Here is a 144,179-nt window from a genome sequence, read left to right on the forward strand (position 1 = left end):
TCGATTCTTTCACATATCTTAACCCCTACTTCTTCGTTCCTTACAAGTACCTGAGTATTCTCTTTGTAACAACATAATGAAACCTTCTCAACTTGCAGGTTGAACAATATCGAGCCTTGTATTAGTGAGATAAATCAGAGATCCCACTAAGCTTCGATAAAGCATCTCATCATTCATCTCTTCGCCATCTTTTTCTTGCAACTTTTCATTAAGTGCCATTGGTGTAGGCACCGATTTACAAGTCAACATCTGAAACTTCTTCAATAGGTCTTCCACATATGTTTCTTGAGAAATAAAAATCTCAGCACTTGATTGCTTAACTTGAAAATTAAGAAAATACTTCATAAGGCCGAGATTACACATCTTGAACTCTTTCATCATGGCCCTTCTAAATTTTCAACCATCTTTATATTGGTTCTTGCATAGATCACTTCATCAACGTAAAGACAAACTATTAGAAAGTTCATGTTTACTCCAACCTTCATATAAATGATGTGTTGAGAAATGTGTTCGTATTATAGTAAACATGTAACTATTTTCTATTTATTTGAACGATAAATAAATAAAGTTAATTTCATATTTCACTATTATGCCTTTTGCATTTTTTGTCTTTCATATTTTGCATACATAGCAAAATTGTGACAAGCAAATATTAGCTCATTGATTGCCTAAGTTCAAATTGAAGATAAGTGGCATTATAAGAAGTTCAAATTGAAGATAAGTGGCATTATAAGAACGTTTACATTACGAGAAATGCAACTTACTTCAGTAGATAATTTAAATAAGTTTGAAATCCCGTAAAAGAATCAAAGTGGGCATTTGATTCAAATACTGAGAAGGGTTATTATGTCATCTACAATTCCAATTGGCGAGATGGCTAGTCATGGCTATCAGAGTAGTTGATTACACAGGTAGAGACATAGATGTATTCATTGATAGAATGATACATTGAACTGGACCCAAGATGAATTAATTCTAAATCCATTTGTGAATTAATTCACTTGTGACATTCATGGTGTGATTTACCTAAATCCCGAGTAAGTCACTGACCATGCGTATGCAACTCATATGTTTTGATATAAGTGGAGGCTTATGCTCTAAAGATCATTGAGCCCATACTCGGTATGTTAGGTTACATGACTTGTATATGGCATGGCTTTACTAGCAACAGTGGAATTCATAACTCAATGAAAGAGTTAGTGATATCCTCTCATTGGCATCGTGTGGATTGATAAATATGGAACGTAGCCACAGGTTGCTTGTTCTTGAACGAGCAATTTATTATAGTCATTTGTTGACAGTGACCATATTAATCATTAAGAAAACACAATGGAGACAATGAGATAAGATAGGATTGTATTTAGTGAACGAATTTAACTCAAAGAAATCAAGGATATCATATGAGGGTAACACACATAAGATGAGGTTATTGGACAAAGCAGTTGAATGAATTGCTTTCGTAAATAGTACAAAAATAAAGAGTTTTCAATCATGGTACTTATTGTGGATTGAATTCATGATTAAGTAATTGTGAATTATCATAACGATGCTCTTGAACATAAATTGCAATTACTAGAGCCTAATTGTATATGTCCGATTGGTCTCTCTACTAGCTCAAAAAAAGCTCAATCGGACTGCATTTAAATCAAAAGAAAATTTACGACTTTCAAAATAATTTAATTAAGTCGATTTATTCGATGTGGAATTAAATTAGGTGGCCGTGAGAATTATTCAACTAGAGAATTTGATTAAGGAATTTTCTTGAAGAATTAATTTAGAAAATCTAAGTGATTTTTAGAAAAATTAATTTTGATCAAGTAAAATTAAATTAATCAAATTAATAAAAATTAATATGATATTTTTAGAAATTAATTTTCAAGTCAAACAATTGTCCCAATGGGTAATTAAACTTAAAAATTGGACATGAGATCGTAAATTAAGCCTGGGAGCCCAAAAATCAAGACCAAGACCTAAAAACTAGTCGAACTGGGCCAACAGTCTAACCAATGGCTAGACCGGACCGATTGGGTCTTCACTGACCCAGACCGAACTAGCAATAGCCGAACTGGCTCGGGGTGCCGTAAGGGTGTCGCACCTGCATCACCAGACACGGCGGTGTCGACGGTTGCGATAGTGGAGTCTTGGTGGTTGGTGGTTGCAACGACGATGTCCCGATGGCCAGCAACGGTTGGTTTTTAGTGGTTGAGCAGTGAAAGAATTACACTCCTACTGAGATTGTACCAAAGAATTTGATTTTAGATTTACTATTCCAAAAATAATATTATTTTAATAGTTTAATATTAAATTTAATTTAATGTTTATCTACAAGATAAACATTCTATTATTTTAATAAGATTTAATATTAAATCTAATATTTAATATTAATAAATATTATATTAATTTAATATTAAAGTGATTAAGTTTAATCATAGTTGAACCCTCTAAACTCTCCTTCTATAAAGAGAGTCTTGGGTCATTATTTTACACATACTTGAATACAAGAGAAAGTTGTAGAGAGAAAATTCTCTGAAGAGATTATTTTAGAAAATTTCTAAAGATACTTTTTTATTTACAACTTGACTCAAAAGTTTAGAAAAATTACAAAATTACCCCACTGGTAATTTTTGTGAAAAAATTTTCTGATTCGAAGCGAGCCCATACTCAGTAGACATAAGCTTAAGGATAGTGGAGAAGACTACTTGGTCAAAGTGCTCATCCTAGAAGAATCAAAAAGGTACAATTTTGATTAAGTGTTTACTACTTTAGATATCAAAACCAAGATCTTGTTTTGGAAAAATTTTTAAAACTCTGGCTTTTCCTTAAATTTATTTTCCACTGTGTTTCCCAAACCCGTTTTTCCAACAATATCACTCGCTCGGGCTCCGTAAAAGACCAAAGTGTTAAAAGTATAAGTCAATTTTGTTGCTCCATGCTCAAGGGGCATGTTTTAACCCGTTAAGACCATTTTGAAGCCGATACACTTTTTCTTCCTTCCCATTTACGACATATCCTTTGAGCTTTCAATAAGGTTAACTTCATGTTGAGTTGGTACACCTTTATCTCTAACTGATATGCCAAAGTGAAAACAGTTCTTATCATATTCATTCGAGTAACTAGAGCGAAGGTCTCATTGAAGTCGACCCCTAGCTACTGCGAATAACCTTTTGCGACCACTATAGCCTTGTATTTCTGAATGCTTCCATCCTTGTTATACTTTGTCTTGAATATCTATTTCAATTCAATTACATCCTTTCCTTCAAGCAAATCGACCAAATCCTACATTTGATTTTTCTGGATGCTTCTAATTTCTTGATTCATGGCTTTTCTCTATACTTTTTGCTCTGTATCTTCCTCAAAATTTTGTGGTTCTCTAGAAAATAAAGTAAAATTGCTTACAACATATATGTCGGATAATGAGCAATAAATCTGAGGAAAATCTGTGTCACACTTGATTTCCTTCAAACCCGAAAATTTAGAACAATTTGGGGGTTAAATTAAAAGAAATTGTAGGTTGGAAACCTCTACTGAAAAATCAAGGAAACTTAGTGACTAAATTAGACATGGTTGAAATCCAATTATGACTCTGTTAGACTGGAACTAATTGGTTCCTTAGTGGGAGACACAATGATTACCAACGAATGATTTCTATAAGGTTGGTAACCAAGCGATAAGAACTATATACATAGTTGGGAAATGACTTTTTTATGAGAATTCTCCTCACTTCTATTTCATTTTCTTCTCTCCTTCACCTTCTTCCTTGGTTGCTTCGGAGAAGAGATGGTTATGGGAAGCTCTGCATGGAGCGGAGATCATGAGGTTTGAGTCAGAAAAATAAAGAATCTAGTAAGCTGGTAAGGTTCCCAGTCCTTTTGTTTATGTAAGGTTAAGAAAATGAATATAAGGAATTTTAGAGACCATTTTAGGGGCTCTACATGTTTCTGGAATTTTGAGTTCTAAGTTGAAAATACTAAGTTTAACTCATAATTCTGGTTGTCATGCCTAACTACCAAGAGAGTGGAAGTTCTAGCAGTTGCAAAAGCAAAGTTGAAAATGCGAAACAGCATCAGATGAGTTTCTGCACTTGCCTTCTAGATGATAAAAGTTGGAATGTAAGCTTGCAAGTTGTAAGGGGGTGTAGATTTCAGGTTTAACCGAACAAATTCGATTAATCAATCAGTTAACCGAATTAATTCAATCGAGGGTCGATTAATAATGTTTTGAAAGTTTGGTTAACGGTTAATTCGGTACAAAATCGATTAATTAACTGAATTCACCGAAAATTTATATTCTTATATACATTTTACATATTAAATTCGGTTAATTTGGTTAATTCGGTTAATTTTTTTATATGTTTTATACTTGTTTTAACCAAAAAGCAAAAAAAAACCATATAAATTTCGGTTATTTTGTTCAATTAATTTGGTTAATTCAGTTAATTTTTTATGTGTTATACTTGTTTTAGCCAAAAAATAAAAAATAAAAACATATAAATTTCAGTTGTTTCAATTAATCGACCGAATTAACCGAAAAAGTTCAGTTCGATTAACATTTTTTGAAAAAAATTCGATTCAGTTAACGGTTAAAGATTTAAAAGGGTCGGTTAATTCAGTTAATGGTAATTCGAGTCAGTTAACCGATTGAACAGCCTTAGCAAGTTGTGTGCTAATTATTAAATTGTAGACAACAAATGTTTAGTTAACTAGTATGATGTACGTAAAATGATAATTTGTATGAATAATGTATATGTATGGCAGAAGGAAATTATCGAAGGGATAGATGAAGTTAAGTCTTAGGAATGGAAATTTCTGTTAGATACTAAGTATACGGTACTACTGTGTGTAAATCGTGATGTGTGAAGCTCCGAGCCTTGTAGAGGGGATACTACGGTGTTCGAGTGTCAAGGTTAAGAATGGAGAAATGGAGGAATAAGGGAAAATGAAATTCCTGTTAAATAATTCCATACGATGTTACTGAGTGCAAACCGTGATGTATGAAACTTTGGGCCTTACAAGGGGAACACATCAGTGTTCGAGAATCAAGTGGATATGAGATAGGTTGATATCGACGGTTATAAGGCTCCATAAAGCAACATCGTGGTGGTGGTCAAAAGGCTTTTTGGGACGACACTGTGAAGGTGATAAGGTCCCACAGGGCACACTTAAAAAAGAGGTCTAATATGTAAAACCATAGCTCGGGTATGGCAATCAGTATAGTCTGCTGAGACAGTAAACATGGGGTAGTCCACTAGGACATTAAACATGGGAATTTTAGGTATAAGGCAATAGCTTGGTTATGGAATCATATGGAGTCCACCGGGACATTAAAGACAAGTGGTCTTCTAGGAGGATTACAAAGGGGAATCTCGTGAACAAAGAAAAAGAGATTTGAAGAAAAATGCAAGTGTTAGCAAGCAATAGTTAGCAAGCGGATTATGAGAAATCAGTCAATCAAGGTAACTTTAATAGATAGGGAAATAGTACGCCAAAATAGTAATTAAGAAAGTCAGTGAGGCACATAGGTGGTAAGCCAGTAAGAATTAGGCATGGAAATGATGCATCCGCAATACCTGGTGTGAAGATGATTCGAATAAGGTTCACTAGAGGATTAAGAATAAAGGTCCATAATTAAGAGCCACCAAAAAGTCTTTAAAGAAGCTTTGTATGTTGAAAGAGAACCTCAGAAGGTTAGTAGGAGTTCTACCTCAATATGAGGCTCGTTGATGCCAATGTTAGGAAGGGAAGATTAATCATCGGTACTCTAGACCTATTAATCGATAAAGAAAGAGTTAGACAGAACCCACTGACAAAAAAAAAAGTTCCAGGAAAGATAAATTAAGTGATAGATACGTCTATCAAGACTATTCCTCTTTAAGAGGATTATATTGCAAGGTACTTGCCAAGAGCTAGTTCTATAAGGAACAATCAGATAAGAGGGATTGTAAACTCAAAAGGTCATTCAGGTGACAGTCTACTAGACAGTAGGTCCAAATGGTTCCTAGAAGATGGACATGTTACACTTATAAGCATGGTATCGCAAACAATATGGATTACAAAGAAGTAATCCAATCACTACTCATTCCAAGTGGGATGAATCCGCTAGAGTGGCAGGTAACCTCAATAGTTATCCCAATAGATGAGATGTCAGTAAGTCCTTCAGGACTATGATAAGAAAAGGAGTTTGTCATGGACTAACAGATTTGGAATGACCACCAAGGGGGACATACCCAATGGCCATTAAGAGGGTAGGCCGAAGGACTACCTTATAAGAACATGGTGGAAAGAAGAATCCATACTAGGGATAAATGGAAGAATGAAGAGGAGTAAAGGAAGGACAAAGTCTGCAGAGATGGCCTGAGGAACCATCAAGACTGATCAAAGGTTGATAGGATTGCTAGAAGAAAATCGCTTAATGATTTATTCGTCGATAGATGGGATTGGGAATAAATCAAAGCCACTATGTCGGGTTAAGAGAAATTCTCTCACATAAGCTGGGGGTCAATTGCATTTAGTTTCTTTTCTTTTACCATTCTTGCAAGACGGGGTCTAAGTATAACTAATCCAATTAGAAGACTCACTAAGTTATTTTAGGACTTATTGAGGTTTGACTTGTGGTTACAAGATTCGTGGAATAAGGAAACTCGATGAAGGACCAAGCTAGAATGCGTTGGATCAATGATCATTGTCAGTAAAGTGTCAAGCACATAGGAAGAGGGAACCTATAAAGACTCTGCCATGGGGTCAAATATATTGTAACTATGTAGTTCCCTCAGAGTCCAGAGTTGAAGTAAACTTTAATTTTAAAATTTTTGTCTCTGTTGTAAAGGTTTTTAAATAAATATGTAATAAAGTCTAATTTTAAAATAATGAGTTCTATACTTGTATACGAACCCAGTTCAGTGGTGACACTCCATACCCGAATTCAGCAATCAAGTCAGATAGGGTCGTTACAAATTTAGTGGTATCAAAGCATAATTTAGTCGATCCTTTAGACCTAGAAATTGAGAGGAATATCCCTTATGTGCATGACTTTTGATCTGGCTAAGCCCTCGAGTCTTATTTTATTCAATTATTGTATGTTGAATGTATATATATATGTTCGCTAAAATTGGCGAGCAGATACGAGATTAAAAGCAGACGAATAGAGGAAAAAGACATAAAAGAAAGATAAGTAAATACATTGATTGGAAGTACAAGTGCTAGAGAAAACAAAATTTTATTAAAGGAAAGATATAACGAAAGTAAAGCATCATTATCCACCAAGTGAGTTGTCACTTCAAAGGTGTCTTTGCCTCCTTCCGACTAAGTCTTCTAAAAGGAGTGGAAACAATCATGCTTGATTTTTGAGAATAAGGATTAGGTGAAAGAGTTGCTGAGGAAGGTACGCTTGGATGTCAGATTTGGTAACAGATGCAAACTCTTTATGGGCTTAAGGGTTCTCCATTTTTCTAGTGTGCCTTTTTTAATAGGGTGCAGCTCCCACCAACCCTTTTTCTTTTGCACACCTACAGAGGTTTGAATTTAGGCTTCCAAGCAAGGAGAGCATAGGTAAACCCCCAATTCTAGTGGACAGGTTCCTATGAATCAATTTTTTTTAAACAATCATTAATTATCAATCATTCATTCAAAACATGTTATTCATACTAAATTCGAATTAAATCGCGCTTATGAAAGCTTTAAAAACAATTCAAAACTAATCGGGGACTAATTTGAAATATTTTAGAAAAATATGGTAAAAATGCAAAATAAGGGTCACACGGTTGTGTTGCCAGGCTATGTAACTAACTGTGGCTGTATGGACCTAATTGTATAACATTACAAATATTCACACAGTAATATGGCTAGGTCGTATGTGAGACTAAGTACATAGTATTATATATATACAAGCCTAAATACATGCCATTTATATCAACTATAAAATAAACTTTTTACCAACATTGTTTAAGCTGATCTTCGATTCTTCGGATGCTACTGGAACGACCTACTGAATCTAACTACTTGTGCACAGAAGACTTGACAATTATATGTTGTGTAATTTTTTTGCTCAGTGATGCTAATATCATATAAATCATTACATAAGTATTGAAAATAAATTAATTGATAAAATAAATTAAAACATGATTATAAATATCATTAATAACATCACAATAAAAGGAAATTATAATATTAATAAACTTTAATATTACAATATTGACAAACTGAATAAAAAAAAGCTTTTTTAATCAAATTCAAATTCGCATGATTAATTTAATTCGCACAATGTGGAAATTCAAATAAATTCATCTTTTGTTTTTACTTTTCTTTCAATTTAGACATCGCATTAAGATTTAGACATCGCATTAAGGTTTAGACTCATAACAAGATACACGCATCTGCCACCCCAAGTTGTTCAGCAATGATAACTATCAGAGTAATCCACGACCCTCTGAGAATTGGGACTGCCCACAACCCTTTAGGAATTGGGCCTAATAATAATAATAACTGGCTAATTTGGCATGTCCTCCCTCGACCCTCTGGGAATTGAAGAGTTCTAAATCCTCTAATATAAAGACTCTATGGCATGCCAACTATATCCAATTTAGTCTAACTTAGTGAAACGAGGTAAAAACCAAATTTCATAATCCATTTCAATTCCATATTAATATAATTCTCATTCCAATTTCATTTCATGTTCAAATTACATATCGCCTAATGTAAAATTAGGCTTCCAATTCAAAACATATTAAACATTTTCTTGCTCAATCATCTAAAACATAATACTCAAATCTAAATCATAACCATGAATTTGCCAATTTAATCATTTGAAAAACATAGTCTTCCATCTCGAAACATAATTTTATAAATATTAACTAAATCATTCAAACTCATCCAAAACTCATAAAAATAAAATAAATATAACTAGTCTTAGTAAACTAAATATTATAAGACATTATGTAATGAAAATAAGATATTAGCACAAATCGAAGTTTCAATCACTTTACTTATTTTCTTCACCTTTCTCCTTCAAGATGCTTGCTTCGTTTTTAGTTACAGTAGGAGCAATTCAATACAACCATATCATTTATCTATTATAATACTAAAACTAATAATAATAAACTTAAATATGCATGGTTAATCAAGTTGACAACTTAAGTTTCCTAGTCTAAAATTCGCATATCTTTCGACTCGATTATCCGCTTTCAATTTTATTTTCACCAAAATATTTATTGTTTCACGAGCTATCATTTAGCACTAATATTACACAAAGTGGCCAAGGTTCTACTTCTCCTTCACCATGGCCAAATGTACCAAGTAGACTTTCTATCCATTTTTATTTCCTTTTCACACTTCTAACAAGCTAGAATTCATCTTCTAATCATTTCCTTTCAAAAAATGTACCTACTTCACTTAAGATTTTTAAGCTTCCATTAATGTCCTTTAATGACAACTTTAATATACTTGATAAAATAAAAACTATTGGTACATATATGTAAAATAAGCTTCAAAGATTTAAAATCTATGAAAAGTTTGAAAAATATCATACCTTATGCTTGAATTTAAAGGAAAATAATGAAAGAATTTTTTCTCCCCTTTAATTTTCTTAAAAGAAAAAAAATGAGAAATATGTTCATCTTTCTCCATTTTTATGTATTATAATATTAATTAATAAAATTATTACTTATTAAAATATTATTATCTAATAAAAATATCATTTAAAAGCCATCATTAAACCATTAATTTTTCTTAAGTAATGGTAAAATTGTCATCAAGTCTTTTTCATCAAAATAAAAATGGAATAGTTGCACTTTAGTTCCTATACTTTTCTAACTTATTCAATTTAGTCCCTTACTCGATGCCGAATTTTTAGTCTAACCGCATGCTCCGACTAATAATTCTCTATGTTTTCATATTTGACAGTTTCCTCTAAAAACGATTATAATTTCTTGTACTACTATTTATTTATAGATTACTTATTCAAGGAATTCTACCACAAATATTCTTCTTCTTCTTCTTTTTAAAGTAGGGGTGTTACATTAGTAATTTTATTTAAAATGGGAATTTCATATTTTCGGACTTGAACTTGATAATTGTTCCCATACTGGGGTCAAAACTTTTTTTTGGTCCAAGTTAGACCCTAAGCTTGGTAAATGTTCCCACATTAGGACTTGAAATTTTTTTATCCAAATTAGTCCTTGAAAACCTTAAAGTTTAGCCCAATGTGAGAGCAATTACCAAGTTCAGATCTCAATACTGAAACAATTGTCAAGTTCAGGGTCTAACTTGGACAAAAAAAATTCAAGCCCCAGTGTGAAAAAAGGTTGCGCAATTCAAGCCCCAATGTAGGAACAATTGCCAAATTTAAAACTTAACTTGAACAAAGAAAAAGTTTAGATCCAATATGAGAAAAGTTACCAAGTTTAGGCCCCAAATATAATTTAACCCTAAAAAAATTGGCGGGTAAAGCAAGCTAATTGCATTTGGCGTCCGGTCAAATTATTAAAACGCAGCGTACGTAGAACCGAAGCCAAAACCCTACAAAAGTATCAGGAAAACCCTTGTCCTATTTTCTTTTTTCCGAATTTGTAGAAGCAACAAAACCAAGCTCCCTCACTCCTCTCCGGTAATCAACGGTTTCAAAAAAATATGGTTGATAAATCTGTGAAGTTAACAAAGAAAAACAAGAGGAAGTTTAACAGTTCCCAAGAAAAATCGAGTCTTAGAAAACGCCGCCTTAACGATTTTTTGATCAAGGAAGCAAAAGAAGGTGAAAGCTCGGCGCGGACTGAACCGGAGCTGAATCCCAGTGAAGAACGCCCATGGAGAAATCTACAGTTAATTCTTTCCTTGCAAAACAAACAAACCGACCTTCAAAAGTTAGTATTTTAGTTTTTTTCCCTTTAGCATAAAAAAGTGAATTTGTTTGCTTCATTTATTCGGTTTATTTGTTATATTATCTCTTTCGCCTTTTCTTTTCATTTGAATCGAAATGGATATGCAAGATTTAATTTTGAGTAATGGAGTGTGTATTGTTGCAGAAAGGTAGAGCTGGCTTTTGATTTTGTTGATTCAGAAGAGAAAGAAGTAAGAAACGATGTGGATGGAGATGATGAAACGGTGAATATATCTCGAATGATTGTTTTTCTAAGTGATTGGATTCAGTCATTGTTAATTTCTCCTCAAAAGACTGATAAAGTTGATGGAGTCGTTGACGCTTGTTTGGATTTTAGATGTTGGCGGATTTTTGAATTCTGTTTGAAAGAGTCTTTGAAATTGCATGTATCTTTGAATTTCTCTCGGAATTTATTAAGAGCAATTGGTTACATTGCAAGAAATGTTTTGTCTTTTATTAGCGATCCATCTATGTCTTCAAATGAATCAGTTTTTGCTGGTGAAGGGTTTGAATTGTATGGTGTATTTCTTGATTGTGTTTCCTTGTTATTCTCATTCCAACATGGCTTGTCAAATGAAAATTTAGAGTTATGGGTTTCCAATATTGACCTAGTGCTTCAGCTTGTTCACAAAATTCATGCTCAGAACCTTGGTGGTGGCAATATAGGTGCATTTGCCATGCGGTTTTCTTGTGTGGTTCTTGAGCCATTTGCCAAGTTTTTGAGGATTCAGCCCACTCGGAAAAATGGGTTTCGTGATTTTGTAGACAAGCTTCTTGAGCCCTTGTTGCTTCTGCTAGATGTCTTGTATGGCTGTGTTAATGAGAACAATTCTTGCTTGACAAGGAACTTGTTGATGTTGGTTGAAGAAGTATTATCTCATGGGTTATTTCATCCAATTCATATTGATGGATTTTTAGGCTTGCGCAGTGTGGAAAATTATGCTCTGAAAATTGATGCAAAAGACTCAAATGTGGTCATTAAAAGTTATCACAGACATTTATTTGACAAACTACAGAGCATGGTAAAGAAGAACATAGTATTGAGTGGTATTGGACGATTATTTCACTTGTTTGCTGCTCGAATTAAAAAGCAAAAAGGAGCTTCAGCTGCAGGGACTGCTGGAAAATTTGGAGGTACTAGGTGCATGGAAGATGAGTTATCTGGTCATTTGTCTACAGATCCATCTCCAAGTAGTAGGGCAATTCCAGATAATAACTATAGATCTAGTACTTACAGTGCAGAAGCACGGAAGTCACTAATTGATTTTTTTGTTCAGCTTTTGGAGCCTCTCCTGCTTGAGATGGATGCCTACATGCAATCTAACTTGGCAGCTAGGGTCTCATTGGTAGATGTTCATTGCACACTGAAGTCCATTAATAGTTTAGTTGCCAGTTTTGTACATGAAAAAGTATATGTAAGAACAGAAGATATCTCAGAAGGAGCTTGTCTTAATTTCTTGAAGAAAGTTTATAATACAGTAATCTCATTTGCTGCGAAATTATTTGGCCTGTCAGAAATGGATATAGATGGCAAGACACGGAAGGAAATGTTTCCTTTATTAGCCAAGGAGTTATTTCTTGCTGTAGGGCACTTCTTGGATATTGAAAACGATGTTATTGGGAGTGATTTAATTAGCTTATGGCTCATGATACTTTCTTACTTGACCAGTCTTTCTGATTTAGATTTACCAGATCAATCCTTATTGATTTCCCCAATACTTGATCTTGGGTGCCAGCTGGTTAATCTTTATAGCGCACTTCGCCAGGTTAGTTTATATTTTTCATATATGCACTTTCTAACTGTTGCAGTCTTGAATGGCACTGTTAACAACTTGTAAACCATGTTGGACAGTGCTTATTTTCTTTCATGGGATTTAAGGGTATTATGTCATTTGATCAATTACTTCCCCTTTCTGTCTTTTTCACATTTCTTGTCCTTGAATAAATGGCTTAATCTTTCCTTTCATTAAATGGATCAAATCCAATTCATAGACTTTGTAATTGATGTAGGTGAATAATTCTATTTTTACACTCTGCAAAGCAGTGAGACTTTTGATAACACACCACCATGAAAGTGAAACGAGCTGCACCAGATTTTTTGCATACTCAGCATGCTTATCTAATGAAGCAACTGCAGCATCAGTGGCAGTTCTTTTAGGCTCACAAGAATTTAAATTGGCTATTCACCATGCTATTAAATCCATACCAGAAGGGCAAGCGAGTGAACTTATTCAGCAATTAACTGCAGATGTATCAGAATCGATGGAATGGTTGAAAATTGGTTGCTCAGTAACTGATGGAAAAGAAATTGAAAGATTGCACGTAAGAGATCGTGGCATGCTAAGCATTCACAAACAACCAGAACTCTTGGGAAGGGTGCTATCTGAAATTTATATGGTATTGCTAGACTCACTTTCAGTTACCGCAGGAAACTGCATTCTGCTTGGGCCTTCTATAAAGGAGCTAGTAAGTACTATTTATCCTTTCATTTGTAGTCTGGGAGAAAAATGCCTTGATGGTGTCAATGTGTTCCTGTTTTCTGTCATGGGAACGACTTCTGAGAATATGGTGGCTGAGAACAAAAAAGAAAAATATGGAATATCAATACAATGGATATTTGTTTTCCTATTTCGACTATACATGTCTTGCCGAAGCTTGTACAGGCAAGTCATTAGCCTTACACCTCCCATTACATCACGGAAATTGTCGTTGGCAATGGGGGATGCATTCACAGCGTATACTGGTAGGGATTGGATGGAGAAATCAGTTTGGACTGATGACGGCTACTTTTCTTGGATTATTAATCCTTCACTGTCTCTTCTTGATCTTATACACCACATAACAGACACATACATTAAAGACAACATTGAAGATTGCTGTCCACTGATTTATGTACTGCATATTATGGCTCTCCAAAGGCTAGTGGATTTAAGCAGGCATAGATGCTCTCTTGAGTATTTATTAGAGCAGAATAAGAAGCTGATGCAGGTTCAAAAGTTTGATGATGCTGATTTGTCACGTTATAGCAAAAAAGACAGAAAGTTGAAAAGACGCATCTTAGTTTTGGAGCAAGAGGCAGTGCAGCTTGCTGATTTTGTGCTGGGATACCTTTCATTAGTTGCTAATAATCACTCATCAATCCTCTCCTCTGATGACACATCTTGTGAGAAAAAGGCGCATGAAAGTAATAAATGGGATTTTGGTATTTGTTCTGTGAGCAAGAAGTCTTTGCCGATTGCAATTTGGTGGATTATTTGCCAGAATATTGATATTTTATGCATTTATGCCGATGCTAAAAAGTTAAAAAAGAAGTTTAAAACATTCCTCACTCTTTTGATCCAGACTTCCCTTCCTTGTTTATCAAAAAGCTTTCAGCAGGTTGAAAAGCATAAAATTGAAAAAGATGGTCAGCTAAAGAAAATAAGTCTGTATCAGATTTCACAAGGTCTTCTAAAAGATTCCACTCTCTATGATCATAAAGTAAGATAATAAATTCATAAATCTTCTCTCTTTCTTGCAGTTCCATTTCTTTTGTCGCATTTATTCTCTTCGCACTTTTACACATTCCATCTGTAATTTTCTTATGCTTGCGTGGTAGTGATCTGAAATTTTCATGGAGATTATTTTGTGACATGATGTTTACTCCTGGTTTATTAGTTTGTTCGCAGGAATTTGTCATCAAGGTTTTGTCATGCATTGGAGAACTTGGCTCTGTTACTGTTTGGCAATTCATCAGTTAGTGACAGGAATTTTAATTCATTTCCTGTTTGGTCAGAGGTTTTAAGCACACTTGATAACTCACCTGCGGTTGTTTCTGGTAGAAGATATGTTAAGCATGATTCAGCTACAAGATCAATTTCAAATTCATGCAATGAGCAATCTTCTATGAATCCGACATCCCTTCCTTTCAAAACTGTGAAAGATTGTAAGAGTTTGCTTAATCTTCTGTGTTGGATGCCAAAAGGATTTTTGAGTTCAAAATCATTCTCCAAGCTAGCCACATGTGTCCTCCACCTTGACCAGTGAGCCCTCTATCTCTTGTTTGGAATCTATGTTAGACAGCTGGCCTTCCTCTCCCTCCTTTTCTGATTTGAAATAATGTGTATTAATAATCTAATGCATAGTTTACAATCATACACTACTGATGCTTTTACACTTAGTATGAAGTCTCCATTGACAAGAGTCTCTTAATATTTTCAGGCTTGTAGTTGCAGAGCTTTTACTCTGTCAAAGAGCACTGTCTTCATATGGTTGTGAGCTTTTCCAATTGTTTGTCACTTGTCGGAGGACATTGAAAAATATTATTATGGCATTGTGTGAGGAGAATATAGAAGCTAGTCTGTCTTCACTTCTCTCAGTTGCTGAGGGTTCATATTTTATCACATGGCTTTTCAAGTCAGTATCTGCTGTGACTGAACTCCTAGACACAATGTCGGAGGACTGTATTTCTGATTACAAAACTAAGAAATTCTCATTGATGGATCACACATCTTATGTCTTCTTTGCAATAAGCAAATATCAATTTAGTCAGGCTGTTGATTTCATTGGAAATTCTGAGCAACCCTGTAAACATTTTTCTGGTTTTGTCAGTGATCAAAGTATTTTAAATGAACCTCCTTTGTGCTTCAATTATTTGAAAGATAGTGAAGCCTTGAAAAGTTTGTCTACTATTGCTGAGAGTCTAAAGGAACAGGCAGAGAGCTTCCTTTCTTCTTTGAAAGAAGCCCTTGGTATTGCACAAGTAGGAATTGAGGAAGAAGCTGAAAATATTAATAAAATGTCTTTCTTGGTTTCTTGCTTTGGTGGGTTTTTATGGGGCTTAGCATCTGCCTTGAATCAGTTGGGCGAAAAATGTGGGGAGCTAAAGACAAAATTGTTACGATGGAAAAGTGAGCCTCTCTCGAAAATAAAACTCTGCACAAATGTGTTTGTTGATCTTATTAGTAATGTCTTACACATGTTCCTTGAGAAGGGCCAACAGCGAAGAAGTGATCCTGATTCTCAAAGTTCTGACAAGTTTGATTACAGAAGGGATTCTCTGGTTTTTAATGATTTAGTGGTGCTTCCTTGTCTAAATAAGCATTTGTTGCTAGGGTTGCTAAAGGGTGATCATCCTGATAGAGCAGTTTTACTTAGGCAGCTATTAATTACTTATTCTGCTATTTTAAGGCTAAATTTGCGTGTTGGTGGTCCTCTCTTGTCATCAGGCATGGCATCTCTCATAATTGACATGTCACAATTCTTGTTGTTGGAGTTGGCAAACTCAGTTGAAAGCCCGCCACCATTCACTTTTGTTTGGTTAGATGGTGCAGTTAAGTATTTGGAAGAAGTCGGGAGTCACTTTCCGTTCACTGATTCTGCCTTGAACGAAAATGTTTATGGCAAGCTAATAGAATTGCATTTAAGGGGCATAGGAAAATGCATATCTTTACAAGGAAAAAGTGCTACTTTGGAATCTCATGAGCGAGAATCAAGCTCTAAGATACTCCATGATGATACTGGTTTATCCGAGTCATTTCTTTCTCATGGCTCACATTGCCTAGATGAATTCAAAGCTAGGTTGAGGATGTCATTCAGTGTGTTCATTAAGAATCCGTCAGAGTTGCAACTAATGTCAGCAATAGAGGCTATCGAGAAAGCATTGGTGGGAGTACAAGGAGCTCATGGAAGGATATATGAAATAACCGCTGGAAGTGCCAACGGTGGCATGGTCTCCTCAACTGTTGCGGGTGGCATTGACTGCTTGGATCTACTTCTTGAGCATGGTTCAGGTATTATGTCTGACTATCTATTATGGTCATTGTAGTAAACATAAGACATAAATTATGTCACTTGTAGCCTTCACTGCATCTGCTGAAAAGTTAAATTTTCTTTTTATGTTGGATTTGGATAACTTTTGGTTTTGTTAGAGAATACCACTTCTGCTTCATCTTTCATCAACCATGTATAGTTATGAATCTCAAAATCTAGACAGAAGTTTTCACTTAACAATGTCTGTATTCCTTTAACAGCATGTTCTCTTTTACTTGGTTGGACTTATTTGATGGTGCCATGACTTCTTTGTAGGACGCAAATGTTTGAGTGTGATTAAAAGACACATTAGAGGCTTTGTTGCTGCTCTATTCAATATAATCCTGCACTTGCAGAGTCCATTAATATTCTACAGAAAATCTGTGAGTAATGAAGGTGACAGAAACCTTGATCCGGGATCTGTTGTTCTTATGTGTATTGAGGTATTGACCAGAGTTTCTGGAAAACATGCTCTGTTTCAACTGGATCTGTGTCACATAGGGCAGTCTTTGCGTATCCCTGGAGCACTTTTTCAAGAATTCCATCAACTAAGGATTTCTGAAGGACCAGTATCAAGTAACACATTTTTGGATGAACAAAATCACAATTCTACTGTAAGCATGGAATATCATGTTTTGGGCCTGGACCAACAGTTCTCTATAAACCTCTTTGCTGCTTGTTGCCGATTATTGTACTCCATTCTGAAACATCACAAGAGGTATGTGTCAATTTGTGTTTCTTTGTTTACTCCGTAAAAGGTCCCCCTGCCCTTCTGCTTTCTTTGGTTGTTGCAGTTCGAAATCATAAATAGAATCCAAAGGCAAATGTAGGAGAAAAGAATAGAAAAAGGAAAAGGGATGAACTTTTTAGGTTCACCTTTTTAGATGGATACGGGAATACATTTAATGCTTTTCTTGTTTGGGAATATTTTCTCCCAAGTTTCCTTGGTTTGTTAATGTGCATGTTAGACTGCTCTTACATGTATTTTGTGTTTCTCGATTTTCTTACCTTTTCTTATTTTTCCCTAATTCCTTATTGCATGAAGATTCATATGCTAATATTTTTTTTCCTGCTAATTTCAAGTGAATGTGAACGGTGCATTGCTGTGCTTGAAGAATCTGTTTCCCTTCTTCTTCATTGTTTGGAGACAGTGGATGCTGATCTAGTGGTCCAAAAAGGTTATTTTTCATGGGAAATACAAGAGGGAGTGAAATGTGCTGGTTTTCTCCGAAGAATCTATGAAGAGGTATGACAGTATATATCACATCCGCAACTGTTTCATGTAACTTGTGCATATATTTCTGACGATGGTCTAGTTTGACATGTGCATTACATGAATAAGAACCCCTGCTATTCTGACCTTTGACACTTATTGTTAACTTTTACAGATAAGGCAGCAGAAAGATGTCTTTGCAGGGCACTGTTACAAGTTCTTGTCAACCTACATATGGGTTTTTTCAGGATATGGTCCCCATAAAACTGGCATTAGAAGGTGGTAGTCAGTGCTGCTTACTATTATATATGATCATATTTATACATCTACATCTAATCTTATGCTAAATATAAAGAAAACCAATTTCCCCTATATTTTCAATCAATTTGCAGGGAGATAGATGAAGCTCTAAAACCAGGTGTATATGCATTAATAGATGCTTGCTCAGCTAATGATCTTCAATATCTTCATACAGTATTTGGAGGTAAGCCATCTTGATTTACCCCTATCTTAAAAGCACGACTGTCTTAAAACTTTTTCATTCATCTATGCATAATTTTGCAGAGGGTCCTTGTAGAAACACTTTGGCCAGTTTGCAACGTGATTACAAACTGAATTTCCAGTACGAGGGGAAAGTCTGATCTCAGCCATTTACTGTGGTAGGTTATATTGGCAAGTCATCAATTTTTCCACTTTTAACTCATCTTAGTTACAAGGAAACGAACTTTTTAGAGAGCATCATGTTATTGTACAGTTTTCGCGAAAATTGATAAGCTTGATGATCCCGTTTGGGTTCTTAATATAAGGGATAAAGTCCAGACATTTGGTCCGAGAAAGGCTAACTTATCCATATAAGATTAGTCGGATTGGGTAGAACCAAGAGGAATAATTCATGTCTTTTGTTATATTGGATTTCAAATGCTTTGGAGCTTACCAGATGATTGTAGAAATTGGTGTATTGTGGGTTTCTCTAGTTTATCATTTTATTTTTAGGAGGGAAATTAAGGAGCATGGATGATGGATCGTCTCTGACGTTCCCGAGGCTGCTAGCTTGGGGAAGGTCGGTTGTTTCATTCATGAGCTTGTTGTATAAATACTAAAATTTCATTTTTTATATTTATTTTTCACCGTCGTCATGGGCATGTTAGGAACTCATCCCTTAGGTGGGTCTGCCGACACGTGGCCCATATTTGGGAAAAAACACCTTTATGGTCCCCTTAATTTCAATATTGAATAAATTGGTCCCTCAAAAAAATCAAAATAATTTAATCCTTATTAATTTCAAAAGTAAATAAGGACAATCACAACATTAATACTTGGTCTTGATTTAACGAACGTAGCTTACAGTATTTATATAAAATATATAAACATTGAGAGATAAGTTATTATAGCAGTCAAAAGTAGTTATAATTGACAAAGGAAGGTGATTAGTAGTACATAATTGTTTAATTTCAAAATGGATAGGGATTATGTCAGAAGAGGTGGTTTTACCCCATATTTCTAACATGACTATAGTTAAGAGTAATTGAAAAATGCAAGTGTTGGATTCTGATTATTCATGAATAAGATTGAGATTGATGCCCTAGTTCCAACTTGAAAAACATTGTCCATTAGCTCCATCTAAAAGCTTTTAGTGATACACTATATTATTCTGAGATTCCTTCACGCCTATCTATTTGCTCATATGGATATCATAATAAGATGTTTATAATCACCAACGAAAGCTAATTGCTAATTTTTAGAGGAGGATCAACCATAAAACACATTCCGAGGTGCTTGTGTTGTGTAGTGTAGCATTGAGCATTCCCCCGGCCAGTCCCCTTCTCTTCGTTCAATGTTAGTACTATCTATCTTATTATATTATACATCATTCTTGTAATGCAAACCATCCCCAGACCAGACAAGCCAGCTCCATATTCCAAGAATTAACATTTTTCTTCCGTATGCTTACAACTGCAGACAGACTGATTATTTCACTAGGAACCAAATCAACAAATGTGCGGTCTATCTTTTTACTATAAATAGAGTCTTTAATTCACATGCTAGAAAATACCCTAAACCTATACCTCTTTTATGGCCCATCATATTAGAAGTAGAGGTGACTACATATTGGATTTATTCTCTTTAACTCCTCTGCCTTATCCTGTTCTGCTAATCCTTTCTCTCACATCTGTATTTCTCGGAATATCAAGTTACCTTAACTACGAATCCGCTGTGGAATCTGCCGACCAGCAAATGAGTTGGGTACTTTTCGCCACACCAGTCGTGTTAATACTCTTGGCACGATGGCTCTCCTCTATGGAAGTCTCTGGTATGCTGTTTGGTTCATCACCCTGGGAACGTATCCGACGGACTCATCATCACCCTTCTGAAGGTACCTCACCCTGGGTGGTGGCTGCTTTCATTGTGTTGCTGTTAGTCCTGTTGCAGTACCAGTCCATTTTTCGTGAGAGCTGGCTGGTATGATCTTTATATGTGTGTGTAGTACTATAGTTTGAAAAAACTGTGTTGGAATTTCTCATCTTTAACAGGGTTTTGCCTTGTTAGATCCAACACAGTATCTGTGCTAGCAACGGTTCTAAATAACACTGCAAAATTTAGGAAAACAAGTTTCTGTAAGACTTGGAATGGATCTTGCTTCATATAGATGTAGTTTTTCATGGTTAAAACTTAAAAAGTAGTTAACAAAATATTAATACAGTAGAATTCTTCTCATCATTTATATGTTTGTCTGCACAGAGATGGTTTCTGCCGAAAATTCGGTGACAGCTCCATCTATGATGGGGACTAGTTCAAATACTATTAAACTAATGATTTAGTCTATTTACTAGTAACAAGAAAGAAATAAGACCATTTTTTAGAAAAATAGAAAGTTATTTATCATTTAACAGAATTAATAATATTTTTAAATTTTGCAAATGAAATGTTTTGTTGAATATAGTTGAACTGCAAACTAAAATTTAATGTAAGGATTGGCCCTCACAAAAGTAACCTCGAAGCTTATGTTGTTTGGGTTCATAGGAAAAAGAAAAATCCTGAAATGAGTTGAGTGTTAGTTTTATTGTAATTGATCAAGGTTTAGGTACTATTGCGTGTACTATCTTCTCCCAAGCAAACCAAATCCTGCATCCTGGGCTTGAATGAAAGGCAAGGAAACCTTTTTACTAATGAAGTTGTGGAATTGAAATCACTTACGACTTGTTAATGTGTCTAAAGACAAGTTACCTGTTAACTTATGAATCAAGCAGTGGTAATCATTAGTCAAGTTGATCAAACTAACAATGATGATAAAAACATAAGACCAGACAAAAGCACTGTCAAGTTTTGTTTTCTTCCAAGTTCAAGGACAAAAACACACTTTATCACCTGTCTGTCTGGTCCCAAAGCCTTAAGCCATTTTGAGTTCAGTTTTGTTTTTGACAAGTTGGAGTCAAACTCATTTGACAGAGGTATTTGTTTACTTAACTTCCAAATCAAGGCCAATTCAAAAGTGGCACCCTCCAAATTCAACGTTTATTTCCTATCCTTTATCTGGGAAAAGAATCCCAGTGTTAAGTTTGCATCTGTGGCCCAAATGAAACGTCGTTTTCATATTTTGAAGCCTTTGTATAGGGTTTTAGAGTCATGTCATGAGACACGAGCTGTTTGTCTTTAAGCCTTTGATGTCAGCAACATCCAATCAATCTAACCTACCGGTGGCCAAGTGGTCCAGTGTTTTATTAACCCATCAATATTCATCCCAACTGCTCCTATCCTTACCTCTCAAAACAAATTTCTTCCTGTTTTAAGCCTTTGTGATCATAACATGACTAAATTTGGGATATATCCTCCAAAAATTCTCCCGAGTATCAGATACATACACGCATCCAACACCAACACAGGTTACAACATAACAATAAATGGTCATTGAGGTTTCGGTAGTCATAATCGAGTCACAAATTCCCTGTAATTTCCCAGTATTTCCATCTTTCTCGAGACTAGATTTCGATATCATATGTTGCAGAAAAAAGGGCAACTTTCCCTGGGTTCAATCCAGAATTCCAAACCACCAAATGAGTAAACGAAGTTTAGATTAGCAAATGAGAATCAAACAGTAAGCGGGCACTCTTATCATTATCAGTGAATTAGCTATATATATTTCCCACAGCAGTTTAAAGAAATTGAACTATAGCACATGAGAACCAACATACTTTTTCCTGTTATTTTGGGGAAAAGGAACTCAATAAGCAATCAAAACCCCACTGGATAACACTGGAACTCATACATCACCATGAAGCTTCAACCTGAAACAGCTTCTCTTCGTCCTTTTATTCATTTACCAGAATCCACCTTACATATATTTAAGCAACAACCTTTTTGGTTGTTACAGAGTTGACAATTGTAGCAAACTCAGGCCCCTGCACCATCAAGATTAGAATGAAATCATCAGCACTGCCCCAGTTGATTGATATTCGGTATCCTGACCACTCTTCTAACTAGACAGTTGCATTTGATCAATACCATTATGAAACAGAGTGATTAGTGGGAATATACCTTCAAAGAAGCACCACCAACAAGAAATCCATCAATATCTTCTTCTTTTGCAAGCTCACCACAGTTGCTTCCATTCACGGACCCTGCAAAAGAGATGTAGAGTCATTATTTTGCGCTTTTACATGCCACTTGTATGGGAATGGCATGATAATTTAAACAAAACATAGAAGAATGACATAGCATCCAAGCTACCTCCATATATGATACGCGTTTTAGATGCCACTTCCTCAGAAACATTCTTTTTAAGCCAATCACGGACAGCTACATGTACCTCCTGAGCTTGCTGGGGTGTAGCAACCTTACCAGTCCCAATGGCCCATACTGGCTCATAAGCAATAACTATATTGTCCCAACCGGGTACAACATCTGCAAATGATGGAATCATTGGGATTAGGTCACAGCGCTTCCATCTTCAGTCTTTGCAAGATAGCCTAGAATGATATTTCATGAGGAAAGAAAGTCACAGAAACCAAAAAGTGTAACCCAAGCAAAATACCAGCAAAAGCCTTCAGTTGCTGGAAGCATACATCAAAAGTTTTCCCTGCTTCTCTTTCTTCTAATAGTTCACCGATACAAGCTATCACTCCAAGACCCTCATTTAGAGCATAAGCAGCTTTCTTTCCTATAAACTGGAGAAAATAAATCTTCAGTCAGTACTAAATACTTTAATATTTTGCATTTATAACCACAAACAACTATGCCCTCCAACCTTTGAAGAACAAAAGCGCCAAAACTTTTACCTGATCATCTTCACCAATAACATGTCTGCGTTCAGAATGCCCAAGAATGACCCATTTGCAGCCAATATCTTTCAGTTGCTCCACACTGCAGGAAGAATCAGATGAATCATATAAAAGACAGAATACAATAACTCAACCAAGCCAGCTGACATGTGTAGGACCAAATACCCACAACTGCTAAAAATTGAAGGTCAGCAAACAGCTTCCACTATGTTTTCGAAACTGATCAAATAGAAAAACAGATGCTAAGTTGTCTGAATCTTAGGATCTTATCAACACTACCACACCTTGCGCCAAGCAATGGATTGAGAAAGAGATACAAGACAGGAACAGACACTTCTGTGTTAGTTTTCCCATGAATCAATAGAAGTAGCTGCACTAAGGGAGATAAAATGCATGCTTAACAATGATCTGAAGTCTGAACTAAATAATTTGAAATTTATCCACCAGCAAAAACAAATATTCCACTAGTATCAAGGCAACAAATTAAACTCATTGGGACATCATAGGAAGTAATTGAAGTCCTGAATATTTTTAAACATGTTTCTAATGGTAGGCTAAATGAAAAAATGATGCAGTTTTATATTCCCAAGAAGGGTAAAAAGCCAATATTACTATGTTAAAGGCTCCAAAATTATGAAGAATTAACATGTTTTGTGCACAAAGCCAAGGTTAGCTAACCTGATTTCTCCCGTGAAAGCCCCACCTTTTCCAACCCAAGAGTTCTGAGCAGATACCTCAATCCGATCAGTTAATGAAGAAGTCACCTGATCAAGATAGACAAAGGGAGGTGCCACAACAACATCTGTTCAACAAACGGGGATATCAGAAATCTTCATAATATTTAACATGATATCAGTGAACCTAATGAATATAAAACTACATGGCATCTAAAATGCAATAAGCAAGTCTAGTTAAAAGAATCAAGAAACATCATACAAATTGCTTCCAAGAAAGCACAAGTAGCATTTGTCTAGGAGTAGTAAGGCATATGAACAATGATAAAAAGTTTGCAAATCTTTTAGCCATGAGCCAATATAAACCCCAAGCCTAGTTCCACAATAGATTTAACATCGCACATGGATTGAAAAATAAAGGCTGTAAATTACCAACATCACTCTCCAACTTTGCGCTGTTCAGGTCAGAAACAAGCTTCGTGGTGGAGTCTTTTGTTCCATTCTACAAGAACAAAATGCACGTCATCAGTAAGGGAAAATAAACAAGAGAATGAATGTCATAGATAGGCAACTGTTGCTGCATACGAATAGAGCCCAACAATTACAGTGTGAAATCATACTGACAGGAAAAAAACACAAAAAATATAATAACGAAATGAGTTAAGTGCATGACGATCTCAAAGAACCTCAATATACAAAGAGACAGGTTTAATCCATTGGAAGATGTACAAAATTAACAATAAAAACAGAGCATTTTGATATACAGTAATAGAATGGCAAAAATTAAAATGAGGAGAGGGAGCGAAAAGAAAAGAAATCTGAACCGACATGAAAACACAACACTTGATTCAAAATTGCAAAAGTCTACACAGCTAGGGACACAACAAACTTAAGAGACAAGTATTAGCTTGGAAGAAGATTCCACATCAATAAACTTTAAAGGAAGACCAAAAACCAAACCGAAAAAACACTTCAAAAGTGTTGGTCCGGTAACACGTAGGTACTAACAAACATAAAACAGAGCCACGCATGATATTTGACACAAACCACTGAGATTGGAAGCACACCAAGAATGGACATAGAGATTAGAGAACATAGACAACATAATATCTGAGATAAAGGGTTCTTACACATTTCCAGTTACCCCCAACAAAGAACTGCAAGTAAAAGGAAAAAGATTCATTAATAAACACCGAGAAAGAGGAAAAAAGGACTATTATTAAATCTACTACCGCAGAAGTCAAACTGCATTTAGAAGCACCTAAGGAGAAAGAAACTAAATAGTTTATCCCACCCTTTCTAGTTTCAATAGCAATCCATCTATATTACATTTAACTCCTCAAATTGCTGTCAAGAGTCAATCAAACACCAATTCAGTTGAAAAATGACTGAAAAAATCATTGTTTACCGTTTCAACTAAAACATCATAGGAGTCTTCTTATACGTTATACATTTAATTTCCTGAAAACGGAAGAAAGATTTACATAAAAAAAATAGTGGAGGATACCTTCCCAGAGCCGGACATGGCAATAACAGCTCTGCAAGGTTTGGGAGAAGAAGGGAGACGGGCTTGAGAGCTGAAGTGTTGAAGGAAAGATTGACATGGTGCATTGTGTAAGTTGGGAGATGATCGGCGAAGCCCACTGAAGTGAGGGCAATATGTAGATACCATTGACATATCTAATCGGAGCTGTTTCTTGAGTTCTTCGGTGGTGCTGGGTGTAGGTGAGGCGAGGAACTTTTGCTGGGTTTAATTTTATGTGTTAAAGTCGCAGGGTTGTCAAGAATGGAGATAATATGCACTCACGCGCCTTCCATAGTGTCAAAGGCACGCTCCAGCAGGAGGTTGTTGGTATGGGGCTAGTTTTTAAAAGTGTTAATTTATTCAAATATGTTAGAAAAAAAATTGAGAAAGTAGGTTGATTTTGTAAAATTTTAATGATCTATGTTATTTTTTTCTTTGAAAACACGTATTATAAGGAGCTTTTTCAGTGTCGCATTAGTGAAAATGTGTCATGTAAGATGTGTTTGAGAAAAGAAAAAAATGCCTCTTAAATTATTTTTTCTTTTTTTTTTTTTGTGGTTGAAATTTAAAAGTTTGCAAATTTATTTTTGTCCGTGTTTAAGATAGACTTGGTTATAGTTTTAAAGAATATTTGAATTTACAGTAGTGTCGAAGAGCTGAGTGACCTACAAATTTCATTTGCCATGTGAGTATGGAGCCATCACTTGGGAAGTCAGATCACTTTACAACTCAAAGTCCCAGTTGACAGTGATTATACGGTCTGAGGTTGAAGCGTAACTAAGGCTTCAAGTTTACAAAGGTTATGCTGTATTGGGGTGACCCCATTATTATAACCTGTGACAACATTGGGGTGTAACAAGTTATACTAACAAAGTCACTACCTTTGGTGGTGGAGGACAACACGAATTACTTAATTATACTATAGGGCCCCATGTGTTTTCTTTCCTCGCACTTATGTTTTGAGTTTTATAAAGAAGCATACTCTTTTGATGAGAAGACTCGTTGTTGTGCCCGCATTAGCACAATTAACTACGACCCCTTTATGCTCCACCCCTTGACAGCATAACCTTTGTAAGCTTGAAGCCTTAGTTACACTTCAACCCGAGACGGTATAATCACCACAAACTTGGACCTCGAGTTGCAAAGTGTTCTTAGACGATGGCGTCATACTCACACAACAGGTAAATTTGTAGGGTACCAAGCTCCACAGCACCACTATGAACCCAAACACAACTTAAAACTATAACTACTTCTCCCTCAAAGCGAGAGAGAAAATAAATCTTTAAACTTGAGTATTTCAACACGCAACAAGAAGAAGAAACAATTTAGAGGAGATTGAGATGTGGTGAGTAGAGGATGAAGAATGATTGTTTATATAAGGGATGGGCGGGGTGTGAAAGGAAAAAAATTTATCTCAGGAATCCTAAGTTATAGGGCTCAAAAACAATAAACGTTTCTCTCTGGCCATTTCAACCACAAAACTTAATTGCTTCTGAGCCCCTACAACCTGGGATTCCCGGGATAAACTTGATCAAGTAAAATATAGAAATCACATATGTAGAATTCACACGCCAAAGTTAATATTAATTATTGAAGTGTAGAAGAGCTAATTAAAACACTAACTCATTGGAACAATGGAAATGTACAAGTGTATACAATCGCAATAAGTCATAAAGTAACAAGTAAATGTCGAGTTATCGTACCCACAGGGATTGTGAAAAGAATTATTTATGAATGCAATTTAAAACACTCTGGTGAAGAAAAATATTTTGATTTGAAAAGGTGATTAAAAACTAAAATTTTAACAAAGTAAAACAAATAACGTAAAATAAAGTTCATATGCACGATTTCAAAAAGATTATTTTAATCAATATGACATAATTGTGCTAGATTAATTACATTTCTTAACTTAGGATTATAAAACTCTTGTTTATGTTATTACGAATAAATTCACGGCAAGTCGATAATTTGCTAACTTATGAACATACTTACCTACCAAAATTCATTTATCTCTTGACTATATCTCTATGTCAATTCAACCGATTAAACAGATTTTAATAAACAAATATGTTAATGCACATACAAACTAATGAAATTAAAATAATCTCTTGTACATATCTCTATACCAATTCAAACAATTAATTCAATCTCATAAGCATATAAAAGATTACGTAAGATAACAATGTATTTCTACCTTGAAACAGTTTAATCATAATAATCTTGCAAGTTATGCAAGGCAAATGTATCGCTAGATACCATTGCTAATTTAACCCTCAGCTACCTTAGATGGTTAAACATGCACTGATTAAGTATGGTGTCAATTAATTACAATTCAATCCGTTTAAATAATTAATTCATTAGTTACCTTACAATTGTAATGCAAGTACCTTACAATTGTAATGCAAGAATAACTTAGTCATGGTTTTACTTAATCAAACATCTTACCGAGGCCCATAACAACACAAACACAATTTTAATAAATTAAGTAGATGAAATGCAATCAACCTAACACGAAATAAATTTAAGCCATATTAATTAAATTAAACATTTCAACATCATAAATATTCATAGACATGTTCATCATAATAACAACAAAAATTAAAAGGATAGGGAACAAGAATCAAATCAGGTGTTTTTTCGTGGCTTGATTGGTTTGCTCCACTCTTCATTTTCCACTTGTTCTTGTCGAACCGAGGCTGCTACGAACACTTTAATGCTCTCCAAATGGTGGATGAATGACTCTTTTTCAAGAGGTGAAATCGGCAAGAGAATAAAGAAAATGGATGGGAAATGAAGAGAGAAAATTGAGAGAGAAGAGAAGAGATGAGAAAAGTTGAGGTGTGTTTGAAATAAAAAGCCAATGGGGTTTTTATAGGTTGAGAGGGCTGCTAAAAATAGCCAAAATCAGCAGCTAAAGATCCCTCCCATGGCCGACCACACATGTGGTGTAACTTCCTTAACCCGTATCCGTCGCCGGAATAGGGCTACAAGGCATTACCGATCAATTACATCATAAAACATATATTTCTCATACATGAATCCATTATCACATAAACATTAATCAAACGTAATCACATTGTCCCTTATAAGGCTCTACGATACCTTAAAACATGTTTGGAAGAGGTTCGGGACTAAACCAATAACATTTGAAAACTTTGGAAAACTTAGAAAATTTTCATGTATACAGGGTTCACACACCCGTGTGAGCAGGCCGTGTGCCTCACACGATCACCAAATATTCCCGTGTCACAGGCCGTGTGGAAACAGGGCATACATATTGACTTGCATCACACAGCCGGAGACACGCTCGTGTGCTCATCCGTATGGCACGAAAATAGGCTTAATTTAAGCCATTATTCCACCTATCATTCATGTACTTATAAGCATTCATTTGACATCATTTTCTCATACAATAAGCAACCAAAAAATGATCATTTCATGCACATTTTATGCTACTTAAATTCCATCCATTTCATTACTCAAATCCATAATAAAAAAACATGCTAAAACAATAAGTCATAACCTTAACTTCTATATGTATTTTCTCACCATCCTATTAACTATTTCATGACTCAAAACATATCAATTCATCATCTTAAAACCAATTCACAACATGTCATTTCTCAACCATGACTCATTATTGATAATTAGCCAAAATCAATTAACCATCTATCAAACACATGAATCCATACTAATCTTGCCAAAACATAAGACATTATATGCATTATATATCACTTACCAAACTCATAAATCTTGCCAACTCAAATGGCCAAATACACACCAACCTTTACATCATATACAAGCCAAGTCTCATGGTTATATCATAACTCAAAACTTATCATCATATCACTCGTCTATACATGCCATATACCACATTTACAAAGCATCCAAAAGTACCAACAAGTAGTCGATAGTATGATGACGATTCCTGATGATCCCCGATGCCCGAGCTAGCTTTTATAATCTATAAAAGTAAGGAAAGAATACACAAAGTAAGCTTTAAAAAACTCAGTAAGCGATATATAAATAAAACTACCACCTAAATCAACATCATTACCATCAATAGACAAACTATGAGTAAGCACATATAAATTCACAAACCTTTCTCATTGAACACATATTCAATATCATGATTGAATTCATCAAATACTTTCATTTTCACTACTTGTATGAATCTCGTACGTACATGAGTCACTTAACTCATTCACACATTCTTTCTCGACTTGATTTGCCCGTTGAACCCTTCGGAATTGTTAAGGACACTCGGAAATCACACATAGCTCGTACAATGCCATATCTCAGATATGGTCTTACTTGTTATCACATATCGATGCCAATGTCTCAGACATGGTCTTACACGTAATCTCAATACAATGCCAATGTCCCAGACATGGTCTCACATGTAAATACATCTCGGTAATCCTAATGTCATGACATTCGTATCCTATACTATTCCTAAGGTTTGTAGGGACTTTCGGATATTGTAACTTCGTTGATTCTTGCTCGTATTTGCTCATTCAACATTCATGGCTATGCAATGACAATTGAACACATATAATTCAATTTAAAGACATTTATTTGCATATGAACTTACCTCGTATATACGATGAACGGATCGGATCAACTACTCAATCACTTTCGATTTCCCCTAATCTAAATCTGATTTCTTTCTTTCTTGATCTATATAAATTCAAATTTAGCTCATTTAATCGCCTATTCATTCAATTTCATCCAAAAATACCTATTTGGGCTTTTTACACTTTAGCCCCTAAAGTTTCAAATTTTTACAATTTAGTCCTTACTTAACAAATACACAAAATTCACTCAATTCAATTTAACCCATGCTTGGCTGAATTACCATAGTGCCCCTACCAGCCCATATTTCACATTTATTTCACATTTCAACCCCTCAATTTATAATTTTCACAATTTAATCCTATTTAGGCTCTTTCATCAAAAATCACTTTACAAAACATAAAATTCTATCAACAAATATTCATTTTTCACCATCAAACATTCAAAAGCTCAAGCATTCATCAATGGCATTTCACGAAATCATCAACACTTTCAAAAACTAAAGCTTGGGCTAGCTAGAACAGGAAGCAACGATCACAAAAACATAGAAATCATCAAAAATCGAGCTTGAAACATACCTCAATCAAGAACAACAAGGTCGAACCCTAAAATGCTTCCAAAGCTTTATTTTCTCTTCAATAATCGGTTATAGATGAAGAAATAAAGATGATTTTGGCTTTTGTTTTATTTAAACTAACTTAATTAATTAAATTGCATATTTAACCTTAATGAAACCATTATTAAATCACCTAATATATGCCCATTTAAGTCCATTCCCACTATCAATGGTCTAATATCATCATAAGGACCTCTCATTTTATCAACCATAACAATTAAACACATTTAACATATAGAATGTTACTTTTGCATTTTACGTGATTTAGTCATTTTTCTCAGATTGAGCTATTAAACGATAAAATTAGCTCACGAAATTTTCACACATATATATTCACATGCTTTAAACACAAAATAATATTTAAAAAATTTTCGATATCAGATTTGTGGTTCCGAAACCACTGTTTCGATTTAAGCTAAAACTGGGCTGTTACATGTGGCAAGTTTGAAGTTTTCAAACTTGCTATATTAAGGTAGGGGTAAATCTAGAAAGGCACAAATAGTGGAGGGGTTTGTTTGCAACTTGAAAAAGTCTTCAAGGGCCATTTTGCAAGCTAATTAATCAGCCAAGCAAGCTGATTGGGTCAGCATGTAGGACGATTTTGGGTTGCCTAGTACTCGGTCGGTTCGATTTTCTCGTTTAGCTCAACTGGACCACTTTTCATAATTAATTAATAATAATTTATTTAACCCAAATTAAATTGAATATAAATTAAAATTAATTATATTATGAATTAATACACATAATTTGGACCATCTTAGGCTGAAAAATTAATTCGCCTTGATGCTAAAAATTGTTTCTCGGTTTTGCGCTTCTAGCAGTGTCTGCCGAGCTATTTTTCGTCCTTCGTGCAAATCTGTCGAAAATAAAAAATTAATCAAAATTAATTATAAAATTAATTAAAATTCATTATGTTAATAATTTAAGTACAAGCTAATTATTTTATAATAATTATATATTTTTCGACAAGAATTTTACCGAATTTGCATGAATTTGAGTTAAAAAGGGCATGAAAAAGTGTGTATATTTTTGTGTTTCCACTCATGTAGTGAAAACACTAACTTATTTGTTTATTTATTAATTTTTTAAGTGTAAGTTAATATTAATTATTGAAGTAATATATAATACAATTTGCAAGCCGAAGTTTAGGGTTTTTCCAAACCTTCTGAGCAATTATTTGCTTTCTGAAAATATTATTGTAACAGCCTAATTTTCAGCGGTATTGAGAATAGAGATTTGAGATCACTAAATCCCATGGGTGAGTTGAAAATTTAATAAATTAATACCTATGAGTCAAATGTGAATATAAAAGCATTTTTGAATTAGTGAATTTGGTGATTTAAAAGAATTAATTAGGTAAATTGGGTCGAGAATGAGGTATCGAGACCTCGACTTCATAAATCGAGCCATAAATATTTTTATAAATATTTATGGAGTGTTGGTGAGGTAGTAATAAAATTTAGTCAGAAAATTTTGACGTTTGGGTGGTTAATTAAATAAAAAGGACTAAATTGAAAAGGGTATAAAAGTTGCTAAAAGGATTAAATAGCTCAATTGTCAAATAAGGAAGGACCTAAAGTGCAAATAAGCCCAAAGGAGATATTTTGGGCGGCAATAGCTGAGAAAAATCAGGAAATGGGTGAAATAAGGGCAAAATTGAAAATTTGACAAAATTGGCTAAATAAAAATGAGACTAAATTGGAATATCTAGAATTCTCTTCATTTCTCTTCATATTCATCAGATGAAAAACATATATGGAGGAGGGTTCAAGCTGGTTTTCATACTCTAGCTTCATGTGAGTTTAATTTTTGCTTTCTCCTTGACATTTTTATGTTTTTGGACTTTTACAATTGCGTCCAACTTACTATTTCATTAGTTTTTGATTCCATGTCTAATTTTTGAAATTGTTATGGATGATTGCTGGAAGTATATGATGATTTGACATGGAATTAGAGCTTTAAATTGTTTATATTCTGATTTTATTGAAAGAATTGAATAGAAAGTGAATGTTTGGGACCTAATTGTAAAAGAGTTTGAAGTTAGAGTTTTATGTGGAAATTCTGAATTTTAGTAGTTATGAAATAACTTATAATGTCTAGAAAAAGTATTAATTGAGAAAATTATCTTAATTGAGGGGTTAATTGAGCAAGGACTGAATTGTATGAATTGTGAAATTTGGGGTAAAATGGAAATCAACATTTTGCACTAAAACTGTTTTGGGCAGCAGCAGTAGTTTAACTTTGAAAAATCACCAAAAATTGTAGAAATCGAATTAGAGGATGAATAAAATATAAAATTAAAGCTTATTGAGTCTAGTTTCTTATAAAAGAAATTATGTAAGTAATAGAATTGTAAATCATGAGATACAATAACTTTTTTGAGACAAGGTCAGAATGATTTCGGGTTCCCCTGTTCTGAATTTGGAAAATCATAAAAAATTGGATAAAAATAATTAGAGGCTTAAATTTATATGTTTATAATCCTGAACGAGTCTATTTTCAAGAGAAACAAACGAGGACATCATTCAAATCTTTTACGAGAAGATAATTAATTTTTAGTGAAGAAGGGTCGGAACTGTCAGACAGCAGAATAAGGGAGACTTCAATGAATAAACTGTATTAATTGGCCCAACCAAAAATTATGAAATTTTTATGGTAAGAAGACATATGAGTCTAGTTTCTGGGAAAATTTATGGATATTAATTTTGAGTTCTGTAGCTCAAGATAAAAATAATTTAGTGATTATGACATAGATGGACAGCTTGAATATTCACATAAGTAGATAGTGAAAATTATGGATAATGTTACCAACAAGTGTGTTGTTTATACTAAGGATGTGGATGGAGAGGAGGAGGAGGAAAATATACAAAAATATATGAATGACTCGTGTATAAATTGATCACATGCCCGATCATAACCGATAAGTGTTGGATTAGAAATGATATAATGTTTTATTTGATATATTTATTATGAAATTATGATTATCGTTATAATACAAAAATTGAACTTGTGAGTTTATATGGCTAAATTTTAGTGATTATTTGTTAATTTTATGAATTTCATGATGTGTTATTTCATATGTATTGATGATAAAATCGTGAATAATGTAAAAGCATGAAAATTGAATAAATGATCAAATTGAGCATTTCGATTCAAAGACAAGATGAATTGAAGGAAAAGACTATGGTTGGACCATGGCAACAAGTGATAAGTGATAGCTTGGCTACACTTATCGATCAAGAAAAGTGAAAGTGATAAGTGATAGCTTCAGCTACACTTATCTGATCAATGACAAATGACAAGTGAAAAGTGGTAGCTTCAGCTACCTGATCAGTGAAAAGTGGTAGCTTCTGCTACCTGATCAGTGAAAAGTGGTAGTTCCGGCTACCTGATCTGAAAAGTGGTAGCTCCGGCTACCTGATCAGTGAAAAATGGTAGCTTCGGCTACCTAATCAGTGAATAGTGGTAGCTTTGGCTACAAGTGACAAGTGACAAGTGACAAGTGATTTCCGTATAAGACCATATTTGGGATATGGCATCGGTGTGATATATGCTACTGTATAAGACCATATCTGGGATATGGCATCAGTGAGATATGTGATTCGTGTAAGACCATAGCTGGGCTATGGCATCGATATATGAATATGTGTAAGACCATAGCTGGGCTATGGCATCATTATGTGAAGATGTGTAAGACCATAGTTGAACTATGGCATCGAGAAAACGAAGTATTCAATTTCGTAAGACGTTCACTAATTTGACAAAGTTTGGTAAGTGTTACATGGAATTATGTGATACAAGGAAGTACGAGTTGATAAGATACGAGTATAAAACTTGGTTGATAAATGAATTCATTTGTGATTATATAATTGTTCATCTTGAATGTACTGTCCATATGTACTGTCCATATGTATTGATAATTCAAATGTTTTAATGAATAAAATTCCGATATGGAATAAATTGAACACGAGACAAATAATTATGAAATTGAACTCGGAATTCATGAAAATGACGGTTATTGATATATGGAGACATGAGACATTGATATATGAATATAGAAAATGTTTGGTAAATGTGTTTATTCGTAATTATAGAATTATATACCTCATGTGTACTATTTGCATAAAGATGATATTTCAAATACTTTGGTTATTTAAGCTTAAATATGAAATAGTCTGAAATCAAGATAAGTTGTTATGAAAATATATATATATATGGCTGATATATGTTGTATGATTACATAACGTGAAATTGTGTATATATATGAGAAATTGAATGAAAATTAAGCCCATACACGTTTCTTGTTATTTATATGAAGTGTACGACTGACAAGGGTGATGAAGTTATAAACAGAGAGTTACACGGGTTGAAAACACGAGCGTGGGACTCTCTAAAGTGTAAAAATTTTCTAAGTGTTGCAAAAGTTTCATATGTTTACAGTTTGGTCCCGAACCACCCTGAATGTATGTTTTGGGCCCCGTAGGCCCATATAAGGGACGTTAAACATATGTATGAAAGTTTTTAATTTAGAAAAAGTTTTATGGCTGATTTTTTTTACATGATTGATCATATTAAGTTTGGTAATGCCTCGTACCTTATTCTAAGCTTAGAATACGGGTAGGGGGTGTTATAATTGTACTTAACAAATGGACAAAGAAAAACTTAAATGAAAAAGTAACATAAATAATTGTAAATTTTAAACTCATAACTTGATTGTGTACAAATCAAACCAAATTAATAAATTTGTTTCGTACATGGTAAATAAGTGTACGTTTTAGATGTAAAACAAAGTATAGAAAAAATTACAAAACTATAAAATTAACGTAATCATTGGCGTCTCGAATGTGTGCCACAACCAGGTGGGCGTCGAGAATGCTTAGGGTTTCTTTGCACTATTTGGTTTGGTGGCTCTTCTTCAAATTTAGCTTCACCTTGACATACATGTTGGGGTTGATCGCTGATTTCATCTCATTACACGTTGGGGTTGATCGCTGACTTCATCTCATTCCTCCATGGTTGATCGCGACCATGTCCTAGCCGCCCATCGTGGATCCCTTTTATTTGATTCGACGATTGTGAGGATGATCCAATTTGGCAGAACAATGATGTTAGAGGTGTTTTAAACACTATCGGCAGGCCACTATATGGTGTTGCATGGCCCAATTGAAAATAGAAGGTAGGAATCGTCAGTGAGTCGAGATGTATCGGTATTGTTAACAAATCGGCATGTAATATGGCATGATGGGTAGCGGTCGCGCATAATACATCTTTAAAGTAGGTGTTGATGCAGGGAATGATTGCACGTGGTGTGGTGCTTGTGTAAAATAAAATGGTGCTAAATGTGTTAACGTAGGGAAAGATTTTACTTGTTGTGGTGGTTGTGTAAAATAAACTGGAACTAAATATAATGATTTAGGGAATGAGTGTGCGTGTTGTAATGCTTGTGACAAAAAAATTGGGTTAGAAGCAAAAATAAATGAACCACATTGACCAGGAGGTTGCATGACAATTAGGTCCTCTGGTGCAGATAAAGCGAATGTCAATCTGCCGCGTCTCCATTTCCCGACCTAGGATTGATGGGCCCTCGTCTTGGCCTCTTATGGAGATGTTGCCTACTCCTTTCCAAAGCCGAAAGTAGATACAACTTGTTGTTATGTCTGAATCACTCTGATATGAGAAATGGTTCATGTGTTAGCAAGTAATTGTATCTATGCTACCATATCTCAATATACTGCTTGTGGAATGTTGGTCTGGCAATGGAATATGTTGCGTGCACCTAAACTGTAGTATAATTTGGTCTGATTCGTGCATCTCAACTGTTGCAAAGACGACTACTAGCACTTTGGTGTGCCAAATGTTGCGATTGGCCAAAAATTCAGCCAGAAGACACATTCTCCTTGGATCTACATATGATGTTTATACAAACTGCATTACGAATTTATAATTTTTAAAATGAGCCTAATATTTAATTTCAAGTGCTAGAGTATACATTATATAACTTTGAAATTCATAAACTAACCTCCTCCTTTGTTTCTTGACCTAGAGCTAGTCGGATATCCTTAAGCTCAGTCGGTATGCCATTGTGTCTCAGGGGTTTGTTTCACCTATTCAAATAATATGTTATTGCAAAATTATAACAATGAAAAATAAAAACGGTAATGATATTGTCAAATGAATTTTACTATATGACGAATGAGAATTCTTAAGGGAGTTCCACTCGGGGGCATAAAAATAGTAGTCGATACCATGCCCACGATTGAAGAAGAAGAATGCAACTGTTGATTTTGGCTTTATCCAATATCGTAGCCCGACACATTTCTCAATACAACGTCGCTAACACCGCTGATCCCCAACTAAGTCGTCCCAATTCTTTCAAATCAGCTAGTAGTAGTAACCACCTTAAATGTACTATTGTGAGATTTATCTAGCATTAGCAAACCCCCGATCAACTTCAAGATGAATGCACACGTGAATTGTTCCTTTTTAGCATCACTCACTAGAGCATCGATAATTTGGAAATTGTCCTCCAACCATTTCATCTTGAACTTGCTACCCATAAACTTGTTCGACACCTTCCCTAGTAGTTGCTCACATGTTCCAGTCCAACCGGCACTAATAATTGGCCCCGTAACGACATCCCTATTGGTCGATAAATCGAGTTGTAAACTAACGTCATCGAGTGTAATTGTACACTCGTCGTAGGAAAGATGGAATGTGTACATCTTTGGTCTCCATCTCTTGACCAAAGCATTGATAAGTGGGAGATCCAATTTAGTCCCCCCGTGTATGCAAGCTGCGTATACAAAACTTATATCTCGCAAGTGTCCATGAATAACCTCAGGTGCACCTTCGCTTAAATTGTTTATATACGTCTTTAAAACACGATCTTGAGTGAGTATATAAACATAAAAATTAATAATCTAAACAATATAATAATTAACTATTCAAAATTAAATAATTTAATAAACTTTCTTACCATTTGTAATTGAACGTCAAGATATGCTTGCCATCCAAACAAATAAGTTGATTTACCATTTTAAGATTATAATAAAAAGAATAAATTGAATAGAATAAAATTCAAAAAAATAATTTTAAAATGTAATTGAGAATTGAAAATTCGAAATTGAAAATTGAATATTGAGGATTGATATTTTAGGAAGGAAGAATGAGTATGGAGTATTTGGTTGAAAAGAAAGAAGTTTGGAGGGGTTTATGTAGATATTTTTATGGTTGTTGGAACCCTAATAGTCGTTAAAAAACTTACCGTTGAATGAAAAACATGTCTTATATGACGCGTTTTTTCTTTTTCTCTTGAAAACGTGTTCTATATGACGCATTTTCACTAATGTGATAGTGAAAATGCACTTTATAAGACGCGCTTCAGGAGAGAGAAAAAATTATAAATCAATAAATTTTTACAAAATTAACTTAATTCTTAAAAAAAAAATTACCATATTTGCATAAGTCAGCCCATAAAAGGGTAATGATATAAAAACAAGGGGTAAAGTATTTGTCACGCTAATGAGGAGCGTTTGGGGTTAGCATTGATTTGACCTCGAAGGAAAAAGATCAACTTTTATGGTTCGTAGTTGAGTCCGTCCTTTCACGAAAACACATCTTAATCTTAGCCAGAAAGACAAATAGTAAACTAGAAGCTCCCCTGAGACGATGTCGTTTTAGCTGTTTCCTATCCTCCCCTAGAAGTTGGATAACATCATAGCAATCGGAGCCCTTCTCCTGTCTCCACGTGGCTTAAAGAAAGTGCAAGTGCTTTGAATCTGTGGTGACGAGTTATTGGGACCGTACACGTGGGTTAATCAAAACTTTTAAAAAATCCAATTTTTCGAAAACCTGGATTGATGGTAAAATCAATTTAATTGAGAGAATAAATAGGATTCTTATTCACGTAACCTTTTGTAATAATTTCATTTTCTATTGCTTTAACTTTTAACCCATGCAAGCCCATTGAGTTCTAATTGATCCACACAGTTGCAGTAGTTTAATTATATAATGTCCATTTGGGGATTTACTATATTAAAAAAATAAAAAATAAAGTTTTCAACCCATGCAACTAAGCGATTTGTTGGCCGAGATCAAAAGCTTTGTTTTGACAAGGAAATGGCCATTGCTTCAGTCTCAACACTTACAGAAATGAGCTGAATAAAATCCAAAGATGATTGTGCATGAATGATCATTTACACAACAACTTCTGCATATCTAGCAACTCACTCAATCCACCTCTCAAGTCTCAAGCAAGGATGCCGACTCAAAACAAGCACACGTCCTATTCAATTGCATAAGTACTCCCAAGGTTCCAACGATACAAAATCTACTTTGGCCTAACCTTTCCCTCTTACCCTCAAACATGCCGTACCAATGGGTCTTAGAATGCTAGCTGCGCCTGGAGATCAACAGAGCAGGTCGCTCACATTTTAACAAAACTACTTACATACACAGCTTTTCTCTTGCTCAGGCACCGGCTTAGAGTGTTGCCTCTAGCTGAAGTCAACTCGCTAGACATGTCAATTAGTCAACAGTGAATTTAGGCTCTCACAAAAGATCTAGGTCTTCTGGATATTTGACACTTTCTAGTAAGGCCGTGTTCCTCCAACGTTTCATTGTTTTTTAAAGTAACTTGTATTTGGTACTTCTGTCTGACACATATCAGGATATAAGTATAGGCAAAGGATCTTCTAAGGGCCCTTCATTACATGACAATTTTAGAAAATAATTTGAACACACATGTTAGACACATACCTATATTCGATACTCTCACCTAAGTCGGAGTAACTTAGTTTTCATGCACCTCTCAACAAGGAAATAAGCTGTTCTTCTTCAAACAGTTCTCGGTATAAGCAGCTATGTTGAAAACACAATTACTTCATGCTTCTTAATCTTCATCTAGAAATCTTTCAATAATGGCATACATAGTCGATTGCTATGTTACTCAAACTCAAATGTGACCTTCAAATATGGGTGTCTTCAAATGTGACCTTCAAAGGATCATATGCGTCAAACACATGTACTTAAAGAAAAATGAAAATCATTGCATTCATAAAGTAGATCAAACAATACGTGTCTCATTTTGACACAACATGAATAACCAATCCTGTCTGATGTTAAACATGAGCACAACATGGGTTTTATACATATTACACATGGCTAGACACGATTAGCATGTTCAAAACTAATTAGTGTAAATTTGGCATGACATTACACTATTAAATAATTGCAATAGGAATAACATAAATGAAACAAATGACACGAATTCTAATTTTAAGTTTTCAAATCTATAGAACCAAAAATCAAAGAAATTTCTTGACAAATAATTAAAATCTATCGAGACATATACTCAAGCAAAAACTGATGTGATTCATTTGGGTTAGCTAATCACGTCTAACCGTGTCTTAGATGCAAGTGTTTTACATGTCTATAACATGAAACTTTGTCATGTCAAATGTGTTAACATGATTATAACACGAAACACAAATACATAAAATCCGTACATGATTAAAGCATGTTGTTTACGAATCATATTTCATGTTTTGTTAAAATTGCCCATGCATGATTCCATCCTCTATTCTTCATGAATGTAAGAAGGAAACATAGTAAAATTAAGCACGAATGAGGAAAAGATTCACCACTTCACTGAATAAGTAAAGGATAAAAGATGAAAACAGTTAAACCTTCAAGGAAACAATCTCAACCTTCATTCAAACAATCACAGGCAAATGCACATTTGTTCAGTTTTAGCATCTAAATCATACCCATGTTGGATGAATTCTTCATTTTTTCTTATGGTACGCTGTGTCTGACACATTGACATGCAAAATCTTAAAACACTAAACATACCCATGTCTGATACATACCCATATCCGTCTTGGGTAACTATAGAATTATACTATTTATTCTGAAAGGCCTAACTTCTGCTCATATAATTTCAATATATAAGGATCTTCATAAGGGGTGATGAACCTTTGGAGGAATGCCTTTTCAGTATACTCCAGAACAAGACATACACTGAATTTCTTGATCAAACCTTTGGATAACAAGGCTTGAAGAACCGAACACCTTGGGATAATTCTCCTCTCCAAGCTATACGAAAGAATAACTGGACGGTTAGCGATATCCAATGATTTCCATCCCATTGTGTGGACGAAAAAGCTCATTATTGTAGTGATCTTCTTCTCAGAAAACATCATGAATCTCGGATACTTCTCAAAAGCTGAAAGAACAACTTCATTTGACCAACCCCATTGGTTAAGAAGATCGAATTTCTTTTCCCATGTTGATTTGCTAATCTGTAAGAAAGCTTGAAGAGCTGTAAGGAACCTACGTTTTGAAGGATTAAATCCCATTTTCTTTACTTGTTCAACTGTTATACTAAACTTATCAGGATTCACTGCATAGGCCCTTGGGTGCACAACAAGTTCAACCATAATATTTGATTCAGGCACCCCATATTCTTTCAGGATTGCAATATTAGGAGCAACAATGGCTTGAAAATTACGTGAAAGGACGTCGGAATAGTTCTTGTATGCTAAAAACACCTGATCGTCGCCACATCGAGTGAATTCCTTGAAGGAGTTGAAGTTTGGGATGACGCAATTATCTAAACTACGTCTAAAGGCATCTGGGTTTGAAGATAAGATTCTTAAAAGTTGAGAACCTGAAATCCTTTTGGAGTAAAAGAATTGAAGTTTGGGCAAAAGGGTTTTCTCAGGGTTGCATAAAAGAGATGCAGGCCATTTCTGAACGATGTCTCTAATCTGGGTTCTTGAAAAGCCATGGTTGTTGAAGAAGGAAATCACAGTGTCTGGTTGTTGAGAGGTCTCAAAATGGAGCTTCTTAGACACTGATAAAGCAGACTGTGGAGACAACCCGATTGTGTTTATGAGGTAAGAAATCTTAAACGGCTGTTCATTTTCTGCAATTCCAGATTCATATCTAACAAGTAGCAATGCAATTGCTCGAGAAAAACTCACATTTTTAGCACAGGTTGGGCGAATGAAAGAGCCATTTCTAATGAAGACTTGGCTTTTGAAGATGGAAAAAATCATGGATTCGAAAGCTGAAATTTGAACACTAAAAGACAGCAAATTTAAGATGGAAATAATGAGACGAAAACAAACCTCGATGTCAAACAAATCTAACTTCTACCTAACCGTCGGTTGTTGGAGTAGTATTCACTTTTTCCAATTCTCCGTTCCTTCTCAGCTTTTAGTAAAGCAGACATGGTTGCAACTTCAATTTGGGAATGGACTTTTGAGTTTAGGGTTCTAAGTAGATTATAGCCTATCATGTTCGCCATGATTTGGGCCCTATTTCCTCACGGCTCAGGCGCGTGAAAAAATAGCCCACTCCACCCCATATATAGGTGGTTAGTGCAGTTGTGATTGGTTGACTTGGCCAACCCAAGAATATTGGCTATAAATGTTGGATCAGTTTTTGCAAAATGATACAAAAGATTCTTTCTTCTTCCTCAATTTTTCATTCATGTCATGCTAATTTCTTCAGAGGCAGAGTGTTCGCTTCTGTTGCTGAACCAACAAGCTCGCTCCAACCAGCCTGTCGTCAATTCGCTTTACTCTCCTAACAAAACTATCCTTGTTGTGGGTTTGTTATTTTAGTTATCGTGGCTGTTTGTGTTTCCATTAATCCATGCACATATTTTATTTTTAAAAAATTAACGTTGATTTTATTTTTTAAAAATTTGAAAACAGATTTAACTGTTTTTTTTATTTAATCTTTTTCATTTGCTAACTGTTTATTTCAAAAGTTAATGAAATTTATTATCTGCTACCTGATTCAAAATTTGGCTAAAACAAGTAGAAAATTATATAACTAATAACCTCTGTTCAAAGACATTATAGAGACAATTCAATGTAACTGGAAATAAAGAACGAAAGGAGAATAATGCATTATATAACTAATAATCACCAAACAAGCTTGGCCATAATAAAAGAATATTAATCAATGCTATAGAAGTTAAAACCCTAATGTTGTATGATTGGAAGTCATATAGTTTGAGGAGTGCAAAGCACAGCAGGGAATTCATCCGGAAAGACCAGAGCTGAACCATGACCCCTTTCTCCAGTTGGTTGTTCTTGACAACACAGTTCCAGGTGTTGGTGAGGACATAGAGCGAGGTGTTCCCCATAACCCACTTGTTAAAGGTAATGCTTGTTTGCTGCAACGATGGGTCTAAGAGGCACACCTGCATGGGGTTTTTGTGAGCCAACTCTTTAGCCTCTGCCTTGTTGAGGAAGTCATGAGTCTTGACTTGGGAGAAGGGTATGGAGAAACGACTGGCAGTAGGGTTGACATCGGAGTAAAAGATGGTCTTTTGTATGACCAAAACCAAACCCGTACCACCCATTTCTTCAAGTATATGTTGTTTGAATTTTGGAGGCAAGTCTGGCGGTGGCACCGGACAAACGGGTTTATGTTACTTCTTGCTTCTCTTGAGCTTTATTTCGGTGCTTCCCATTCCCGATCGTCTTCCTCTTCTGGTGTTGTGAGTGTACGTTTCCTTTTCAGTTCAACACCGTTGTTGAACTTGAATCTCAGCTTGGAACACATATTGCGGGGTGGTGCGTCGTAAAGAAAATGCTTCAGGTGGTCATTATGACGGCTTTTCTGCAATTTCAGTTGGTCAACTTCAGTTACTTGTAACAGGATATCAAAAGGACTCCAATTGGGATTGATCTTTTTATGCTTGAAATCATCAAGGCAGAGCAGTTTCATCATCTTACTGTTTTCTGTATTTACTTGCAACTGAGAACAAATTAAGTTGCTTTCTTGAGATTTCTAGTGCATATAAATAAGAGGGGGTGCTTGAGATAAAAGCAATGTTACCGTTGGAGGAGTTAGAAATCTTGATTACCGGAGGGCAGCCCTGAGAAAGGCGGCAAAGGGGTAAAACAACCTTTCATCCCGCGTTGGTTTAAATTTTGGTTACCGTTGCAGTACTGGTGAATGGAGGTGGGCTGTCTGGTTATTTGGTTTGGTGGGCCTTGTTTCCTTTTCTTTGTGTAATATCATAGAATCCATCCTCCCTTTACACATTTTGCAATTTCAAATATACGCAGAAATTGCAACTTTCGTGGCCCATCAATTCTTTTTTTCGTGGCCTGGTTATCTGGATTGTAGGGGAATTTTGATGTGCTGTTCCCTATGGCCAATTCAAGAATGGCTACACTTTTTCAATGGTGGAAGAAATGGCGGTGTTACTTTCGCCTCTTTTTTGGAAGCTCTGTCCCCTCTCCAGAGGTTCTCATTTTCAGCCCCTCTTTTACTTTTTATTTTTTTATTTGTGTAATTTACAAGGTTCAACATGGATGGCGTGTTACATTTTATGCTGTTGTTCAAATTTTGACCAGCCTTGGTTTTTCTCCCCTGTATTCTTTGTTTCCAATCAAGTAGGAACTCTGGTCCTTCGGCAATTAAGTATCAAATGCCAGAGGATCCAGCGAAGATCATTACAAGTTCAGTACCCCCTTCTTATTCTGTTAAAATCAAGGAAGCAGGTATCTGTTCATAACTTCTCCGGAATTCATGGGTATTCAGTGAAAAATGGCATTTGCTGGTGCAGGTGCTCCACCGTCAAGCTATCAAGGAGAGTTACAATGCCCAAAGTAGGTCGCACTGAATTCATATTTGTGTAACTAAAAATATCCTCTTTTTCACATAAACATCAAATCTCTTTCCTCAAAAATTTAAGCATAGCTACAATTGTTTATATTAACAACTTCATGTTAATGTTTAATTACTATTGTGTCCGCTTTTACCAAAGCTTAAGCAATGTAATATTTTGAGATCATAATTGTACACTGACTAAAATGAAGACTGCTCTCTCAAATCATCAAGAACGCATGCTGAGTTGCTGACACTGTGAAAAGCTAATGCTTGTTTTGCTGCGCAGGATTTCATTTAGCGATCATGATTTAAATGCTGCCAATGATCTGGAATGCAGCCACTGAGAATCGTAAGTTGTGATGTTGGACTATTGGTTATATACAAGACATATGTCCTGACAGGATTGTAGCTAGCCAAAAAAGTATATTATTTTCTTATTGCAATATGTAACTCCAGCATACTATTAGGATTCTTTTTTCTTGATGTTATGAAATAAATACATGGTTCTCTTCAATTTTTTCTTCCATCGTTTACTTTTCCATAATTATCTGTTTTCGACATGCTTATTAATGATGAATCAGAAGTCGGTTCAGAAAGAAGTCTGGTTCATGAAGCTCATGTTGCATTTTCCGTTGAAGATGTGATACATTAACAATTCAGGGAGTCATTAAGGCAGTAGGTCATACAGAAGTCGATTTCCAAAGAAACTAAAGGCAAACTTACATGAACAACTGTTTTTCATGAAGTTTCCTCTTTTTATTTGAAATTTATCGCTGTTTGAAATCAGGAGTTAATTTAACGATTGCCTGTAAGCCAAAAATTGAACACTGTAGGAATGGCCAGAAGATAAGTGGATAACTTCTAAATAGAATAGTAGCAAAGAAAGTGGCTAGTGTTAGAGTAGGAATTACAGTTACCTTACCTATTTAGCCTCTAATTAACCTGCTAGTGCATCACTAATGAAGGTATCTCAACTTTGATTAATTATTTGTTTTCTATGTTATCAAGATACTGATGCAGTGATCTTGGTTTTCAAATTTCAACATCCTAATAACATGGTATTACCCAAATTTATCAGGTTTAGGTAAGATCAGAACAGAGACTCCATTGCACTCCCCAAAGCAAGAGGGCAGGTAATGGATAATCTGCAAGATCTCTCATATTCCCTATTCACTTGCTAGATACTTGTCCTAATAACAGTTAGTTTTAGTTTCCTAAACTACTTTCTGTGTCATATTGTTTCCATGAACTGCATACTTCATGAATCTATTTTCCATTTAAAATGGTACTTCTATTTGCAAGCAGCAATTAATTGATTCTCTAAATTCAAATTTGTAGTTTACCTACATCATAAAAGAAGGGAATATGAGATTTCCAAAGAAAATAAATATGTTTATCACCAAGCTGGAATTCTTTTTGATAGGTATGATATGATGTGTAAGAAAATCTGGTTACACTCCAAAGTTAATTGTTTGTTGAGGTATGGACTGGTAAAGTGCAATATTACTTATATAACTGATATGACATATTTAACTGGTGTAAGATGTATTTGAGGTGTGCCTGAGAATAATCCTTCTATCATTCTTACAAATTTTTATTTTTTGATAAACTTCCTAGGAAGATTCCTTTATTTCATTTGGCCCTCTAAGCAGTAAATAGTTAAGTTCCTTTCATGGCATGAAGTCAAACAGTTTGAAGTTTTTGTACAACCACTCAAGAGTGAAAAGTACTGAGAGATTTGTAGTCTTCAGTTCTCATTTCTTAATATTTTCTATTCTTTTTTATCTTCTTGTGGACTATGTTCAACTTACTTTGGTCTATCACACAACTTATATATTTTAGATTCTATGAGACTGACACATTCTTCAGCAGCTGAGTGCTAATTTTTTGTTTGAACAAAGTTTATATGATGTATTTCCTGATAAACTAAAAGTTATAGAATTAAGGAATGGTAAAATTTTATCTAAACAGATCTTAACTTTCTGCTATTGTAGAATCTCTTCTGATGATTGCTCATTGCCCTGGAACTTTTCAAGGCAACTAAACTCATTGAAGGGTTCTAACTTTGTGCTAAATGATATTGAACTAGAAGTGGTGAGAGAACTAATTGATACTCAGTTTCTTATTTATATGTTTGCTCCAAATTAATCTTTTCCTTGAAAAATAACCTTCACATTAAACCTCTTTCTTTTACAACATTAGCCTCCCAAGAATATCATGTTTGTGATTATGCATCTTAATGTTGTTTAACCTTAAATGATGGAATCGGACTATCAAATGAAATGCTCGGTTTTTCTTCATTTGCTTCTTTTTGCAAATTGAATGTTTTATATTCTCCTTCAACATTAAACTCAAGTTTCTTGTCTTAACTTTGGTAGAGAAGGATTATTATCATGTGCTAAATGCAGGATGCTATGATGCAGGACATGGATGTTCCACTTGGTGGCAATCCTTCGCAGTTCTCAGTCGATATAACTGATTCACATGGCAATTGGAAGCCAAACCTCTCCACTTTTTCTAACGACATGCAACTCGATAGCCATTACAGAATTAGCAAGTGCACTTTTGGTGACACTAACATTTCCTACAACATAGGATGTAACACTTCAAACTCAACCTAAATATTATAGCTGAATCTGGAGAAGTTACAGAAAATGGGTTTAGTTACATAAAATCGTTTTAGTTATTCAACTCATATACTTTTTATCCATTTTCGAAAACATTAATTAATTAGTTATTTGTCAAGACCTATTTTACAGCGGAAGTCTAACAAAACCGTTGCATTTTAGAAATCTAATTCGTATTTTTAAGAAAAACCTTTTTTTTATGAAAAAACAATCGGTTTAATAAAATAATTTATCAATGCATGCATATTATCAACAAACAAAAAATTAACAATTAATAATCATAAAGTCCAGAAAGTCCTAGAAATTATGAACTCTCAAATGAAAACCAAAATCATAAATAAAACCATAAATTGCCAAATTTAAACTGTTTACGGTCGAGTGGTCATGGTTGGGTTTCCATCGCTCTGATCCGCCTAAGTCTATGTACCTGAACAAAATAGACAAACAAAAGTGAGTTTTTGTAAATTCAGTGTGTAACCTAGTAGAATTAAGCATGCAAACATACAAAGTTATGTACACAGTCAGATATAGATCCAAATTTAGATAATAGTATCGATTCAGATTTCAGATATGCAAAATTCTACCCTCATCCTCTACACACCAACTTTGACCATCCTATCACACCATGTGGGGCAAAAAACATCCACCCATCCCTACACTGCCATTACGACACATATCAAAATATAAGCAGCCAAACTGCTAAAATATAGGCAATTAACATCGAACAGAATACTTCCTCCTCATATACAAATCCCATCCCCAATCAGATATAAAAAAGCAGATTTAGATATACAAATTATACATTCTTAGCATGCTTATTTACAGATAACAAAAATATTAGACATGCATAGCATGTTCATACTCAAAACAGAATATCAAACTACCAGATCCACAGTTTTAGGGTTTGGTAGCCTTTACCGGCCCTACGGTAGGCCCACAGTTGACCGGAACAACTCATGTAACCTTAGGGAAAATTTTAAAAATATAAGCCCACATGCCCGTATGGCTTACCCATGTGGGCCCGCACGCCCAGATTTGCCTTACCCGTGTGGTCCACACGGCCTAACCTAAAATCCACATGCCTGTGTGACATGCCAGAGTGGGCTTAGACGCCCAACTTAGCCTAGCCCGTGTAGCCCACACGGCCACACTAAAGCCACCACACGGTCGTGTCTTGCACATGGCCATGCCTATGTCGATCACACGGCCATGTTTCAGACACAGCCTTCTACACGAGCTACTACACGCCCGTGTGGCGTCGACAGACTAGTTTTTTGGCTTTTGCCAAAGTTTGACTTTTTACGTTTCGGGTACACACCTGGTATGTTTCCGATGCAAAAACACTCCCAAGACCACTAGCACTTAAAATCAGAATACTTAACACCTTTAGCGACTAAAATAGAGTTAACAAAACTAAATTGATTGATGCTCAAAAACTTACCACCACAGAAACGATCACACATGATAAGCTAAATCGTTGAAACGACAACCCTGTCTCACCGTCTTCTCCTACACCATAAAATCCATCAATTTCAACCATTAATCAGCCATCAATAAGTTTGCCCCAAAATTTCAAAATCAAAAGTTAACAAAAACCCAATGTTACTTACCAAGTCGACTAACGAACACAATGAATCACAATACGAATTTTGGAAGGACAGATGAGGACACAGATTAAAGAGGAATAACATAGAAGAAAAGAATAGAGAATGTGGAAAAAATCACGTCAGAATTTTGGAGAAAGAAACCAAAATTTTGAAAAAGAATAATAATTAAAAGGAAAGAAAAATAAAAGATATGATAACATATCCCTTAATTTTCTCCCACTAACCCACTAACTCACAACCTCTTTAGACTTTTAACTCTACTGAACCACCCTTAGACAATCGAGTAAAAATATATCATCCACGCTCACGTAGGGATTCAAACACAGGACTCCCAACACACCAACCCCCTTACCACTCGAATCAGCAGGCTCATTCTGATTTGAATTTACAAGTAATTTAATATAAGCCCACAGAGCAAAGGTAAGGCTTAATTTCAAAAAAATACCAAAATTTAGCAAATGTGAGACTTGAACACAATACCTCACACATATACCTAGAACACTCAACCATTGGAGTAGATACACATTTGTGTCAGAGATTCACAGAAGCAGAAATCAATTATTCAGGGTGTTACAACTCTACCCCTTAAAAGAAATTTCGACCTCAAAATTTATCTGATCAAAATAGATGAGGATACTGCAGACGCATCGAGTCCTCAAGTTCTCACGTGGTTTCCTCAGTGCCATGATTCTTCCACAAACCTTTACTAATGGAATGGAGTTCCTTCTCAGAACCTTAACATCTCGATCCAGAATTTGAACCAGCTCCTCCTCAAAACTCAAGTCTGGCATAACCTCGATCTCCTCAACTGAGACAGCGTGAGATGGTTCAGACCGATACTGCCTCAATATAGAGACATGAAAGACATTATAGATACGGTCTAACTCCGGAGGTAACTCTAACTGGTAAGCGATCGGTCCCACACGCTTCAGAATTCGATACGGTCTAATAAACCTAGGGCTCAATTTGCTCTTATGACCGAACCTTAAAACTTTCTTCTACGGAGAGACCTTAAGAAAGACGAAGTCCCCCGCAGTGTACTCAATATCTACGTAAGATTTCTGCCTATCAGAAGTCGCCTTCAGACGATCCCAAATTAGTCTAACCTTATCTTCGATCTCAGAAACTAACTTATGACCCAAAACCCGACGCTCACCCAACTCAATCCAACATAGCGGGGTACGACACTTATGACCATACAAAGCCTCGTAAGATGCCATTTGGACACTAAACTGGAAATTGTTATTGTAGGTCAACTCAGCTAGCGGTAAATAGTCCTCCCAACTACCTCAGAAATAAAAAACACAACCCCGAAGCATATCCTCCAATATCTAAATCACCCTCTCAAATTGACCATCGGTCTGAGGATGGAACGCAGTACTGAAGTCCAATCTTGAACCTAGAGCCTCTTGTAATTTCTTCTAGAACCAAGAAGTGAAACGAGGATCTCTATAAAAAATAATCGAGACAAGAACCCTATGCAGTCTTACAATCTCAGAAATGTAGAGCTTCGCTAACTTCTGCAGAGAATAATTCGTCTAAACCGAAATAAAGTGAGTAAACTTGGTCAATCGATCTACGATGACCCAAACAAAATCCTTATTAGTGGGTGTCAAGGGCAACCCACTAATAAAGTTTATCGCCACTCGTTCTCATTTCCATAAGGGAATTTTAACTGGCTATAACAAACCCGAATGCTACTAATGCTCAGCCTTAACTTGCTGGTACGTCAGACAACGAGTAACAAAATCAGTAACTTCACGTTTCAAACCCAGCCACCAGTACAGCCACTGGGATACATGACATATGGGCTACTATACTCCTCCTTCAAAATTGACTGCCTCAAATCAGAATTATTCGGTACACAGATCCTTCCTCCAAAACATAGCACACTATCATTATTCAGCCAAAAATCCGAAGTATTGCCACTCTCAATCTGACAGAACTGTAGACCCAAAGACTTATCCCCCAACTGCTTATCTCGAATCTAATTAATCCAAGTCGACTTAACTTGCAACTCAGCTAACAGACCCCCATCCTCAAACAGACTAAGTCGAGTGAACATCGCTTTCAAGTTAGACATCACCCTACGAATTAGAGCATCGGCCACTACATTAGCCTTACCAAGATGATACTCTATCGTGCAACCATAATCTTTGAGCAATTCAATCCATCAGCGTTGCCTAAGATTCAACTCCTTCTGAGTAAGGAGATACTTGAGACTCTTGTGATCTGTGTAGATGATACACCTTTCTCCATACAGATAGTGTCTCTAGATTTTCAACGCAAAAACCACCACAGCTAACTTGAGATCATGCGTCAGATAATTTCCCTCATGTGTCTTAAGTTGATGGGATGCATAAGCTACAACCTTACCATCCTGCATCAGAACATAACCCAAAGTAACATGCAACGCATCATTGTATACCACAAACTCTTTACCAGATTCAGGCTGTATCAGAATAGGAGCTTGAGTCAGAATAGACTTGAGCTTCTCAAAGCTTGATTGTTGTGCATCAATCCAAATGAAAGAAACTCCCTTACGCAGAAGCTTAGTCAACGGAGCTGTGATCAGAGAAAACTTCTCGACAAACTATCGATAATAACTTGCTAGACCCAGAAAACTACAGACTTCAGACACGTTTGTAGGCTATTTCCAATCAAACACAACCTTTATCCTCTTCAGATCAACACAGATCCCCTCAATAGAAACCACATGCCCCAAAAAAGTCACTTCATGCAACTAGAACTCACACTTACTCAACTTAGCGTAAAGCTGTTTCTCACGTAGAATCTGAAGCACTACTCTAAAATACTCATCATGCTCATCCTCTGTCTTAGAGTATACCAAAATATCGTCAATAAAGACCACGACGAACTGATCCAGATATGGCTGAAACACTCGATTCATTAAATCTATGAGTGCAGCTAAAGCATTCATCAGACCAAAAGGCATAACTAGGAACTCATAATGTCTATAATGAGTCCTAAATGTAGTATTATAAACATCAGCTTCCTTAACCCTCAACTGATGATACCCAGAACGAAAATCTATCTTAGAGAACACTAAAGCCCTTCGAAACTAATCAAACAAGTCATCGATCCTCGAAAGTGGGAAAGTGGATACTTATTCTTCACAGTCAACTTATTCAACTGCCGATAATCGATGCATATTGACATGGTCCCATCCTTTTTCTTAACAAACAGAATTGGTGCCCCCATGGAGACTTAAGCTCTGTAAGCTCCTTCGGTGACATTCGATATGAAGTGATAGACACCAAGCTGTACCCAGTAGAAGCTTAATTCCAAATTCAACTTCCCGATTCAGAGGTAAACTCGGTAACTCCTTAGAAAAGACATTAAAAAAATCTCTCACTGTTCTGATATCTCCAACAGAAGAGTCCCTAAAATTAGAAATACTGACGTAAGCCAAGTACGCCTCACACCCTTTTCGAACTAGTTTTTCAGCCACAAGAGCAGAGATCACATTGGACAAATAATCTCGACGCTCACCAATCACAACCATCTTCATATCATCATTGGTCCTCAGAACGACCCTCTTAGATGCACAGTCCAAATTGATTCGATGCTCAACCAACTAATCCATACCTAGAATTAAATCGAACTCTCTAAACGGAAGCTCTATCAGATTTTCCAGAAAGATAACCCCTTGTACCTCTTACAGAACATCCCTATAGAGTTTACTAACCCGAATAGACTGCCTCAAAGGACTTAGTACAGTAATCTTACTAGAAATACTCTCAATAGGAATCCCTAAGTTTTCAGATGCAGTGCTAGCTACATAGGAGTGAGTAGAACTTATATCTATCAAAGCAGTATAAGACACATCAAATATAAAGAACGTACCGGTGATGACATCAGGAGCATTTCTATCTTCTTGGTGCCATGCACCATAAACTAGTACAGGCTGCCTCGCCTTAGTCTAACTAGCACTTCTACTTGGTGCTCTCTATCCGTGACCCACACCATTACCACCCCTAGCCTGTCCACGGCCCCCAGTGGTTGCTGAACTGCTCTTTGAGGCTAGGCAGAACTTGGTCCCAAAACTTGCATCTAATCAGCCTTCTGTGGACACTCTTGAATACGGTGCACTAATGAACCACACCTCAGATAAGCCCTTATCCTTTCAACACTTGCCAGGATGGAGCCTACCACAATCACCGCATAGCTGAATCCCAGTAGGAGCAATAGGAGCCCATACTATAACTGACCCATCAGATCTGGCCTTTTTCTTAGGCCTATGAATAGAACTAGAGGGCTCCGATTCTCTCTCATTCTTACCCATCTCTCGATCCCTGTTCTGGCGCTTCACGCGCTTAGTATCCTTAGCGATCTTCATATTCTCAACCAAAATTGTGAACTTTTGCTCCCCTTGTGGAGTAATTAGAACCCTTAAGTTATCCCTCAGACCATACTCAAAGCAAACGCACCTCTCATACTCAGACGCCACCATGCCTTGAACATGGTGGCTCAACCTCAGAAACTCGGTCTCATATTCAGCCACAGATCTATTGCCTTGTGTGAGATTCATGAACTCACGTCTACGAGTATCCATATAGCTCGCTCCTACGTACTTACTCTGAAAGGTAGTCTTAAAGAAATCTCAGTTCAGACAATCAGGCTTGAGTACCTTCCTTAACTATCAACCACCACTGATATGCCTCGTCGCGAAGTAAGGAAACTGCACCATTAAATTTCTGCTCGAAAGTACAGTCTAAATTGTTCATGATCCTCTCAATGGCCTCCAACCAATACTCGGCCATATTAGGGGCGACTCCAGTGACACCCCTAAATAATTCGGCACTATTAGACCGAAGCCGTTCAGTTATTGACCCTTGGCCCTAGCTCTAGAATGGGGTCCAACGACCCCTTTCAAAATCTTCAACATGGCTTGGGACAGTGCACCGTCCCCAGCTAAGCGACATTGAGACCCAGTCTCAGTAGTAGATAAAACTGGTGTCTCACTCGTATCTAAGTTCGGCATATTGCCTAGAGAGAAAGACTCAACTCGAGCTCCCTTACGGCCTTTACCACGGCCCCGAATACTACGTCCATAAGTTCCACGAGCACTCATTGTATATTTCGAGCTTTATCTACATTAAAAATTTTATGCATCAGTTTAGTATTTATTAGTAGATGTTTTATGCATAAATTGTTAGAAGTTCAGAATTGTTTTCAAAGGTTTCAATCTCTAACTACTCAGTATAGTTTCAGAAAGTTCTAACTATAGTGTTTTTAGAGTTTTCCATCATAAATTAATAAATACTTACAGGATTGGGGCCGGAAACTCGGTGTACCCATACTTTCCCAATTTATCCAAAAAAATATTTGAAAACCAATTCTTTTCGAAATATAATTTTGAAACCCAAAATTCACAGTCCGAGTTTTATAACTTGGCTCTGATATTACTAAATATAACTCCCCAAACCTGGCCTAAACGTTATAGCCGAATCTGGAAAAGTTACAGAGAATGGGTTTAGTTACGTAAAGTCATTTCAGTTATTCAATTTATATACTTTATATCCATTTTCGAAAACATTAATTAATTAGTTATTTACCAAGACCTATTTTACAGCGAAAGTCTAACAAACCCATTGCATTTTAGAAATTAGATTCGTATTTTTAGAAAAAAACTTTTTTTTTTACAAAAAAATCATCGGTTTAATAAAATAATTTATCAAGGCATACAGATTATCAACAAACAAAAAATTAACAGTTAATAATCATAAAAATCCAGAAAGCCCCAGAAATTACAAACTCTCAAATGAAAACCAAAATCATAAATAAAACCACAAATTACCAAATTTAAACTGTTTACGGTCGAGTGATCACTGCTGAGTCTCCGCCACTCCGATCCGTCAAGTCTGTGGATTACCTGAACAGAATAGACAAACGGAAGTGAGTTTTCGTAAACTCAGTGTGTAACCCAATAGAATTGAACATGCAAATATACAGAGTTATGTACACAGTCAGATACAGATCCAGATTCAGATAACAGTATCAGATAACTGATTCAGATTTCAGATATGCAAAATCCTACCCCCATCCTCTATACACCAACTCTGACCATCCCATCACACCATGTAGGGCTAAAAACATCCACCCATCCCTACACACCATATTGTGCCATTACAACACATCAGAATATATGCAGCCAAACTGCCAGAATATATGCGATTAACTCCGAACAAAATACTTCCTCCTCATATACAAATCTCACCCCCAATCAGATATAAAAAACAGATACAAATATACAGATTATACATGCTCAACATGCTTATATGTAGATAACGAAAATATCAGACATGCATAGCATTTTCATATTCAGAACAGAATATCAAACTATCAGATCCATAGTTTTAGGGTTTGGTTAGCCTTTACTAGCCCTACGGTAGGCTCTAGTCGATTGGAACAACCCGTGCGACCCTAGGAAAAATTTCAAAAATATAGGCCCACATGCCCAGATTGGCCTTGCCAGTGTGCCCGACACAGCCTGGCCTCAAATCCACACGTTCGTGTGGGCCCACACACCCAACTTGGCCTAGCTCGTGTAGCCCACACGGCCACACTCAAGCCACCACATGGTTGTGTCTTGCGCACGACCATGCCTACGTCAACCACACGACCGTGCCTTGCACACAACCTTCCATACGGGCTACCACATGCCCGTGTGGCGTTGACAGACCAATTTTTTGGCTTTTGCCGAAATTCAACTTTCTGCGTTTCGGTACACACTTAGTACGTTTTCGATGCAAAAACACTCCCGAGACCACCAGCACCTAAAATCAGAATACGCAACACCTTTAGCGACTAAAATAGAGTTAACAAAACTAAAGAGATTGATACCTAAAAACTTACCACTGCAGAAACGATCACACATGTTAAGCTAAATTGTTGAAACAATAACCCCTGCCTTACCGCCTTCTCCTACGCTACAGAATCCATCGATTACAACCATTAATCAGCCATAAATAAGATTGCCCAAAAATTCTAAAACCAAAAGTTAACAAAAACCTAACGTCACTTACCAAGCCAATTAACGAACACAGTGAATCACAATACGAATTTTGGAAGAACAGATGAGGACACCGATTGAAGAGGAATAACATAGAAGAAAAGAATAGAGAATGAGGTAGAAATCACGTTAGAAATTTGGGGGAAAAAACCAAAATTTTGAAAAAGAATAATAATTAAAAGGAAAGAAAAATAAAAGATGTGATAACATATCCCTTAATTTTCTCCCACTAACCCACTAGCTTACAACCTCTTTAGACTTTTAACTTTACTGAAACATCCTCAGACAATCGAGTAAAAATATATCATCCACACTCGCGTAAGGATTCTGATGCGGTCGTTGAGAGCACCAAAAATATCCTATTCCCTGTAAAATAATAAAAATAACAGTAAAGGGGAAGTAGGGTTGAATCCTCAGGGACCGGATTGTACGAATTCTCGTTTCTTGAAATCTTGGACAATTTCTTGGCCAAGAAACTTGTGTTCCTGAAAAAAAAAACAGAATTAAGAATTTCGATTTGGAAAAATAAAAATAGTATTTAAATTAAATTGAAATTGCGAAATTAAATAAATGACGGAAATTGAGATGGAGAATATATAAAAATAATAAAGAGAGTTAAAGGAAAAGAAATTCTTATTGGTAGATTCCAGCCTCCAGTTGTCTCATTCTCGCTTGGGTTCAATCCTCGGCTTTTAAATAACCCTTCTTAACTCAAGTAAGCCGATTATAGTGGAAGAGGACGCCTCTACCACCACTCCAAATATTAGACTTACGATTTTTAGGAACCTAACTCTAGCCAAGAATCTATGCTAGATCAACGCTTCTCAATGGCGAATCCCACGCCATTTTGTCTCTTTGGCTTGCCAACCTCGTATGATAAGTTAACGAACCGATTGTGTAATCCTTCCAAAACATACAAAGCGGCCGCCTTTGCATATCTTGAAAAGCTTACTTCTTAAGGGCCATGGACGAGCGTCGGCCAGAAGTAGTCTGGAGAAATGATGAATACTTGACGAGAAGGCTAAGTACGGATTCTAGGCCTCAAGAACCCTTTTTTGGGAATATTGACAACTTTCGGCTAGATAGGTTTTAGTGGCTCGTGATAATGGTGGAAAAGAAAATAAATATAAAAATGGAAAAGGGGATTTTATTGAAAGAAAATATGAAGAAACAAAAGCCTAGACTTTCAAGGGGAGAGTGTTTACAGAAAAGGATGAACACCCAATAGAGTCACTTCACCCCCTATTTATAGTGCTAGGGAGATAGTCTAATTTAACTTAAATTCTAAAAAGATAAATACAATTAATTAAAGATAAATAAAGATAATTAAAATAAAATCCTAAAATTAAATAATCCTAATAATTATCTTAATATTAATTATCCTAATAAAATGGAGTCTTATAAAATAAAATCTCTTCTTTTTGCGTTTTTAGTCCTTGTGTCTTCCATGCTTGCACTTTTGGCACAATCTTTTTCCTGTGTCGCATATCAGCCCATTGTGTCTCGAAATCACACTTTTGTCCCTTAATTTTGCTTTTGCCTCCAAATCAGTCCCTAATCGATAAAAAGACATAAATAGCTCAAATTAGTAGGATCAAGCCCAGAATAAACACATGATTAATACATAAAAATACGTTATTCTAGAGCATTATTAGATTCAAACACAGACTCCCAACACACCAACCCCCTTACCATTCGAACCAGCAAGCTCATTCTAATATGAATTTATAAGTAATTTAATATAAGCTCACTGAACAAAGGTAAGACTTAATTCTAAAAAATACCAAAAATTAGCAAAAGTGAGACTTGAAGCTAAGACCTCACACACACCCCCAAAACACTCAACCATTAGAGCAGATACACATTTATATCAAATACTCATAGAAGTAGAAATAAATTATTCAATGCGTTACATAGGAAGGAAAGATATATGGTATGGTGAGTCTCAGCTTCAGTTGGTGTTGGTTGTTTTTTTCATGAATCACAATTCTTATTGTTCATTTTACACGTTGCACCAACTTGTGATTAAGATATTCAGAAATTCTTTTGCCTATATTCATTTATTATTTCAAACATAGATTTTATGTTAGTCATATGCATCTCTTTCATCAAGTCTGTTTGACTTAATCATAATAATGGGAATATCTCTTGCAGCAGACTATCATTCTTGTTCTCTGTGTCAGTAAGTACTATTTTGAACTGGTTCTTTTTTTCACAAGCTTTTCTCATATTTAGACAGCATTATACTATGGAAGGCTTCTCTGGTGCAACATGTTATTTATTTATTTTTTTTTGCTTATATGTTTGTTAGCTAAAGTTATCTACTTGGATGATGGCTTTCCCCATAAAAGGGAAGATGACGTTTCAAAATAGATGGTAATTCTGGAATTTTTTGGATTATGAAAATGGTGAGATGCCAAATAATGCTTTTGAAGGGTATCACATGCTAAGGAAAAGTTTAGCAATCAACAGTGAATATTTCCTTGTTCTGAGAGATAGGAGTATACTTTTTCTTTTTGATGAATTCATTACATCTATGCAGGGATGTCAAAGCAACAAATTTGAATAGTTTAGGTGCTATTTTTCATTCAATTTACGGAATAGTTTAGCTCAAAATTTCTTATTTAATATTAACAGGACAAATTAGTTTATAATTATTGCTTTTTTATTGGTTTTTTGCTGCATATGCTAACTTTGAACACAAATCATTATATGGCATCATCCCTTTGTGTTTTAAGAATTTGGAGTGCTCTACTTCACTTACTGAGAATTTTCTGAGGGGGAAATCTCCAGATTCTTAGGATGATTGTTGGTTCAAGTTACCTCGAAGAGGGAGGTGTTAAATGTGAAAGTGTGTGGTTGCTCTATTTCTTTCATGTTATTATTCTTTACTTGATGTATCTATTGTTAGTACAAATCTCCGGTGAGAAAAATCTCGAACTCACTAACGGAACTCGAATAGAAGAAGAAATAGGATAAGGCTCCAAAGCGTGTATCAAACCACTACCTTTAAGGTTATATTCACCCCCACCTATCTTCGGTGTGCAAACGAGTTTCAAGCAAATTAACCTCGAGGATACAATGAAGCCAATGACTCTTTGCGTTTTGCACTGACGAGAATAGCACACTACACAGTGAGCAATGTATGACAAGGAACTCAATTTCTATAAAGGATTTCTGCAATAATACTATATAGAATAATCTAATAATATTAGAATATGAAGGAAGGAAAGAAACAATATTATAAATTGTTGGTATGATTTCCAAATGAAATCTCATTCCTATTTATAAGAATTTTTATGTCTCTTCATGGAGACATCTTTTATCAATAGGTGTCTTTCTAAATAATAATGTCTTTAAAATAAACTCATAATTATTCATTTAATTATAACTATTTAAATAATATTATTTAAATAGTTATAATCATTTTCAAAAATTAAATAATATAATCTTTTGATTAATTACACCTATTCATTTATAGTTATTAGAACACTATAAATATTTGAAAATGTTCCAACAATCTCCCCCCATTTTCAAAATATTTTAGATTTTGATATTCTTAGAAATCAATTTGCATAAATGAATGTATCTTACGATTAAACCTCCACTTAGTGAAAACATGTTAAAGTTAATCGAAATTGCATGGTAGACTAAGCTTTGAACCAACTATTTCATTTGATTACCGAACACATCTCACACAATGATTTCAACATTGATCAATGTATAGATCTAGGGACACTATTAAGGCCATGTGTCTGTGTCCTTTTTTCATGAATGCAGTTAAAGCCAAGCCCTTGAGCTCTTAGAAGCGGCCACACTTCCACTCACATAGGTAGATCCCATCAAGAGTGTTCCCATAATTATAACACTCTAACATATTTATGTTATGGGTCTATTAAGAATACATTACTCATCCTTCCCTTATCATTACGGGTACTTAGGACTTTAATCTTAGGATGGATTTAGTTATAGTGTTAACAGTCACATACTAATGATGTACTTTATCTCATTGAACTCAAGACTTGACGTTATACCAAGCGTTGAGTCGAGTTTCAATCATGGGTGACTCTAATTAATAGGCTTGAGTCCCATCCCTTTTTAAGTCCCTTTTATTGCATCTCTAGCAAGAGTTTTGATCAAAAGATCCGCCAAATTTTTATTTGACCTCACATAATTAATAGTGATCACTCCATCAAAGATTAATTGTTAGACAAAACTATCACTTAATCTAGTGTGTCTAAACTTTCCATTATATACTTGGCTATATGCCTTTGTTAGAGTAGCCTCACCATCACAACGGATAGAAATAGGTGAAATTGGCTTAGGCCATAAAGGTATATCATAAAGCAAATTTTTTAACCATTCTACTTCTTTTGATGCAGCGGCTAATGCAATAAATTCTACTACCATGATGGAATCAGTAATACATGTTAATTTCTTAGAACCCCAAGAAATGGTTCCTCCACAAAGAATGAAGATCCATCCACTAGTAGATGCATGATCTTCCAAACTTGTAATCCAACTAGCATCGAATACCTTGCTAAAACTGGAGGATATCAATTATAACACAATCCATAATTAATGTTTTTCTTTAAGTACCTAAGTACTTTATTCAAAGCTTGCCAATGCAAACTACTTAGATTACTTATGTACCTACTCAATTTCCCAACAACATATGCAATATCTGGTCTTGCACAAGTCATTATGTACATAAGACAACCAATTAGACTTGCATATTTCAATTGATCAATTTTCCTACCAGCATTAGATACTAATTTTATTTGAGGATCCATGGGTGTAGATGTTGGTATACAGTTGAACAGATCAAACTTTTTAAGCACTTTTTCAATGTAATGTGATTATGATAAATTTATAGTGTTTTCATCTCGGGTTATTTTAATCCCAAGAATAACATCTGCTATACCCATATCCATCATAGCAAAGTTGTTTGACAAGAATTTCTTTATGTTTTCTATTTGTTCCAAATCCGTGTAAAAAATGAGCATGTCATCTACATATAAGCAAATTATAACACCTTTTCCATTTTCAAATTTGCTATATATGCACTATCGGATTCATTTATTTTATAGCCATTAGCTAAAACAACATTGTCAAACTTTTGGTGCCATTTTTTTGGTGCTTTTTTAAGTCCATATAAAGATTTAACAAGCTTACATACCTTATGCTCTTGTCCTTGAACAACAAAACCTTCCGGTTGTTCTATGTACACTTCCTCTTCCAATTCACCATTTAAAAATGCAGTTTTAATATCCATTTGGTGAACAACCAATTTATATATAGAGGTAAGTGATATTAAGAGTCTAATTGTAGAAATTCTTACTACTAGAGCATAGGTATCAAAGTAATCAATACCTTGTTTTTGTATAAAACCTTTGGCTACCAGCCTTGCTTTAAACTTATCAATGGTTTCATCGACCTTCATTTTCTTTTTGAAGATCCATTTACAACCTATTAGTTTGGAACCCGGTAGAAGATCAACTAATATCCAAGTTTGATTTCCCAGTATTGAATCCATCTCATCATTTATTGCTTCTTTCCAAAAAGCTGACTCTTGAGATTTCATTGCATCTTCAAATGTAATAGGATCAGATTCCGTATTATAACAATAAGGTATCTTATTGCATATACTTTCACCTTTTCCTTTTACAAGAAACATAAAGAAATCTGGTCCAAAATCTTTGATCTTTCTAATCCTCTTACTTCTTCTTAATTCTTGACAAGATTTATCATTATTATCAATTTGTTCCAATGGAATCTCATTCTCATTTGAAGAATGAATCAATTGTTGTGGTTGTAATTGTCTTAATATAGAATTAAATTTATTTTCATTAAAAATACATCTCTTGATTCAATAACAGTATTAATTGAAATTGGATCATTTGGTTCAATTACCATGAACCTATATGCCTTGCTATTATGTGCATATCCTATAAATATGCATTCAATTCCTCTTTCACCTAACCTTTTACATTTAGGTGTTGGAACTTTGACAATAGCTTTAAAACCCTAAACTTTTAAATAATTAAGTTTTGGTTTCCCTTTTTTCCATTGTTCATAGGGGGTTATTTTAGTTTTTTTATTAGGAACTCTATTCAATATATGACAAGCTGTTAGAACAGCTTTTCCCCCAAAAACTTTGTCTAAGACCTAGATATGATAATATTGAATTTATCATTTTAGTCAAGACTCCATTTTTCCTTTCAGCTACACCATTTTTTTGTGGTGTGTAAGGGGCTGAAACTTGATGGACAATCCCAATAGATTCAAAATAACTTGGATTATAACATTCTCCACCTCTATCCGATCTTAAGCACTTGATAAATGATTCACACTAAAGTTCAACTTCAGATTTATAAACTTTAAATTTATCAAGCACTTCATTGTAACACTCCTAACCCACATTCATCCCCAGAACGGGGTTACATGATGTTACCGGAGTTTACAGAATAATTAAAAATAATTATACTATTTGCTCATATTCCAGTCAAGCTGTCTTCTCAAGTCATAGTTACTAAATTATTTATATCTGGAGCTACAGAACTACAAATTAAGATCTGCTAATTTTACCTAAAACTAGACTCACATATATTATTACCATAAAAGTTTTAGAGTTTTTGGATTAGCCAATAAGTATAGTTTATTCTTCAAAGTCAACCCTTTTTCGCTGTCAGACAGTTCCAATCCATCTTTACTAAAGATTAATTATTTCATCATACAAAATTCGAATAATGTTCTTGTTTATTTATTTTGAAAATAGACTCATTAAGTATTTTAAACATATAAATTTAAGCCCCTAATTATTTTTATTCAGTTTATTATGATTTTCCAAAGTCAGAACAGGGGAACCCAAAATCATTCTGACCTTGTCTCACAAAAATTCAAATATCTCATAATATGAAATTATTTTGATTACAACATTTATTCTATGTAAAATTAGGCTCAATAGGATTTAATTTTATATTTTATTCAACCTATAAGTCGATTTTCACAATTTTTTTTGATTTTTTAAAGTTGGACTATTGCTGCTGTCCAAAACTGTTTTAGTGAAAAATGTTGATAATTAAGTTTATATCATCTTCACTTCCTTTAAATTAAACCCTATACATGCCATATAAACCGTAAAATGCACAAAAAAATTTATCGAAGTAATCTGGATAGTGTGCCTGATGTGTTGATCCAATTCACTGATTTCACGTCAATCTGGGCAAATTCGTAAAAGTCATACAAGTTCAGGGACTAATCGGCTATTTTTTCTTTTTTAAGATTCACTTCGGGTTCTTGATCTATAATTATAAAATTATTCATTTATTAGCATTCATTTCAATTTTACTCTACTTCACGGTTTATATCTTTTAATTCCTAAAATTACACTTTTGCTCCAAATTTTATAATTTTTACGATTTAGTCCCTACTCAATTAACCCATCAATTGAGATAATTTTTCTCAATTAACACTTTATTTATTCATTCTAAGATACTAAAAAACCTTTGAAAATCATAATTTCAACACCAAACCTTAATTTACAACTTTTTCACAATTAGGTCCTAAAATCAATTTTTATCAAAATTACTTAATAAAATCATTATATAATAAAATAAGAACTTCAATTCCATAATAATTCACCATAATCATACACCACTTACTCATGGTAACTTTTAAAGTCACCCATAAAATCAAAAACTAATGAATTAGATAGTTGGACGTAATTGTAAAAGTCACAAAAATATAAAAAATTACTAAGAAAAAGTAAAAATTGAACTCACATATGTCAAAATATGAAAAACCAGCAACTTCCAGACCTCCCATGGCATTTTTTCTGAAGAAAAATGATGATATCTCTAAATTTTTTCAATTTTGTCTTTATTTTATATGTTTAATTTGCAAAATTTTCAATTTTGCCCTTGTTTCTCCTTGTCTTTTTGCTGATTTTCTTACCCAAACCGTCCTGCCCATATAATTTGGGTCTAATTTTCTTTTAAATCCCTTCTTATTAGTCATTTATGCTATTTAATTACTTTGCTAAATTTTGCACTATTTTCAATTTAGTTCTTTTTTATTAATTGACTAACCAAACGTTAAAATTTTCTAACGAAACTTTAATACTAACTTAATAACACTCTATAAATATTTATAAAAATATTTATGGCTTAGTTTATGAATCTGAGGTCTCAATACCTCGTTTTCAACCCAATTTTACCTAATTAATTCTTTTAAATCACAAAATTCACTAATTAAAAAAAATACTTCTCTAATCACACTTGACTCATAGGTATTAATTTATTAAATTTGCAACTCACTCGTTGGATTTAGTGATCTCCAAATCACTGTTTTCAACACCACTGAAAATTGGGCTGTTACATTAATCTTTTGAATGCAATAAATATACATAACAATATCTAGAACAACCATCAATAAAAGTAACAAAATATTTCTTTCCACTTAATGTAGGAGTATTATGCATATCACATAAATCACTATGTATCAAATCATGCAATTTTGTTTTTCTTTTAACTTTAGGGAAAGGGTTTCTTGTAATTTTAGTCAACATGCATGTATTGCATTTTTCAATATTTTATTAAAAACATGAATTAAATCTAACTTATACATGTCATTCAATTTTCTATAATTTAAATGACCTAATCTAGAATGCCATAAACAAAAAGATTCAACCATATAAGCAGAAATAGTATTTTTATTCTTATTAATAATATTCAGTTTGAACATACTCTCATACATATACCCTTTCCCTATAAAAAATCCTCCCTTAGATAAAATAAACTTATCCGCCTCAAAAACAAGTTTGAAACCAAACTTATTCAACAGACTTCCAGACAATAAATTCTTTCTAACTTCTGGTATATAATATACATCATTTAAGGTTTAAACCTTTCTAGAAGTGAATTGTAGCTCAATAGACCATTTGCCTTTGATTGCTGCGGTGGAAGAATTTCCCATGTACAAGACATTGTCATTTTCACATTGTATGAACTTTGTGAACATGAACTTTGTGAACATGCTTTTGTCTTTGCACACATGTTTGGTTACTCTGGTATCAATCCACCATGTATTATCATCTTTTGCCATATTAATTTCAGATATCATTGCAACGAAATTTTCGTTATTATTAGCCTTAGAAGATGATTTCTTCTTTAAAATCGACATTCATTCTTAAAATGTTCCGGCTTACCACAATGATAGCATGAGCCCTTTTGTTTCTTTTGAACTTAGGTGCTCTATTAGTCTGTTTGAACTTTCTCTTGAATGGTTTAGTAGTCTGTACTTCCTTTGTAACATGCACTTTGCCATTTTCAGAATTTCGATTCTGATCTTACTTTCGATATTCTTCTTCAATACGAAGATGATTTGCTAAAGGCTCAAGAGATATTTCCTCTTTCTTATGTTTTAGACTTCTTTTAAAGTCTTTCCAAGATGGAGGAAGTTTGTCTATTATGGAGGATACAATAATCATTTCATCCATTTTCATATTATATTGCTTGAATTGATTCAATATCTTTTCAATATCACGTAATTGTTCCATAACAGAACGACCATCAACCATTTGATAATTATTGAAACGACTGACAAGAAATTTCTTACTTGTAACATCTTCGGTCATGTATCTTGTCTCCAATTTGTCCCATAATTCTTTAGTAGTGACCTCGTTTTGGTAGGTGTCGAACAAACCATCAGATAAACCATTCAATATATGGCCCATGCACATGTAATCAGCATTATCCCATTTTTGTCTTTCTCGAGTTGCAACAACAGATTCGTTTTCAGTCTCTTCAGGTTTTGGAGTATCCAAAACATAAGCAATTTTTAAAGTTGATAATAAAAAGTGCATCTTTTTCTGCCATTGTCGAAAATTACCACTATCAAACCGATCAAGTTTGACAAAATTTGAAGTCAACTCCTTCACTTTCATGAGTTGTGGTAGTCATCATGAAATATAACCTTAAAATTGTTAGAACAAATCTCCGGTGAGAAAAATCTCGAACACATGAACGGAACTCGAACAGAAGAAGAAATAGGACAAGGCTCCAAGGTATGTATCAAACCAGTATCTTTAAGGTTATATTCGCTCCCACCTATCTTCGGTGTGCAAAGGAATTTCAAGCAAATTAACCTCGAGGATACAATGAAACCAATGACTATTTGTGTTTTGCATTGACGAAAATAGCCCACTACACACTGAGCAATGTATGATAAGGAACTCAATTTCTATAAAGGATTTCTGCAGTAATACTTTATAGAATAATCTAATAATATTAGAATATAAAGGAAGAAAAGAATTAATATTAGAATTTATTGGTATGATTTCCAAATGAAATCTCATTCCTATTTATAGGAATTTTTATGTCTCTTCATAGAGATATCTTTTATCAATAGGTGTCTTTCGAATAATAATGTTTTTAAAATAAACTCATAATTATTCATTTAATTACAACGATTCAAATAATATTATTTAAATAATTATAATTATTTTTAAAAATTAAATAATATAATCTTTTAATTAATTACATGTATTCATTTATAATTATTTTGACTAAAAATGTTTTGTATCCACCTCTAATTCTTTCAGTTTTTCTACACTCAGATCCTTTTCCAACGCATTTATCATCAAAAGTTGGTGATGATTTGACAACTTTAATTGGGGAAAGGTATGAAATTTCCCTCCAAAGTTATGAAAAAGGTTGCTTTGATATAGTGGCAGGTATAACCCAATTCAAACGAATTATGGTATAAGAGATTTGCAAGCCCAACCATGATAGCCTTTTTTTTGTTTCCTCTCTCACTCTCTCTCTCTCTCTCAAGCTTTAGCAGTGAAGAATCATGCTCTTCTAGTGCAGGTTACTTTTGATTTCATAAATTGCTTTGACAATTCATTGTCATTTTGTAATCTTTAATGAAAAGCTCCTCTTGTGAAACTAAAGCAATCATTTAAAATATTTAATTGCAGTGAGGGGTGAAACGATAAACAGTTCACCTCCAAATCTAATGCCTAGGAAGAGCAGAAGAATAAATAGTCATTTGGTACGACCAGAATGAAGTATGATCTGGACGATGATTTTGCCAAGGAAACACGTTGCAAATACAGAGATAATCTTGGGCAACCATCTGGAAAATATACGAGGACTCCAGTTTTGCACAAGTCAAGAGCAACCAAGCGTGCAAGCTATTGTCTCCAAGGGGAAATAGAACAATCTCAGAAATGGTTGCTTGAGGAAGGATGCAATTCAGTTGATATAGATTTGGGTTTCAGTTCTTCCCATTGCACCTCACAGGCAAACCTTCCATCTGTAGGATCCCGGCTGTGGGCTGAAGATCCTATTGGTGCCTTTCCTGTTCCCGAACTGAATCTTGATGTCAAATCTTGATTTAATACACCTAAGCAGAGTGAATCTATTCACTGTTCGCCTTTTAGCTGTTTCACCTCTGAGAAGTTTGCTTTTTGCCAATCATTGAATCACACTAACTCTTTTGATTCTCCAGTATTCTGGATCAATCAGGCGTGTCCTATCTCCAGATTCAGGAAGACAAGGTGTTCCTTTGGGTTTGTTTGATGCTGGTCAGCATAGAGAGATCGGATTTCTTGATTTATCATCAGTACAAGGACGAATTAATGGAGACGATAAAAGAAAACCAAAATCCCCACCAGCCAACTGCGAACAGTTAGAATTTGAAATGGAAAATTGCCTTGGAAATGATTTATTATTTTCAAAAGGAGCACATAGTAATGGGTGGTTCAAATCCCAATAGCAAGGAGGATTTTCAAGTAAAAGATGGAACTCTAGAAAAAAAGGGAGCCTTGGTGTGGAAACATCATCATCTGTTAAGATCCATGAGAAAGGAGAGAGCCAAGGGTAACTATAACCTACTCAGAATTCATCTTTCCAATTTGCCATCACTTTTTTTCCTTGCCCTCTGTCAAGTAAGATGCTGAGATAAGGCTTTTCATTGCTGCTAGATATGAGTGATGTAGAAATTCCACTTCCTTGTAAAAGCGGGACAGAACAGAATGTATCTCTTCTTTTAATATATATACATATATGCATATTAAAGTTTGAACTGCCATTAGATGTTTGCTTGATGTTCTGGATTCATATATAACGTTTGAATCAGAGCTCAATGCAGGAACAGAAATGAAAGGAATCTAAGCAGGTGGGAAAGCTAGCTATGTTGTTCAATTTGTTTAGCTAGAGAAAGTTGCAAGGAAATGAAAGGAAACATTTGATTATGCCTTGCCTTGTACATTATTATAACTTGAAAAATGTCTGACTAGAATAAATACTAATAGAGTTGGAGATTGGGTAACAGGGAATAACAGGGAATGCTGATTCTCTCTAATCGTTACACTTTTAAGTAGCAGAAAATGGTTAAGAGGCAACACTTTGTTTTGTTAACTGCCTAGAATTCAACTACGCTCTTTTGCAATTGCTATTGCTAATCCCAGCAAGTACTCCATCTGTCAATTAAAGGAAAAAACTTTAGGAATTTGGAGAGAAGTCAATCGTCTCAGCCCCGCCATCGTCGTACCTTTCTTCTTCCTCCAATCAATAACTATTTTTACTTTTTGGGGTTAATTTTTAACGCTTCAAATCAAATATTAAAAAGGTTTTTTTTTCTTCGTTATTTAGCGAAGAAGAAAAAGAAAAGAATGGGAGGTCCTTCAAGGCAGTGTCAAGTTTGCAACCAAGCTTAATCCAAGTGTAAGTGCCCCTCTTGTCTTATTCCTTAGTAAGTTCTTCAGCTCCCTTCCATTCTTTTGCTGTTTTTATTTCTGGGTTTTTAATTTGTTTATTTCTCCTTTTCTTTTTTTTTCAGCTGTTCTCTAGCACGTTTCAAGACGCACAAAGGTATAACACCCAACAATTCTTTTCTTTTCTCTCCCCCCTAATTATTCTATTTTTATCTTTATTTCTTAATTTATGTTGATAAATATTCGAATTTTGCTTAATCTTATTGCTTTTGATCATTGGGATTTTGTTGGCTTAATGTTTTCTCATCGACTTATGTTCTAAACTTCTAATAGTGGAGTTGAATACGTGTTGGCTAAAAGAACTGAACCAATGGTGAATTGTCTCAAGTTTTTGTTGAAAAGATTAAAAGGAAATTTGGGTTTATTGTCCTTTTTGACCCAGTTGCACTTTGTAGTTAAATTCATAAGGTTACATTGTTTTTGTGAAACTAGAAATGGGGAACTAATGTGCTTTAACGAATGATGCAGAAACTCCCTGCATGAAGCCGGAATCCGTAAATGAAAAATCCGGTGAGAACTTTCCCTCGACTGTATGTTTCTTAATCAACTCCATATTTTTTCCTAATCAAGCATGCTTGTGTTTTTAATACATTTGATGTTCTAATGGTATCTTTTTATAGATTGGTACATGTTGAGAGGTAATAATATTTTTTTTTTCACACTAAGGTTGTGGCCTTGGGGTTGATTTTCTTGTGTAGATGGTGCCATAAACCCTTATGAAGTGATAAATTTGGAATTCTGTTTTTGTTTCAGTAATATCAGCAGTATCGACACTGCTTTTCTGGTTTGTTCAGTAATCCATACTGAGGTTTATGTCATTGGAAACCCACTGCAAATTTAACCAATGTGTATTTCCACTCAAGTTCAGGTCAACAGAAAATAACAGAGCTAAAGGGGTTTTACCTATGATTTCTATCTGAAGTTGGCCTTTGCTCTGTGGTTCCAGAATGGCCAAATTTAAAAACTAATGCAAGTTTGTGAATAATGCAGGAACTCACAGTGTGGATTGAGGGTCCAGCAATAGTGCTGTAACAACTAGGTTAAAGCGACAATGCAGTGACCCCCAATGTCAAGCCAGAATCACCTAGGAAGATCCAGTAAGTACTCTGTTTATTAACTGAAAGTTTTCTGGCGATCTAAAAATTCAAAAGATGTGTTTGATGTTTATCTTTAGATATATGCTTATTTGAAGTTTTTCAGAAGATTTGATAGGAAAGTTTCATTTTCCTAGTGAATAGTCTGCTTCAGCATTTGAATCTTATTCATGTTTCCTTTTCATATGTGCTTATATTAGGAGCTTCAACATCTAGTAACATTTTTTTAAGAACCTTCATAAACGCTTTTAACAGCTACCATTTCTTTTAAAAACAAATGCTTTTGGTTATATCTAACCAAGTGAGGGCCTTTATGATTTTAAAGCCTGGGCAAAGAAACATGTTTTACATTTGCATGCTTGATGTGTTGCTTCACGATGAGTTTTGTGGAGATAATCACTACTCAGAACATAGTTTCATGAAATGTCATTCTCATATTTGTTGTCATCATGGTGTGTTAATATCAACAACTTATGGAAAGGAAATTAGAAGTTGATGACCCAAGTGAAGTGCTACAAATTATGCAGATGCAGGCTATTGGTATATATTTTTAAATCTAATCGTAGCTTGGTTATCTTTAGTAAAAACCTCCTTAAAGTGAGGGGAAGTACGCCACTTGAGCAAATTTTTGAAAAAGAATCGACTCATTATAATATATGCACTGGCATCTCGTTGATATTGGCCAACCCAATCAAGATATCCAAGTGCAATAAAATGCAAAATGTATGAAGGAAAGCTTTGTCATAATATCTATAATTAATCTTTTGCTTTTGATAAGAATTCAATGTATCCCTGGGAGAAATACTGAAATCTCATACAGATATCTTAGAGCTCAATATATCGATGATGGTTATAGATGATTCAAAGGTTGTAATGCGTTAAAAGGATATCCGAGGGTATTGTGATGGACTTGTGGTAGAATATTTTTTGCATTTTATAGGTGGCCGATTGCATTGCTTTTAGCTGGATTTGGTCTGCATGAAGTTTTATGTCAGGTCCCAAAGCATTTTTCCATAAATTGATTCCCAGGGGCTCATTGTACACCAGATTGAGTGGTATGGTAGAAGCTTAAATGCCTTCCAGCTTAAGATAACTAGCTTGTATGATCAAAATTTTTTCATTATCTATATGATGTTAGAGCCAGAGAACCTTTAGACAAACTGTCTTGATGCTGAATCTGGTTAATTCGCTTCACACTACTATTTATATCTACAATTTTCTCTCATGCAGCTTCTTCCAATGAAGTCCGTGAAGCCTTGAAGGATGAACACCTTCAAAAACTTATCTCTGATATTGATAACTCCCCAGATGCATTGAATGTCAATGATGTTATTCCCACTTGAAAAACAAGACCTGAGACTTATTTTCCTTTTTGCTGGTGTTGTTTGTGTGCGTACTAAATCGTGTTTTTACCTTTTGTTAGGAACTTGACAAAGCTATTGGACTAGATGTTTTCGCATTTTTAGTGATAAGGTATCTTATCATCTTCAACCAGTTCCGTCTTCTATTTCTACTTTAACAATATTCATATTTTCTTCTTCGCCTGTTGGCCGTTGGGCTTCTGTATAATTACACTTGTTGCTAATCAGAACTTGGTAATGCCTGAAGTTTAACTGTCTATTTTTTTCTCTATCATCAGATTTTATCCGCGATCAATCAATGACCACATATCATAAGTCCTCTGAAGTTCTTTCTTCGAATACATCGATGCCAATATATTTATGTCCAAGTTTTGCTGCGAGCTCAGATGAGAAGTCATCCCACTGTCTCTGAGCCTGGTCAGTGGTCGATGTTTCTGTAAGTATAGTATTTTGGTTAATCGTTATTCATATTATTCTTGTGTTGTATTAGTTTTCATCTCGACGAAAATGTCTGATGGCCTTCATGTCATTTCTTTTTACAGTAGATCCCTACAATTTCCTTATCCCTTTCAACCCACTGTTAAATTTTTTGTTCTTCCTACGAATGGTAGTATTATCACTAACACTCAAGTTTTACGAGATATGATCTTTCAAATATAAGTAAAAATTTATTGTTCCAAATCCGGCCATTGATTAAAATAGAGCTTAAATCCTTGAAGGAGGATCTATTATTGTCATAATTAGTAAACACTAAAACCCCAACCCAATTTGCACTGATTTTTTAAAAGAAAGAACAAGAAAAATTATATATGATTACAGAATGTCAATCATGTAAATTTATAATTTCTGTTAAATATTGTAATAGTTTAATTTTACTTTTCATTCTTATGAGCATAAGATTAAGAATATTAATTCAATAATTAATGTTAATATGTATTTGATTGGTTGGAAAGGTAAATAGATAAAATTAAGCTAATAATGATTTATGAACTATTAACCAAATGTATCACTAAATTTGTTATATCAAATTATAAATTTTTAAAAGGTAAAAATTAAGAGGGACTAAATATAAATTTACCCTATTTAAAAGATGTATGGTTTGTAAAGAAGTTTAAAAAATTCAAGAGGGGAACAATAGAAAATGTTCATTTTTTAGATTAGGATGCTAAAAATTGGGGAAGAATTTGGAAGTTTAGGGGGCCCAAACATGTAAGTATTCCAATTTTGAATAGGATACCACTAGCTAGAGAGCTTCAAAATTTTAGGGGCTAGTCCCCTGTGAACCCCTCTGGCTCAATGGTTTTTGGGTGTGGGCTGGATCGACTCGATTTAATATTAAGGTAAAATTATTTTAAAATTTTAAATAAGCACTTGATTTTAATATTATAACATAACTGAAAAGAAAAATCTATACTCTGCAATGTCCCAGCTAATATATTAAAAAAAAAAAAATCTTATACACTACTACATTTTGATTAAACTAAATATATGTTGAATTGAGCTTATCTAGAAGATGTTTGTGCTCTTATTGCTGACAGTGTGGACTAGATGCCAATGCAACTGAAAGGGTGCTTCTTCGATCTTTCAAGCCTTCTCTATACACAAATATCGACTGCAATGCTCTATCCGCTGCTGTCATTTGTAGACAGATCTCTATTGTTAGATCACTTTTCCAGGTAAGCATCTCAGAACATAGTCGATCATGATCCGTAGCTTCCCTTCATTGGAGTACTAGAATTTTTTTGAATTTGCACTCTTTGTTGCTTGGGATTTAAAGTGCTATATATGTATAAGCTTCTGAATCAAGTTGTTGCTTGTTTACTTATCTGCAGAGTGTTCTTAAATGGTATTTCTAACTTTTTCAAAACTGATGATCAGGCTGGCATCAAGATGGACTTAAAGGTGAGAGTTGGAGCTTGGTCTTGGGATATTGATACAGGCGAAGAAACTAGGGTCAGTGCCGGACTAGCTGAAGCTTATTCCATCACATGGTGCGCTGTCGAGTATTTTGAAGTCAGTGGTTCCATCTTGCGGTTGCTGCTTCGACACATCTCCCCAAACAACCTTCACTATGGCAGGACCCTCATCCACCATGCCATCTTATGTAACAATGTATCAGTTGTTGAAGTGCTTCTGAATTGCCGTGCCGATATAGAATTTCCAGTTAAAACAACTCCCAAAACAGCATTACCCCTATACATTTGTCTGCGAAACTAGGATTTGTTGAAGTTCTTCAATGCTTGATTGTAGCTGGTTGTGATATCGATTCTCGAACAGCTTTTGGAGATTCCGTGCTATGATTTGTGCTAGATACAAACATGGGGATTGCCTTAAAGTACTGGCCTCAGCTGGGGCTGACTTTGGATTGGTAAACTCTGCTGGCCAAAGTGCAAGCTCCATTGCAGGGTTAACCAAATGGAATCATGGCTTCCAACAAGCAGTTCAAGATGTGATTCTAGCAGGGAAGACACCTCAATCAAGCAACCCCTCTGTATTTTCTCCTTTGATGTTCACTGCCGGTGGAAATGAGATTGAAGCTTTGAAGAAACTCCTTGAAAGGGAAGATGTTGATCTTTATGAACAAGATGACGATGGAAATTCAGCTCTGATGATTGCTGCATCAGGAGGCCATTTGGAAGCCTTTGAGTTGCTTCTTCGTGCTGGTGCTAATATAAAGTTGTCTAACAAATACGGTGATTGTTGGAATATGTATATATTTTAAATTTATTTAGGTAGATAAATCTTATTTAGGTAGATAAGTTTTATTCATATTCTAGGAATATTTTATTTTATCTTTTAGTAGTTTATTAGAATAAGGAACTATTTTTTTATATTTTAGTAGTTTATTAGAATAAGGGAACTATTTTTCCAATTAGGATTAGGACTCTTTTCTCTATTTAAGTTCCATTATTCAGTTAATAGTAAAGAATAGTTTTATTAAAAGCTCTCTTGAAAACTTTCATGGCATCTGAGCTAGGTTAAAATCTCTAGTAACATCATGGTTAAAACAGCCTTCACTAGAGATAAGAAAAAACCTTGGTACGATCACTGCAAAAAATATTGGCACACTCGAGAAATGTGTTGGAAGCTCCATGGGAAACCGACAAATGGAAGGAAAAAGAGTGGCAATGGTCGTGGTTCATAATCAGGGGATAGCAGAGCTTTCTAAACAACTAATGGAAATTATAAGGGCTTTCCAAACTAGCCAGGTACCACGTTATCTTTGGGGCAAAGCCTTATTAACAGCTACATATCTTATTAATAGAATGCCCAGTAAAACTCTAAACTATAGAACTCCTTTTCGTCTCTTTAAAGATAATTTTCCTAACTCTAAATTGATCACAGATTTATCCCTCCGAGTTTTTGGGTGTAGTGTTTTTGTTCATATTGACAACCAAGGTAAACTAGATCCTAGAGCAAAAAAAATGTCTTTGTTGGTTATGCTTCTAATAAAAAGGGTTACAAATGTTATGATCCAATTGATAGGAAGATTATTGTTACCATGGATGTTACAGTTGTTGAAACACAATCTTATTTTGATTCTAATCTTCAGGGAGGGAATTATACTAAGGAAGATTCTATAATTGATCAAGAAAAGATTAGGAATATACAACATAGGGATTCTAATAATGGGGAAGGCGAATTTATAATTAACACAGAAATTAATAATGTTAATGTTAATGAAAAGGATGATGAAGGTGTAGAGTCTAATCATGAGAATAAAAAACAAACAAAGGAGTTAATTGTTTACTCAAGAAGAAATCGAAATCAAGAAAGTGGAATCCACCAGATTCATCACCAAGAATCTAACCGCAAGATCCTATCAAAAGTCCAGGTAAAACTCATAATCTAGTCAATGAATTTTCTAATTTAGATATTCCAATTGCCAAAAGAAAAGGTGTTAGAAATATTGTCAAATATCCCATGTCTAACTTTGTCTCCTATAAAGCCTTGTATTCGACATTCTCAACCTTTGTTTCGTGTCTTGATACTGTACAAATACCCAAAAATATGAAAGATGCTTTACAGATTCCTGAGTGGAAGGAGGCTATTTTAGAGGAGATGCGCGCTCTTGAAAAAATAGGTACATGGGAAACAATGGAATTACCTGTAGGGAAAAAAACAGTGGGCTGTAAATGGGTGTTCACAACCAAATTCAAACCAGATGGATTTTTAGATAGATACAAAGCCCGGTTGGTGGCTAAAGGGTACACTCAAACATACAGGATAGATTATCTTGAAACGTTTGCTCCAGTGGCCAAATTAAATTCCGTTAGAGTTCTTTTATCAAGTGCTGTTAATCTTGATTGGTCTTTACAGCAATTAGATAAGAAGAATGCTTTCCTAAATGGAAAACTTGAAGAAGAATTTTACATGGATCCTCCTCCAGGTTTTTAAGAAAAATTTGGAACTCGAGTATGTAAACTCATGAAATCTTTGTATGGTTTGAAGCGGTCTCCTCGAGCTTGGTTTGAATGATTCACTCAAGTTGTTAAAAAACAAGGTTATTCACAAGGGCAAGTTGATCACACAATGTTTTATCGACATTCACAAAAAGGTAGAATAGCAGTTATTATAGTTTATGTCGATGATATCATTTTTACAGAAGATGATGTGAATGAAATAAGGCGTCTCAAGGAGCATCTAGCATTGGAGTTTGAGATTAAAGACTTGGGTCCTTTGAAATACTTTCTTGGAATAGAAGTTGCTCGATCAAAGAAAGGTCTTGTGGTCTCTCAGAAAAAAATATGTGATTGATCTTTTAAAAGAGGCTGGGATGAGTGGTTGCCGCCCAGCTGACACACCAATTGATCCAAATGTAAAATTCTGGAATAAAGAAGGTCGATTAGTTGATAAAGGGCAGTACCAAAGATTAGTTGGTAAGTTAATTTACTTATCACATACAAGGCCAGACATAGCTTTTGCAGTGAGCTTAATGAGTCAATTTATGCACTCCCCAATGGAGGAACATGAAGAAGCAGTGTTTCAAATTCTAAGATACTTGAAGAGTTCACCGGGAAAGGGCTTATTCTTCAAGAAATTCGAACAAAGAAGAATTGAAGCTTATACAGATGCAGATTGGGCAGACTCAATAACAGATAGAAGATCTATATCAGGGTACTATACATTTGTTTGGGGAAACCTTGTGACTTGGCGAAGCAAAAAACAAAGTGTTGTAACAAGAAGTAGTGCAGAGGCTGAGTTTAGATCAATGGCTCAAGGAATTTGTGAAATGATGTGGCTAAAAAGAATTATGGAAGAGCTGAGGAAACCAATAACTTCACCAATGAAGTTGTACTGTGATAGCAAAGCTGCCATTAGTATTGCTCACAACCCAGTCTAACATGACAGGACTAAACATGTTGAGATTGATAGACACTTTATCAAGGAGAAGATTGAAGAAGGCCAAGTGTGTATGCCGTTTGTTCCTTCAAAACAACAGATTGCTGACATACTCACCAAAGGACTCTCTAAGACAAACTTTGAGTTTCTTGTAAGCAAGTTGGGTATGATTGATATATATGCACCAACTTGAAGGAGGGTGTTGAAATATGTATATATTTTAAATTTATTTAGGTAGATAAATCTTATTTAAGTAGATAAGTTTTATTCATATTCTAGGAACATTTTTATTTTATCTTTTAATAGTTTATTAGAATAATGGAACTATTTTCTTTTATATTTTAGTAGTTTATTAGAATAAGGAACTATTTTCCCAATTAGGATTAGGACTCTTTTCTCTATTTAAGTTCAATTCTTCAGTTAATAATAAAGAATAGTTTTATTAAAAGCTCTCTTGGAAACTTTCAGTGATACCTCCATAAACTTATTGGAGTTAAATCAGAAGGGCGATGTATTTGACCAACTAATGCTGGAGTATGCACATGAAGACGCAAATGGTCCCATTGGGTTTTATGCTCTACACCGTGCGGTAAAACGCCGCGACTTGAATTTAGTTCACATATTAACTAGTAGAGGCTACGATGTTAATGCATTTGATGCTGATGGATACACCACCCTAACGCTAGCGGCAAGAGGAGGTTATGGTAGAGTTTGTGAGCTTCTAATCTCTTGTGGTGCAAAATGCGACATCAAAAATGCAAGGCACGAAACAACTCTATTGCTTGCTGTTGAAACCTTTTTAAAGGGGGAATTTGAAAATGGGAGTCGCCACCAACCTTTTTAGGTGTGATTGGATCACCTTATGAAACATTTTGGTCTACGAAAATGTGAGAGAACAGGTTCGGGAGTCGATTACGTACAAGGAAGGATTAGCACCCTCGCAACGCCTAAAATTGGTACCAAATTGAATAGTTTTTTGTCTTATCGTTAAAAAGTTTGAAAGAATTTAAAAATACGATCCCTTTTTAAAACCAGAATAATTTGAGTTGAAAATCGAGATTCCTTTACTCCAAAAGAATACAAACATCATATCCAGCATGATTGGACACGATATTCTTAAACTTTCGTAAGTGAAATCATCTCGTGATTTACAAAATCTATTTAGAAGGATACTTTAGACATTTAGACAAACGAGAAATCGCAACCCAGCATGTTAGGGCACTACTTCCCGAATTCCTAAATACAAAAAAGCATTGCCTCATTTTTAAAAATCTTTTGGATTAAATGAAATATAAATTTTTAAACAATGATGCAATTAACATATTACAAGATTTCAATACTAAATAATATAAACTTCATGATACATACTTTAACATTTCATGCAAATATAATATAGAAAATGATAAATAACGACATTAATTTCATAATATACATTAACATTTCATGTAGATATAATCATAAATAACATAAATAACATAAATATACATACATTAACATTTCATGTAAATACAACATAGAAAATAATGAATATAACAATATAAATTACATAATATATATACAATAATATTTCATGCAAATATAACTTAGAATAACAACATATATAATCAATTTTCATGCAAATATATAAAAACAATAAATAACATAAAAATAACAAATAATTTATGAGATAAAATTAACTTACTAAAATAATACTAAATAAATACAAAAAATACAAAAAATAAATAAACAAATTATGAACATATAAAAATAATAATAAAAAAGATAAAAACTAAATACAATTAAAAAATGGGGTATTAAAAAATAAAATATTTAAAACAACATAATAATAATAAAGGAGAATTTTTTAAAATGGTTAATATATATAAAATATACTATATGATATAATAACTTAACATATATTTATAAAAATAATAATATGTTAAATAGGAACAAAATTTTGTAGTAAATTTAGAATATTACATACTAAATATTTAATAATGATGTATAAAATGTAATATTTAATAATAATTTAAAAATTTTAAAATTATACATAATATAATAAATAATATAGTAAATAATACATAAAAAATAATAAAATAAATATTTTTTTACATATAAATAAGGTTTAAAGTAAAATAAATAATATACCAAATATTTAAAATAAATAAATTATAATATATATATAAGAAGGATTAAAATTGAATTTAAATAAAACGCTAGGTTAATTTTAAAATAATAATATGAATTTTGGATCCAGTTGAAACACGCGCTAAAAGCTTAGGAACTCACTAGGCAATTTGACCCTAATCCCAAAACGACATCGTTCCTGACATCGGCCTTATAATAGCAGCTAGGACTAAATTGAAACAAAAATAAGAGGTCAGGGCCAAATTAAAATAAAAATAAAATTTGAATTGAACGAAATTATAAACGCTGAAAATACGGAAGGACCAATTGGGCAATTAGCCCTTTAAACAAAAACACGCGGATCCTTCCCGGGTCACGGGTCAACGCGCGGATCCTTAGCCTTGAAACGACACCATTTTGGTCACTAAATGGTTATCCTACAACGACGTCGTATGGGTCGTTTATAAATATAAAAAAAACCTAAAAATTCATTTTAGCCCTGGTTATAAAAAAAACAAAAGAAATCCTCTGAAAAAGGAAAAGAGAAAAAAAAACCTCCGGGCTCCGGCCTCCGTTAAGCCAAGCCCTGGTCATCGGGCACAGGCGCCCATGCGCCGTCATCAACCCCGCCGGATACGGCGGCCGGAAGCTGAAGAGCTTTGATTTTTAGCGCAAATCCGACGGTAAATCTTTTCGTTTTATTTAGTGATATTTGTATGTATAAAAAGAAAAAAAAATGTAAAAACAAATCACCTCCGTTCCTTCGATAAACTACTGGTATTTTATTGTAAATGTGCATAAAAAACCCCTCCATTACATCGTTTCGATTCGGGCTTTTATAGCCACTGAAAATCAACATAAAATATATTAACAATATTTGATTTTATTTCTTGCTATATTTGTACTGTCTCTGCTGTTTCTTTCCTTTTGTAGGCGAGTGAAGATTCGGTGACGAGGGATTGGCACGCCGATTGCGGCCCGAAATGAGGCCTAGTGTCGGGGTGCTTGCGGTGAATAGGGTTTCAGAAAACCCTAGGTCCTCTGATTCTGTTAATGGTTTGGGCCCTTTGGGCCGTGTTTATTTGTTGGGTTAGGAGGTTTAATGGGTGTAACCGGGTATTAGGTTAATGGGTATTTTGGTTTAGGCTAATTGAGCTATAAAATGTAACCGAGTTTTGGATTATTAGGCCTTTAGGCCTGTTTATTGTAAATTGGACATTAACAGAGACACTTTATTTATTTAATTTGGTTTATAAATTTTTGTTTATTTCATTTCACGGGCCCGGGCAAAAACGGGTTCCTACAGCTACCCCTCTTTACTCATTGCCGTGTAACGAAAATAGAGCAAAGACTATAAAAGGACCTATTTTGCCCAGCTTGGCCAAGTCTCGAAATATTGATCCTCATCTTCTTCAAAGGTATTCTGATAGCTTCAAACTGCTTCACTGTAACTCAGCAATGTCAAATCTGCTATCTTCGATCTGCTCCCCGTCTAATACAGAGATGACAAATCTGTCATCTTCGATCTGCTTCGATGTAAACACATAAATGTCAGATCTGCTATCTTCGATCTGCTCCCAGTCTAATACAAAGACGACAAATCTGTCATCTTTGGTCTACTTTAATGTAAACACACGAATGCCAGATCTGCTATCTTTGATCTGCTCCCCGTCTAATACAGAGACTCCAAATCTGTCATCTTCGATCTACTTCGATGTAAACAAACGAATGTCAGATCTGCTATCTTCGGTCTGCTCCCTGTCTAATATAGAGACGCCAAATTTGTCATCTTTGATCTGCTTCGATGTAAACACATGAATGTCAGATCTGCTATCTTCGATCTGCTCCCCGTCTAATACAGAGACGCCAAATCTATCATCTTTGATCTGCTTCGATGTAAACACATGAATGTCAGATCTACTATCTTCGATCTGCTCCCCGTCTAATACAGAGACGCCAAATTTCATCTTCGATCTGCTTCGATGTAAACACACGAATGTTAGATCTGCTATCTTCGATCTGCTCCCCGTCTAATACAGACGCCAAATCTGTCATCTTTGATCTGCTTTGATGTAAACACATGAATGTCAGATCTGCTATCTTCGATCTGCTCCCCGTCTAATATAGAGATGTCAAATCTGCTATCGGTGATCTACATTGTCCCCTAAAAGACATAACCTGTAGAATGCATATGTGCTCATGCCTAATGATTAGGATGCCATGATCGAAATGAGTCAAATGCTCCTAAATAGACATATTATGATGCAAAATGTTATGAAAATGACTCCTATTTCGGACGTCTTTACTCATTCATCCATCAAAGCTTCATCTTTATTTTTTACTCGAAGTATCAATCGTACTCTGCTCGTATGCTTTGAATCAAATTAGTCCTATTGAATGTTACGACCTGTTAGAGATGATCTTCTCCTAGGATTGAATCGTTTGAATTGTCCAATCATCCTTTGGACTGAAGAAGAAATTTTCTCGAGTACCTCCGACCTTCACTCATGAGAATTCTTCAAACAATTGTTCTGTTTTAGTTTCTCGTATTATCTAGATATTTCCAGAGTAATATGCAAAACTTCATTTGTAAAAATATTTAGTTCATCAATCATTATTTCAATGCAACACACTTTATGAATAATGGAAGACGAATAATTTGATCTTGAGAATAGTTAGATAAATCATAAAAAATACAAAAGGAAATTAATCTGAAAATATATCTTTGAGAAGAAAAAGAATCCAAAGATAGTAACCAGGACAAAAATTAGATGCCCTACATATCACAGCTTGGGCTTCTGTATACCAACTCCCTGAACACTGTTTTGAGTTTAACATGTGTTTAGAAGATCCAAAGTAATTTGTTGATGCCCCAGCATGTAACACACTCCCCTTCTTGTTGAATCCGGTTAGCAAGATCACTGCATGCTTTTCAAAATTTGAGCTGCCCTTTCGGGTTTTCAACTCAAAACCCCTTTGGTCTCAAGGCACCCTTTGTGGGTTTTCACCTTGACCTCTCCATTTTTTTTAGAAGTTTCAAAGTTCCCTTTGCAGGTTTTCACCTTGGCTTCCCTTCTCTTTAGACAAAGTACTTCTTGACTGAGTTTGAATTCACTGGATTGGGTAAGCTTTTCCCATCCATTTCTGTCAAAATCAGTGCACCACCAGAGAAAGCCTTCTTCACAACATACGGCCCTTCCCAATTCGGCATCCATTTTCCTCTGAAATCCTTCTGTGTGGGAATAATCTTTTTCAGTACAAGATCCCCCTCTTGAAATTTTCTTGGATGAACTTTCTTATCATAAGCTCGCATCATTCGCTTCTGATACATCTGACCATGAAGAATAGCCCTTAGCCTCTTTTCTTCAATCAAGTTCAATTGATCATACCGCGATTGAATCCATTTTGCTTCATCCAGCTTTATCTTTGACAAAATTCGAAGAGAAGGTATTTCCACTTCAATGGGTAACATTGCCTCCATCCCATAAACCAACGAGAAAGGAGTTGCCCTAGTAGAGGTTCTGACGGACGTTCGATAGGCAAAGAGTGCAAATGGTAATTTCTCATGCCAATCTCTGTAGGTCTCAGTCATTTTCCCCACTATCTTCTTGATATTTTTGTTGGCAGCTTCCACTGCCCCATTCATTTTTGGGCGATATGGAGATGAATTTTGATGTTTGATCTTGAATTGGCTACATACTTTTGCAATCATACTGTTATTCAAGTTTAATGCATTGTCCGATATGATCCTCTCAGGCATTCCATATCGACAAATAATCTCCTTTTTCAAGAATCGACTTACTGTCGACTTGGTAACACTAGCATATGAAGCTGCCTCTACCCATTTCGTGAAGTAGTCAATGACCACGAAAATGAAACGATGCCCATTCGAAGATTTTGGTGATATTGGCCCAATGACATCCATGCCCCATATGGAAAAGGGCCATGGAGAAGTCATAACATGCAAAGGTGAAGGTGGTACATGAATCTTGTCCCTATATATCTAGCATTTATGACACTTCTTGGCATAGCTGATACAATCTCCTTCCATATTTGACCAATAGTATCCAAACCTTATGATTTTCCTTGCCATTGTAAAGCCATTAGCATGTGTCCCACAAACACCTTTATGTACTTCTTCCAAGATTTGCCTGGCTTCCACAATGTCGACACATCTCAAAAGTACCTGATCCTTCCTTATTTTATAAAGGATGTGCCCATCTAGTACATATTCGCAGGCTAACCTCCTCAAGGTTCTTTTTTCATTCTCAGTTGCCTGCTCAGGATATTCACGATTTCTCACATACCGTAATATATCTTGATACCAAGGATGGTCATCCTTTTCCTCTTCTTCGATGTTACAACAATGAGCTGGAACATCAGAAATACTCATCTGAATTGGTCTCACATCCTCTTTTTTATTTGTTTTAATCATGGAAGAAGTGTTGCTAAAGCATCTGCCATCTGGTTTTCATCTCGTGGGAGATAATTAAAGGTGATGTTATCAAACCCCTCAAGTAACTCGAAAACTACCTTTCGATAATTAATCAATTTGGGGTCCCTTGTCTCCTATTCACCCTTAAGCTGGTTCCAGGGTTCTAATTTTTCGCTCTTTGGCCGCTCGAATCCCCATGATGCATGCTTCATACTCGGCCATATTGTTCATGCAGTCAAAATCCAATTTACATGTAAATGGATAATGATCACCATTTGGGGATACCAAGACTGCCTCAATTTCATTTCCTACCGCATTGGATGCGCCGTCAAAGTTCAACTTCCATGGATATTCTTCAGTAGTTGCCACATACATCAACTCCTCATTAGGGAAATCAAAGCTCAATGGCTCATAATCTTCTAAAGCTCTGCTAGCCAGAAATTCTGCTATCGCGCTTCCTTTTATAACCTTTTGACTCACATAGACTATATCAAACTCTGAAAGCAGTACTTGCCACCTCGCCATTCTTCCATTTAGGGTTGTTGACTCCATCATGTACTTTAATGGATCAAGTTTCAAAATTAGCCAAGTCGTATGATATAGCATATATTGCCTCAACCTTCGAGTCGTCCAGATCAAAGCACAACAAAACTTCTCAATTGGCGAATATCTCATCTCACACTCAGTGAATTTCTTACTGAGGTAATATATCGCCTTCTATTTTCTTCCTGAGTCGTCATGTTGACCAAGCACACATCCCATAGAATTACTAAACACTGATAAGTACAGAATTAATGGTCTATCTGGACTGGGTGGAGATAACACTGGAGTGTTTAACAAGTATTGCTTGATTTTATCAAAAGCATTCTAGCATTCCTTATCCCAAGTACCTTGGTTGTGTTTTCTAAGGAGGCAAAATATAGGATCACATTTCTCGATTAATTGTGAAATAAACCGAGCGATATAGTTCAACCTTCCAAGAAAACCCCGAACTTCTTTCTGAGTACATGGTGGAGGCAGCTCTCGTATGGCTCTAACCTTGTCTAAGTCAACTTCTATTCCCTTTTTGCTGACTAAAAAGCCCAATAATTTCCCCGACCTAGCTCCGAAGGTGCACTTTGTCGGATTAAGCTTCAATTGAAACTTTCTCAATCTCAGGAACAACTTTCTCAAGACTTCAATATGCTCCTTCTCTGTTCGAGGTTTGGTAATCATGTCATCAACATACACCTCAATCTCCTTGCGCATCATATCGTGGAATAAGGTCACCATAGCCCTTTGGTATGTTGCCCTTGCATTCTTCAGCCCAAAGGGCATTACCTTGTAGCAAAAGGTGCCCCACAATGTTATGAAGGTGGTTTTATCCATGTCCTCAGGATGCATCTTTATCTGATTGTACCCTGAGAAGCCATCCATAAAGGAGAACAACGAATATCCCACTTTATTGTCCACCAAAGTGTCGATGTGCGGTAAATGAAAATTGTCCTTTGGGCTAGCTTTGTTTAAATCTCTGTAATCAACACACATTCATACCTTCCTATCCTTCTTAGGGACAGACACAATGTTAGCCACCCATTCTGAGTACTTAACCTCTTGTAGGAATCCAGCATCAAACTTCTTTTTGACTTCATCTTTTATTTTCAGCACAATATCAGGCCTCATCTTTCGTAATTTTTGTTAAAATGGCTTGCAATCCTGTCTTATGGGGAGATAATGTACCACGATATCAGTATTCAACCCCGGCATATCCTGATATGACCATGCAAAGATATCTTTGAATTCAAGTAGTAGCTCAACAAGACCTTGTATCGTTTCCTTAGCAACGTGTGTCCCAATTTTCACCTCTTTTCCTTTCTCCAAGGCTACATTCTATATTGCCTCTTTCTCATGGGGTAGGATTTGTTTCTCCTCTTGTTTCACCATTCTCAACAGATCTGGAGACACATCACAATTCCTGTCATCTTCAAAATCCTAAGGTTCTTCTAAACACATGTCTTGCTCAAAAGAGAATTCAGAATTTGTAGTATTAGTGCTCATGTCATTGATATTTAGGGACCTGCGGGGTACTAATGAATGTACAAATAATGAATGAATTTAAGAATGTTTATTTATGTGTTATAAATGAAATGAAAAAAATTGAAAGAATTTAAAAAGGTCAAAACAATATTCACTCGAATTGATAACAAAAGTTGTGTTTTATTGAAACGCAAATATTCGAACATGAGCTTACTTTACAAATGAAATATTATTACTCCTAGGCTCTTAGAGCAACAAGAGTATTCTGAAAAATCTTTAAAAACTACAGGAAGTTCTTCTGCAGTCCAATTGTTTAAAGAACTTCCCGATTCATAAGGGCGAATGCTCTCAAGGTTTCTTCGTTCAGACTCTTCATTATGTACAGCATTGATGTGATGACTTCCTTTTTCGAGCAACCCTCTCTTAAGGTGAATTATCCCTCCTGATATAAAGGTTTGGGATATATGATGGAACGTCATTGATTCCCACTCTACTTCTCTTCCACTTAAACGCGCCATTATTCTTTCTTGATGCTTCTCTTTTTCCTTCCTCCTCTACCTGTGATCTGGCCTGAAACCCAAGCCAAAACGATCTTTCTTCTCCTTTAGTTCTGGAACTTGAATCTCTCTTTGGAGATATCTTCCCAATCCTTTTCCTGGCAAGGCTCCTTTCCCCACTGTCATCTGCAAACCCATTCTTGTGGTTTTGGATATCTTAGGCACCGACACCTGATTTTCTTCTGAAATAAATGTTGTATTAACGAATTCTAAGGAGGGAAAAGAACACTCAACGGCCTCCTCGTTCGCCTCTACATAGGGTGCGTCATTGGTAACTGCTGCTATGATGTCTTCCTTCGCATTTATGGTAACCAGCCGTCCGTCTGTTACTAGCTTCAATTTCTAGTGCAAAGATGAGGGCACCGCTCCTACCGAATGTATCCAAGGCCTTCCCAACAAGCAATTATAAAAGGGCTTGATGTCCATCACTAGAAAATCTACCTCATACGTGTTTGGGCCGGTCATCAAAGGGATATCAATTTTTCTCATAACCTTTCTCTCCGTGCCATCGAATGCTCTTACTACATTATGGCATGTTTTCATGTGAGAACTATCTATGAGCAATCTATTCAATGTGGACAATGGCAGGACATTTAAGGCTGACCCATTATCAATAAGCATACTCGGCAATGTATATCCTTTGCAGCGAGTGGTGATGTGTAAAGCTTTAGCTGATCCCATGCCACCAGGTGGGATTTCATCATCATTGAAATAAATGAAGTTGTCAGTGCTTATGTTACTAACCAATCGATCCAACTTGTTGATGGATATATCATTAGTAACGTAAGTCTCGTTGAGCACATTCATTAATGCCTCACGATGAACCTCTGAACTCAGAAGCAAAGCCAACACTAATATGCGAGCTGGTTGTTTGCGCAATTACTCAACCACGCTGTACTCACTGTGTTTTAGGAATTTTAGAAACTCTCTAGCTTCTTCTTCCTTCACTGGCTCATTAACAAGTACCTCAGCCCCATTCTCCTTTTCAATATCAAAGGCTTTCACTTTCGTGGGCTCAACTCTGATGCCTCCTGCATCATAACGCTTCGCACTACGTGTGTAGGAGCCTTAAACTTGAGCCTCCTTAGAAGTACTAGCTATATCTTCTCTCTCTGGCATTGTCACATTGTAGTCATAATTCCAGGGATACTCTTGTTATCCTTATAAGGAAAGGAAGAGGGTTTGTGAATAATGACTTTCGGCGCAGTTTGTGTCTCAACTTCATTATTCCTTGGTAGAGAAATAATGATCCTTGGCCAGTTGATTCTTTGATTCTTTGGTTCACCTTCCAATGCACATACGTGCCCCTCATCTGAGCCAGCTTCATAAAATTCCAGCTTCTTATTATCCATAAGGCTTTGTACCAAAGCCTTAAACTTGTCATATTCTTGGATCTCGTGTCCCTCTTCTGCATGGAACTCGCAGTAGTCCCTCGCTCATTTATTTCCTTCTTCAGAGATTATCATCTCTCTTTTCATCATTTCTTCCCAGATTACTTTTATCGGCATTCTTACCTTAGCCATGTCCTCTTTAATCCTTCTCATACCAGTTTCCCCAATTGCGTTTACCATTTGATCACCATGGTTCGGCAACGGGTTCTCTGTACTAGGGGTGTCGTCAAATTTTACGACCCCTATCTTGATAAGTCTTTCCACTACTTTTTTAAAGCCAGTGTAATTTTCGATCGAATGCCCCGATATCCCTGTATGGTATTCACATTTGGCATTTGCATCGTACCATTTGGGATATGGAGGTTGCAGTGGTTTCAAATGAAAAGGAGCTATTGCGTGCACATCAAATGAACTTTGATAAAGCTCCTGGTATATTACTGGGATAAGCGTGAATGAGACCTTTTCAGAGTTTTGTCTCATACCAGATCCCTGCTTTTGGGAACCCTATTGCCCAACTGTAATTGCTTTGGGCTGACTAACCGTAATCGCTTTTGAGTTATAACTACTCGTATTGTTCACCTCATTATCTTTCCTTCTTAGGGCTGATATTTTAGCAGTTTCCCTCTCTATCTTACTACCTCTTGTGGCGTTCTCAATCATTTTCCCTACCATAACTATATCAGCAAAGCTCTTGGTGGTACTTCCAATCATATGAGTAATGAATGGGGTCTTCAAGGTGTTAATGAACAACATGGTAGTTTCTTTCTCCAAGAGCGGTGGTTGAACTTCTATGGCAACCTCCCTCCACCTCTGTGCATATTGCCTAAAGCTCTCATTAGGCTTCTTTTCCATGTTCTGTAGAGTGATTCTATCAGGAGTCATGTCAGTCACATGATTATATTGCTCCATGAAGGCTTGCGCTAAGTCTCTCCAAGAATTGATCCTAGTGCGGCTCAATTGATTGTACCACCTAGCCGCTGCCCCAACCAAACTATCCTGGAAACAATGGATCAATAGTTGATCATTGTTTACATAGCCGGTCATCCGCCTACAGAACATGGTGATATGGGCATCAGGGCAAGTAGTCCCATTGTACTTCTCAAATTTCGGCATCTTGAACTTATAAGGAAGCACCAAATCTGGGACCAAACTCAAGTCCTTGGCATCAATTCCCTGATGATTATCAGCGTTTTCCAATGCCTTAAATTTCTCCTCTAACCATCTGCAACGTTCCTCTAATTACCTTGATGATTCGAGTCTCATCTCTTCCCTCTTAGCTACATCTAAATCAGGGATGACTGGATTGGTAAGGTTATCTCCCGGGTTGGATCTCGAGCCAGTTTAGAAGTTCATGGGTGTTCCAGCATCAACTTGCCCATATTGAGACCTTATTGTGACGGACGACCTTTGGGGATATGCCTCAGGTTGAGTTTGCACATGGGGTAGGGTAAAACCCGTAGGATGATCCTCATTATCCTTTTCAGTGATAGTCATAGGGGCCTTTCCTTTATCCGTTGCCCCCTTCATTTTTAATGGCCTAAATTCAAGGTTATCGGAATAGTGGTTTCGTAACCACAAATCTGATTTAAAGAGAAATTTATTTCAATATTTTTGCATGAAAATTGATATGATAGGAAAATCGTATGAAAATATTGATAGAAAATTTTTACCGATTTAGTGGTTAGTTAGAAAAAGAAATTATTGAAGAAATTGGGTAAAAACAAGATATCGGGACCTCTATCTTGTAAAACTGAATCGAAAATAATTTTATAAATATTTATGAAATGTTATTAGTGTGGTATTAAAATTTGTTAGGAAATTTTAATGTTTGGGTAGTCAATTAAATGAAAAGGACTAAATTGTAATAGGTGTAAAAGTTGCTAGAATGATTAAATAGCTTAAGAGTCTAATGATAAAGGATTTAAAAGGCAATTAGACCCAAAATTTATTTGGGCTGGACGGCAAGGGTATGAAATCAGCAGAAAAATTGATAAATTAAGGGTAAAATTGGAATATTGCAAAATTAAATAAATAAAGCTATGACTAAATAGGAAATATCTAGATTTCTCCTCATTTCTCTTAAATTCCAGCAGCTAAAAATGTCATAGGAGGGTTATCTAAGCTGGTATTTAATAATTTTTGCACCAAGTGAGTTAATCCTTGCCTTTTTCTTGTAATTTTTGTGTTTCTAAGACTTTTACAACTAGGTCCTACTATTAAATTCATTAGTTTTTGATTTCATGGATGAAATTGAAAGTCACCATGATTGAGTGCTGTAAGTTTATGATGAAATAGAATGAAATTAAAGCTTTAATTTGTTTATGAGATGATTTTATTAGGTAATTTCAATAGAAATTGATTTTTAGGACCTAATTGTGAAAATGCTTGGAATTAAAGTCTATTGTTGAAATTCTGATTCCTAAAGGTTGTAAACTAGTTTAAGGTGATAGAATAAAATATTAATTGAGAAAAATCAGTTCAATTGAGAGGCTTATTGAGTAGGGACGAAATTATCATTTATTAAAAGCTTAGGGAAAATGGTAATAAACGACTTGCACAAAAAACAGTTTGGACAAAGAAGAGACTAACTTTGAAAAATCACCATAAATTGTATAAATCGAATTAGAAGATGATAAAAATATGGAATTAAATATTATTGATGTTTCTAATAGAGGAAATAGTGTAAGCAATGGATTTGTAAATTTTGAGATATAATGAATTTTGTGAGACAAGGTCAGAATGAATTCGGGTTCCCCTGTTCTGACTTTTAAAAATCATAAAAAATTGAAGAAAAACAATTATGGGATTAAATTTATAAGTATAGAATACTTAATGAGTCTATTTTTAAGAGAAACAAACGAGAACATCATTTAAATTCTGTATGAAGAGATAATTAATTTTTAGTGAAGAAAAGTCAGAACTGTCGACAACAGAACAGGGGTGACTTTAAAGAATAAACTGTACTGATTTGCTAAACCAAAAATTCTGAAATTTTTTTGGTAAGAAGATATGTAAGTCTTGTTTCAGAGAAAATTATCGGATCCTAATTTGGAGTTCTGTATCTCAAGATAAAAATAATTTAGTGAATATGACTCAATTAGACAGCTTTGAATGAACTATAAATAATAGTTGAATTATAGAGAATATTGCATATGAACATGAAATGTATTAAATTGATAATTAAATTTATTTATTTAGATCCAGAAGATTCAAATACGAAGCTAGATCGAGGAAAGGAAAAAGTTCGGGATTAGTAGATTTTTTTTGTTTACAAACAAGTATCAAGGTAAGTTCATATAACTTGAATTATATTCTTAAATGCTTGAGAATGTATGTTATTTATGTGAATATGATTTGAATGTTCATTGTATGAAAATTTATGAAACATTGATATATTTGATAAACGGAGAAGAAATCCCGGTTGAATGAAAGGAAAATTCGATAGATCTCTGAAAAGGAATTGACGGTAAAAAGGATCTAGCTCGGACGGGTGATCCTATCCTGATATAGCCCTCCCGAAGAATATGTGTAAAATGGATTTAGCCCGGACGGGTAATCCGAATTAGGGTTTGAATTTAGCCTAGACTGGTAATTCAGATCCAAGCTCATTAGAGTAATTGTCGTTGCAGGAGATTTAGCCTGGATTGGTAATCCCGACAATACTCTATGAGTTTATATTGCAGGGGATTTAGCCTGGACCGGTAATCCATTGCAAGGTTGAGGTTCATGAGTGTGCTCTCTGAAATGGATATGTGCGCACATGAATATGAATTGACGAACCCGGAAATGTACACTAAAAGTGTATCTCTGAAAATCCATCGAAAATTCCAAGAAATTCAACGGGATAAATATGGAAAAATAACAAGGAAATGGAAATCATGGTATTGATGAGGTCATCAATCATAGTATATATTATTGGTACATGGAAATTATTGTACTAACTTAAATGTTGAGTTTGTGCATATTAAGGTAATAATGCATTGAATGGATATAGGAATGTTTATTGTATTGTATTGAAAATATTAGGTAAGTATAATTCTTGTTACATGAGCTTACTAAGCACAAAGTGCTTACCTCGTTTCCTTTTTCCCTGTTTTGTAGTGTTAAGAGCTCGGAGGTCGGATTTGGTCGGAGACACATCACACTATCAACCTTAGGACTTCGGTATATAAAGAAACTTTATTTTGGAAATCAATGGCATGTATAAGCTAATAAAGTAAATGATTCTGTGAAATGAATGTAGAGTTAGCCATTGGTATGGTTAACAAGCCTGGTTTTAGGTATATGATGACGTTATTTTATAAATATGCATGAATTTATTTTAAAAATATGTTGAATTGGATTGGTTGATTTGGATTGGTCTTGATATAATATTGCAGGGAATGTTAGATATCTGTGAAGGGATTATATTGAGTTTTCCCTAAAAAAAATAAAATAAATAAATAAATAAATAAATTCGTAAACTCCGGTAATACCTCGTGCCCTATTCCGGCAATGAATACGGGTAGGGGGTATTACATATGTTGGTATCAGAGCTACGGTTTAGCCGATTCTAGGACCGATGTAGCAAATACGGGATTAGCTATACATGCTATTTAAATTATTATTGATAGTGTGATATCTCCTGACCATTTAAAATGTGTTTTTCTTATAGTAATGTCATCCGACCGAGCTCAATCTGAGGAAGTTGGGATTCATGCTCCGGCTTCAATACAAAGAGAAGAAACTAGCAGTAAAAGGCCCGAGATAAAGGGTCGAGGGGACGAGGAAAAAATAGCCTTCTTTCAAATGATGAATGAATGGTTTAATCAATACTTAAGAACTAACCCTGTAGTGCAGCAAGTTCAAGCTCCCCCCTCCTGCTCCTCCACCGGTTCCCGAGATCCCACAAGGTGCAGGTACTGAATCTGTCAGAAAAGGGAAAGCTCCAGTAGATAAAATTCGAAAATATGGGGCCGAAGAATTTCGAGCAGTAGTTGATGATGATTCCGAACGGGCTGAATTTCTGGTTAGAAAACACTACTCGGGTTCTAGAAGAATTATCTTGTACACCAGAAGAATGTCTGAAATGTGCCGCCTCACTGCTAAAAGACACAGCTTACCATTGGTGGAATACTAAAGCTTCAGTTGTTCCGAAAGAAGAAATTACATGGGAATTCTTTCAGATCGAGTTCAGAAAAAAATATATCAGTCAGAGGTTTCTCAATCAGAAGAGAAAAGAATTTCTTGAGTTGAAACAGGGTAACAGATCAGTATCTGAGTATTAAAGAGAATTTGTTCGATTGAGTAAATATGCTCGAGAATGGGTACAGTCAGAAGCTGAAATGTGCAAACGATTCGAAGAAGGGTTGAATGAAGACATTAAACTACTGATCGGAATTCTTAAAATTTGAGAGTTTGCTACATTGGAAGAGAGAGCTTACAAACCGAAGAATTGAGCAAAGAAAAGAAACAGGCTGAGAGGGAAGCTAGAATTTTTAGTAAAAGACCGATGGGAAAATCCCAGTTTTCTGCTTCAAAGAAATTGAAGAAGTATCAGGATCGTTCTACTTCAGCCATTTGGTATTCGGGCAGAGAGCGAGGTTCTCAACGCACTAATCCAAGGTCTTCTACTCCATCAGTGACCAGTGTTGGCAGTATTGGCACTCCTAAACCGAGATGCCAGTACTGTAATAAAACTCATTTTGGTGAATGTCGATTAAAGAGTGGGGCTTGTTACCGATGTGGTTCTTTTGACCATTTCCTCAGAGATTGTCCAGAAAAGGGTGAAAAAGAAGCTGAACAGATATCGAAGCTGAGTAATCCAGTTTCGAGAGGTAGACCACCTCGACCAACCGGTAATGTCAGTGGTAGTCGAGGAGCTACAAAAGATACTGCAGGTAGGCCTGAGGCACGAGCACCTGCTAGGACATATGCCATTCGTGCCAGAGAAGATGCCTCAGCAGCCGATGTTATTACTGGTACATTTTTTTATTTGATACTGATATTACTACATTGATTGATCCTGGTTCTACGCATTTATATATATGTGTTAAACTTGCAATTATTAAAAATTTATCTGTTGAACCTACTGAATTTGTGGTTAAAGTGTCGAACCCCCTGGGCTAGTTTGTGTTAGTGGATAAAATTTGTAAAAATTGTCCACTAATGGTAAGAGGTTATTGTTTCCCGGCTGATTTGATGTTACTGCCATTTGATGAATTTGACGTGATATTGGGTATGGATTGGTTAACCCAGCATGATGCGGTAGTAAATTGTAGACAAAAATATATTGTGCTAAAATGTTAGAATGGTGAGTTACTTCGGGTTAAATCGATCGACGGAGGGTTATCGATATGATTTCATAATGGCGACAGTAGGTATGTCAAAAAGGGTATGATGCTTACTTGGCTTATGTACTTGACACCAAAGTATCGAGTCAAAAATACAGATTCCAAAGTGGTATGTGAATTTTCCGATGTGTTTCCAGAGGAATTACCAGGATTGCCACCAGAAAGAGAAGTAGAATTTTCTATAGATTTGATTCCAGGAACTACTCCGATTTCCATAGCTCCGTATCGGATGGCTCTTACAGAATTAAAAGAGTTAAAGACACAGTTGCAAGAGCTTGTTGATAGAGGTTTTATTCGACCGAGTCATTCACCTTGGGGTGCTCCGATTCTGTTTGTGAAAAAGAAAGACGGGTCTTTGAGATTGTGTATCGACTACCGGTAACTTAATAAGGTAACCATAAAGAATAAGTACCCGTTACCCCGGATTGATGATTTATTTGATCAGCTGAAAGGTGCTACTGTGTTTTCAAACATTGATCTTCGATCAGGTTATTATCAGTTACAAGTAAAGGAGTTAGATGTGCCAAAAACAGCCTTTAGAACCAAGTACGGGCATTATGAGTTTCTAGTTATGCCGTTTGGGCTAACTAATGCACCAGCAGTATTCATGGATTTGATGAACCGGATATTCAGACCGTACTTAGACAGATTTGTAGTAGTATTCATTGATGATATTTTGGTTTATTTTCGGGATGAAGAAGAACATGCAGAACATTTGAGAATTGTGTTGCAAATTCTATGAGAGAAGCAGTTATATGCTAAATTCAATAAATGTGAATTTTGGCTCCGAAAAGTGGGTTTTCTTGGACACATTGTATCTGCCGAAGGCATCAGGGTAGATCCAAGTAAAATATCAGCTATTGTCAATTGGAATCCACCGAAGAATATATCTGAAGTTAGAAGTTTCTTGGGTTTAGCTAGTTATTATCGGAGATTTGTACAGGGATTCTCTATAATATATTCTCCAATGACTCGATTATTGCAGAAGGATGTAAAGTTCGAGTGGACTGATGAATGTCAACAAAGTTTCAACCGATTGAAAGACCTATTAACGAAAGCACCTGTATTAGTGCAGCCTGAACTGGGTAAGGAATTTGTTATTTACAGTGATGCCTCATTAAATGGTTTAGGTTGTGTTTTGATACAAGAAGGTAAAGTAATAGCCTATGCTTCAAGACAACTTAAACCACATGAAAGAAATTACCCAGTATATGATCTTGAATTAGCTGCTATTGTATTTGCACTGAAGATATGGGGCATTACTTGTACGGTGAGAAATGTCATATTTATACTGATCATAAAAGCTTGAAATATTTGATGGCACAGAAAGATTTAAATTTGAGACAGCGCAGGTGGCTTGAACTGATAAAGGACTATGATTTGATTATTGATTACCATCCGGGTAAAGCTAATGTTGTAGCTGATGCTTTGAGCTGGAAATCTCTGTTGGCTTTACGAGCTATGAATACCCGGTTATCATTGACTAATGATGGTTCAATCCTAGCAGAATTAAGAGCTAAACCGACATTTTTACAGCAAATATGTGAAGCTCAGAAGAATGATGATAAGTTACAAGTTAAACGGGCACAGTGTGAGTCAGGTAATGATTTTGAATTTCAGATTAGTTCTGATGGTTGTTTATTATTCAGAGGTAGGGTATGTGTACTTCAGAATTCAGAGCTCATACAGAAGATTCTACGCGAGGCTCACAACGGTATTATGTCTGTACATCTGGGGAGTAATAAAATGTATAATGATCTAAAAAGATGTACCGGTGGTCGGGAATGAAACGTGATATCTCCGAGTTTGTATCAAGGTGTTTAATATGTCGCAAGTTAAAGTGAACATCGAGCACCTTCGGGTTACTTCACCAATTACTATACCGAATGGAAATGGGAAAGAATCACTATGGATTTTGTATCGGGGTTACCTTTGTCTCCGAGGAAAAAAGATGCTATTTGGGTGATTGTTGACCGATTAACAAAGTCAGCTCACTTTATTCCAGTACGTATGGATTATTCTTTAGATAAACTAGCTGAACTGTACATATCTGAGATTCTCAGGCTACATGGAGTGTCTGTCTCCATTATATCAGATAGAAATCCCCGATTTACGTCTCGTTTCTGGGACAAATTACAAGAAGCCTTGGGTACTCAGTTGTATTTCAGCACTACATTTCATCCTCGATGTGATGGTCAATCTGAGCGTGTAATTCAAGTATTGGAAGATATGCTCCGATGTTGTATACTAGAGTTTGAAGGTAATTGGGAGAGGTATCTACCTTTGATTGAATTTGCTTACAATAACAATTATCAGTCTAGTATTAAAGTGGCTCCGTATGAAGCTTTGTATGGTAGAAAATGTAGAACACCGTTATATTGGACAGAGCTTAGTGAAAGGAAGATAAATGGGGTTGATTTGATCCGGGAAACTGAAGAAAAAGTAAAGGTTATTCGGAATAGTCTAAAAGCAGCTTCCGATCGTCAAAAATCATATGCCGGCCTTAAACGAAAAGAGATTGAATTTCAAGTCGGTGACAAGGTATTCCTGAAAGTGTCTCCTTGGAAGAAAGTCCTTCGATTCGGTCGAAAGGATAAACTGAGTCCAAGATTTATCGGGCCTTATGAAATCATAGAAAGAATTGGACCGGTCACTTATCGATTGACATTACCACCGGAACTTGATAGAATCCATAATGTTTTTCATATATCTATGTTACGACAATATCGATCAGATCATTCACATGTTATTTCTCCGACAGAAGTAGAGATTCAACCGGATATGACTTACAGTGAAGAACGAGTCAAGATATTGGCACGGGAGACAAAAGAGCTTAGAAATAAAAAGATAAATTTGGTGAAAGTATTGTGGCAAAAGCACAGGATTGAGGAAGCGACATGGGAACCGGAGGAGGCAATGAGGAAACAATACCCAAATCTCTTTACTGGTAAGATTTTCGAGGACGAAAATCCTAAAAGGGGGGAGAGTTGTAATGGCCTAAATTCAAGGTTATCGGAACAGTGGTTTCGTAACCACAAATCCGATTTAAAGAGAAATTTATTTCAATATTTTTGCATGAAAATTGATATGATAGGAAAATCGTATGAAAATATTGATAGAAAAATTTTACCGATTTAGTGGTTAGTTAGAAAAAGAAATTATTGAAGAAATTGAGTAAAAATAAGATATCGGGACCTCTATCTTGTAAAACCGAGTCGAAAATAATTTTATAAATATTTATGAAATGTTATTAGTGTGGTATTAAAATTTCGTTAGGAGAATTTAATGTTTGGGTAGTCAATTAAATGAAAAGGACTAAATTGTAATAGGTGTAAAAGTTGCTAGAATGATTAAATAGCTTAAGAGTCTAATGAGAAAGGATTTAAAAGGAAATTAGACCCAAAATTTATTTGGGCTGGACAGCAAGGGTATGAAATTAGCAAAAAAATTTATAAATTAAGGGTAAAATTGGAATATTGCAAAATTAACTAAATAAAGCTAGGACTAAATAGGAAATATCTAGATTTCTCTTCATTTCTCTTCAATTCCAGCAGCTAAAAACGCCATAGGAGGGTTCTCTAAGCTGGTATTTCATAATTTTGCACCAAGTGAGTTAATCCTTGCCTTTTCTTGTAATTTTGTGTTTCTAAGACTCTTACAACTAGGTCCTACTATTAAATTCATTAGTTTTTGATTTCATGGATGAAATTGAAAGTCACCATGGTTGAGTGCTGTAAGTTTATGATGAAATAGAATGAAATTAAAGCTTTAATTTGTTTATGAGATGATTTTATTAGGTAATTTCAATAGAAATTGATTTTTAGGACCTAATTGTGAAAATGCTTGGAATTAAAGTCTATTGCTGAAATTCTGATTCCTAAAGGTTGTAAACTAGTTTAAGGTGATAGAATAAAATATTAATTTATAAAAATCAGTTCAATTGAGAGGCTAATTGAGTAGGGACGAAATTATCATTTATTAAAAGCTTAGGGGAAAAATGGTAATAAACAGCTTGCACAAAAACAGTTTGGACAGCAGCAGTAGACTAACTTTGAAAAATCACCATAAATTTTAGAAATAGAATTAGAAGATGAAAAAAATATGCAATTAAATCTTATTGAGTCTAGTTTCTAATAGAAGAAATAGTGTAAGCAATGGATTTGTAAATTTTGAGATATAATGAATTTTTTGAGACAAGGTCAGAATGAATTCGGGTTCCCCTGTTCTGAATTTGAAAAATCATAAAAAATTGAATAAAAACAATTAGAGGCTTAAATTTATATGTATAGAATCCTTAATGAGTATATTTTTAAGAGAAACAAACGAGAACATCATTTGAATTCTGTATGAAGAGATAATTAATTTTTAGTGAAGAAGGGTTAGAACTGTTGACAGCAGAACAGGGGTGACTCTGATTTACTAAACCAAAAATTCTTATAATTTTATGGTAAGAAGATATGTGAGTCTAGTTTCAGGAAAAATTATCGGATCCTAATTTGGAGTTCTGTATCTCAAGATAAAAATAATTTAGTGAATATGACTCAAGTAGACAGCTTTGAATAAACTATAAATAATAGTTGAATTATAGAGAATGTTGCATATGAACATGAAATGTATTAAATTGATAATTAAATTTATTTATTTAGATCCAGAAGAATCAAATACGAAGCTAGATCGAGGAACTGAAAAAGTTCGGGATTAGTAGATTTTTTTTGTTTACAAACAAGTATCAAGGTAAGTTCATGTAACTTGAATTATATTATTAAATGCTTGAGATTGTATATTATTTATGTGAATATGATTTGAATGTTCATTGTATGAAAATTTATGAAACATTGATATATTTGTTAAAAGGAGAAGAAATCCCGATTGAATGAAAGGAAAATTCGATGAATCTCTGAAAAGGAATTGACGGTAAAAAGGATCTAGCCCGGACGGGTGATCCTATCTGATATAGCCCTCCCAAGAATATGTGTAAAATGGATTTAGCCGGACGGGTAATCCAATTACGATCTCAATTTAGCCTCGACTGGTAATTGGATCAAGCTCATTAGAGTAATTGTCGTTGCGGGATTTAGCCTTGGATGGTAATCCCGACAATACTCTATGAGTTTATATTGCGGATTTAGCTCGACCGGTAATCCCGCCGCAAGGTTGAGGTTCACGGAGTGTGCTCTCTGAAATGGATATGTCGCACATGAATATGAATTGACGGACCCAGAAATGTACACTAAAAGTGTATCTCTGAAAATCCATCGAAAATTCCAAGAAATTCAACGGGATAAATATGGAAAAATAACAAGGAAATCGAAATCATGGTATTGATGAGGTCATCAATCATAGTATATATTATTGGTACATGGAAATTATTGTACTAACTTGAATGTTGAGTTTGTGCATATTAGGGTAATAATGCATTGAATGGATATAGGAATGTTTATTGTATTGTATTGAAAATATTAGGTAAGTATAATTCTTGTTACATGAGCTTACTAAGCACAAAGTGCTTACCCCGTTTCCTTTTTTCCTGTTTTGTAGTGTTAAGAGCTCGGAGGTCGGATTTGGTCGGAGACACATCACACTATCAACCTCAGGACTTCGGTATATAAAGAAACTTTATTTTGGAAATCAATGGCATGTATAAGCTAATAAAGTAAATGATTTTGTGAAATGAATGTAGAGTTAGCCATTGGTATGGTTAACAAACCTGGTTTTGGGTATGTGATGACGTTATTTTATAAATATGCATGAATTTATCTTAAAAATATGTTGAATTGGATTGGTTGATTTGGATTGGTCTTGATATAATATTGCAGGGAAGGTTAGATATCTGTAAAGGGATTATATTGAGTTTTCCTAAAATAAATAAAGAAATAAATAAATAAATTCGTAAACTCCGGTAATACCTCGTACCCTATTCCGGCAATGAATACGGGTAGGGGGTATCACATCAGCAGCTGAGCCATTTCAGCTATCATATTCCTTTGGGCCTCCAACATTTGATCCTTCATCTGCTATTAGATTTTTGCCAATTGTTCCTGCAATTGCTCTTGTATTTCTCTCTGGATCTGCTCAAGTCTTTGATCCATATTCTTTGTCTTAGTGCGTGTACCGTAAGATGTGTTGCTTCCAGGTTTTCTCTTTCTCTCACTTTCTCTCTCTCTGTGTGTGTGTGTGTGTGTAATTTTAACTAATTAGGGTCTTTCTATAAATTTGAATGCATACGATACGATGAGATGAAAATGCATGAATGCAAAAAGATATCGATTCTGATTCAGTTTCTTTTAGAAAACGTTATTTAAGAAACAAAAATCTTTACACAAAATGAATTACAAATACGGTTTTGCCCTCAGGCGCAGAGTTTTAACCCTATCCAATAACAAAGCTAACTCTCGACCTCTATCTGACACTGACTCATACTTTGCACTCAATACAGTAGGTTGCGCTGCCAGGTCTTGCAAATGATCAGCAACCTCTCGAATCTGGACTATGGCTTCTCCCATGAGGTAGTCCCTATCTCTGACTTGATCCTGAAAATGGTGAAGCTCTCCCTTCCAATGTCCTTCTCTTGCCTCAAGCTACTCAATCCGGAGTTCACAGTTCTGTAATGCTACTTCTAACCCTCCAATCTTGTGCTTCATTTCCTCGATCTTGTTCAGACTTGTCTTTAACTCGACCGCAAAGTTACGACTTCGGTGAAGATGAATGGACCGTCTAAGTTCAGTCACTTTAGCTTTTAATCCTTGATTCTCTTTCTGACTTTCTGCCAAGCTTCTATCTAAGGCCTAATTCCGTTCCTACATTTCTTGAAACTTCTTCTCCCAGTGTTCGGCTTTGGCTCTTTCTTCTTGAACCTCTTGTTGCCACTTCTCTGAAGACTTCCCTAGTCCAACTCTTTTCATTGATAGCTGCATCCTCTTGTATTGCGTCTTCAAGTCATCTCGGTCTTCCTCAATCTTCTTCTTTTCTTTCCTTATTTTCTCGACCTCAATTTTCTGAACGTCGACGTTTAAGCTTAGGTACATCTTCTCTTCCTCCAGCTTCTCTATCTTTTTCCCGAGCTCCAAACTCTTTCTTTTGAACTCTTGCTTTATGACTTCTAACTCTGTTGGAACCACTCGTAAATTCTCCTCGATTGATCGAGCAGCCCCCAAACTCTGCCTAGGGATGTTATCATTGATCCTCTTGCTAAACCACCCTTTGTACTCAAGGGTTGTCGTTGGACCTTCAGTCAGAATCTTTACATAGTAAATCTTCTTCCAAGCCTCGGAAATCTCTCGCATCTTATTCTTATAATGATCCCCCTTATATGAGAAATCATTCTGAGCAGCCCTTGTGTTGCCGGTATAAACTGCCCTGCTTTGTATTGCCTTAGGACGAGTAATGATGCATAACCAACAACTCCCCAAATTTCAGGAAGAGGTTCCCGATCAAAGCTTCCGCAACGATAAAGGACTTCATTAGGAGCCATCCAAGGGGTTTTCCACATAACATCTTCCTCTCGGAGATTCTGAAGTATTTCTATCTACCTTTCCTCTGTAATGTCGTCCCTCTTCGGCGTAGCTGCTGTTTCCTTTAAGGGAGAATAATCCTCAAAGAACACTCGGCAAGGAACCTTGTCAACTTTCCAAAAGTGACTGTGGAACCATACTAACAACAACTGTGCGCATCCAATGAATCTACCTTCACCGGCTCTCCGACATGCACTCAAGGATCTGAATGTCTCAGCTAGGATTACAGGCACAGGTGTGCTCTGTTTACCAAGTCGATCGAATAAATCCACAACTGCCTCATCTATGTGCCCAATAGCTTTGGGGAAAATCACCAAACCATAAACACTTAAGACCAAGACATCAACCCTCTTCTTCACATCTGGGTGCGCCAATATCAGATCCCTCAAACTTGCCAACGGAATGCATTTACCATTACCCTTTTGTTGGATTCGAGCTGCGGTCCACTATTCACTCATCCCTGTGATCATCATTAATTTCTTCACGAAAGTGGGAGATTAGTAGCCCTAACATAAGCTTTATTACCTTGAATTCTTGGACAGCGAAGCAAGGTCGTATACTCCTCCAAAGTAAGTACTAAGTCTACCTCTCCAAATGTAAAACAACTATAAGCAGGGTTCCAAAACTGTAATATAGCTCGAAACAGATGCTTATCCACAATGATGTCTAGCAAATAGGGAAGATCTCCATAATTCTTGTAGAACAGCTGCTTAGCCTTGTCATCCCATTGGGCCCAAATATCCTTCAACTCCTGAAACTCATTCTGTGTCGAACTGATACGAGTGAAGTCCCACAACTCTGATGTATAACCTTCGGTGACACTATCTCCTTTCTCTAACTGGGTTTTCTCTGACCACGCACAGACAGAAGCGTTGTCCTCCACTTTATCAAGATATTCGTTCCTCATTACAAAACTTTCTAATCTAGAAATCGAACCGTGAATCGACACCTTTAAATGTTGAATGACATGCAATGATAACAAAATAAAATAGGTCAGTGTCATATATAAAAGGTATAATAAACAAGCACTTATAAGGGTAGCTTACTAAAGGCTATCACTGTACTACCTAGGGTAAGCACTTAAAGCTCACTATATATGTTTCAGTTCTAAAATGCGGGTACCTGAACCAGTAGATTCCTCGATCCTCACCCATTATAGGCTCATATGGACCAAGTTTGGTTCAGGGGGACACATTTCCCTATGGCCATACGGAGATGAATATCTCACAAAGACATAGGTACGGATGTATCCCGGAAGCAATCCACTAGCCTATGTGGAGGTGAAAACCTCACAAAAGCATAGCTTCTCACACCCACTTAAGGGTGCGACCACAGCAGTCATGCAAATGCAATGTGTGCGAAAACAAAATAACAAACATATGTGGAAAACACATGTAAAAAGATCGATATTTTTAAAATTTTTCTAAACTTCTGACGTTAAGACAGAAAATAATCAATTTCTTGGCTTGACTCTCTTAATTTCTTCCCTAGTGGAGTCACCAAGCTGTCGAAACCTTTTTAGAGGGGGAATTTGAAAACGGGAGTCGCCACCAACCTTTTTAGGTGTGATTGGATCACCTTATGAAACATTTTGGTCTACGAAAATGTGAGAAAACAGGTTCGGGAGTCGGTTAAGTACGAGGAAGGATTAGCACATTCGCAACACCCAAAATTGGTACCAAATTGAATAGTTTTCCGTCTTACTGTTAAAAAGTTTGAAAGAATTTAAAAATAGGATCCCTTTTTAAAACCGGAATAATTTGAGTTGAAAATCGAGATTCCTTTACTCTAAAAGAATACAAACATCACATCCAGCATGATTGGACACGATATTCTTAAACTTTTGTAAGTGAAATCATCTCGTGATTTACAAAATCTATTTAGAAGGATACTTTAGACATTTAGACAAACGGGAAATCACAACCCAGCATGTTAGGGCACTACTTCCTGAATTCCTAAATACAAAAAAGCATTGCCTCATTTTTAAAAATCTTTTGGATTAAATGAAATATAAATTTTAAACAATGATGCATTTAACATATTACAAGATTTCAATACTAAATAATATAAACTTCATGATACATACTTTAACATTTCATGCAAATATAATATAGAAAATGATAAATAACGACATAAATTACATAATATACATTAACATTTCATGTAGATATAATCATAAATAACATAAATATACATACATTAACATTTCATGTAAATACAATATAGAAAATAATGAATATAACAATATAAATTACATAATATATATACAATAATATTTCATGCAAATATAACTTAGAATAACAACATATATAATCAATTTTCATGCAAATGTATAAAAACAATAAATAACATAAAAATAAAAAATAATTTATGAGATAAAATTAACTTACTAAAATAATACTAAATAAATACAAAAATACAAAAATAAATAAACAAATTATGAACATATAAAAAAATAATAAAAAGATAAAAACTAAATACAATTAAAAATGGGGTATTAAAAAATAAAATATTTAAAACAACATAATAATAATAAAGGAGAATTTTTTAAAATGGTTAATATATATAAAAATATACTATATGATATAATAACTTAATATATATTTATAAAAAAATAATATGTTAAATAGGAATAAAATTTTATAGTAAATTTAGAATATTACATACTAAATATTTAATAATGATGTATAAAAGTGTAATATTTAATAATAATTTACAAATTTTAAAATTATACATAATATAATAAATAATATACAATAAAATATAAATAATATAATAAATAATACATAAAAAATAAAATAAATATTTTTTACATATAAATAAGGTTTAAAGTAAAATAAATAATATACCAAATATTTAAAATAAATAAATTATAATATATATATATATATATATATATATATATAAAAGAAGGATTAAAATTGAATTTAAATAAAACTCTAGGGTTAATTTTAAAATAATATGAATTTTGGACCCAGTTGAAACACGCGCTAAAAGCTGAGGGACTCACTGGGCAATTTGACCCTAATCCCAAAACGACATCGTTCCTAAAATAGGCCTTATAATAGCAACTAGGACTAAATTGAAACAAAAATAAAACGTCAGGGCCAAATTAAAATAAAAAAAATTTGAATTGAACGAAATTATAAACGCTGAAAATACGGAAGGACCAATTGGGCAATTAGCCCTTTAAACAAAAACACGCGGATCCTTCTCAGGTCACGGGTTAACGCACTGATCCTCAGCCTTGAAACAACACCGTTTTGGTCACTAAATGGTCATCCTAAAACGACGTCGTATGGGTCGTTTATAAATATAAAAAAAAAAACCTAAAAGTTCATTTTAGCCCTGGTTATAAAAAAAACAAAAGAAATGCTCTGAAAAAGGAAAAGAGAAAAAAAAAACCTCTGGGTTCCGGCCTTCGTCAAGCCAAGCCCAGTCAGGCACACTCGCCCACGCGCCGTCTTCAACCCCGCCGAATACGGCGGCCGGAAGCTGAAGAGCTTTGATTTTTAGCGCAAATCTGACGGTAAATCTTTCTGTTTTATTTAGTGATATTTGTATGTATAAAAAGAAAAAAAATAATGTAAAAACAAATCACCTCTATTCCTTCGATAAACTGCTGGTATTTTATTGTAAATGTTCATAAAAAAAATCCCCTCCATTACATCGTTTCGATTCGGGCTTTTATAGCCACTGAAAATCAACATAAAATATATTAACAATATTTGATTTTATTTCTTGCTATATTTGTATTGTCTCTGCTGTTTCTTTCCTTTTGCAGGCGAGTGAAGATTCGGTGACGAGGGATTGGCACGTCGATTGCAGCGCGAGATGAGGCCTGGTGTCGGGGTGCTTGCGGCGCCTAGGGTTTCAGAAAACCCTAGGTCCTCTGATTCTGTTAATGGTTTAGGCCCTTTGGGCCGTGTTTATTTGTTGGGTTAGGAGGTTTAATGGGTGTAACCGGGTATTGGGTTAATGGGTATTTTCGTTTAGACTAATTGGGCTATAAAATGTAACCGAGTTTTGGGTTATCAGGCCTTTAGGCCTGTTTATTGTAAATTGGACATTAACAGGGACATTTTATTTATTTAATTTGGTTTATAATTTTTTTTTATTTCATTTCACGAGCCCGGGCAAAAATGGGTTCCTACACTTGCGAGGATAAAAGGGTACGGAAACGATACGAAAATTGTCATTCTGAATGAGCTTGCTCGAGCTCTAGTTGTGGATGGAAGCCAAGTGAAGAAGCACACTAGGGGTGATAAAGGATCACCTCATAGCAACTTACTGAGGATGATGGAGACCAGATGCATTCCGCGATGGGGCAAATCAAGTAGGAGAAATGTGATATGCAAAGCAGCTAAGGTCGGTCCAGGTAAAAAATTTCGATGGAATCGGAGGAGGAAGTTCGATGTGGAAGAATCGGGCATGTTCCATGTGGTGACTACAAAGAACAATGAGGTGCATTTCGTGTGTGATGGTGGGATTCAAATGGCTGAATTGTGGGTGAGAGGGATTCTTCTTGTGACAAGTGAAGCCATTTTTGGCAAACCAAAACAAGTGTGATTTTTGCTGATCAAATGAAATTTTATTCGATGCTACTTTTTCCACAATATATCCAATTTCCACAACTTGGAATTTATATAAATCATTTTATGGAAATTATATTGTTAAACCAAAAAAGATTATATCAATTATAAATATATAATATTAAATTAATGATAAAATTAGTAACATGTTTATACAAAATTCAATTGAAATATTATATATAGAAATTGCTCTTAATTCATCTTATATATTTATATATACAATAGTATATTTGATATACTTATAGTGTATTTTTTTATTCCGTAGCAGTCTTGAAAAAAGGGTCATGTGTCTTTTTTTAAAAGATAAATATTTTACTATACTCCTATGCGATATTTATCAACTCTTTAAATTTACTTGTGAAATATGAAAATTCCACTAATTTTCTCTTATATAAATGCATAAAAAAGAAATAAATAAAACAAAAATTAATTATAATCAAATCTTCAAATAAAAATTACATCATTTCAATTTTTCTGTATGCTTCTTCTAATAGATTTGATAAGAGGATTACAAAAACTCAGTTGAATATTAATATATAAAAAAGGCGTTTAGCTGTAAAAAATAAATAAAAATTAATTATAATCTTCAAATAAAATCATATAATATATATAATATAATAAGGTACATAGATTATATATGCGATAAGTGATTAATTTTATAATTATAATTAAATATATCTTTGAAATGTAAATGATTGCCTTAATTTCTTAAAACCATAACTTTATATAATACATGCATATTCACTTGTTGTTGTTTTTTTTAATTATTTTTTATATGTTGATTTTTATATTAATAAGAACCATTCATGTTTATACATAATCATGCAATTAAGAATTATTAGAAGATATATCCGAACTCCTTTTTATGGTTTGGTTTACTTTTTAATATTTTTATTTTCAACAACAAAATATTTTGATACAACAATATTTAAGATAAATTTTATTTAAATTCCTAAGTCGTTGGTAAAAATAATTACTAAAAATTTTGTTAAACATTTTCAAAGCATTTCAAAGACTTGTAAAAGTAATCAAAAACATGTTCTAAATATGTTTTAATTTATTTAAATATTTTAAGGCAATCAAAAATGTTTTTAAGTGCTCATTTTGTACAAGTCTGAGAAGTTGTATCAATACTGGGAGGAAGTTATACTGATAGAAGCAAGTGAGAGAGTACCTCAAGCATTCTTCTAGACTTTTACTGAATACTCAAGGGGACTTTATCAATACAAGTCCACTTCTACTATACAGGTCTACTTCTACCCATACATCTTGTGAGTTGTATTGATACAAGTCTATCTATAATACTTCTAATGGTTAGAAACTATCCCAAGGGCTATAAATTGTCAGAAATTTTGACCTTGTTATATATGCACATCAAGACCACTTCAACATACAAGAGATAAACATCCAAACATAGAAATCAAGGCAAAACCTTCAATTCTTTATTTTCTTCATTTTCTCTTGTATATATTCATTGATAGCTTATTGTAATATATTTTCTCACTCTCAAATCTTTGTATTTAGAGCTTCATTTTGTAAATACACACCTACTAGAGGTTCATTGTTAGTTTTCTCATTATCTATTTGTTGTAAAAAGCTTACTTAAGGCTTTTGTGGTATAAAACCTTAAGTAGATTGTAAAAGGTTTCTAGTTGAGCCACAAAAACTAGATGGTTTTAGTTTAGCCATAAAAACTAGAGGAGAAGTTCTATCTTAGCCTCATGAAAAAGATAGAGATTGAAAGGTTATACATTTTTCTCGAAAGGTAATAATTCAAGTATAGTGAATTGGAAAAGCCTTTGTTGAGGCATACCAAGGTAGTGGAGGTAAGTAATTGGGGTCAAACCACTATAAATGAAATTGTCTAAGCTTTTCTTCTCTTTCCTCATCATTTTAAAAAGTTTGCAAAGATTTTTAAATATACCAATTCAGCCTCTTTTGGCATTTTCGGGCCTAATAATAGATATCAGAGTTTAGTCTTTATCAAAGGTTTAACCACTAGGAGCAAAGATTTGAGGTGGAAAATATCGAGTTTAGATGAAATTTAAGTCAAGGTCAACAATTTTCAAGAAGGTCATTCCATCATGTGCCCTCAACTCCTAAATGAAGTGATGATGAAATTATTTGTCCAAGCATTTGATTATGATGCTTAGAGGTTTATCTTAAGAGGTCCATTGGAGGTACCTAAGGAGGAAGAAAGATGAGATGGAAATGACAAAACAAAGGCTCAATCCAACTCCAAGACTATGCACACACTCCTTTGTGCTATTAGTGAAGAAGTCTTCAATGAAGTTTCCTCATGTGGAAGTGCCAAAGACATATGGGATATACTTGAAGACATCTATGGAGATAAGAAGGAAGAAAAAGAGACCAAGAAACCTTATAATAGAGAAAGTTCAACTAGTGATGAGGAAAGCAAAGATGAGTAATCAAGTGAAAGCTTCCCCACAAATCCAAAGGTGATGTGTCTTTTGGCTCTTAAAGAGCAAAAGGTGTCTTCTAGTTCATATAATTTAAATTCATATTTATTTGATGAGCTACAAGATACTTTCAATTAGTTAGCATTAGAATTTGAGACCATGAATTCCAAATACAAGAAATGATTTCAAAATTCAAAATAGAAAATGATTTTCTTTTTAAAACAAAAAAAAATTGATTTAGAAAGCCAAAATGAAAATTTGAAAATAAATTTTGAGACTTCCCAAAAGAAAATTAAATTGTTTGAAAATAAAAAATTTGAGTTGAAAATTAAATTTGACAGTTTAAAAAAGGAAAATGAAATCATATTGGAAAACTCTTAGGATGGTCAAGCATGGTTTGTGGATTATTTGGTTAATTTCAATATGATCATGCTTGAAGATATTAATAGGATGTATGCATATTAGAACATATTGCATTTTTACACATCCTAGAAGGAGCATACAAAGCTTAATAATTTTGTTGTTAAAAAATTTATTTGTGCAATATATATATTTGAGCAAGTGACTTTTGATAAAATGGTTTGAACATTTTGAGAAATTTCTTTGAGCTTGCTTAAAAAAGTTTGTAAAACTTGCAATAATTTAGGTTTTAATATTTTGAATGCAGGTTTATAAGACTTTTTGAACTTAAATGGTCAATTTTTGATGTTAATGATTTATGGATATGGAAATCATTTAGACACACTTTAAATGGATTACAAAACTTCACTAAAGAGCTTTGAAATGATATTTTAACATGATTGTCCAATTCAAGTCCAATTTCAAGAAAATTTATACATTCAAGATTTGATTTTTACAATTTCCTTGTTAATTACGCCATTTGATTACTTGAACAAGTTTGTTTCATTGTTTGGAAGTTGTTGAAAAAAGTTCAAGTTAATTAAAAATGATTTTAAATTTTTAACTATTTGAATGGTCGTTTTAAAAGCAAAAATGAGTTCTAAAATTATTAAAGTTCAGTTATATATATTTAAAATATAATTTTATGATAAAAATATATATTTTTATAATTTTTATTATCTATTAAATTATAAAAGTTTATGTTTGAAATAAATAGTTAATTAGATAAACAAAAATTTGAAAAGACAGTTTATTCATTTAATTTAATTAAAATATATTACATTATGAAAAATATTTTAGTATAATGCACGAATAAATTAATAAAATTATTTATACCCCAATCAATAAAATGAATATCTTATACCAATAATATGAGTAACCCATGCAATTAGGTTTCTCAAATAATTTTAAAAATATTGAATTTGCCTGCCTATTGGTACATGTTGTTGGGTTTTTCTGTATGAAGTTAATATTTTTGTGGTTTTTTGCGGTTTGGGTCTGTTCTTGTGTTCCTAGTCTGATTATGGAAGAAGATATTGCTGGTCTCACTCTTCAGGATGACGAGGATGACGCGTGGCTAGTTGATTTTGGTGCTTCGAAACCTGTAGCTGGGTTTGATTTCTGTTTGGTGGGTTGCTTTTTGATGGCTACTGTTGTCCATTTGAGGCGAAGTGAACCACCATGGCTAATTTGTGGCACTTAATTGAGGGAATTTCTATTTCTGATTTGGGTGAGAAATGTTTTCTCTTTCGGTCTTATGTTGAAGTGGATGTTGCACGAGTTATTCAGGGTAGCCCTTGGACCTTTAACAACCATTTACTTGTGTTTCATCAATTGGAAAAGGGGGAGGATCCCCTTCAAGTCTTGTTGTATTATGTTGATTTTTGGGTTCAAGTGCATGACCTCCCCCTTGGGTTCTACAACAAGCAATTGGCCGGGCAATTTAGAAATTTTATTGGGACATTTTTGGACTATGATTCCAAGGCTCTTGTTTTTGGTTTACAGAAGTGTTTACGGGTACGAGTTCGTTTGGATGTCTAACTCCCATTGAAACGAAAGAAGTGTTTTGTTTTGTCTCATCACCAATATGTTTATGCCCGTTTCCAGTATGAACGATTGTCACTTTTTTGCCTCTTTTACGGAAAACTGGGTCATGGTGAGAGTTTTTGTCCAACTCGGTTGGCCCTTGGGGCGAAAGAGGTTCCAATGGGATGGGATGTGTCCTTGAGGGCAATGCCACGTTGATTCAGGCCCAGACCAGTGTTTGGCTACGTCATGTGCCTATTGTGGGAGTTCTGCTATCTAGGGGTCTGTAACACCCCTAACTCGTATCCGTCACCGAAATAGGGTTACAGAGCATTACTGGGGTTTACATTTCAAAACTATCAAAAATATAAATCATTTACTTCATAGCATCAATTGTAACAGCCCAATTTCGGTAAGGTCGGAACAGTGGTTTCGGGACAAAAAATCCAAGTTAAAAAATTTATTTTTATTTTATTTTGTTTTATGGTTGAAATCATGATAGGAAGGTCACATGAAAATTTTGATACGAAAATTTTATTGATTGTATGGCTAATTAGGTAAAGGACTAAATTGTATAAAATGCGAAAGTTGGATTCTAGTAGCTATAGGTATCAAATAGCTATAGAATTCAAAATTTAAGGTTCTCATATGGTAATTAGACCATTGAAGAGTAGTTAGTAGATATTTTAATGACTCATCCATGGAAAAATTAGAAAACGCAAGGGACTAAATTGAAAATCACTAAAATTAAAAGATGGTAATTAAATAAAACGAAATATTCATCTAATTTCATATAATCTTCCGCAAAATTTCTATGGAAACCCTAGGAGAGAGGAAGAAAACTTACCAAGCTTGAAAAGATATGAAATCAAGTCCCGTTTTTAATGATTTTTATATTTTTGAAACCGAGATAGTTTAATCTCTCTGTTTAGGGGATTAATTTGAAAAGTTATCAAGGTATGAAATTTGGTTCATCGATGAATATGCTGAAAATTAGAAATTTATGGTATAAAATGAAAGTTTGTTCATAGATAAACAACTTTTACAAAGCAATTTTTGATGAAAACTTGATTTAGGGACTAAAATGAAAAATGGTAAAAACCCATGGAAATTTCTGAAATTTGTGAAAAATGTGTGTTGTAAATGTTGTTTATAAATTTCAGCTAGGCTTGAAAAGAGGGTTAAATTTCATGAATTTCATTTTCCAAGCCTAGGGACGAAATCGAATTTTTTAAAAAGTATAGGGGAAAAATGGTAATTTTGCCTAGGATGCAATAGAATGCAAATGTATATGAAATGTGATAGATTAATAGTCAAATTTATCCATATAGATCCGAAAAGACCAACTACGGAGGAAAGCAAAAGGTTTCAAATTAGTTGAAATTCAAAAACGAACCATTTTCAAAGTAAGTTCGTGTAACTTAACTATGTATGTTAAATACTTGAATTTAATTGTATGATTGTGTTGATGTGAATGAGATAACATATATTATGAAATAATCATAAGTTGTGAAATGTGGACAAATTGCTATGTTATGGTTGAACATTGAAATTCGATGAATTAAGGTGATATGCTCGAACGAGGATAATATTCCACATGTTGTAAAAAAGATTTAGCCCGGACGGGTAATCTTGATATAAGCCGCTAGAGCATATGTTATAAGTTGGATTTAGCCCGGACGGGCAATCCAAATTAAGCTCTTTAGAGCATATATCCAAAAAAAAGGATTTAGCTTGGACTGGTAATCCTATAACATAATATGTGGCTCGAGAGCGTGCTTGTTAAGTTTGTGCCCAAAGAGGTACTTTTGAGTATACTAACTTGATGTCCATCGACATTTCAATAGTTCAACGGAAAAGGAATCTTGAAACAAAGAAAGGTGAAAAATTTATGGAACTTGTAATGTGAGGAGCTCATCTATGTTTACTTGATATTCATATGAGGTTATGTGACTAATGATAAACCATAATATATACATATTTTTACCCCATGCTTGGCATATTTTTGGATGATTTATCGTAAGATTTAGTGAATTTGATGCTCCTAATCCTTTAATTTCATGTTTTATACTTAGGTGAGCATAGGAAAGCAAAAAGAACAAGAAACGGGCCAAAAAACGAACAAATTGGGCCTAATCAGTGTTTCACACGGCCTAGGCACTTCCACACGGGCAATCCACACGCCCGTGTGTCTTGGCCGTGTCGACTAAAAACCAAGTCAGAATTGCACACGGCCTAAGCACTTGTACACGGGTGTGGTATACGGTCGTGTCCCTGTCGAGCCAAAGTTTAATTCTACTCGAAAAAGGCTAATTGTGGGCTAATTTGGGCATTCCAAAGTTTATTTAAAGACCCTAGAAGAGGATTAAAGGGACACGGAGAAGAGAAGGTAGAAAATACTCAAGAACAGCCATCGGGATCAGCTCAGAAGGAAACTACATCAAGACTGAAGATTTCCATCCAATTTCCTAGAAGTTCTTTGGGTTTCTTTATGTTTTGTTGTTTTCTAGTTTTTGAGATGTTTTCCATTATTATGAACTAAACTCCCTAAATACCTAAGGGAGATGAAACCTAAGAAAAATCTTATTACTAATTGAGTTATATGATAAATACTTGTTCTTATTCTTAATTGTGAGTTTAACCCTTGTTTTAATATTCTAGGATATTAATTCAGGTTTTTGATGTGCTTATTTAGTAGAGGAAAAGTCCTTGTTTAAGAGTAGACATTCATAATTAAGCGGAGTTGCATGCAATCCTAGAGATAGGATGACATAAACCTGCCAGATTAGAGTCAAATCTAATAAAGGAATCCATAGATTGAGTTAATGCGACAATAGGGGTTTTAAGTAGAAAGAGATTTCGTTTAATTAACTTAGAGTCAGTTGTTTTTAGTCTCGAGAGAGATATTAACATAAATCAGGGATTTCTTGTAATGACCCAAAATTCACGAGCACCGGAAAAGTGAGTTATAAAGCGTTCGTCTTAGTGAAATAAGTTCGAAAATAATTATTAGAAATATTTATGAGTTTAGTGGTGTGTCTAATTAGGTTTTAATTAGGTGAAATTAGCTTAATTTAGAGTAATTAGTAAAAAGAGACTAAATTGAATAAGGGGTAAAAGTTTAATTATAAAATAATAGAAAGTAGAAAGTGTAGCACCCCAAACCCGGCCCAGACGTTATGGCCGGATCCGACATGCCACATCGAAGCGTTCAAAACATTTTATATTATTGGTCCGAAAAACTTACTTAGTGTTTTAAAAGATAATTTCATTATAGGTTAAAGTGAATGGAAGTCATGCACCGTAGGAAACCGGAAAGAGGTGGTGAGTCCATCGGACCGCTTAAGTACCAAGCTCCTTCGGATCCAATCCTAGACATGCATACCGCCATTGCCACACCTTAACGTCATGGATATTTCTAGGAAACCGATTTGATTAAGTCATTTTTAGGAAAAGTGATTAATTTTGGAAAATACTTTCATTGCGGAAGCTTTGCTTGTTGTCGTGTTATTTTGAAATCAATTGTTGTTTTTGAAAACGCGCCCTAAAGCTATCCAATTTCAACAGTTAAAATAAGTATTACCTATCTTAGTAATACATATTAAAACCATCAAAAATAATTAAGCGGCCTTATTACATTTAAAAGCCCAAAAACTTCAAACGTAAATAAAAGGATGTCCAGTTCACCAAAAGAAAATCAAACTTTCAGAACGGGTGGCCACTCCGAATTCTCTCACAGCTCCAAGCCCACTATGGTTGGGGATTTCCTGCGTGTATGAAAATAAAAGGGGTGAGTTTGGGGAAACTCAGTGTGCAAGGAAAACCCATTCAAAGCCCAAGTCAGCTCAAGCCTATTGGGCCTAAGCCCATTTAGGTAACAGTGGTACTGGACCAGAGCCCTTTTCAGATTACAATAAACTGGGTCTTAGCCCCTTATTCAGATAACAGTATAGCCCATAGGCCCATTTCAAAATACATGCAACATCAATAACATATGCAAGCCCATTTGGGGAGACTACTCAACCCACCAACCACTACACTCCACCGTATTACACCCTACACTCCATGTGGGAATAGCTCAACCCACCCATTAACACTCCACAGCTTGACCTTTGCTGCTCAGCTTATCAATAAATTGAGGCAAAGCCTCCAGTACGTGGACAAGCCACTTTCAGTACTTCCTCCGTCAATATCCCAATCTCATGCATCAGATAATAACAACATGGCATGCAGTAAATAAAAACAGTCAAACATGCATTTAGGTCAATTTAACCCTAGGGGTATTTCTATAATTTATCTCCTAGGGGTAAAACTGTAAATTTTCCACTTTTAAAGGTATTTCAGTAATTTATCTATTTTAGGGTTTTTCATGCATATTCCTACCTTTCACGTACTAACAGAATCACATACTAAGGGTTCTTACCGAATTGGGCCGTTATTCATCATTCCAATTTTGGCCCATTAAGCCCAAAAATATCGAGGCACAGAAATCATGCACTTTGCAGTCCAAACATTGCAGCTTACCAAAAACATTAATCGATTTATCTCACGAGCATTCGCACACTCGCAAATCTACAAAATACCGGTTTTCGGCATTTCGGCTTTTGCCGATCTAGACTAAGAAAGAGGGTGTTAGTTACACACATGTTTGCGACGATATGCTGACGAGATCCACACACGAACTGCCTACAATTGGATTAGTAACACGTTAATCTAACTATTCAAATACGAACTACGTATTAACCCCTTACAATATTCGGCCAACCACACCTACAGATCATAGTAAGCTTATAAGAAAACAATAAGCAACTCATTAACAATTTTTTGTCAATGTTTACCACATAATCATAATTTTACTGCAAGCTGTCTTCCTGAGCAACAGTCACTAAATTATTTATAACTGGAGCTATGAAACTCCAAATCAAGTTCCGTTAATTTTCCCTGAAAATAGACTCATATATCTTATATCAATAAAATTTTCAGAATTTTTGGTTTGGCCAATCAATACCAGATTTTTCTCAAAGTTTCGCATGTTTCACTGTTTGACTAATCTGACCACTCTTCATTATGAATCAAATTTCTCATTGTACAGAATTCAAAATATGTTCTCGTTTATTCCATTTGAAACTAAACTCATTAAGCTTTAATTACATAATTTATGCAGCTTCTAACTCATCTCCCACAATTTATGGTGATTTTCCAAAGTCACGTTACTGCTGCTGTCCCAAGCAGATTTATTACCAAATCACTCTTTCACACCTAACTTGCATGCTTGTTATTTAAACATGTATATCACCAATCAATCATCACATATCTATGATTTTACTTAAGTATAATCTCCATTTCATCATTTTAAAGCAAAACATGTTAGCTGATTTTTCCCTTTAACATCTAAGGCACATGCATGCTCATTTGTTTGGCTCAACTTCACCTATCTTCCATTTTTCATCAAAAGAACATGAAACAACAACCATTTCCTTCATTTTAATTCATGACTAAATGCTCACAACACAACTAAAACCAAAATATACTTCAAGAGTTAAGGTAGAATCAAGAAGAACTCATGAACATCAAGATAGAAGCAAACTACCATGAACTTACCTTCAATTTTCTTCCCCAAGTGACCGAATACTCAAGAGCTTTCTCCTCTCCTTTCTCTTCTCTAACTTTCAGCTATGATGAACAAAGATGGACAAAACTTTGTTCTTTTCACCCCTTTTTCTTTTAATAAAACTTCATATTTTATCCATTTAATTCTTTAATACAAAAGACATGAAATTCTTATCATGAAACATTTACCTAACCCATTATCATGAAACATTTACCTAACCCATTATCATGGAACATTTACCTAACCTATTATCAATTTGTATCAATTTGTACCATAAATTATGGATATCAAGTGTACATTTTGTCTACAACAACATGATGGCTGGCCACTTCATGTAAAATGGGAGGTTTGTCATGCAAATCCTCCTATTTTGCACTCCTATTTATTTGGTCACTTCAATTTAGCCTATAGCATTTTCAAACATTTTCACATAGGTCCTATTTCGTAATTTCACTCACAAATGACAAAAATTAAAGCATGAAATTTTGCCAACATTCACAGAATTCCCGAAAATTGGGGCGTTACAGAAAGGCTAAAATGGAAATTGAAATGGCAATTGAGCCATTTGCAAAAGATGAGACGGCATAAAAAAAATTCTAAGATTTTATTATTATTATTAATTATTAGTATGGTTTTATATTAAATTATTATTATTATTATTATTATTATTATTATTATTATTATTATGGTTTCATATTAAGTTATAATTATTTAATTGGTATTATTATTAAATAAATTAAATAGTAGACAATTGTATGGTAATAAAATATACATGTGTAATAATATGTATGTGTACAAATGTAATATATTTAATTGATATTAAAATAGATATTTATTATTATTTTTATATTAAGTTAAAGATATTTATTAATTAAATAATTAATTTATGAGATTTTTGTTTGACAAACAAATTGAACAATGACAATTGTAATAAAAATATTGGTACATTTGTAATAAATAGATATGTACACTTGTAATAAAGTAACTAATTTACTTAATATTAAAGTAAAAGATATTTGTTAATTAAATAATTAAATTATTAGATTTTTGTGTGAAAAATAAAATAAATGGTGACAAATGTATGGTATTGATGGTGTACACTTGTGTGTATATGATTAAATACTTAATAGTTATTTAAAATAAATATATTATAATATATGTTAATTAAATAAACAAAGTAAATAAAAGAAGAAAAGAAGGAAATAAAAAGAAACAACGAAAAGAAAGAAACAGAGACATTCGAAACAAGGCAGGAAGAAAATGGGAAAGAAAAGAAAAAGGAAAAACTAAGAGTTTAAGGTTTAAAGCTTTGATTGCCGACAAAGAACCTGAAGCATTGGCACGAAAAGGAAAGGAGAAAGTTATCGAGGAGTAATCACAAAATTCGGGTTTATATTACTATAATTCAAATTATTTATTTATTCATTATATGTTTAATTTAATTTATGTATATGCTAAGTAAATTATAACGTAAGTATATTTGTTGACTTGTATAAAAATTTAATTGAATGATGAATATGTATTGAAATTGAATTGCTTGTGGATTGAAATGGAAAAGTGTATTGAATTGAGTTGAAATTGAAATTGAAAAGTGATATGAAATACCCTATTAACTAGTCGGGCTGAGTCGGATATAATTGGCATGCCATGGGATCTAGAAGTGTACGGGACTTGCCAGCTTTACTGATCAGACACTTTATGTGTCGTATTTCAGGCACCTCGTGTGTCGTATCAGGCACCTCGTGTGTCATTTTAGGCACTTTATGTGTCGTATTCTGATCAGGTACTATGTACCGTTTTAGGCACAATGTGCCATACCTGTGTGTTTAGGTTGGAATCCGTGTATCCATCAAAGTCCAGGTCTGTTAATAGGGTGAACATCTAAAATGAGAAATTTAAAATAAATTGATTGATTATATTATTGAAATATTGAAAGAAATGAGAAAGTTGAATTATGAATTGAAATGAAGATTGAAAATGAAAGGCATGAATTTAATATTCATGTAATGATTGAAATTGTTACATGTGATATGTGATGGAAATTGAAGAATAGTTAAAAATTGTATTGTTATTATTAATTAATGAAGTTTAAGAATGAATTGATATTTGAGAAATTGGATAGTTACATGTTCGGTAATTATAATTCTTTATTGCTATTATAATTTGAATTATGATAATACCACTGTGTATATCCATACTCAGCGTACAGTTGTTTCCATGCGCAGGTTAGTAAAAGTCAAGTGTCCCGGCTCAGCATCCTGAGCATTCCCGACTCCAACACAACTTGGTGATGTATTTTTTTTTTAGGTAAAGGTGGCATGTACATAGGTGTTGTGTGATCACTTGAATATGTATATTATTTTGGTTGTGAAGGATGAATTATAAGGTTTAGATTGTTAAATGAAATGGTAGAAAAGTATATGATATTTTGACACATGAACATTAAGTTATTAAATGAATGAAGTTTTCAATCAATTTTGAATGATGCTATGATAGTTATTTAAGTTAAAATTATGTTAATGATATAAATATTAGTTAAGTGAATTTGAAACATTGGTATTGGTTGTTTTTGGTTTGAAATTGCAGGGGGTTTTAGGTAAGAATAAGCAGAAATACTGTCGAATTTTTTATTAAAAAAATATTTATGAAAATTTTTCAGAATACTCGAACAAATCCCGTTCTACTTTTAATACATGTTTTAGGCTTCGAGAGTCCAATATAGGGATTTATTTACTAAATTATACTATGAAAGTTATATTAATTGTAAATTATTCATAAATTGTCTGATATGCCGGTAATGCCTCGTAACCCCGTTCCTGCGGCGGTTTAGGGTTAGGGGGTGTTACATTTCTACGGATTAAGTCAAGTGAATAAATCATCTAATTCAAAGGTAATAAGTGAAGTCTATATGGATTCTTCCTTGGGTATTGTCTTCTCCATCGGTTTTCCAAAAGTATTTTCCATTTTTACTCTCTGTCATAATCTTAGTTAATTAGAGAATTAGTGTTAGTTTAAAAACATTCTCTTAATTGTTAGGCTAGATAATAAAAATATAGTAATTACTAGTACTTTTAGTCCTCGTGGATACGATATTTCCGGTCTCACCATAACTATACTACTATTCGATGGTGCGCTTGCCTTAGTCGAATTTTCAGTTAGTTTTACAACCATCAACTAACTTGTTTGAATAAGTGTATGTGTTTAGGTAACTTACCCAAAATTGATAGAATGTGTATTTATGTGTGCTTGTATTAATAAATAAAACCGATAAGTTTATTTTCCGTTATACAAACTTACTAAGCATAAAATGCTTACTTTATTTATCTTTCTCTGTCTTATAATGCTCAAAGCTTCCGAAGGTTGGAAGTCGGTCGGAGCAATCATCACACTATCCACTATCTCATTTTGGTATAAATAGAAATATCATTTTGGTATAATGGCATGTAATAGCTTAATTGGCCAATTATGGCTTACTGATGATGTTTGTAATCTAGCCATTGGAATGGCTAGTAATGGTTGTTTGATATACTTGTAATGTCATGATATGCTAGCTTTATATATATATTAAGTGATTGTTTTTAGTATGTCTAATATATGGAGTAAATCAAGGTAAAATTATGAACATGTATGTATGTAGTGGTATGCCTTGTAAGTGCTGGAATTTGCTTGAGGAAATGGTTGGATTGTATTCGGTATGTTTTAGTGCAGGAACATGGTAAATTTGGGTGACAAATGAGGCTAGGAAATGGCTTGTTTTTGTCTACACGAGCAGGCACACGGGTGTGTGTCTTGGCCATGTGTGACACACGGCTAGCCCCATGGGCATGTGGTCCAGCCGTGTGTCCCCTGCGTCTAAAAAATGAAAAAAAATAGAATGCTCAGAATTGGGCACATGGGTAGAGACACGGGCGTGTTACACGGACGTGTAAAAACTGCACCTAAATTTTGAAAATAAAAATTCGCCACATGGCCTAGCATACGGGCATGCAACTTGGCCGTGTGACTTCAATTTCTTCATGCTTTAAAAGTCAGAGAGTTACACGGGTTAGGGACACAGGCGTGTGTATACACGGCCTAACCACACGGGTCTGTCCCTAGACCACACGGGCGGATGAGCCCTACACTTAGGAAAAATTTTAGAATTTCATGAAAAATTCCCTGAGTTTCCGATTTAGTCCCGATTTGATTCCAACACTCGTTTTGGGCCTCGAGGGTCCATTTATGGCACGATATGTATGATATCAAAAAATTAATAGTAATTTACATAAATTAATTGAAAAATGTTCTGAATGTTCCGGTAATATTCTGAAACTCTGTTTCGACGATGGATACAGGTTAGGGGTGTTACATCAATCATAGAAAATTCTATCAATAACATACATATTGTCCCTTATACAAGCTCTCGAGGCCCTAAAAACACATTAGAAACAAATCGGGACTAAATTGAAAACATTTAGAATTTTTTTTGAAAAAGATGAAAATTTTCAAACTGTAGGGGTCACATGGCCGTGTGGCTAGGTCATGTATGTAACACCCCTAATGTAACACCCCTTACCCATGTCCGATGCTAGAATAGGGTACGAGGCATTACTAGACTTTTTACAAACATGCAAAAATCGGGCCATAAAATTTCTTTTAATTCAAAACTTTTCAAACACATGCACATCATCCCTTATTTGGCTCTACAAAGCCCAAAACATACATCGAGACTGATTCGGGACTAAACCGAAAACTTGAGAAGTTTCAAGAAAACTTAGAAAATTTTTCCCTGAAATAGGGTCACACGCCCGTGTGGACATAGGGATACGCCCGTGTCCTCAGGCCATGTAACTCTCTGTTTATAACGTCAGCATGCAAGTCGAACCACACGGCTGGGCCACACGCCCATGTCTCCAGGCCGTGTCCCTCACACGATTGAGGCACACGATTGTGTCTTAGCCCATATAGTCAACACTTAGGCTATTTTTCAAGCCTTCATGTTACCAATAAACCCTTACAACCTTTTTAATATATTTTTAAGCCTTCATGTTACCAATAAACCCTTACAACCTTATACATATTAAAACCATAATTCATGGCCTCATTTTAGTGATTAAACACTATTTATTTAGACATATTCATAACATTAGCATGTCCTCTTACAAGCAATGCATCTACTCATGCAATTCCAAGTCTAGATTTCTTAATTCACATTCATAAGACTTTTCATTTTGATGACCACTTCTACCATTATACAATGGTTACCAACCATGCATGGCAAACAATCTTAGTCACATCATAAACATTAGACATGACACAAATAACTAGGTTTACAAGCCATAATCAATATGAGCCACATCTCATGGCGATATACGTATAATTCAATATAAGCCGATACATTTGGCCAAAGGATAATAATACATGTGAATAAACTAGATCCCTATACATGCCACTCACTTGAAATTTCTAATATATGTTTCATTATTCCAATGGTAGTGACTTAATAGTGTGATGCTGCCTCCGGCGATCTCCAACCCCAAGCTAACCTGACAAAGCTAAAAGAAATGAAAAGGAGAGGGTAAACTTTATAGCTTAGTAAGACCGTATGAAAATGATAAGCAATTTATCAATATGCTTCCACCAATTCTTAAAACATGATCTCAAGGTAATACTATCATAATTGTCTTTTTACCTATATTCTGGTCAAGCTGTTTTCTCAAGTCACAGTCACTAAATTACTTATATTTGGAGTTACGGGACTAAAAATTAAGATCTGAAAATTTTTCTAGGAACTAGCCTCATATATCTTCTTACCATAAAATTTTCATAATTTTTGGTTTACCCAATTAGTACAATTTATTCTTCAAAGTCACCCCTATTCTACTACTTGACAGCTTCCACCTTTTCTTACTAAAAATTTATTAAATCCTCACATGGGATTCGAATGAGGTTCCTGTTTGTTTATTTTGAAATAGACTAATTAATTATTCTAATAATATAAATTGTAACCTATAATGATTTTTGTACAATTTTTAATGATTTTCCCGAATCAGGATAGAGGATTTCAAAATCATTCTAACTATGTCTCACAACAATTTAAATATTTCATAATATGAAACTCTTTTGCTTACACTATTTATTTTATGTAAAACTAGACTCATTAAGCTTTAATTTTATATTTTATTCAGCCTCTAACTCAATTTACACAATTTTTGGTGGATTTTCAAATTCAGACTATGGATGCTGTCTAAAACTGTTTTAGTGTAAGTTAATGATACTAAGTTTATCACACCTTATTAATTCATTTTCACCATTTTTGGTAAAGATACATATTTATACATCATAAGTATAGACCTTCAATCACAAGGCCATCACAAAATCATTCTCATAGGCATGAATTACCTATTTACATCTTCACCAAATGTGCATCATAGACCGAAATTATTTCTCATGAGCTTGGCATACATACTTGTGTTACTCTATATGCTCATATTCATTCCTTACTAATCATACAAAATGAATTAAATTCACATCTCATCAATTTCATATAAGTACCTATACCATTCACCACATGGTTATAAGTTCTCTTATTTTATTATAAATCATAAATCTTCTGTTGAACCATTTGGAATACTACAGGATATTTATTGGCCCCGAATATGGGATAAGATGCCGACGCCATGTCTCAGACACGGTCTTACACTGGCTAACACATCAAAGTCGATGTCATGTCCTAGACAGGTCTTACACTGACTTTCATATATCGAGGTCGATGCCGTGTCCCAGACAGGTCTTATACTGGCTCTCATCTATCATGTCGATACCATGTCCCAGATAGGTCTTACACTGACACACAACAAGCTGATGCCATGTCCCAGACAGGTCTTAAACTAGCTCTCGTCTCAATGCCGATGCATGTCTCAGACATGTCTTACACTGGCTCTCATAATGTGGCCGATGCATGTCCCAGACATGTCTTACACTAGCACACATATCACCCAATGTCATGGTATGAATAATCAAGTCTATTCCAAATGTTCAGCATGAAGTCTTTGTTACATTAATTCTCATAATTCACGTTCTCGTCACAACTCAACAATTCATGCCGAACTAATGATATAATACATGATAACATTTAATTTGCATTAGTTATGTATAACTTACTCATTCCAATGGAATATCATATTCTATCAAATTTCTAAGCATTCAATCAACACATAAATCTTATTAACAATTTGGCATAACTTTCTCATATACAATATTATCAACATAAAATTTAATACAATCATAGCTGTCGAAACCATTTTTCTTGAAAAATGGGTCGACTTTGACTATGAAAACAAAAACGAAAACGGGAGTCGCCATTAATCTTTTTTATGAGGTGTAATCGTATCACCTTATGATTGATTGTTTTAATAAAACATTTTGATTTATTAAAACAACAAATTTGGTCTACGAAATTCAAGAAAATGGGTTCGGGAGTCGATTATATATGAAGAATGATTAGCACCCTTGTAACGCCCAAAATTGGTACCTAATTGATTAACTAATGTCTTAACGTCGAAAGTTGAAAACTCGAAAAGAATTTTAAATATGATACTCTTTAAAAAAATGCTTGAATAAATTAAAACGAGCATTTAAAATCCTTCTCGTCTCAAGATATCAAAATATCATATCTCGTAAGTTAGGACAGGACATTTGAATCTTCGAAAATAAGCTTTCCTTTTAATTGTTTTATTTTAAAATTCATACTTTAATTTTTTTTCTAAAATGATATTCGGTTGTGTAGATCCAACGAGGAAAATCGAAACCCCGTAAGTTAGGGCGCGACCTTCTCGAGTCTCTAAACGCGGAATATTGCTTTTATTTTATTTAAAATTCATGTATTTTGAAATTTGAAAGGATATTAAGCTATTTAGGTTTAACGAGAGAATCGAGACCCCGTAATTTAGGATACGATTTCTCGAATTTCCTAAATGTAAAATATTGCCAGTTTTCAAAATTTTATTTTTTACAAGTTTGGGTAAAAATGTATAATATTCAAAATGGTTCACGAGTGAAGTGTCATATTAGCAAAGGACAATAATGAATATGTTAATAAAACAACGTATGAGAATCGTATAATGTATACTATTTTAGCATTAACAAACACCATCAAATAAAATAAACAATGACGATGATAATAGCATCAGCACATACACATAAGGAACCATGTCAGTCGAATAATAAAGACAAAGAAACAACTACACAAATAAATATAAAAGAAAATAATTTGTAAAAGATTGAAAATAAAGAAACAAGTGAAAGTAGAAATGAAATCATGGATATAATTTGAAAAATCAAATATATAAATAATAATAATAATAGTAATAATAATAATAATAATGGTAAAATATAAAAGTACATAAAAGAATATAAATAAAGGAACTTAAATTATTAAAAGGGTTAAAAAAAATAAATAAATATAGTGTAACGTAAATTAAAAAAATCATAATACCAATATTAATGAAGATAATATTAATAATATAACAAAAGTATAAAGTTTTAAATCTATATAGAAGGATATAAATAAATAAGTAATAAAATGATAAAATGAAATAAATGTATTTCAAATAGTTGATAAATAAATACGAAAAGGAAATACAATAATAATATAAAATTAATGATATAATAATATAATAATAATAAGCATAAAAAGAAAATATAATTAGAGTAATAATAACACTAAATTAATTAGTAAAATAGAAAAAATAGCAAAGGGACTAATTTGAATTTTAAAACTGAGATTTAGGGCAAATCGAAATAAAGAAAAGAAAGGGTTAAATTATAACGAGCGCATATAAGGAGGGAACAAATGGGAAATATTCCCTGCCTTGCGAAACTCACAAATCTGATGTGGACCAAAATGAAATAGGCACGAAAGTTATGGGGCAAAATTATAAAGTCAAAAGAAACAAAAAGGATTTGGTTAAAAATATGCAACAAAGCGGAAGGACCAAGGGCACAAATATCCCCCTGGTCGCAAAAACACGCGGATCCTCAGGCTTGCGGGTCGGGTTGCACAGGTTAACCTTAAACGACCCCGTTTTGGCCTTTAAATGGCCTAAGGAAAATGACGCCATTTTGCTTCATGTATTTAAGTCAATTTTTTTTTAATACTTCATTTTCTCACTTCCTCTTCAAAAAAACAAAAAAAGCTCTTAACCTCTCTCCTCCCTTGGCGATTTCAGGTCATTGCTTCGGCGCTCAGCCACCGTGCCGGCCGTTGATCACCGTCGACCACGCCGCCGTCCGTGGTGGCCAAAAATATAAAAAAATTCCTTTTTTTGTTTTAAAATCCCGAACCTACAAGATGTCGATTTTCATCGGAATTGATGAACCTCGACCGCTTATGGTGGCGCAAAATGCAAAAAAGGTAAGATCCGACTTCTTTTCTTTTCTGTTATATCTGTTTCTTTAAAAAAATAAAATACGAAAATAAAAAGAAATAAAAAAGACCACCTTTAGAAACTTTTTTGCTTTTGATTACTCTTTGTGTGCATTCGTAAGGAAAAAAAATTACATAATCCTTCTTCTTTTCTTTCTTTTATAGATGAAAGGAAAAATCAAGATAAATACAAAATTTTTGCTCCTCTTTGCTTGCTGTTTTGTTGTTGTCCCTTGTCCTTTTTTGTAGGTGGAGGAGGCCAACTGTGGTGGCGTGTACGGAGGGTACGGACGTGCTACAGAGGCACGTGGGCGCGTCGACGTGGAGGTGGATGCGGCAGCATTAGGGTTCTTTTTTTGCTGTTGAAAATGTTAAGATTTTGCGCCCTTTTGGGTTTTTAGAGCTTTTTAATTTTGGGCCTGTTTGGATTTAGTTGTTTTGGGCCCGGTGTAATGGACATTTGGACTGTTAATTTGGGTTTGATTTTATTATTTTGTTTTATATTTATTTGATTTTGGGCCCGAGCCAAAATTGGGTCTTACAGCTGCCCCCCTCTTTGCTCATTGTCGTGTAATGAAAATAGAGCAAAGACTTCAAAGAGGGCCAATTTTGCCTGGTCTTGCCGAATCTTGACTTCGTTGGTGCTCCTCTTCTTCAAGTAGTCCCACTGCAACTTCAGGAAGATGAGACTTGTAGCTTCGATTTACTCCAGTATAGTTTCAAGGAGAAGAGATTTGTAGCTTCGATCTACTCTGCTGGAACTTAAAGGAGATAAGAATTGGTAATTTCAACCTACTCCACTGCAACTTTAGGGAGATATGGTTTGTCTAGTTTTATCCTGCTCTACTGCAACTTTATAGAGATAAGGATTGTGGCTTCGATCTGCTCTAATGTAATTTCAAGGAGAAGAGATTTGTAGCTTCGATCTACTCCGCTGGAACTTCAAGGAGGTAAGAATTGGTAATTTCAACCTGCTCTACTGCAACTTCAGGGAGATAAGGCTGATGGCTTCAATTTGCTTCACTGCAACTTCAGGAAGATAAGATCCGCCATAATTTGTAGCTTCAATCTATTCCATTGCAACTCCAGGGAAATAATATTCGCTTTTTTTAGTCTGCTCCGCTGCAGCTTCAGGGAGATAAGGCTGGTGGCTTCAATCTGCTTCACTGCAACTTTAGAAAGATAAGATTCGCCATAATTAGTAGCTTTAATCTGTTCCACTGCAACTGCAGGGAAATAAGATTTGCTTTCTTCAATCTGCTCCGCTGCAACTTCAGGGAGATAAGGTTGGTGGCTTCAATTTGCTCCGCTGCAACTTCAGGAAGATAAGATTCGCCATAATTTGTAGCTTCAATCAGTTCCACTACAACTCTAGGGAAATAAGATTTGCTTTCTTCAGTCTGCTTCGCTGCAACTTCAGGGAGATAAGGCTGGTGGGTTCAATCTGCTCCACTGCAATTTCAGGAAGATAAGATCCGCCATAATTCATAGCTTCAATCTGTTCCACTGCAACTCTAGGGAAATAAGATTCACTTTCTTCAGTCTGCTCTGCTGCAACTTTAGGAAGATAAGACTGGTGGCTTCAATCTACTCTACTGCAACTTTAGGAAGATAAGATCCGCCATCTTCGATCTACTCCATTGTAACTTCAAGGAGATGAGATATACAACCTCAATTTGCTCCACTGCTACTTTAAGGAGATGAGATTTGTGGATTTACCGATGTTGCTACACTGTCCTCTTGGGGACATGACCTGTAGAATCAGTTTCATGGGCTTATGCTTATGCCAAATGATTAGGATGTCATGATCAAAATGAATCAAATGCTCTTAACTAGATGTGTATGAATGATATTTGCATGAATTCAGAATGTCATGAGAATGATCCCTTCTTAATGTTTAGGTTATCATTGCTCATTGTTTATCAGGGTTTTATCAATAGCGTATTATGCTACCTTCTTGCTCAGCTGGTATCTTTGACAAAAAACCCGAAGAAACAATCACATTTGCTCAGCTGGTTTGCTCCACTGCAACATTAGGGAGATAAAATTTGGTTTCTTCCATCTATCCCACTGCAACTCAAGGGTATAGGATTTGTATCATCTACAATCCATCCTATTACAACTCAAGGGTATGAGATTTGTATCATCTTCAATCCATCCTACTGCAACTAAGGGGTATAGGATTTGTATCTTCTTCAATCTATCCTACTGCAACTAAGGGGTATAGGATTTGTAACTTCTTCAATCAATTTGATCTGTTACACTATTCTTTGGGTATCATGACCAGATGTGTATGCATGATATTTGCATGAATGTAGAATATCATTTTTTTCGAGAATGATCCCATTTTAATGCTTGGTTGCTCGTTATTTGTCGAGGTTGTATCACTGACGCAATATCTTGTCTCCTTGTTCAACTGATATCTTTGATAGAAAATTTGAAGAAATAGTCAGAATTTAGACTCCTCTTTCTCAAACATTTCTAACCCTTAGGTTTGGTAAGTTCTAAACAACAGTCTTATTTCAGGTTCTTGTACTATTTAGAAGCCTCCAGAGTAATATGCAGAACTTCTTTTGTGAAAGTATTATTAGTCCATTAATTATTATTTTAATGCAAAGTGCTTGAAAAAGATCATAACAATGGACAAAAGGAAATTGATTGGGAGCATAGCTCGAAATGAATAAATTAATCAAAGATAGCAAATGCAATAAAAAGGAAATAAACTCGAAATGAATAAGTTAATCAAAGATAGCAAATGTAATAAGAAGGAAATTGATTGGGAGCGCAGCTCAAAACGAATACAATAATCAAGGATAGCAAATTCATTATGGGTAAGATGAAAACTAGGTGCCCCAGATATCACAGCCTGGACTTCTCTATACAAACTTCTTGGGGACCATTTTGAGCTCGACATGTGTTTAGGAGATCTAGAGTACTTTGTCGATGCCCCAAGATGTAGCATACCTCCTTCTTGTTAATTCTGAAAGGACAAGACTACCACATACCCCATTTTCAATTGAAATTTGAGCTGCCTGTTTTCGGGTTTTCAGCTCAAAACCCTTTTGGTCTCAAAGCGCCTTTTATGGGTTTTCACCTTGGCCTCTCCATTTTCCATTTATTATTATTTTTTAGGTGGAGTACCTCTTGGCTAAATGTCCATTCTTGGGTTAAAATTTGAGCCGCCCTTTTCGGATTTTCAACTCAAAACTCCTTTGATCTCAAGATGCCTTTTGTGGGTTTTCGCCTTGGCCTCTCCTTCTTCTTTTTTCTTTTTTTTTATTTTTTTTATTTTTTAATGAAATATTCATTGATTGAATCATAATTCACAGGATTAGGCAGATTCTTGCCATCCATCTTGGTCAGCATCGACGCTCCTTCAGAGAAAGCCTTCTTTACCACATAACACCCCTATCAGTTTGACGTCCATTTCCCCCTAAAATCTTTTTGTATGGGAAAGATCTTTTTCAATACCAGGTCTCCTTCATGGAATTTGTAATACCCCAAAAATTTTTACAGTAAAATATTATCCGTGATATAGTAAAATAAGGAAATAAAGTGACAAAAAGGAATTTTTGAGTTATGTCAATATTGGGAAGTATATTATGATATATTAATTCAAGAAAGGACTAAATTGCAAAGATGAGAAAAGTCTTGTTGCACAAGAGTAAATACTCAAAATTTAAGGGGTTGAAGTGTAAATATAAAAAAGTTGAAGGACTAATGGTGCAAATATTTTAAGAGTGGAATGATCTAGAAACCAAGAAAAATTGATGAATTAGGACCAAATTGAATAGGTGAAAAATTATGAGGGACTAAATCACAATTTTACCAAATTAATGATGACTCAAGGATGGAATTCTAAAAGATCATGAAGGGCAAATTGGTCAATTAGTAAGAGAGAGAATTCTAGAATGTAATGATTATATTGATGATATTTTAAATTAATTAATTAGATAAATATTATTTTATTAATATTTTTATGAGATGTTTATTGTTATTATATTATTATTTATTTAGTATAAAAGGAAGGAAAGATGAAGAATTAACATCACATTTCCTTTCCCATGCAACCAACGTTAGAAGAGAAGGAAAAGAAAGAAATTTTGTTTTCTTTACAATTTGGTCATTCCACAAAAAATTTACCATTTTCACCTAGAAATCAAAAGAATTTCCATAGCTACTAAGAGAGAAAAATGTTAAGGAGACCATGGAGAGTTAGAATATCAAGTTGGATTCAAGAAATAGAAGCTGGAGGAGAGAGAAAATCAAGTTAAAGATTAGTATCAATAGAACAAGGTAAGTATATCAAGATTTCAATATGTTTTTAAGTTTGTTATTATTGACAAAGCATGGAAATAATGTTATAGTAGAGTTTTCTTATATAAGGTCCTATGTGCTTGATATGTTAGTTAAGAGAAAATAAGAGAAAGTGATGAGAAATGGTGTAGAAAAAGAAAATAAGGGTGTTATATCATGGTAATTAATATCTTGTACTAAAACAGTTCTGGACAGCAGCAGTAGTCTAACTTTGAAAAATCATCAAAAATTGTCGAAATCAAATTATATGATGAATAAAATATGAAATTAAATATTACTTAGTCTAGTTTCTTATAGAAGAAATTATGTAAGCAATGGAATTGTAAATCATGAGATATAATAAATTTTGTGAGACAAGGTCAGAATGATTTCGGGTTCCCCTGTTCTGACTTTGTAAAATCATAAAAAATCGGATAGAAATAATTATGGGCTTAAATTTATACTTTTATAATCCTTAATGAGTATATTTTCAATAGAAGCAAATGGGAACATCATTCGAATTCTGTACGAGGAGATAATTAATTTTTAGTGAAGAAGGATCACAACTGTTAGACAGCAGAATAGGGGTAAATTTAAAGAATAAACTGTACTTATTGGCTAAACCAAAAATTCTGAAAATTTTATGGTAAGAATATATATGAGTCTAGTTTCAGGGAAAATTAGCAGATCTTAATTTTGAGTTCTATAGCTCCAGATATAAATAATTTAGTGACTATGATGCGGATAGACAGCTTGAATATTCATAAAAGTAAATAATAAAAATTATGGATAATGTTACTTACAAGTGTGTTATCTACATTAAGGATGTGGAATGGAGAGGAGGAGGACGAAAAATATGTATGAGTATTCATCTAGCATGGCTAATTTGTATATTTTAGGCTCAGGGACTAAATTGAATAAAAGTAAAATTTTATGGGCAATTTTGTAAAAATGTCAGAAATGACCAAATTGCATGAAATGATTATTTTTTTTATTTAAATTACAAAATTGAATGAAATTATTAATTTAGTTCAAGATCGGGGGAAAACATGTTTTAGGGATTAAATTGAAAAGTGTTGAAATTATGGAAAATTCTGATATTTTATAGAATTCATGAACTGTTATCAATACATATGAGAATAATAGCTGGAAATAAGAATTAAATTGCAAGAATTTTATTTTCCCTGACCTTAAGGATGAAATCGTCATTAATTAAAAGTTTAGGGGCAAAATGGTAATTTAGCCTAGAGCATTAATTAAATGCATTAGAATATGAAATGAATGAAAATGATGATCAAATTTATTTATAAAGATCCGGACAACTCAAATATGAGACTTGATCATAGAAAAGAAAAGTTATCGGATTAATGAAATTATAAACACAAACAAGCAATGAGGTAAGTTCGTGTAACTTGAATTATATTCTTAAATGCTTGAAATGTATGTTATTGATGTGAAAATAATTTGAATGTTCATTGTATGAAAATTGATGGAACATTGATATATTTGATAAAAAAGGGGAAGAAATCTCGGTTGAATAAAAGGAAATTTCGATGGATCTCTGAAAAGGAATTGACGGTAAAAAGGATCTAGCCCGGACGGGTGATCCTATCCTGATATAGCCCTCCCGAAGAATACGTGTAAAGGGATTTAGCCCGGACGGGTAATCCAAATTAGGGTCTGAATTTAGCTTGGACTGGTAATTCAGATCCAAGCTCATTAGAGTAATTTTCGTTGCAGGGAATTTAGCCTGGACTGGTAATCCCAACAATACTCTATGAGTTTATATTACAGGGGATTTAGCCTGGACTGGTAATCCCACTGTAAGGATGAGGTTCGCGGGAGTGTGCTCTCTGATATGAAATGTGTAAGACCATGGTTGAAAGATACCATGGCAACCTGATATGAAATGTGTAAGACCATGGTTGAAAGATACCATGGCAACCTGATATGAAATGTGTAAGACCATGGTTGAAAGATACCATGGCAACATGATAGAAACTGAGTAAGACCATGGTTGAAAGATACCATGGCAGCGTGACATGAAATGAATAAGACCATGGTTGAAAGATACCATGGCAACATGACAGAATATGAGTAAGACCATGGTTGAAAGATACCATGGCAGCGTGACATGAAATGAATAAGACCATGGTTGAAAGATACCATGGCAACATGACAGAAAATGAGTAAGACCATAGTTGAAAGACACTATGGCATCATGTCAAAGATAAATAAGACCGTGGATGGGAGACGCGATGACATCTATTGAACAATTGATATTCAGGTAATATGTATCAGATGACGAATAGTTATATGAAATAGTTGTGTGAAATGTTTACAAGAACATGCCATATGGAAATATATGTACAAAATAGTTGTATGAAATAATTATGAAGATAGATAAACAAAATAAGAATAAGTACATGGAATATAATTTATGTTAAGTTTGATATAAACTTTACGGAACAAATATACATAAAATATATGGAAATGATGGTGCATGAAATATTGGTATAACGAAATGATTGATATATACTTGTGAAGAAATGGTAAGAGAATGATATGTTTCATGACATGTACATATATGATTATCTTTGATATGTTGATACAAGGAAATTATGTAAGTAAAGACAATTGTTAAACTCAAGTGTAACATGTCGAGAAAATAAGTATATAAATGTTGAATTTATATGAAATATATGCAAGTATACTAACAATGATGTTGTTTGACGTTTAGACAAGTGTCAAGCTATTAATTGAATGGTAACATGTTTAATTATAGGAAGTATTGAAATGGTAAGTACTTAGATGAAAATAAAATTTAAGATTTTGCGAATTTTTTTTATGATCCCGATTTAATTCTGGTTGATTTTTAATGTATGTTTGGGGCTTCGAGGGCCCAATAGAGAGACGTTATGATTATTTTCAAAATATGAATAATAAATGACTCAGAATTATCTGAAAATATTCAGTAAACTCCGGTAATGCCTCGTACCTATTTCGGCAATGGATACGGGTAGGGGGTGTTACAGAATTCTCTAGGATGAACCTTTTTGTATAAGTTCGCATCATGACGGATAGCCCTTAGTCTCTTTTCTTCTATTAGGTTCAACTGATCGTACCGAGATTGGATCCATTTTGTTTCATCTACTTTCACCTCTGACAAAACTTATAGAGAAAGAATCTCAACTTTGATGGGTAGAACTGCCTCTATTCCATAAACCAATGTGAAAAGTGTTACCCTGACGAAGGTCCTGGCAGGCATTCAATAAGCATAAAGGGTAAATGGTAACTTCTCATGCCAATCTTTACAAGTCTCAGTCATTTTCCCCACGATCTTTTTTATTATTTGTGTTTTTTGTTTGTTTGTTTGTTTATTTTTTTTATTTGGTTGCCTCCGCTACACCGTTCATTTTAGGGTGATATGGCGTCTGATCTTGAACAGACTGCAAACTTTTGATATCATGCTGTTGTGCATTGTTAGATATGATCCTTTCTGGCATTCCTTGTCGGCACATGATCTCATTTCCCTTTTTTTTTTTTAATTTGATGACTTTCGATTTTGTAACATTGGTATATGAAGCGACTTTCACCCATTTAGCGAAGTAATTGACGACCACAAAGATGACGATGTCTGATGAGATTGGCCCAATAACATCCATGCCCCACATCGAGAAAGTCTATGAAGAAATGAAGGAGGCACATGAATCTTGTCTCCATAAATTCAGCATTTACGACATAACTGATGTGATCCCCTTCCATGGTGGACCAACAGTACCCGAACCTCCTCATTTGTTTGACCATTGTAAAACCATTAGCATGTGTTCTTCAAACACTCTTATGGATCTCTTCTAAGATCTTCTTAGCCTTAACAGCATCCACACGTCTTAGTAGCCCAAGCGTATCTTGATACGATCGTGTGAAAACATCTTTGAATTCTTGCAATCTTGATACGGTCGTTTTGCTTTAGCCATTTAAAGGCCAAAACGGCATCGTTTTGGGACGACCCGAATCCAACCTGACCCGCCAAGCTAAGATCCACGTGTTTTTCTTGGAAGGGCTAATTGCGCTTTTAGGCTTTTTTATGGTTTTGCAATTAATTTTTTTATTTCTAATTTTGCCTTGATTTCATTTTAGTCCCGTGTAAAGTGCTGCGTTTTGGACGGCAAGGATATTTTTCTCCTTTAGTCCCCCTTGTTATTCACGCACTCGATTCAGTCCTTTTCTCTTTTATTTATTTTCAGATTTGCCCCAAACTTTTGTTTTAAGTTCTGTCCAGTCCTTTTTTTTTTTTGCTATTTCGACTATTTTATTAAATTAATTAATTTTAACATTATTATTATCTTTATTTTTATTACTATTATTATTACTACTATTTTATTTTTATTACTATTATTATTATTATTATTATTATTATTATTATTATTTTCATTACTATTATATTATTTCTTTTTTATTTATTTATTTACCTATTACTTTTTATATTCACTCATTTTATTTTTTTATCATGACTCTCATTATTATTATTATTATTATTATTATTATTATTATTATTATTATTATTATTATTATATCCTTTTATATCATTCCAAACTTTTATATCATGCCAACAATTTTCACATTCATGAAAGACTTTCTTGCATTCATAAAACAAATTTCAATATTAACCATTATTCATGGCTTTATACAAAATGAGTCAAGTACTAAATTAAGCCAACACATTTGGCCCCAAAACAATGTAACACTTTAACAAAATCAAAGGACCCTTAAATGCCATAATCAAAATAAAGTAACTAACTATACCAAGTGCTTGGAAATGATAATGTGACTGGCTTCACTGACGTAGGGATGATCCACGAGCTACTTTGGCGGCATTATAAGAAAATGGAAAGGAAATGGGGTAAGCATAAAGCTTAGTAAGTTGCATGAAAATAAACATCAACTAATTATCATAGAACAATATGCTCATAACCTTTCATAGTTTGTTCATGAATACCATAAGTAGATATAAGCACGACTTACTCATTACCATCCAATACAATTCGTATGGCATATATTGAGCCCATATCTCATACATTTCAAATAGGTACCTGTACCACTCACCACATGGTCATAACTTTTCTCATTTCGATATAAATCATAAATATTTTGTTGAACCATTTGGAATACTATCGGATACTCAATAGCCCGAACATAGGATAAAATGTCGACGCCATGTCCCAGACATGGTCTTACACTAGCTAGCGCATTAAAGTCGATGCCGTGTCCCAGACAGGTCTTATACTGACTTTTATATATCGAGGTCGATGCCATGTCCCAGACAGGTCTTACACTGACACACAACAAGCTAAGGCCATGTCCCAAATAGGTCTTATACTAGCTTGTATATCCCGAGGCTGATGCATGTCCCAGACATGTCCTACACTAGCTCTCGTCTCAATGCCGATGCATGTCCCAGGCATGTCTTACACTGACACTCATCATGTGGCCGATGAATGTCCCAGACATGTCTTACACTGGCTCACATACCACCCAATGTCATGATTTGAATATCCAAGTTTATTCCAAATGTTCGACCAGAAATCTTTACTACATTAATTTCTCTACATGCATTCTCATATTCACAATCATGAAAATTTATGTAATATTAATTCAATCCTACATCATAACAATATAGTTGCATTATTGACATATAACTTACCTCGGTATACAAAAGTAGGCAGCTAGTTTGAATTACTCCACTAGTTTGGTCTTCTCCTGGTTTAGGTCTGGATTCCGTCTTTCTAGGTCTAGAATGATAAAATTTCACTCATTTAACCACCACATTAATAAAAACATCAACAATACATAATTTGGAAAAATTGACCATTTTGCCTTTAGACTTTCAAAAAATTATAATTTTGCCCTTGGGCTCGTAAATAGATTTTTATCAAATTTTCACATTAACCAAGCCTAGCCGAACCTAATTCATACTTATAGAAACTCACAAATTCAAACATTCCACACATTTATTACCTATTTTACAACTTATGCAAAATGGTCCTTAGTTAGGGTTTCCATGAAAACTGCTTCACAAAAGTTGTTTATTTCACAACCATGATTCATTTTCTTCCATAAAATTTCAGAAAACAACATGAACACTCTCATGGTAAAACCCTAGACTTTTAACCATTTTACAAAATAATCCCCTCATTTGAAAGCTCATGCTACAAGTGTTGTAAAAGTACAAAAATCATCAAGAAAGACCATCAAAATCACTTGTGAGGGTTACAAGTTGATGAAATTTTCAAGCTTTCAAACCTCTATTTTGCTGGTGTTTTTCGGTGGAGAAGAAGATGAAAAAGGGATGATATCATCATTCTTTTATTTATTTCTTTTTGGCCAAATAAGTCACCAAACTTCACCTAACATTTGACTATTCTAATTTCCTCGTCTCATGGATAGCCAAGCACCTTCCTAGGGTCTATTTTCCCTTTAAATACCTCCACAATATGATTCATATTCAATTTACACTTTTAGCTAACAAAATAGGACTTTTGCACTTTATACAATTTAGTCTTTTTTCGCAATTAAGCTTACAAATGCTAAAATTAATTCGCCAAATTTTTCATGCACTAATATAATCATGCTATAACGACAAAATAATAATTAAATAATTTCTCTACCTTTGGATTTATGGTCTCGAAACCACTGTTTTGACTAAGCTTTTGTTGATATTTATACAAGTTTTATTAAGTGATTTTGAGAAAAAAAGCCTATTAGGGATTACTTTGTGAAAATTATAAATTGAGGATTGAAATGTGAAATAAATGTGAAATATGGGCTACTAGGGGCACTATGGTAATTTGGCCAAGCATGGGTTAAATTGAATTAAGTGAATTTTGTGTATTTGTAAAGTAAAGACTAAATTGAATAAATATGAAACTTTAGGAGATAAAGTGTAAAAATTCCCAAATATGTGTTTATGGATTGAATTGAATGATTTGATGAATAAAGGAGTTAATTTTGAATATATATAGATCAAGAAAGAACGAAATCAGATTTAGATTGGGGAAAATTGAAAGTTGTTGAATAGTCGATCAAGTCCGTTTATTCTGATTACAAGGTAAGTTCATATGCAAATAAATACCTTTAAATTGATTTATTTATGAGCATTTTTCATTTAATTTCTATAAATTTTGAACGAGTAAATGCGAGCAAGAATCGAAAAAGTTACGATATCCGAAAGTCCCGTACGAACCTTAGGAATAGTATAGGATACAAATGTCATGACATTAGGATTACCGAGATGTGATTACATGTAAGACCATGTCTGGGGCATTGGCATTGTATTATGATTATGTGTAAGACCATGTCTGGGACATTAGCATCGTTATATGATTTTGTATAAGACCCTGTCTAGGACAATGGCATCGATATGTGATAACATGTAAGACCATATCTGGGATATGGCGTTGTACGAGATATATGTGACTTCCGCGTATCCTTAACGATTCTGAATGGTTCAACGACAAAGTCAAGTAGAGAAAGAATGTGTGAATGAGTTAAGTGACTCAGGTACGTATGAGATTCATACGAGTATTAAAAAGGGAAGTATTTGATGAATTTAATTATGATATTGTATATGTGTGACCAACCCGTATGCCCTTCGAAATGGCATCACACGCCCATGTGCCAAGCCGTGTGCTAGGCCGTGCCAAATTTGTAGGGTATACTAACTTATGCCACATGGCCAAGTCACAGGCATGTGTGCTAGGTCCTGTGGAGCATACTGACTTGATTTTTAATTCAACACCAAGGGACACACGACTGTGTAACATAACCATGTGTCACACACGGCTGAGACACACGCCCATGTCTCTATCCGTGTGGATAAAAATAGGCTATTTACCAAGCCAATTTGCCACCCAAATTTGTATACACAGACACCTAACCAAATGGCACCAAAACATGGCATAAATAGGCAATCAAACCAACTATATCAAGCCTAATTCATGTTAGTTCTATACTATCATCCACAATACACATAATAACAAAATAGACGATTTCATTTATACCAAATTCACATTCACATTTCAACTAAATAAACACTTTCAAACATGCATTATTATGCCTAAACTCACAAGCATATAACTTCTCAAAAATCTACCATTCACCACAAGCATGAGCATAACAATTATCAACACAAGACAAAGGTCATTTACACATATATTGACCAAATAAACCAAAATAAGCCAATTCACATTTACAAGCCATTTCAACATTTACAAGCCATTTCAAATGGCTAAATTCATTACCAACACATATACCAAAATGACCAAAGTTCCTATACATGTCATATAACCAAAATCATAGATTCAAAAGCACCAAAGTGACAGCTTGATAGTGTGATGAGGTCTCAGACGATTCTCGAATTCGAGCTAGCTCTAATATCACTATAAAACACGGAAAAATAAATAGTGTAAGTTATAAAGCTTAGTAAGCTCGTATGAAATAAACTCAATTAATTATAAATAAACAATTCAAACAATTGAATATATCATCACATATCTCATATTAGCTAACAAACATTCCACATAATCAATCACAAGATTAGTTGTGAAATTCACAAGTTTCATCGATTCAATATTTATACGGTTCTTGTACATACCTGTACCATCTCTTACTAGTCTCATGTTTATCCATGTCTTTGACATGCCAATTGAACCATTTGGAATACTATTGGATACACGGGAAACTTGCACCCGAAGTGCCACATACAAAGCTGAAGCAATCTCAATCTCATATCACATTTAATACTCACTCTCAAGCTATCAACGGGTCTGCTCATACAAGCTGACGGTCATGACGAAGCTACATAGTGCTGCTCACACAAGCTAATGAGTATCCGCAACACATGCCGGATAACTCAACCACCGGTAGGACGTACGGACTAGCACCCAAATCTCATAACCCCAATGACATGTCATTTCTATCCTAATTTATTCCTAAGGTTCAACCGGGATTTCACACTTATCGAATTGTCATCGAACATATCCATAGTGTCGTATTCACAGTTTATGCAATACCAAAGCATTTAAAACACAAATATAACAATGCTTATTACATACAAACTTACCTCAATTGCAAAAATGACAAAACGAATCGATTAGTCCAAAACCTTGTTCTTTCCCCGATCTAAATCCAAATTTCACTTTTCTTGATCTCTATAATATCAAATTCAACTCATTTAATCATCAACCTATTCAATTTAGCCCAAAAATGCACATTATAGCAACTTTAAACTTTTAATTTTTACAATTTAGTCCTTATCTCATAAAAATACAAATTCATGCAATTCAACCTATGCCCATGCTATCCGAATTTCAATTAGGTCCCTATCAGCCCATATTTTAAATTTATTTCACAATTTAACCATGAATTTTACACATTTCACAAATTAATCCCTATTTGGACAATTTACTAAAAATCACTTAATAAATGTTGTTTATCTAACAACAAGCATGCATTTTCTATCATCAAACATCAAAATACATCAATAGTCATCAATGGAAAAACCCTAAACCTTTAACATTGTTGCAAAATAGTCCCTGGGCTAGCTAGACTAAGCTGCAACGATCTCAAAAACATAGAAATCATTAAAAACGGATCAAAATTGAACTTACATGCACAAGGAGACTAGGCTGAATGCTTTAAGCTATTTTCATGGTTTTTTCTATGCCCTAATTTCAGTTAGGAAGATGATGAATGCAAAAAATGGCTTTTTGTTTTATTAATTTATCATTTAATTACCTAAATACTTAATTAACCTTTATAATTAATTCAATTTACAAAATTGCCAAGACATTATCATCCACTAACACCTTAGTGGGATATTTACCGTATAAGGGCCTCAACTTTAAAGTTTTATAGCTATTAGACACCTTTATCTTATAGAACACAAGTTTTACACTTTACGCGATTTAGGCCTTTTTTTTATCAAATTAAGCACTCAAACGAGAAAATTTCTTAATGAAAATTTCACAAAATCATACTATCATGCTGTAGACATTAAAATAATAATAAAATAATTATTTTAACCTCAGATTCATGGTCCCGAAACCACTATTCTGATTTGACTAAAAATAGGCTGTTACAGAAACCCTAGGAAAGAGAAAGCAAGTTTTCTTGGTTTAATTGGCTAAGTAATTTTGTCCCATTTTTATTAATTTTTATATTTTTGAGACCGAAATAACTTAATCTATCTATTTTGGGGATTAATTTGTAAAGTTTGGCCATGGATGTAAATGCTAAAATTTTGAAATTTATGGTAGAAAATGAAAGGTTGTTGATAGATAAACAACTTTTGTAAAGTGAATTTTCATGAAATTATGATTTAGGGACTAAATTGTAAAAATGAAAAATTCATGGAAAATTTTTTATTTTTATGAAATATATTGTAACAGCCCGGTTTAGACCCTAGTCGGAATAGTAGTTTCTGGACCACAAATCTAAGTCAAAAAATTATTTTAATATTATATTTCGTGCTTAAAATATGTGAATTAATATGTGTTAAAGTTTTGTATGAAAATTTTATCGTTTGTGTGCTCAATTTGCAAAAAGGACTTAATTGCGTAAAATATAAAATTGGCATTCAAATTTTTAAAGTGGTTAATTGCTTTGATTTATTAAAGATGGGATCCTTATGCTGAAATTTGGCCATTAAACCATGGGATGGACGGTTATAGGCTTATGTTATATAGTTTTCTAATTAATTTACCAAGGTTAAAATAGTAAATGGTATATTAATAAGAAATAAATAAAAAAAAACAATAAGTTAGTGGGTGTTCATCTTTTATGGCCGGTTTTGAGAAGAAAAGAAAGCCATTTAAATTGTTTAAGTGTTCGACACTTTGAATTTAAAATTAAGGTATGAATTTTGTTTGGTTTTTAATAATTTTTACATTTTTAAGATTGTTGCTTTGCAAATTAGCTAGTCCATGCTTTAATTTTCGGAATTGATGATGAATTTGAGATTTTCCATTGTTGATAATGTGATGAATTTGTTGTTTGATTATGAAAAGTAAATATTTGTTGATAGATTATTATGTTTAATTAAGTGATTTTTGATAAAAATGTGTGTTAAGGACTAAATTGAGAAATTTTGTAAATTGAGGTGTCAAAATGTGAAATAAATTGAATTAATGGGCTTCTAGGGACCCAATGTGAATTTGGCCAAGCATGGGTGTGGTCAAATTTTGAATATTTTTTGTGTTTTGTGAAATAGGGACTAAATTGCGAAAAATGTGAAATGTCAGGGCAAAAGTGTAATTAGCCCATTTATGTGTTTTTAGATGAATTTGATTGAATATATGATTAAATAAATTGAATTTTGTATTGAATTAGATCAAGAAATGAGAAAATCGAATTTGGATCGGGGAAAGTAAAAAATTATCGAATAGTCGTTTCGGTCCATTCGTGTTAGTACGAGGTAAGTTCATAAGTAAATAAATGTTGTTAAATTGAAATATATGTGCATTATATGTGCTGAATTGAGTTGTAAATAAATATATACATGACTATGGTTTAAGTACGATGATAAATCAACAATGTTTGGCACTAAGTGTGCGTTTCAAAATAGCTTCGGCTATAAATAGCACTAAGTGTGCAAATTGAAATTACTTCGGCTATATGAGGCACTTAGTGTGCGATTCCGAGATAGCTTCAGTTTATTGAGATGGCACTAGGTTTGCAAGATCGATTTGGCTTTGGCTAATCATTAATGCACTAAGTGTGATAATTTTTAGAGAATTGAAAGGCTCCTGAACGAATTAATGTATTGAACAAAGAGGTGAGAAAAAAATGAATAAATATACAAAAGTTCAGGTATGTATGATACCTATGTGATAGTTGATACTATGTGTATAAAGCTTGATGAATTTGTATATACATGATAAATGGTCAAGGATTAGAATTGAATGATATGTTCTATGCGCTCGTTATATGAAATTGTGGTCCTATGCTTCGAACATGAGATTTATGAAACACGAAAATAGCTTTTATGTATGATTGCTTGGTTCAAAAACTTAAACTAATAATGAACTTAAAATGGTTGAGTTGGCTGTATGATTCATGTATGCGAATTTGGTTTATGTGAATAAGGGAATTGTGGATATTCGAGTTTGGAAGTGTTTATAAAGAAGTTAATATAACTTTAGGTATGATTTGTAATAAAGGACTATGATTTGGCTAGTGATGTAATGTATATGTGCTAGCTTGATTTATATGATTGAGCTACAGTTGTTATTCAAATTTGAAAGCATGATTATACGTTCATTGATAAATAAGATAAATAGAGTTATTTGATGTGGTTATATGAATTTACAAGTACAATGAATGTATATATGATTAAGATTTGTTAAATTTGGTTTAGTGATATTGGTTTATAAATATCATTGAAATGATTTATTTGTTTATGGCTTACTAAGCTTTCAAAGCTTACTCTGTGTGTTTTTCCTATGTCTATAGAGTTTCAGAGACTTGCTTGGATTGGAAGTTGTAGAAGACGTCATCACACTATTCGGTTATCGCTTCGGTAAATAAAAGTTTTGAGTTTTGGTAATGTGGCATGTATAGGCTAGTTTTGAGTTGGTTCATTTTGATTTAAGTGTATATATATAGCCATGCGAAAATGGCTTAATTCTGATGCTAATATTGTGTATGATTGGTTATGCTTTAAGCTCATTTTGGGAAGTATGTTTCATGGTTTATATGTATGTTGTAATTGATTATATAATTCGGCTTGAACTTTAAGTTAAATAATGTGATATGTTTTGTGATACGTAAATGGCCAAGTGAAATGGTCATTTTGGTATGTTCATAGTTGAGAATTTGGTAATGTTTGACATATGATTTTAGTATGTTTTGGTATAAAGAATGAACATGAAATTGGTTGATGATATTATAAATTGATTTAATACATGTTTGGAGTTGAATTTGGCTGAAAATGTTGCATATATGATGCTTGACTTTGGATTTGTAGGGAGGACCCAAATAGGTGGCATATTGGCCTAGTAAATGACCTATTTTTGGCCACACGTGCAGGGACACAGGCATGTGTCTCTACCGTGTTGCTCGAGGGCCATTTTGAAATGAGCCTAGGTAGACCACACGGTCGCGCACACATGGGCGTGTGCCAGGCCATGTGGCCAAGTCAATTTTGACTATGGGCTAGACACACGAGCGTATCTTGTGGCCGTGTGGATAAATCAATATGTATGCCCTGTTTAGCCATGGCCTAGACACACGGGCGTGTCTAATGCTGTGTGAGGCACACAGTCTGTTCACACGGGCGTGTGACCTTTGTAATTTAGAAAAAATTTGTTAAGTTTCAGAAAAATTTTGTATGTGTTCGGTTTAGTCCCAACCTATTCCTAATGCATGTTTATGGTCTCATTGACATAAAAAAGGGACTTAATATTGATGTTTGAATATTATATGATGATGCATGTCTTTTGATTTTGAAATGATTGCGAGATGTTCCGATATGCCCGGTAATGCCTCTTAACCCTAGTCCGGTGATGGATACGGGTTAGGGGTGTTACATATATGTGCTGTAAATATTATATGTACAAATCGATTAGGCTTGGAATAAGAATTAAATTGCATGAATTTCATTTTCCGAGCCTAGAGATGAAATCGTCATTTATGAAAAGTATAGGGCAAAATGGTAATTTTGCCTAGGATGTGAATTAAATTAAATTGAGTATGAAATGGATTAAGTTGACATTAAATTCATTTATATAAATTCGGAAAGACCTAATACTAAGTTGGATCGAGGAAAACAAAAAAGTTTCGGATTAATAGATTCTCATATATGAACAAGTATCGAGGTAAGTTCATGTAACTAAATTGTGTACATTTATATGTTTGAATTAAATGTTGTATATGTGAATTGATTAATTTCCATGTATATGAAATTGATTGAATATCTGATAATGCCCAATAAATGTTAAGTCCCGTTTGAACAAATGAAAATCGATGGATACAAGTTTCTCGTAATGGTTGTGGTCTTGCATATGTTGCAGACACACCACAACTCGAAAGAGCATCCCGTTATTAATCCTCTCAAGATTCCTATTATAAGGTTTAGCGAGCTTCCCGTTATAGCTCCTTGGAGTATCCTAATAGGTTGTGATCATACATTTGTCGTGGACACACCTTAGCTCTTATAAGCATCTCGATTATAGGCTCTTCATGAGCTTCTCATTAAATTGGCTCTTTGTGAGCTTCCCGACAGTGCTCGCTTGAACTTATCGATATATGGCTATCGGGAGCTTCCCATTAAATGGCTCTTATTGAGCTTCCTGATAGGCTTTTCCTGAGCTTCCTGATATGGTTCTTTGTGAACTTCCCGATTATGGCTCTTATGAGCTTCCCGTTATATAGCCCGAATAAACTTTACTATAGGCTCTTTATAAGTTTCCCGGAATGGCTCTGTGTAAACTTCCCATTATAATGCTCGAGAGTGTGTTTCCCGATTATGTTCTCGAAAGAGTACCTCTATATATGAATTGACAGATCAATAATAAGTACATCTTGTGTGTACTACCTAGGTATTCATCGATATTTCAATGATTCAACGGATAAAACTCTTGATCTAAGAAAATATGAGAATTAAATGAATTATATCTTGAATATCCCTGAAATACCTAGAAATGGAAGTATGATGAGCTCATCTCTGTTTTCTTGATAATCATAAAATTTCATGGCTAACTTGTTTGGTGTAAGCATGTGTCTAGGCAATTGGCCATATAGTTTTGGATGCATGTCTGTATGCTAACTTTAAATGAAAATGATTGGTAAGTTAATTTCCTCTTATATTAACTTACTAAGCATTTGAAATGCTTACTCGGTTTTTCTTTTCTTTTTTTTATAGTGCTCGAAAGCTCATAAAGGTTGGAGTCTGTATGAAGCTCACAATGGTATAATGTCTATTCATCTTGGTAGTAACAAAATGTACAATGATTTGAAAAAGATATACGGTGGCAAGGAATGAAACGAGATATTTTTGAATTTGTATCTAAATGTTTGATATGTCAGCAAGTAAAAGCTGAACATCAGGTGCCTTCAGGATTATTACAGCCAATTACAATACTGAAATGGAAATGGGAAAGAGTTACCATGGATTTTGTATCCAGATTACCCTTATCTCTAAAAAAGAAAGATTTTATTTGGGTAACCATTAACCTTTTAACAAAGTCTGCACACTTTATCCCGCTACGTATGAATTTCTTTTTGGATAGATTAGCTGAATTATATGTTTCTGAGATTGTCAGACTACATGGAGTGCCAGTTTCCATTATTTCAGATAGAGATCCTCGGTTTACATCTCGATTCTCAAGCAATTTGCAAGAAGCTCTGGGTACGCAGTTACATTTCAATACTACATTTCATCCTTAGACTGATGGTTAATCTGAATGTGTAATACATATTTTAGTTAGAATTCAAAGGTAATTGGGAAAAGTATTTTCCTTTGGTTGAATTTGCATAAAATAATAGTTATTAGTTTAACAT

At 34.4% G+C, this 144,179-nt stretch overlaps 6 protein-coding genes, 2 long non-coding RNA genes and 1 pseudogene across 13 annotated transcripts; 5 read left to right on the forward strand and 4 right to left on the reverse strand.

The window, feature by feature from the left end:
* The first annotated feature begins 10,487 nt into the window (after positions 1–10,487).
* LOC108466921 (uncharacterized) lies at positions 10,488–20,587 on the forward strand. The gene is made up of 10 exons (XM_017767295.2): positions 10,488–10,849; positions 11,012–12,632; positions 12,877–14,346; positions 14,524–14,888; positions 15,067–16,637; positions 16,933–17,374; positions 17,740–17,902; positions 18,045–18,148; positions 18,262–18,353; positions 18,434–20,587. The coding sequence occupies exons 1-10, from the start codon at positions 10,620–10,622 to the stop codon at positions 18,508–18,510; spliced, it is 6,135 nt and encodes a 2,044-aa protein (XP_017622784.1). The 5' UTR covers positions 10,488–10,619; the 3' UTR covers positions 18,511–20,587.
* LOC108466368 (uncharacterized) lies at positions 19,943–20,439 on the forward strand. The gene is made up of 2 exons (XM_017766692.1): positions 19,943–20,329; positions 20,401–20,439. The coding sequence occupies exons 1-2, from the start codon at positions 19,943–19,945 to the stop codon at positions 20,437–20,439; spliced, it is 426 nt and encodes a 141-aa protein (XP_017622181.1).
* A 1,395-nt stretch (positions 20,588–21,982) lies between the features above and the next one.
* Positions 21,983–25,614, reverse strand: LOC108466922 (triosephosphate isomerase, chloroplastic-like). The gene is made up of 9 exons (XM_017767296.2): positions 25,327–25,614; positions 24,950–24,976; positions 24,252–24,321; positions 23,824–23,947; positions 23,143–23,227; positions 22,899–23,031; positions 22,595–22,768; positions 22,403–22,485; positions 21,983–22,266 (listed from the first exon to the last, which is right to left on the reverse strand). The coding sequence occupies exons 1-9, from the start codon at positions 25,495–25,497 to the stop codon at positions 22,210–22,212; spliced, it is 924 nt and encodes a 307-aa protein (XP_017622785.1). The 5' UTR covers positions 25,498–25,614; the 3' UTR covers positions 21,983–22,209.
* A 12,919-nt stretch (positions 25,615–38,533) lies between these two features.
* LOC128289353 (uncharacterized) lies at positions 38,534–42,170 on the reverse strand. Of its 2 annotated transcripts, XR_008278963.1 has the most exons (3): positions 41,668–42,147; positions 39,293–39,528; positions 38,534–39,189 (listed from the first exon to the last, which is right to left on the reverse strand). It is a non-coding gene; the product is annotated as an uncharacterized LOC128289353 (long non-coding RNA). The 2 variants fall into 2 exon arrangements; XR_008278964.1 differs by having other exon boundaries at positions 38,534–39,528; positions 41,668–42,170.
* Positions 40,223–41,668, reverse strand: LOC108462485 (uncharacterized). Its single transcript, XM_017762427.2, has one exon. It carries the CDS (start codon positions 41,593–41,595, stop codon positions 40,441–40,443), a length of 1,155 nt encoding a protein of 384 aa, XP_017617916.1. The 5' UTR covers positions 41,596–41,668; the 3' UTR covers positions 40,223–40,440.
* A 232-nt stretch (positions 42,171–42,402) lies between the features above and the next one.
* LOC108466367 (B3 domain-containing protein At2g32645-like) lies at positions 42,403–42,914 on the reverse strand. The gene is made up of 2 exons (XM_017766690.1): positions 42,580–42,914; positions 42,403–42,424 (listed from the first exon to the last, which is right to left on the reverse strand). The coding sequence occupies exons 1-2, from the start codon at positions 42,912–42,914 to the stop codon at positions 42,403–42,405; spliced, it is 357 nt and encodes a 118-aa protein (XP_017622179.1).
* Positions 42,915–43,646: 732 nt separating this feature from the next.
* Positions 43,647–46,828, forward strand: LOC108466804 (uncharacterized). Of its 4 annotated transcripts, none has more exons than XM_053021248.1 (7): positions 43,647–43,807; positions 43,961–44,064; positions 44,130–44,172; positions 44,460–44,522; positions 45,252–45,306; positions 46,168–46,267; positions 46,597–46,828. In XM_053021248.1, exons 4-7 carry the CDS (start codon positions 44,486–44,488, stop codon positions 46,792–46,794), a joined length of 390 nt encoding a protein of 129 aa, XP_052877208.1. In that variant the 5' UTR covers positions 43,647–43,807; positions 43,961–44,064; positions 44,130–44,172; positions 44,460–44,485; the 3' UTR covers positions 46,795–46,828. The 4 variants fall into 4 exon arrangements, 3 of the variants coding, with proteins under 3 accessions (XP_052877208.1, XP_017622656.2, XP_017622655.1); XM_017767167.2 differs by having other exon boundaries at positions 43,961–44,022; XR_001868703.2 differs by lacking the exon at positions 46,168–46,267.
* A 19,207-nt stretch (positions 46,829–66,035) lies between these two features.
* LOC108464218 (uncharacterized) lies at positions 66,036–71,218 on the forward strand. Of its 2 annotated transcripts, XR_008278966.1 has the most exons (8): positions 66,036–66,314; positions 66,425–67,997; positions 68,103–68,174; positions 68,290–68,321; positions 68,693–68,734; positions 69,215–69,321; positions 70,549–70,791; positions 70,958–71,218. It is a non-coding gene; the product is annotated as an uncharacterized LOC108464218 (long non-coding RNA). The 2 variants fall into 2 exon arrangements; XR_008278965.1 differs by having other exon boundaries at positions 66,425–68,174.
* A 65-nt stretch (positions 71,219–71,283) lies between these two features.
* On the forward strand, positions 71,284–104,939 carry LOC108466366 (uncharacterized; annotated as a pseudogene).
* The last annotated feature ends 39,240 nt before the right edge of the window (positions 104,940–144,179 follow it).

The sequence above is a fragment of the Gossypium arboreum genome, chromosome 2 (assembly GCF_025698485.1).
Source record: "Gossypium arboreum isolate Shixiya-1 chromosome 2, ASM2569848v2, whole genome shotgun sequence".
NCBI lineage: Eukaryota > Viridiplantae > Streptophyta > Magnoliopsida > Malvales > Malvaceae > Gossypium > Gossypium arboreum.

What these genes read in the sequence shown, in the direction of transcription:
- LOC108466921 (XM_017767295.2), top strand. Translation starts at nt 10,620, where the DNA reads ATGGTTGATAAATCTGTGAAGTTAACAAAGAAAAACAAGAGGAAGTTT. An exon ending in ATTCTGAAACATCACAAGAG is followed by an intron (nt 17,375 to 17,739) that starts GTATGTGTCAAT and finishes GCTAATTTCAAG; the next exon opens with TGAATGTGAACGGTGCATTG. An exon ending in CATAAAACTGGCATTAGAAG is followed by an intron (nt 18,149 to 18,261) that starts GTGGTAGTCAGT and finishes ATCAATTTGCAG; the next exon opens with GGAGATAGATGAAGCTCTAA.
- LOC108466368 (XM_017766692.1), top strand. Translation starts at nt 19,943, where the DNA reads ATGGCCCATCATATTAGAAGTAGAGGTGACTACATATTGGATTTATTC. An exon ending in TTTTTCGTGAGAGCTGGCTG is followed by an intron (nt 20,330 to 20,400) that starts GTATGATCTTTA and finishes CATCTTTAACAG; the next exon opens with GGTTTTGCCTTGTTAGATCC.
- LOC108466922 (XM_017767296.2), bottom strand. Translation starts at nt 25,497, where the DNA reads ATGTCAATGGTATCTACATATTGCCCTCACTTCAGTGGGCTTCGCCGA. An exon ending in AAAGTTGGAGAGTGATGTTG is followed by an intron (nt 23,948 to 24,251) that starts GTAATTTACAGC and finishes TTTGTTGAACAG; the next exon opens with ATGTTGTTGTGGCACCTCCC. An exon ending in AACGCGTATCATATATGGAG is followed by an intron (nt 22,486 to 22,594) that starts GTAGCTTGGATG and finishes TCTCTTTTGCAG; the next exon opens with GGTCCGTGAATGGAAGCAAC.
- LOC108462485 (XM_017762427.2), bottom strand. Translation starts at nt 41,595, where the DNA reads ATGATTTTTTCCATCTTCAAAAGCCAAGTCTTCATTAGAAATGGCTCT.
- LOC108466367 (XM_017766690.1), bottom strand. Translation starts at nt 42,914, where the DNA reads ATGGGTGGTACGGGTTTGGTTTTGGTCATACAAAAGACCATCTTTTAC. An exon ending in TTCCGGATGAATTCCCTGCT is followed by an intron (nt 42,425 to 42,579) that starts GTGCTTTGCACT and finishes CTTTATTTCCAG; the next exon opens with TTACATTGAATTGTCTCTAT.
- LOC108466804 (XM_053021248.1), top strand. Translation starts at nt 44,486, where the DNA reads ATGCTGCCAATGATCTGGAATGCAGCCACTGAGAATC. An exon ending in TCCCCAAAGCAAGAGGGCAG is followed by an intron (nt 45,307 to 46,167) that starts GTAATGGATAAT and finishes CTGCTATTGTAG; the next exon opens with AATCTCTTCTGATGATTGCT. An exon ending in ATGATATTGAACTAGAAGTG is followed by an intron (nt 46,268 to 46,596) that starts GTGAGAGAACTA and finishes GCTATGATGCAG; the next exon opens with GACATGGATGTTCCACTTGG.